General features: G+C 44.2%; 1 protein-coding gene across 6 annotated transcripts; it reads left to right on the top strand.

The window, feature by feature from the left end:
- Positions 1-62986: 62986 nt before the first annotated feature.
- On the top strand, positions 62987-142704 carry AP5B1 (adaptor related protein complex 5 subunit beta 1). Of its 6 annotated transcripts, none has more exons than XM_078642797.1 (5): positions 62987-63083; positions 80279-80328; positions 113445-113631; positions 133178-133373; positions 139713-142704. In XM_078642797.1, the coding sequence occupies exons 4-5, from the start codon at positions 133221-133223 to the stop codon at positions 142344-142346; spliced, it is 2787 nt and encodes a 928-aa protein (XP_078498923.1). In that variant the 5' UTR covers positions 62987-63083; positions 80279-80328; positions 113445-113631; positions 133178-133220; the 3' UTR covers positions 142347-142704. The 6 variants fall into 6 exon arrangements, with proteins under 6 accessions (XP_078498923.1, XP_078498926.1, XP_078498920.1 ...); XM_078642795.1 differs by having other exon boundaries at positions 63034-63174; XM_078642794.1 differs by lacking the exon at positions 80279-80328 and having other exon boundaries at positions 63003-63174.
- Positions 142705-144179: the final 1475 nt, after the last annotated feature.

Here is a 144179-nt window from a genome sequence, read left to right as displayed (position 1 = left end):
AAGATACAACATGGTCAGCTAGTTAATGAGCTCCTTGAGTCGCTGACCATGCCACTACAAGTTGCCATTATGAAATGCAGTGCACACAAGAAAATTCAAGACGATATTGGCCGCGGGAATGCATTTGCAGACGAGGTTGCGAAAGAGACCGCAAGGGACACGATGAGTCGAATGTATGTTGCAGGTCCCGCTAGATGTATTGCTGATGTGGGAATGTGTGAGGACACCATTGAAAGCGTGAAATGTATACAAGCTGAGGCAACGGAGGATGAGTTGAATGAGTGGAGAAAAAGTAAGGGTAGATTGGATGCGAATAGCTGTTGGGTCGAATTATCGGAACACCAGCGATGGCTACTACCTAATGCATACGTACTTGCAGTAGTAACAATGGCTCACGGCATGGCACACATCAGTTCGAAAGGAATATGTAAGCTATTGGCCCCAGTATGGCAGAATAGCAATATCCCAAAATATGCAGAAAATGTGGTCAGAAACTGTATGATATGCCTAAAACACAATCCCGGTAAAGGAACTCCAACTCCAGCTGGTCATTTTGCGCCTCCTACGTATCCGTTCGAGGTTTTGCAGCTCGATTTCATTCACATGGAAAGGTGCAACAATCTAAAGTATGTGCTCGTTGTTGTCTGCACCTTTTCAAGGTGGGTGGAAGCGTACCCCCTTAAAGACAATACTGCTTTGACAACTGCCAAAGCTCTTGTCAAAGAGTTCTTCCCGAGATTCGGTATGCCTAGAATTGTCTGGAGTGATAATGGAAGCGAATTCATAGGACGAGTGATGAAGAGAGTGTGTGAGTGTCTAGGCATACACCAGAAATTCCACGCTGCAAATCACCCCCAATCAGCTGGATTAGTAGAGTGCTACAATGGCACTTTGAAACTCAAGCTAGCCAAGATCCAAGCCAGTACAGGTCTTAAATCGCCTGATGCCTTGCCCCTAGCACTCTTGTCAACTAGGATGACTGTCCATTCCAGATTAGGTCTTAGCCCCCACGAGATAGTGTTTGGCCGCCCAGCCAACGTCTGGGGCGTGCCAAGACCAAAGAAACTCCGTGAAATAGAACACCCCGTACTGCTTGATTATTTGTGCGAATTGACAGCTAAATTGCGTGTTTTACACCAACAGGTTCACAGTTCCTCTCCGCCAGCCTCTGACGATCCAGGTCATACCATCGAACCCGGCTCGTGGGTCCTGGTGCGGAACTTCCAGCGCACCAGCAACGGACAGCCGAGGTGGACCGGACCGTATTTGGTGCTTCTTTCTACGAGGTCAGCCGTTCGGGTGGACGGCAAAAAGAACTGGGTGCATGGGACCCATTGCAAACGGGTCCCTCTGCCCCTTGCATACGACCGGTGGGTCGATAAAGGACTTGCCGACTCTAAGACTGAATCCGTACCTCGTTTCATCCCTTTCAGCGATGCACGTTTAAAAGAGACTGGTACCGAAAAGGAGAGTGATCGTATTTTGCAAGGACGTGTGTCACCATCTATGCAATTGGACACTACCGAACCTGAGACATTGTTTAAAGACCACACCGTACCTGAGAAGCGACGATATGACCTGAGATCCAGCCCCAGAGACTAATAAAACCTTGATCTAATGTGATTTCCCTTTTCCCCCAAGAACTATTTTTATCTTCCAGCTCTCTCGTCCCAGGGAACTAGCTCATTTTTTGATTTTCGAACCGCCATCCGGTTCCGCTGCTAGGGTCGCGGTTGAAGTGTCGGGAGTGCAACCAAGGAAGTTTTAGGTCCACGGTTCTGGTTGGTCCGAGGGAGTCACCCTGGACCGAACAGAGCGCGCTCCCTGGCAGAATCGACCTACCACCGCGGGCAGCAAGTAGAGGATGGAGTTTCCAAGGGTAGAGAGACCTGTCAAACTTACGAACTTTGAAAAACAATTGTGTACTATACTGTCCAAGAGAAGGTTTTTAATAATATGTGTTCTAATGCTGTTTAGCGCTGTGATGCTTTTGATTGGTTATGCTCTATTCGTATTTCGAGTTTCCCTATTCTCAAATGACACTCTGCCAACGCCTCCTCCCACTCTCTCCCCACACTCTTTTCACCCTCTACCTGAACACGAGTCTGCCAGAAGGCTCGAATTTGTAAATAACTCTTTCATCCAACTCCTGCACCAACACTAGTCTATAATGAACACATCAAACTGTTGGATATGCCGACTCATGCCGCACACGACTGATAAGGGTATCCCGTACTTCATCCTGCCATTTAGTTATTATGGTTCTCTGTGGGCTTTTCAGACCATGTTCCTATTCGCCCTAGAACCATACCCGACCCGTTCCACTGAGAGCGATTCCAGTAACAAGGCACTAATAGCAGGGATAAGAAATATGAGTAGGGATATCGACACATATCTGACTATCCCCAAAGATGAACTGACCCCATACACTCGTTGGAACGTAACCAAACATGGCATTTACCTGATCAAGAGCCTGGCAGCAAAGAAATCCCGCCCAGTTTGGATAGTGCCCCACCGAGGTCACCTATGTCTACAAGGTATTGGTAGGGATCCTACAGCACAGTTAGGAAAGAGCATTTGCACGGAAACATATGTGCTCGCCTCCCGAACTTCCCCTATACTCTTAGCAGCCAAAGGCACGTATTTCGTCTGCCACGACCAAGCCTATACATGGTTACCCCCTGACTTCTCAGGCACGTGCTTCATCTCATTTCTGCTGCCTCCTACCTACACGGCCCGAGCAGATTACCATCGGACAAGGACAGCTAGAGGTGTCGTGAGTAAAGACGACACCGCGGGTCAGGAATTCGCTGACTTCGCAAAAGGTTTTCTGCCATTTTGGGGGCCTATGGTGAACAGCAGGAATATTCGCCAGTTAGCAAGGATAGTTGAATCCGCCGTGACTACAACGGCCGGAGCACTTGGCAATTTGACGACCGAGCTTCAGTCGGATCGACTTATGACCCTTCAGAACCGAATTGCCCTTGATATCATACTCGCCGATCGTGGTGGTGTGTGTAGAGTCATCCAATCCAGTTGTTGCATATTCATCCCTGATAATGCACCGACAGTATTCCAGGCCATCTCTAAACTACATGAAATATCTGGTTCCCTTCACGTTGAGAAAGGGGATTGGTCCTTGCTAGGGTGGTTCTGGGGACTGATCGCTGCCTGGGGATGGAAAACGCTTATCTTCATTGGGATGATCTTAACACTTCTGTTTATGTTCTGCCTATGTGTCCAGTGCGCTCCTGCACTCTGTGGCCTCTGTGCTACTTCATGTGTACGGAAGCCTGCGTCAAGGGACGAACTGAGCAACAGAATGATGTTACAGCAGCATCTCCACGAATTCCTTCATACAGATTTAGACTCAGATTAACGAGTTATTGCCTTACATAAGGGCAAAAGGAGGGTCTGTGGTTCTGAAAATCTGGACCCTATTGTTATCCCCATATCGAGGTCCAATACCCGTGTCACAAAATATCAACGTACCATGACGAATTTAGTGTCCAAGAACCGATAATGATTAGGACATCATTCCTATGTATTTGCGTGACAATCGAGGGTTGCCAACACCCCTAAATCGTAATTTCCATCCCAATCCCTTAGACTCCATTTTGTGAACGGCATCCATCTTACGTCTTGCCCTCATGTTAAGTCAATTAAAGGTCGAGCTTGATCCAAAAGGACACGTCCACCTTCCCCTGACTTCCCCCTGACCTGTCCAAACTGACTTCATTGCCTTAAGCCAAACCTGTTTGGGCGGCTCCCCGCCCAGTGGCCGAATACGATAACATCGACACATAACATTCCACAAACCATTTACCCCATACAGAACATGCTTTCTACAAACATGCACCTGTTCATACTTCTTCTTTATGGCCAGTTTTATGACTGGGTGGTACCTGCCTTTATTGGTGTTTCATCGATATCTGATGGGAGTCCCGGATCTTGCTGGGTAATCTGTCACGAACTGGACATCTAAAATGTGGGCTTGCTTACGTGACGCCGCACTTTGTATTATTGCAGAAATATGTTTACAGCCATATCATAAACTCAAGAATTCTTGCTTGAAGCCATTATTTCTGTATAAAAGGAGAAGACTGGTTCTGTAAAAACGAACACGTACAGTCTCCTGAGAATACATGACCCGTGTTTGTCGTGCTTCTAGGACATGTGTTACTTGGTAGCTACCAATAAAACTTGATCTCTGACTGCGACTAGAAGACTCATTGTTTCTGTGGTCCGGAACAAGGGAGAACTCAGAGGTCATCGGGTGTTATCCCCTGGCACCACCGGGTTCCTAAAAACCCGGCACCTCAAGTGAACCTGTTATATGTAGAATATAACGGTGTGGCTAAATTGCATGTTCTCTGGGGGGGTCTGTAAAAGAAACCCAATGATAGTAGGATAATATTTGTAGGGGTGCTGAAAAGGTCGGTTGGGATTTTCAATAACCATTTCACTAGGGAAGGGTGCCTAAAATTCACGACTATACAGTCGCCCATGATGTTCTTAGCTGAAGGTCCTACCCATCCCACTCTTCGCACCATCAAAATTTCGTTGGCAATCTCCCACCCCGCCCCCTTATACTTGCACAACCAATCAATACATTTATTTTTAAGTTGGTCCCAAGACTCATTTTGATCATCTTTAAGTGGAGTTACGCCAGCTAGAATTATGGCATAGGGGCATGCTTCTGGGGTTAAATTAAGAACAGCATCAGCGTGTTTTTTAACCTGTGTAGCAGTGGTAGGCTTATTATTTAGGTCTGACGCCGATTTTGTAGGGGCTGGCACGGATAATGCAGACGGGGCTACTGTGGGGGATGGATAATCGCTAGGGGGCCTGTTCTCGACAGGTGCGTTTAACAGAGGCCACATACTAACCACAGTACTAGACATGAGATTAGGTGACAAGCTGTTCTTTTTCCCATTACATTTTTCACATGCATTATTTAAACCAGAGGATATGCAAGTACCACTCCCCCCTGCAGTGCCTTTATTAATTGCTTCCATGTCCTTTAAAAGCCGTTCACCCCTAATTTGATCGATAATAGTAGCCCCTTTTCTTTTGGCATCCTCTTTCTTCACCAGGCTTTCCAGTCTATCCAAACGTTTAAAAATAGCATTAAATTGTTTGTTTATCCATTAGACTTTTCAAACGATTAAAAGTGGAGTCCACTGTAGTGTCAATTAAGTTTTCATTTGACATTCCTTGTATGCCGTTTACAGATGTTGTTTCAGTTTGTGTATAAGCAGAAAGAGAAACAGCTTCTGCTATGGTCAAATCTACAGTACTAATATTTGGTTGCACATCGGACTAGCCGACACCCCACTTGTTCCAGTTGCTCCTCGTGACCACATACTCAGAGGGGTGGGTTGAGATTTATTGCGGGGGGGTTGTTTCCTCTTATTAATAGATAGTTTTGCAGGACCTCTCTTCCTTTTCTCCCCCACATTCTTTGTGGTTGCAGCCGGAGATGTAACGCTGGTTTCAACTTGAAGCCCCTGCTGAGAGTCTAGGATGTCTATTACATCTTTGTCAGTCACAGAGCCCTCAGGTAACTTTCCATGATGGGTAGGTTTATTAATTATTATAGTGGGTGATAACGGAGGAGGCGCCATTAAACCACCCTTCTCTAGTCCATAAGACATGTGTGGGTGAGATGTTAGTTTGCCCATAGAGAGTCTTCTCTCGGTAATTTCGATCTCCGTGTTAACCATTTTGACAGCGTTTTCCAGCATACTTTCAAAGGAGGATGTGATAATAGTGGCACTCTTGGGGACCGAAGTAGTAGTAGAGACTATACGTGTTCCCATTGTACTTATTATGGGCTCACCTTACTCAGGAGCTTGGGGGGGGAGCCCAGCCCAGCCTCTGCCTGCCCCTGACGGCCACAGACGGCCCGACCTTTTCCCGGGCTTAGCCCGGTGTGGTCTGCGCGCGGTCCTGCGACGCGGCGGCTTTCCTCGAGTTTAAGCGTCTCCGGGCGCGGTGTAGGCGGTGGCAGCTTCCGCCGCAAAGGCTCCCGGGGATTGTAGTCCCCCCTCTCCTCTCCCCGCTATGGCCACGCTGTGCTGGTGGAAAGGTGCAGCAGTGGGAGGGAGACCAGGGAGACCGACAGCGGGACTGTGGGACACGGGCAACGACAGCAGCAGCTCAGGTAATGCCTCCAAAGAATGTTCACAGAGCCCCGCTCCACCGGGGCTCTCCTCGAATTTAAGCGCCTCCGGGCGCGGTGTAGGCGGTGGCAGGTTCCACCGCAAAGGCTCCCGGGGATTGTAGTCCCCCCTCTCCTCTCCCCGCTATGGCCACGCTGCGCTGGTGGAAAGGTGCAGCAGCGGGAGGGAGACCAGGGAGACCGACAGCGGGACAGCGGGACACGGGCAACAACAGCAGCAGCTCAGGTAATGCCCACAAAGAATGTTCACAGAGCCCCGCTCCACCGGGCCTCTCCTTGAATTTAAGCGCCTACGGGCGCGGTGTAGGCGGTGGTGGCTTCCGCCGCAAAGGCTCCCAGTGATTGTAGTCCCCCCTCTCCTCTCTCCGCTATGGCCACGCTGCGCTGGTGGATAGGTGCAGCAGCGGGAGGGAGGCCAGGGAGACCGACAGCGGGACAGCGGGACATGGGCAACGACAGCAGCAGCTCAGGTAATGCCCCCAAAGAATGTTCACAGAGCCCCGCTCCACCGGGGCTTTCCTCGAATTTAAGCGCCTCCGGGCGCGGTGTAGGCGGTGGCGGCTTCCGCCGCAAAGGCTCCCGGGGATTGTAGTCCCCCCTCTCCTCTCCCCGCTATGGCCGCTCTGCGCTGGTGGAAAGGTGCAGCAGCGGGAGGGAGACCAGGGAGACCGACAGCGGGACACGGGCAACAACAGCAGCATCTCAGGTAATGCCCCCAAAGAATGTTCACAGAGCCCCGCTCCACCGGGGCTCTCCTCGCATTTAAGCGCCTCCGGGCACGGTGCAGGCGGTAGCGGCTTCCGCCGCAAAGGCTCCCGGGGATTGTAGTCCCCCCCTCTCATCTCCCCGCTATGGCCAAGCTGCGCTGGTGGAAAGGTGCAGCAGCGGGAGGGAGACCAGGGAGACCGACAGCGGGACAGTGGGACACGGGCAACGACAGCAGCAACTCAGGTAATGCCCCCAAAGAATGTTCACAGAGCCCTGCTCCACCGGGGCTCTCCTCGAATTTAAGCGCCTCCGGGCGCGGTGTAGGCGGTGGCGGCTTCCACCGCAAAGGCTCCTGGGGATTGTAGTCCCCCCTCTCCTCTCCCCGCTATGGCCACGCTGCGCTGGTGGACAGGTGCAGCAGCGGGAGGGAGACCAGGGAGACCGGCAGCGATACAGCGGTACACGGGCAACGACAGCAGCAGCTCAGGTAATGGCCCCAAAGAATGTTCACAGAGCCTGGGGCAACAGGGCTATCTACATATCCACAACATCACTAATCTATACGCACATCACAAGGCTGCTTTCTATAATAAAAGATAAGCATCCCAGTAGATTAGTAGCGGAGGCACTTCAGCTGACACCGAGGGTCCCTGCATGCTGAAACTTCACCACGTAGCAGTCTGACATCTTGTGAGGGGTGTCCAGTTTGTGACCAACATGGGGTCCTTCAATCTCTCCCAACAGGTAATAAGGCTGGATCGTTCCTAGGGGGGATTCTTGGCTCTACACCTACAAACACTCAAGGTACACTTAGAGTAGGGTTCGCATAGTAGTAGTAAGCTCGATTATTGCCTTGTTTTAAATGCCTGCATATATACACTGCTTTAGCACCATGGTAGAACCATATCTGCAATTTATGCTTATGGTGCTTGTAATCATTTTATCTGCTTCTGTCTAATAATCATTGCAGCACATTTATTTTATACAAGAATAAAGTTGGTTCAGTAAACATATTGAAAATGTCCCACTGTGTATACTTCTCTGAGAATAAGTGAGCACGAGTGACTGAGCGAAAGATTTTGTACTGTTTCCATGACCCTGAGGGGTCAGGGTTGTCATGTTCAGTGGTTGCCAGAAACCGCTTGCTCCCTGTTAAGGCAGGGGGGGCTTATGGTGGCACTGTGAGCTAGCTGGCCTAAAGGCCAACATATCTTGCAGGGGTATCCGGAATCAGTCTAGGCACCAAGCCCCTAGTTTATGTAGTCCAACAAATGCGCAAATCCTACAGATTAGTAGGAACTACATGACAATGCCCTGGGTCCTTATTTAAAGGTCCATCTTAGAGTTCAGTCATCTTTCTCATAGACCCCTTTTCACATTTAAACCAGAGATATCCAAAGTGAAACAAATCCGCCTCAGCTGTGTAGGTATACCCTATATATTGGCTGTTGGTTATTCAAGCTTGGTGGATTGTAAGTTCCCACATTGTGCACACCATATCTCTATAAATATTGTAATTAAATACTTCTTCTCTGACAATTACTATATAAGCTGAGGACATTGAAGAGCAGGTAGTTGCTCTAAATATTACAGAAAACTGCAGACAGGCATTTACTATGAAACTATTACAACATGGCCTCCCAGCAACGGGTTGAAATGTTACATTCATAGTTGAGGCACACAAAGCATTCAACATAGGTATTCTACTCTTGGGTTAAATTCCCACCTGCAGATGCACGTACACAGTTGTTCCATCCTTACATTGAAGATGAACCACTCGCCTGAAGAGTGTTTCCCATATGTGGACATAGAAGTCCCATTAACTTAACAAGAGCATATTAATTGGATTAAAAGTGCCCTACCCCATACCATAGAAAATGTGAGACTTTGCCTGCTCAGCAGAGAACGAGCGACCTACCCGGTCTTAGAATCATATAAACTGCATCTAGACTTTGCTACTTTAACAGCAGGAATGAGTACCCTTTATAGAGATTTAGTAAGATTTTACAGAAATATTACACAATACATAATGAGAACATCGACAGCCCAACCTGCGAGGGTTTCTCAAGCTGCACATCCATAAATGGCTACTGCGGGTATTAGCCCCTCCCTCCACATATGGAATACGACCTTAAAGAAAAGGGCTCCTTTAAGGAAAGAGACTTCCTGGATTCCTCCCTTACTGATGTCATAAAGTCACAAGCACGAATGACTGACGGCTGTCCGAGCAGCGGGCCTTTGAAAAACGGAATCACAGAGAGACCAGTCGTCATCATTACGAAGGGAGAAGAGGACTCGAGACGAGAGGACCGTAGAGAAACGGACACCGCGAGAAGACATCCTGCAGAGCAGTCCCGGTCAGAAGACTTGCCTCCTGTGGCTGTAAAGGAGAAATGAAATCTCTACTTCGACTCCAGTCCACAAAGGTAGAGGAGCTACAGAAAACCAGCGACAGCACGAGCTGTCTCGCCATGTTCCTGGTGGAGAGTGGCTCTCCCAGGTACTTGGGCGTCTAAGGGGCATGCTGGGGAGGAAAAGGACAGATGCAGACAAAGTCTGAAACTGGGGAGAGGAGATATCTTGTTTGTTTTGTTTACTGATTCTAGCATGTTAGTGCACAACGTTACTGGTGGAGGATTCTTTAACTGGGTGATAACCCCCCACTCCTGTTTTGCATAAAATAGTGATAGAAAGAAAAGAATAAAACACTTACCTGGGTATATATCTCCTTTCCGAGAGACAGCCACTGCTTGAGACCTGATGAGGAAGAGGAATCTCCAAAGAACCTAGGAGAAAAGAAGACTTCTTTAGTTTCATAAGGTAATTCCCATCTGGAGCAATAAAGAAATATAGAGGAAACCAAGTAACAATGTGGTGACTTATCGTCCCACCCAACATGATGGCAGTAAAGTGCTGGGGCTAGCGCTAACCCCCACTCCTGCACGAATGAATTTGCAGAAAGCAGGTAAAATTATGTCTTCCCTCATTGGGCATTCCTTTATAAACTCAGGTGAACCTCTTTGTCATCCTGCAATATGTTACACCCTTCAATTGCAGTTATACCAGATGTACTGAAACAAATACAGAATGAGTACTGGGCAGAGCCTGCCCTAGATCTGGGGATGAAACTAAAGGGAAATTTTTACCAAGTAGCTGCCATTATGATAAGATAAAAGGGGATGCGGCAACAGTGGCTATACGAGAAAGCCTGAGGGAATTCACTCCTGCACAACAGGAGCGAGAATTGCCTAAGATTATCGAAGATACATATCATTTTCCTTTTAGAGATAATCTAGGAGCCAGACCTGGGAAACCAATAGTTAAGAGCAATTCTGAAAAGGATAACTCTAAGCAAGCACCCGATTCTTCAAAGAAGAAATGGGATAGCAAACAAAAAAATAAACAAAACAAAACACAATCACAGGGTGGGTCAACTCAACAGGAGCACACCGAGAGAAGATACAATTTGAGAAGTCGTGACAATATTAGGAAGCCTGACAGCTATCAGGATACTTATATACGTTCCTCTTGTTCCTTTCCGGAGTCATCCGAAAAACATTTGGGGAGAGACGGGCAGTCAGAACACAGATCGGAAGAGCAAGTCATGCCGAAAAGGGAGACACATTGCACTTCAGACTACCTCATTAAACAGGAAGAGAAACAAAAGACTAATGCCCCAAATGGAGGGGAACATACCCAGGCAAGTGAAGGGTCTCTTTTGGGAGACCCTGACATATGGTTACTACATTCTTTTGGCTGAAAAAGATTGGCCACCTGAGTTCGTAATGGAATGTCCAATGGGGGAAGATGTCATTTTACCTGCTTTCTCTGACCTCATACCAGAATCAGTCAAAAATTCATACGCATATGTGACCCCCCTATCCTACCTTCTGTAGACGATGCAACATCTCCGTAATCATAACAATAATCATGTCTCAATGCAAATGGAGTGCCTTACTATGTAACTGTCAAGTCTCCATGATTGTTCTATTGACAATGCTGTGTCTATGTTAAGCTGTGATCAGACGGTTTAATAAAAAGATATGTAAAAAAAAAAAAAAATTCATACATGCAGAATTGGGTGTTAGCACTAGCCCTGGCACTTCACCGCAATCATGTTGGGTGGGATGATGAGACATCTCATCACGAAATCCCATTAAAATCCATTCCTCAACCACAGAGACAATACCCAATAAAACATGAAGCAAAGAAACAAGTCAGGGAGATCGTAGATCAACTTGAATACCATGGTGTGATATAGAATTGCACCTCATCCATTAATAATCCCTTATTTCCTGTAATAAAACACAATAATTCATATTGTCCGGTCTTAGATTACAGACATTTAAACACTTCCACACGTACATTTGCAGTGCAAAATGTACATAGTACCACACTGATGAATAACATTGTGTGAAAAAAATACAAGACAACATTGGACATCTCAAATGGATTTTTCTGCTAAAATAAAGCACCTGGAAGCAGATATTAGTAAGCATTCTCAGCCTTGGTTCCCAACGCCAATTTTGTCAATTACCACAGGGGTATAAGAATAGCCCCAGGCTGTTTTCAGCCAGGGTGACAATGTTACTTCAAAAGTTTGTTGAGGAGGCATTATCCTATGTATATGATATTTATCTGATGGACAATGAATTAATGGAACACTTGGCTAGAGTGAACAGCATAATTCTTGAGTTTGCTCACCTGGGCTTCAAATTTAATTACAGAAAATCAAAAATTGCCCACCTCAATGTCCTGTTCTTTGGATATGAGTTAACAAGTGAAGGCAAAATCCTGGCAGCATATTTTTTAGAAAAATGTGCACTGCTCCAACCTCTGATGAATCTGAATAGACTACAATTCATTTTAGGATTTAAAAATGTTGGCAGGGCATACAATTTGGATTACGCAGAAATAGTAAAACCTTTCTACAACTTAATTAGACCTGATTTTTCAGTACATTATTGAACTCAGGAACATATAGATATGTAACATTCCGTACAAGCAGATATGATAGCTTCAAAACATTTGAACACACATGTTAACACAACCAACCTTGTGATCTGTGTAGTCACTGGACCAACTGTGTACACCTACATCCCTTCAATGAAGGCGACACAGTACCTTTTGCATACAAATCATAATTGTACACAAATGCTGAAATGCGTTTTTCATCCAATGAAAAAATACTCACAGTGGATCATACTGCTGTAGTGAAAGACAAAGCACTAGTTCAGGGAAAAATCATAATTGCCGTTACCCCGGTACCCACCCTAGAGGCCGTTACAAAAGCAAGCATCACAAATGCTAAAGCATTACATCGACGATGGTTTCAATGGGCTAAGTCTCTCACAGAAACAGATATAGATTACAGATTTGACTCTACATTACAAACACAAGCATTCTTTTAGTATGAACAAAAATATCCTCTGACAAATTAAATTATGTGTCTAGATCGCTATGAATGCATCATTTATACCGATGATTCTGCCCAGCCTGCCATAGGAATGAAAAAGCAATATTCTTTGGCTTGCACAATTATTGCGTAATCGCGCCGCCAGCAGCCGAATTTTTAAACTTCCCGTTTTGTCTATTTTTGTTTATTTTATTTTGCATTTAGCTGCCTACCTTGTTTTTAATATCGCCGCGCTGCGCCTGGCCCTCATTCCCACAATCTAATCCTGTAAGAGCACCGCTACTTTGGCGGGTCCGGTTCTGGGGTGGTGGTGTCCATCCTGGGTAGGTCGGGAAGCGCGCCGCCGCCATCTTGGTGCAGGTACTCAGGAGAGTTCGTTTCTCCGAGATTCAGCCGGCCTATTTAAGGCGGAACTTCGCTCGGGGCAGCCTGGTAAGGTGTCCACTGTTGAGACGGCAACTGATTGCTGCTGGGTCGCGTAATCGCGCCGCCAGCAGCCGAATTATTAAACTTCCCGTTTTGTCTATTTTTGTTTATTTTATTTTGCATTTAGCTGCCTACCTTGTTTTTAATATCGCCGCGCTGCGCCTGGCCCTCATTCCCACACTCTAATCCTGTAAGAGCACCGCTACTTTGGCGGGTCCGGTTCTGGGGTGGTGATGTCCATCCTGGGTAGGTCGGGAAGCGCGCCGCCGCCATCTTGGTGCAGGTACTCAGGAGAGTTAGTTTCTCCGAGATTCAGCCGGCCTATTTAAAGCTCCACCTTTTTCAACGCGCAGCGGTGACGCGCAGGTGTGGCGCCCTCTCTGCGCCTGAGTCGCGCCAGAGTCCTGCCCGTCTGCGCCCGTCAGCGGCATGTAGGCGGACGGGGCAGGACGGCTGGCTTCCTGACCGCTATTCGGTCTATATTCACACTGCGACTCATTATGCTTATGTATTCTAGTTCTGAGCTTTGCTCCCTCCGTCCTCCGTATAGTCTTTGCCATCATGTCTTTCCCGGAGGAAGGGCCTTAAGGAAAGGCTGTAGCTACTGTGGCTGGCGCCTTCCTGAACGCAATCAATCTTCTACGGTTAGTACACCCTTGAACTATCAATGTTTATTGCTTAATACCAGATCCCTACCTCGCCATGTCATGGATATTTGGAATCTATTACAGGATTCTAAGATTTCCTGTTTATTCCTGACAGAGACTTGGCTGTCTGATTTGTCTGCCCCCGATTTGGCTAATGCCATACCTCCCGCCTACAATATATTTAGGAAAGACAGATCGTCTGGTAGAGGTGGTGGAGTGGCGATCATAGTAAAGAAGAGCATAGCATGTCGCACTTTTCCTGTTGACAATATCCAGGGCAGCGAAGCCCTCGGCTTCACCCTTCAGCTCTCGTCCTCCCAGGCTTGTACAGGGATTCTTGTCTACAGACCACCAGGCTCGGTGGGGCCGTTTTTAGAAGAATTACAGGCAGCCCTTTCGACTCCTTGCCTCAGATCTAATCACTGCCTCTTGTTAGGTGATCTAAACATTCATATGGATGTTAGCTCAGACCCAGATACCCCAAAACTACTGGATATTACTTCTGTGCTCGGATTAGCTCCATACGTGGTAGGACCGTCCCATGAGAAGGGCCACACGCTGGACCAGATCTTCTCTACTCTCCCTATTGGGGTAGATCTTCCCGTGCCAGTTTTGTGGTCGGACCACTTTCTTATTTCCTTTTCCCTCCCTATTATGGTTTCAACACGGTCCAAATTAGTGGGGTCGTCAAAGCATCTCTCTAAATCTTTCCATCTGTTCACTAGAGAGATGCTATCAAACACCCTAATCAACTTTCCTTGTCCTACATCTGACAATGTAGAGGACTATACTGCTTTTTTCCATCAATGGCTCTTAGAGTGTCTTGAGAGTTCGATCCCGACCAAGACACAGAACTCTGCCAATAAAAGGATATCTGCCCCATGGTTTACTCCGCAGCTAAAAATAGCTAGACAAGATCTTAAAAAAGCTGAAAGAGCTTGGAGACGATCTTACGATCATTCAGAAAGGCAGAATTTTAAGACACTGACTAGAGTCTACCACAAATCAATCTGGGCTGGAAAAAAAGCTTACTTGGAATCTAGAATAAATGAGGCGGAGTATTCCAGTAAAGAACTTTTTAGGGTGGTAAAAGACTTCACTTCTTCCTCTGCTTACACCCCTATTCATACGCACTCTGAATCCTGGTTGAGGGATCTGGCTGTATACTTTGTACAGAAAATTATTACTATTCAAGATTCCCTCTCTTCCACTTTCCAGCAGCAACCGGTGAGCATGGGGTGTCCCATGTCTGTTCATGGTCCTCTGCTGTGTGATTTTCCCCCACTGGATCATGCAAGCTCTTTTGACATCCTGTCCAACCTTAAATCTGGATCTCCACAGGATCCGTGCCCGGCCAAGTGTTTAGCGTACTTGGCACCTGTGCTGAATGATTTGGTCAACCCTATTTTAAATATGTCACTCTCATCCGGGGTAGTTCCAAAGGCCTGGAAGAGCGCCATGATCCTGCCACTCCTGAAAAAACCAGCACTCGACCCTCTAGTCCATGCCAACTACAGACCTATTTCCTTACTCCCGGCTCTAGCGAAAGTGACGGAGAGGTTTGTCCACAGATCAATATCTAACTTCATCGAGGAAAATGATCTGTTGTATAACACCCAATCCGGTTTCCGTGCGAATTTCAGCACGGAAACTGCGCTCCTCGAAGTCACAGACGCCATCCGGGAGGAGTTGGATGCTGGAAGAAAGGCGGTATTGGTCATGCTTGACCTGTCGGCGGCGTTCGACACTGTTCCCCATGCGCTTCTCCTTACTAGACTCTGGGACTTTGGCCTGCAGGGAACGGTGTGGAGGTGGCTTAAATCCTTCTTAGCCGACCGCCGGCAGACAATCTGGGCTCCTCCTTACTCCGCCGAGATGCCGCTGCTAGAAGTGGGGGTTCCCCAAGGATCCATCTTGAGCCCCCTCCTTTTTAACATCTTTATGGCTCCTCTGGCAGTGGTCGCGGAGTCTTTCGGCGCCCGGATTGTCACTTATGCCGACGACACCCAGCTCCTGTTTGTGAGCAACAGGAATGGTCTGTTTAACGACGATCAGGTCAGAGGTTGTCTGAGTGCGGTTTTCGAGTGGTTAGGACATCATGGACTGAAATGCAACTCCGACAAGTCGGAGCTGCTCTTTTTTGGGTGTATCGCCGAGCCGGACTGGAAACCCTGGTGGCCGCAGGATATGTGTCCCCCCGTTAGTTCATCCCAGAAGGCCAAAAATCTGGGAGTGATCATTGACAGCGACCTATCTTTTGGACCACACATTTCCTCTCTCACTGGGAAATGTTTTGGCATCCTTCGGATGCTACGTAAATTTTTACCTTAAGTATCCATCGAGCACAGGAAAATTATCGTCCAGGCACTGGTTGGCTCCAGACTGGATTACGCCAATGTTTTATTTTTGGGGCTTCCCAAATACCTGGTCAGGCGTCTTCAAGTTGCTCAGAACTCTGCAGCCCGAGCGGTCTTCGGCCTCCCAAGAAGAGCCAGAGCCACTGCTCTTCTCTCTACCTTACATTGTCTCCCGATTGATAAAAGGATTCTTTTTAAAACTCTGACTATGACCTTCAAGGCCTTACATGGCATTGGTCCTAAATATATTTCTAAACGTGTGTCTTGGTATCAGCCCTCTAGATCTCTTAGATCTGCTGCGCTATCCAAAGTGAAGGTTCCCATTATCAAGCGCGCCAGAGTAGGAGGTCGGTCCTTCCGTTATCTAGCTCCTCGTGCTTGGAATGACCTCCCGATTTCTTTAAGACAGGCTTCTAGCCTGCTGTCCTTCCGAAAGGCCCTCAAAACATGGCTTTTCCCATAGTCCGCTGCTGCTGTTTTATAGGTGTGTTGCATGTCCCTTCAGTGTTATGTTTCTCCCTCTTCTGGTGGGTACCTTCGAAAAAGCGCCGGGATGCTCCAAATGGAGTGGCCGTGCGCTATAGAAGCATACATTTAACATAACATAACATAACATAACATTATTAAATGGCGCATGCAAGATGGAAAGTTCTGTCCTGGTAAAACACACTCTCGGTCCCTAGGGAACTGTACAGCACAGCTGGCAAAACTAAAAGCCTTGATACTGGCGCTACAAAATAGGGATCGTGAATTTCCCACACTAAGTGTGTGTCATTCATTTTACTGTGTACAGTAACAAATATTTACACTATTGGGACCAGAATGGATTCAAAGAGTCTAAAAGTTGTACTGTAAAGCATAAGATGCTTTGGGAACAGGTGGTAAAGCTGAAAGAAGGCCTGCTTTGGGCTTATGTCATTCATACATTGAGTCATCCATTAATTGGTGTTCACGCTGAAGGGAATTCGAGGGCAGATGAACCTGACATGGCAACAGTTCGTACTGCTACCGTTGCTGCTATAACTTGCTCAGGCATGAGGATCGACTGAACAACTATGGTGGCAGTAAATGCCACGCGCAATGGAGCAGTCCTGCCCAAAGGCTTTCCCCTCAAGTACTCCTACAAGTTGGATGTACAAAACATTCAGTGCGCTCATATTCCAGGAGTGGGGGATAGAGTAATACCTGTCATTGATCGCAGATTAGGAGTCATACTAACTGCACATGAGGGTCTGGTTTCTGCTCACGCAGGGATTACTGCTACAGTTTCATTCCTGAAGTACCACTATTGGAGGCCAACTCTATCAAAACAGACCAAGGACTTTGTTCTAAAATGCGACATCTTCCAGCAGATTAAAGGCTCTACCATAGCACGACCAACACATACACCTCTATTGTTCTCAGACAAGCCTTTGGATAATGCTTATTTGGACCACTGCGGTCCTTTGCAATCAGATGGGGTTTACAAGTATATCTTGGTGGCAGTAGATTCATGCTTCAGATTCCTGTGGGTTTGGCCACAGCGCTCGGCTGATGCTTGAACTGTTATTAAGGATTTGCGAGTCATTATTGGAACATATAACCGGAACACCTCCGCAAAGAATCCAACCTGTTTTCCTTTCGGAAATCACTTAAAACTCTTCTGTTTAAAGAAGCACTAAGTTTAGAGTAACCTTTGAAGATTCGCGCACTTTCCAACCACTCAGCAGCCACTTTCTCTCCCTTGGTTCCAAGCGCTAAGAGACCTGTCGGTGATTTGGCGCTATATAAATCGAATTTAACAATAACAATAACAATAACATACACAATTGGCACACTAAATTCAAACCAGGGTCCAGCACTTATCTCTCAGGCTTACAAAGAAGCCATGGGAAGTTTGGGTGTGGCCTTGCGGTACTCCTCCCTGAGGGAAATACGGTCTTTGAGAGGAAAAACTGTGATCTAATGCAAACCTTAACAGCAAGGGTATTAGGCTCAGGGGCAGTTGGGTCAATCACCTGTTTGGGGACCAAAGGGCACTTAACAACATGCCAAGAAAATCCCTAGGGGGTCGTACACCTTTTGAACTCCTGTTTGATGTGAGAATGTGGGCACCAGACCTTAATAGTGTCAGTACAGTGGCTGCTAAAGCACCATTTGACATCAATGAACGTTTGGATGTTTTACAGGAACTCAATGAATTCCGGGCTTTAAACCAAGTAAAACGCACAGCCACTTAGGAAGTGAAGGTTGTAAAGGCAAAACCTTGCCTGGGTCCCGAATGTTGGGATCCTGGTCAGAGAAAAAATAGTGAACAAAAAGGAATTTGGGCCATCCTGTCCTGGCTGTTGAAGGTACCAGAACTATACTTCATCTGCCCCTTGCCAGTCACAGAGACAATAGGTTGTCTCTATTGAACTGATCAAACCACACTATGTGGCTGATTTTCAACAGTAGGCCACCTGGGCTCCTGGTTAGCCGCTACATTCTTCTTGCTACTGTTCAGGTAGCTCAGATGTAAGGTTTAACTACAACAGAAAATTCCAGTCTCCAAAGAGAAGGTGTAAACAACAATGATATGAAATGTTACTTCTCCCTGTTGAAACAACTACAACTTTACAATCAACAAGTACAGAAATCTCAATTTGAAAAATTGACAACATCTATGTGAACATGCCACAGATTGTGTCATCTTCCAGTTCTACAAAACCTGCTGAGCTGCCAAGAATAGACTGAACCTGCAATTTATTTGGTAAAGCTCATCAGTTGGAGCAACAAACCAGTCTTATTTCTTGATTTGTCTGGTTTAATTTATTTATACCATTCATTGTTTTCTTTTTACTTTTTCATTTGCTTAAAAAATTCAATTGTGTGAGAAAGACAATACATTTACACAATACATATATATTTACTTAATGACGTTTAAACAAAAAAACAATAGTTCATTCAATGCACATACACATAATCAATTATACTACAAGAAATCAATCTTTGCGTGATGTTTCCAAGAAGATAAAGTCACTTGCAGAAAAGAAATAGAAACAAATTAACTGAAACAAGTGTATTTAACTATACAAGTTCCTCAATGTTCTGATTAATACACCAATTAGTTAGTTCCTTCCTGCTTTTGCCGACGCGTTTCGAACTTGCTATTTCATTTTGCGAGTTCTCATCAGTGCTTTATCGCTTGTTTGGTCTGCAAATTATGTACAAAGAAAATGAGTAAGTCAGTCTATCCCTCATTGTCATCCCCTTTGCATGGTTATATAGTGCTCCAGCAGTGTGATTTACAGCAGCAGACCTCAGCGGGATCACACCTTCATTCAATTTGTAAATCCATGTGATGCGAGCTCATACCATTCAACCCTGTAGAACATAAACTCGGCTTTTTGCGCATGCATGCAGCGCTGCTTACGTGAGATTTATAAATATTGCACAGATGGGGACTACATATCCCACAATTCCGACATACCACGTGATACAAATCCATATCACGTGTTCCCCCAATATGGCGCATTGATGGCAAATTGAGTTGTCGGATCGGAGCGCACTGAGACGAACCGATAGCGGGTTACAGCACTGTGAGCTGCGTGATTAGGGTAAGCAAAAAAGAAACACGGGCGGGATAGTATAAACCATGGAAAGGCTAGCGGCCGCTAACTGTTTCCTTTCATTACACTAGAATTGCGAACACTGAGGGGGAAGTATCACGAAAGGCATTCCAACTAAAGGGGAGCCAGAGAGAGCACACCGAGCGCTGAGAACAAGGTACACACTCGGCGCCGGTTGTACTGTTTGTTTTATTAGAAATGTGACCAGAATAGTGACACTGATCATTCATTACAGGGAGGCAGACAGGAACGCTGCCGGCCTGGCCATTTGGGTCAGACAGCGAAGAGCACGCGCAAGGAGTGGCGAAAAGCATTGAAACTGATATACTCACACCTCACAGGTATTTTCCAAGAGTATTTTTGAGCGTTATAGCACAAGGCTATCCCATAAGGCTAACAACTAATATGAGATTGTTGCCATCTTTTAGAAATCATCTTTCGATCAAAAGAAAGAGAAAAAAAAAAGAAAAAAATGAACCTTGGAAACTCGCTATAAAGCAAAAAAAAGGTACTCTTTTTGATTTAATAGCAGAGGCCAGTATGCAAAGGGGATGACAATGAGGGATAGACTGACTTACTCATTTTCTTTGTACATAATTTGCAGACCAATCAAGCGATAAAGCCCTGATGAGAACTCGCAAAATGAAATAGCAAGTTCGAAACGCGTCGGCAAAAGCAGGAAGGAACTAACTAATTGGTGTATTAATCAGAACATTGAGGAACTTGTATAGTTAAATACACTTGTTTCAGTTAATTTGTTTCTATTTCCTTTCTGCAAGTGACTTTATCTTCTTGGAAACATCACGCAAAGATTGATTTCTTGTAGTATAATTGATTATGTGTATGTGCATTGAATGAATTATTGTTTTTTTGTTTAAACGTCATTAAGTAAATATATATGTATTGTGTAAATGTATTGTCTTTCTCACACAATTGAATTTTTTAAGCAAATGAAAAAGTAAAAAGAAAACAATGAATGGTATAAATAAATTAAACCAGACAAATCAAGAAATAAGACTGGTTTGTTGCTCCAACTGATGAGCTTTACCAAATAAATTGCAGGGTCAGCATCTTTCTTCTTAAAACGTAATATATGGTCCGGCCGGCCTTGCGTCCCAGGACCTATCTCCCCATTATTTCAAAAGTTTAGGGCGGGTTTCTTACCCGCGAGAGTCTCAAGGGCATTAGAATAATACGTGTTCCCATTTTTTGTGACTCAAAAACAGAGGGACAGATTGTCTCTCAAAAGGTATGTCTGAGAAAGACACTCTGTCGTTTTCTGAAAGCCATATTCAGTCTTTAATTGACTCATCCCCTTTCTCAAATATTGCCCTAAGCACCTCCGCACAACAACAGAATGAATCTGATAAATTAATTAGATTGAGTAAGAAGCACATAAGAACAGAGCTCCACGGGCATTTTTTGCTGAAACACCTCAAGGGAGGCACAATCCCTTGGGGCCTTCAGGTAAAAAATATACCGGTGATTTTTACGGAGGATGCAGAATACAAAAAGGGTTTCAGCTGCATAAATACGAAGTGCAGCCGAGACCTTATGGTTCATACAATTGAGACAGCACAGCGACTATGTAAAAAAGAACTACAGGAAATTGAAGAACTTACTAAAAGTATTCAAGATAGCCAGTTGGTGCCTGACGCCAAAGCACTCTTGGAAAAAATTGAAAAAGAGATCTTGTCCTTTAGGGACAATACGATAAACAACAAGACCGTTCAATACGAGAAGGACTCAAAGTCATTCACACTAGAAAAAGCATATCCTTTCCTTAAAGAGGATTATTATTCACAAGTTGATTCACGTGGAGCACTATATAATTATCAAGGACGATCACGCAACAGGTTTAAAACATTCTCAGAGACATCATCCTCGTCTGACTCATCAGGCACAGAGGCAAGAGGCAATACCAACAGGAAACAGGTCTCTTTTTTAGAGAAGGGCCAACAAGGAAAAACAAGAAACAAAGTGCCATGGGAAATGCGCACTCGGAGAAACTTTTATAAGTCGTAGAAATGCCTTCAACCATTGTCAATCTGTCAACCAAAATTCTAACAACAGACGAAGAGTCTGTGTTGAATTTGGGATTAAAATTTGTCCCTACAGAGGAGCCTAGCACGGGACCAAGATGGCCGCGTGATCGCGTAGCTCCGTGAGCCCCGTTCCTCCGTTCGTCTATCCTGTAATCTATCCTGAGTCCCGAGGATGGAATTCGATGTGTGAATAGCATCGCTGCACACTCGTCCAACCGCGGTTCGTGGAGTGTCTTCCTACCCCCCCGTATCTTCGTCTGAAGTTCTGGGCCTTCCTGTCCTCTAGACGGCGGACTCTGGTGTCGGGAGTGGCTGAGACTCAGTGCGATGACAGTGGCAGTGCCCACCGGAAGTGGTGCCCCTTCCCGGACTCATCGTTTGACTTTTTCCAGTCCGGCCCGGCTGATCATAGCCTGTTGTCCGGAGTGTTGGGGACGTGTGCTATTTGGCTGGAGGTGCCACCTGGCCCCCTGTTCGCCGAGCCTGCCTGATCTGTTCGCCCATTATGGCCGGGAGAGGCGAACCTGAGAAACCTCCTGCTAAGGGTGCCAGGGCCCAAAGATCGGTCCAGTCCAACAAATTGGACAGATACACTCTTCCGAAGGGCTCCCCCAGCGACCTGAAGCAGCCGCCTGCGGCCAGGGCCGCGTCCCCGACCACCGGTTCTGAACCGACTTTACACGACATCATGGAAGTTGTCACTAGGATTGAATCATCTATGGCGGCCAGAATGGATGCGCTTGATTCTAAATTGGACTCGGTTCAGATTGACGTTAACCTACTGCGCACTGAACATGCAAAGACCAGTGAGAAAGTGAAGTCCCTTGACCTTAAGACATCGAGCCTGGTTGCTGATACCGCTGAGCTACAGAGGGAGGTCCGGGCTCTACAGATGGCACAAGCGGAGACTAAACGGTTACTCGACGATTATGAAGGCCGTAATCGTCGCAACAACGTTCGTATTTTGGGTGTTCCTGAAAATGCGGAAGCTCGTGCGCCAGATCTCTTTGTTGAAGACCTGATACTCAACCATCTGAAACCTAAGGGACTGAGCAAATTTTTCACTGTGGAGAGGGCACATAGAGTGCCGGGTGGACCGCCGAAAGTGGGTGCCTTGCCAAGGCCATTGATTGCGAGGATTCTGAACTTTCGAGACCGTGACGCCATCTTGCAGGCTTCGCGAACGGACGGCCCGCTTCGGTACGATAATGTCACCGTGTCATTCTTCCCGGACTTCACGCAAACTGTACAGAGACTGCGTCAGAGTTTCCTCCATGTTAAACGGCGGCTGCGTGATAAAGGGATTAAGTACTCTATGTTGTATCCGGCCAAGCTACAGGTTGAAGTGAATGAGCGGACTTGGTTTTTTGAGAACGCGGGGATGGCGTCTGACTGGTTGGACACTGTGAGGCCTGATGACACCGAAGAACAGCAGCAGGCCGCTGAGGAGGGTCGACAGGGCTCGGAATGAGACATTTTTGTTTAGATGTGGCTATCTTTTCGGACTTTATGGGGGTGTGGGGGTGTCCTCCTTGATATTTAACTGTACTGTATTTGCTCATTACTTTATTCCTTGGGACATTTTCGATGGGACTGGGTCCGGAGACTGCGCGGCAGGCGCCTCCTCTTCCTACTTTTAGTAACCATTGTTGGGTGGGGCGACATGCACACTGCTAGTTGGGGTTGGGGCGTAGTCCTGATGCAGGGGTGCAGGGTGGGGGGCGTTCCTGGGTGTTGGATGAGGGGGGCTGTTTCTGTTTCCTGTTTCCTGTTTTTAGTTTTGATTCTCATTGCATTGGGTGCTTACCGTTCTGAGTGTGCGCGAAGGGGTGGAGTGAATGGCTAGCCACGGACTGGGGTCGGGGATTCGAGTGATGAGTTGGAATGTTAATGGGCTGGGTGACAAAATCAAGAGGGGTATGGTCAATCAGTTTATTAGGCGCCACTCGCCGGATGTGGTCCTCTTGCAGGAGACCCATCTCGTGGGTAATCGTTGCATGGCCCTTCATAGAGGGGGCTATAAATTGATTGCGCATGCCGGGTTCACGTCAGGGTCTCGGGGTGTCGGGATCTTGGTGAGAAGAGCCCTTCCGTTTGAAGTCCGGGCTGTCTGGTCGGACCAACGGGGCAGATATGTGGGGGTCTCGGGCACAATCGGGGGTAAAACTATTACTTTTCTTTCTGTCTATGTTCCCCCGGCCCTCCAATCTGAAACCTTTCAGGATCTTGCTAAAGTTTTTCTCCTGTTCCCGCTTGGTCACCTGTGTCTGGGGGGCGATTTCAATACTGTTTTGGAGGGGGGCATGGACCGTGTTCCGCCGAGAGCGCTTCCCCCCGGCCGTCAGTGGCTCTCTGACTTCATGGATTCTTTGGGTCTGGTTGACACTTGGCGCCTTCTGAACCCTACACTTAGGAGTTATACTCATCTCTCGGCGGCGCATGGGTCCATGTCTCGCCTCGATTATATCCTAGTACCCGCTGCTGTGAGGGAGACTCGTCACCTGGGCAGGGGTGTCTCCGATCATTCGCCAGTTTGGGTCCGCGTGGAGCTTGGACAGCCTCTGGTTGGTAGGGTTGCACCCATTAATGCTTGGCACCTCCGAGACCCGGCTATTAAGAAGGAGCTATGTAGGGCTTCGGAGCGCTATTTCCAGCATAATCAGGGATCGGTGGACTCGGCTGAGACGTTGTGGGAGGCCTATAAGACGGTCTTGCGTGGTGAAGCGTTGTCTCTCATTGCGGGTAAGAAGAAGAAGCGATTTGCTGAGATCACCGCGGCTGAGGGTGATGTTGTTCGTTTGGAGCGACGGGCCGCTGGAGATGCCTCTGATGAGAATCGGCATCTGCTGCGTCTCAAGCAGGATGAGTATGGTGAGTTGTCTAGGGAGTCTGCAGTGACGCAGCATAATGAGGTTCAAAGTAGGGTTTATGAACATGGAGATAAGGCCGGTAAACTTATTGCGTGGCTGGAGCGTGGGGATCGTGCATCCCGGCTGGTCCCTGAGCTGGATGGTGCTGATTCTGGAACCCTGACTGACCCTCAGTTGATTGCGGATGCCTTCGGCACGTATTATGGTACTATTTATGCCTCTTCGGACACTCACGACAGCTCTGAACATTCCGAGATGATTAAGGATATTATCATGCCTCGATTATCTGAGAGTGATCAGAAATATATGGATTCTGCTATCACTGATGACGAACTTGGAAAGGCCATTAGGAGCATTAATTCTGGGAAGGCTACTGGCCCCAACGGTATTCCTATTGAACTTTATAAAATGAATGCCCACAAAATAGCGCCGCATTTGAGGAACATGTTTGTTCACAGTAAGCAGGTTGGCTCACTCCCATATGATCAGCGTGTTGCCAATGTTGTTGTGATACATAAATCTGGTAAGCCCCGCACCTCCCCCTCCTCTTATAGACCCATTTCCTTGCTCAACGCTGAGTCTAAGATATTGGCTAAATTGTTGGCGACCAGGCTGGTAAAGGTGATATCCACTTTGGTGCACCCTGATCAGTCCGGCTTCATGCCGCGCCGTAACACCGCGCTCAATCTTCGGCGTCTACATGGCGTCTTGGGTAGAGCTCATGCTTTGTCGCAACCCGCTGTGCTGGTGTCACTTGACGCAACTATGGCCTTTGATCGGATTGAATGGCCCTATCTCTTTGCGGTCCTGGGGAAACTGGGCTTCGGCCCTGAGTTCATCGGGTGGGTGCGCCTACTTTATACTGCCCCATTGGCCCGTGTGGTCGTGAATAATTGCCAGTCTGCTGATTTCGAATTGGAGAGGGGAACGCGACAGGGGTGCCCGTTGTCTCCCCTTCTGTTCGCTCTGGCCTTGGAGCCCTTGGCGGCTTGGATCCGATGGGAAAGAATGATAAGGGGCTTGAGGTGGTCCCCGGATTGGGAGGTTAAAATTTCTCTCTATGCCGATGACATCCTGCTTTATCTCTCCACGCCCAGATCCTCACTAGATGTCTTCTTAGACATACTCAGGGTGTTTGGTGACTTCTCGGGTTTTGCGATTAATTGGTCTAAATCCGTTATGTTGGTGTTGTCCGGTGATCCGCCGGTGGTCCCGCAGAACTGTCCTCTTCAGGTGGCCGCCAAGGGTTTTGTTTACTTGGGGATATATATGGCGCCTTGGATTCTAAGACTAGGTATTCTGAGAACCTACTGCCGCCATTGGTCAGATTGCGCGCTGATGTTGAACGTTGGAGGGCGTTGCCCCTGTCGCTTTTGGGTAGAGTAGTTCTTTTCAAAATGTTGGCTCTTCCGCGCTTCCTATACGTTCTCCAGAATGCTATGGACCCAGTGCCAGTTAAATATTTCAAGGAGATTGAAGCGCTTTAGAGACTCCTCCTTTGGGGTGGCAGATCCCGTATCGCATACTCTAAACTTACACTGACCTGGTACGATGGCGGTATTGGGCTACCTGATCTGCGGAAATACTACTGGGCCTCCCAGTTGGCGGCTATCAATCAGATAGTTTATGGACTGCCGGGGGACCCCGGGTATGCAATGGATCGTAGTCAGTCCCCAGGGGGAGATTTCCTTCGAACCCTGTATAATCGACCGGGGCGGTTTTCCCTCACGGGCCCCACCTTGCATGCGGTGAAAGTTTGGCATGTTGCTAACAAAAGTCTAGGATGGGAAGGTAGGCTGACACTCGCAACCCCCCTCTTTAGCTCTGCCAAGCTGGGCAATTTGTGTACCTCCAAGGGCTTCGATAAGTGGGAATTGATTGGACTTAGTCGGATAAAAGATGTCTGGGGGAGGGAGGAGATATTGACCTTCGAAGCTCTTCAGCAGAGTCACAACCTGCATGCCAATGAGCACTTCCGCTACCTCCAGGTTAGACATGCCCTTCTGTCCCATGTTTCGCCGGGAGATCCCCTCCCCGAGGCCTCCCCCCTTGAGGATCGAGTATTAGATGGGCACCTACCCGAGAAGACCATCTCTCTAATGTACCGCAAATTGATTAACCACATGGGTGACCCGCTCGGGTCCCTGCGGGAAGCTTGGGTGGCTGACGGAATAGAATTGGATGACGAGGACTGGGTAGAGGCTCTCTCCTCCCCCAGGGTAGTGGTTGTACAGATGAGGTTGCGCCTGGTACAATTGAAGATCCTACATAGGTCCTATGTTACAGGTCCCGGGTTGGTGAAGATGGGGTGGAGTGCGACTGGCGAGTGCAGGAGGGGCTGTGGGGAGGTCGCAACGTTCTTTCACATACTGTGGCACTGTGATAGAGTGCAGGCCTATTGGTGCGCCATACATGATATTATGCGGGATGTCCTGGGTTGTGAAGTACGGCTGGAGGCGCGTAGGTGCCTCTTGAATGTTTGGGAACCCACGGATCTTAATCAATATCTTAAACAGTGGGTTACCCTGGCGTGTATGATTGCCAAGCGAAATATAGCTCAGTTGTGGGGAGCTGCTCTCCCGCCCCAGCGTTCTAAATGGGCCCAGGACCTGGACTGGTGTATGTTTCGAGAGCGAGCTGTGTATGTTGCGAGGGGCTGCCCCGAAAAATGGGTGAAGGTTTGGGGGCCTTGGAATGTTTATCGGGGTGATCTCTGTGTTCCCCCAGCCAGACGACCTGATTTGGACACTCTAGATTCCCCTTGATCCCTACCGTTTGTAAAATTCTGTGTTATCCTGTTGGCGGGTCTTCTTCTGCTCCGAGCACTGTTGTATCGATGTTAATATTCCCAATGCAATGTTTGTTTGTGTTTTTTCTTGTTTATTTCAAATAAAAAGAAATATAAAAAAAGAATTTGTCCCTAACCAACAAACTGACTTTACAAAGACTAAAATGGAAGCAATTGCCTTTTGTCGAAAGATACGACTAAAGGCTTTCTTCGCTAACCAGCCACCTTCTCTGGATATTGAAAACAACAGGACTACGGAATAAATCCACCTTTATTCCTAGCCAGAATATCCCCAAACAGATTTATGCGTTCGAGCAAGCTGTATTGTCATCCATAAATAAACTTCAAAAAAACAACAAGTTCATGAAACATAATATAAGTAAAGGCCAACGTAAAGCATTGAAGGGACTGAAAGAGGATCCCACTATTATAATCAAACCGGCCAATAAAGGCGGGGCTACTGTACTATGGCCTAGAGATCAATATCTGATGGAAGGTGAATCACAAGTCAAGAATCAAACTTGGTACAGGAAACTGAATGAAGATCCGACTAAAGAAATACAAGGGGCAATAGCGGAATTGATATCAACTGGCAGGGAAGAGGGTTTTGTGGGACCCAAAGAAGGCGATTTTCTGGTGAAGAAATTCCCACGCACACCAATACTGTATTTTTTGCCCAAAATCCACAAAAATCTGACCGAGCCCCCTGGACGACCAATCGTCTCGGGGTGTGACTCGTGTCTCGAGCCTCTCTCGAAGTATGTGGATTTTTTCCTAAAGCCTTTTGTTAGTAATGTTACATCTTATTTAAAAGATACGACTGATTTTTTTAACAAAATTGAGGGGATGGAGTTCAATCCCCTGGAGGAAATAATGGTAACCATGGACGTCACGTCCCTCTATACGCAAATCCCTCAGGGAGAAGCGTTAGAGGTTATGGAGATGTACTTAGAAACAAGAGATCGCCCTCATAAGGTTCCAACTACATTTATTTTGGAACTTGCTGAACTAACATTGAAAAGAAATTATTTTCGCTTCAATGAGGAGTTCTTTATACAAATCAAAGGGACAGCCATGGGCTGTCCTTATGCGCCGGAGATGGCCATATTGTTTATGGCCGAGTACGAGAAAAAATTTGTGGAAAACAATAATCCCTACAAAAAATGCATCAAACAATGGCTAAGATATATCGACGACGTGTGGCTCCTGTGGCAGGGGAGCCACACGGAATTGATAGAATTCCACCAGTGGCTAAATACCAAACACCAGGATATTAAATTCTCCATTGAGCTAAGCAGTTAAAAAATGACTTTTCTGGACGTAGAAATCAGCTGTGTTGACGGCTACTTAAAATCATCTCTTTTCAGAAAAGAGACGGACAATAACACTATTCTCCATCACCTCAGTTCGCACCCAAGAAATTTAAAAACCAACCTACCTTACGGGCAGTTACTTCGCATCAGAAGGAACTGCTCTGAAGTAGAGGACTATGATTCACATGCAAAAACTTTTTGTGATGAAATGGAAACTAGAGGCTATCCTAAAAAACTATTGAAACATGCCTATAAAAGAGCCCGTTACACTCCGAGAGAGTGTTTATTACAAAGTAAAGCAAAACAAGAACTAGACAAACTGGTGTGTGTGACAACGTTTGGTCCTCACACTCACAAAATTAGACAAACAATACCGAAAAACTGGCATTTACTAGAGGACCTAGAATGCCCCTTTCCACGACCCATCTTCGCATACAAGAAGAACCGTAGCATTGGACAACATATAGTACGTGCAGACGTCATGATTGAGAAACCTAAACATGACTTACTCTCAATATGGGGCCTTAAGCCAATTGAGGGACACCATCGGTGCGGGAATTGTGTATCGTGTGACACTACGATTGAAGGTAGTGAATTCGTGCACAAAAATGTGAGATGGAAGAACCAAGGGTTTTCTAATTGTAGAACCCGAAACGTTGTGTACGCAATTATCTGCGGCTGCGGAAAATTGTACATTGGGAAAACAAACCAGCAGGTGAATACCCGCATAACACAACACAGGTCACGAATAAAAACCAAGGTATTAACTGCCCCAATGGTTCAACATTTCATTGAGAAGGGCCACACTGAGACTGACTTTAAATGGACGGTCCTCCACACAACAACCCATGCAAAATACCCCAAAGACGTTGATGATGTCTTACTTAGAAAGGAGGCCTATTTAATACAACGATTCAACAGTATTCAAACCGGCTTGAACACTATGTCTGAAATCTCTAGAATATGAATGATTGACCCCCTGCATGGTTATATAGTGCTCCAGCAGTGTGATTTACAGCAGCAGACCTCAGCGGGATCACACCTTCATTCGATTTGTAAATCCATGTGATGCGAGCTCATACCATTCAACCCTGTAGAACATAAACTCGGCTTTTTGCGCATGAATGCAGCGCTGCTTATGTGAGATTTATAAATATTGCACAGATGGGGACTACATATCCCACAATTCCGACATACCACGTGATACAAATCCATATCACGTGTTCCCCCAATATGGCGCATTGATGGCAAATTGAGTTGTCGGATCGGAGCGCACTGAGACGAACCGATAGCAGGTTACAGCACTGTGAGCTGCGTGATTAGGGTAAGCAAAAAAGAAACACGGGCGGGATAGTATAAACCATGGAAAGGCTAGCGGCCGCTAACTGTTTCCTTTCATTACACTAGAATCGCGAACACTAAGGGGGAAGTATCACGAAAGGCATTCCAACTAAAGGGGAGCCAGAGAGAGCACACCGAGCGCTGAGAACAAGGTACACACTCGGCGCCGGTTGTACTGTTTGTTTTATTAGAAATGTGACCAGAATAGTGACACTGATCATTCCTTACAGGGAGGCAGACAGGAACGCTGCCGGCCTGGCCATTTGGGTCAGACAGCGAAGAGCACGCGCAAGGAGTGGCGAAAAGCATTGAAACTGATATACTCACACCTCACAGGTATTTTCCAAGAGTATTTTTGAGCGTTATAGCACAAGGCTATCCCATAAGGCTAACAACTAATATGAGATTGTTGCCATCTTTTAGAAATCATCTTTTGATCAAAAGAAAGAGAAAAAAAAAAATGAACCTTGGAAACTCGCTATAAAGCAAAAAAAAGGTACTCTTTTTGATTTAATAGCAGAGGCCAGTATGCAAAGGGGATGACAATGAGGGATAGACTGACTTACTCATTTTCTTTGTACATAATTTGCAGACCAAACAAGCCATAAAGCCCTGATGAGAACTCGCAAAATGAAATAGCAAGTTCGAAACGCGTCGGCAAAAGCAGGAAGGAACTAACTAATTGGTGTATTAATCAGAACATTGAGGAACTTGTATAGTTAAATACACTTGTTTCAGTTAATTTGTTTCTATTTCCTTTCTGCAAGTGACTTTATCTTCTTGGAAACATCACGCAAAGATTGATTTCTTGTAGTATAATTGATTATGTGTATGTGCATTGAATGAACTATTGTTTTTTGTTTAAACGTCATTAAGTAAATATATATGTATTGTGTAAATGTATTGTCTTTCTCCCACAATTGAATTTTTTAAGCAAATGAAAAAGTAAAAAGAAAACAATGAATGGTATAAATAAATTAAAGCAGACAAATCAAGAAATAAGACTGGTTTGTTGCTCCAACTGATGAGCTTTACCAAATAAATTGCAGGGTCAGCATCTTTCTTCTTAAAACGTAATATATGGTCCGGACGGCCTTGCGTCCCAGGACCTATCTCCCCATTATTTCAAAAGTTTAGGGCGGGTTTCTTACCCGCGAGAGTCTCAAGGGCTTTCGAATAATACGTGTTCCCATTTTTTGTGACTCAAAAACAGAGGGACAGATTGTCTCTCAAAAAGTATGTCTGAGAAAGACACTCTGTCATTTTCTGAAAGCCATATTCAGTCTTTAACTGACTCATCCCCTTTCTCAAATATTGCCCTAAGCACCTCCGCACAACAACAGAATGAATCTGATAAATTAATTAGATTGAGTAAGAAGCACATAAGAACAGAGCTCCACGGGCATTTTTTGCTGAAACACCTCAAGGGAGGCACAGTCCCCTGGGGCCTTCAGGTAAAAAATATACCGGTGATTTTTACGGAGGATGCAGAATACAAAAAGAGTTTCAGCTGCATAAATATGAAGTGCAGCCGAGACCTTATGGTTCATACAATTGAGACAGCACAGCGACTCTGTAAAAAAGAACTACAGGAAATTGAAGAACTTACTAAAAGTATTCAAGATAGCCAGTTGGTGCCTGACGCCAAAGCACTCTTGGAAAAAATTGAAAAAGAGATCTTGTCCTTTAGGGACAATACGATAAACCACAAGACCGTTCAATACGAGAAGGACTCAAAGTCATTCACACTAGAAAAAGCATATCCTTTCCTTAAAGAGGATTATTATTCAAAAGTTGATTCACGTGGAGCACTATATAATTATCAAGGACGATCGCGCAACAGGTTTAAAACATTCTCAGAGACATCATCCTCGTCTGACTCATCAGGCACAGAGGCAAGAGGCAACCCAACAGGAAACAGGTCTCTTTTTTAGAGAAGGGCCAACAAGGAAAAACAAGAAACAAAGTGCCATGGGAAATGCGCACTCGGAGAAACTTTTACAAGTCGTAGAAATGCCTTCAACCATTGTCAATCTGTCAACCAAAATTCTAACACCAGACGAAGAGTCTGTGTTGAATTTGGGATTAAAATTTGTCCCTAACCAACAAACTGACTTTACAAAGACTAAAATGGAAGCAATTGCCTTTTGTCGAAAGATACGACTAAAGGCTTTCTTCGCTAACCAGCCACCTTCTCTGGATATTGAAACAACAGGACTACGGAATAAATCCACCTTTATTCCTAGCCAGAATATCCCCAAACAGATTTATGCGTTCGAGCAAGCTGTATTGTCATCCATAAATAAACTTGAAAAAAACAACAAGTTAATGAAACATAATATAAGTAAAGGCCAACGTAAAGCATTGAAGGGACTGAAAGAGGATCCCACTATTATAATCAAACCGGCCGATAAAGGCGGGGCTACTGTACTATGGCCTAGAGATCAATATCTGATGGAAGGTGAATCACAAGTCAAGAATCAAACTTGGTACAGGAAACTGAATGAAGATCCGACTAAAGAAATACAAGGGGCAATAGCGGAATTGATATCAACTGGCAGGGAAGAGGGTTTTGTGGGACCCAAATAAGGCGATTTTCTGGTGAAGAAATTCCCACGCACACCAATACTGTATTTTTTGCCCAAAATCCACAGAAATCTGACCGAGCCCCCTGGACGACCAATTGTCTCGGGGTGTGACTCGTGTCTCGAGCCTCTCTCGAAGTATGTGGATTTTTTCCTAAAGCCTTTTGTTAGTAATGTTACATCTTATTTAAAAGATACGACTGATTTTTTTAACAAAATTGAGGGGATGGAGTTCAATCCCCTGGAGGAAATAATGGTAACCATGGACGTCACGTCCCTCTATACGCAAATCCCTCAGGGAGAAGCGTTAGAGGTTATGGAGATGTACTTAGAAACAAGAGATCGCCCTCATAAGGTTCCAACTACATTTATTTTGGAACTTGCTGAACTAACATTAAAAAGAAATTATTTTCGCTTCAATGAGGAGTTCTTTATACAAATCAAAGGGACAGCCATGGGCTGTCCTTATGCGCCGGAGATGGCCATATTGTTTATGGCCAAGTACGAGAAAAAATTTGTGGAAAACAATAATCCCTACAAAAAATGCATCAAACAATGGCTAAGATATATCGACGACGTGTGGCTCCTGTGGCAGGGGAGCCACACGGAATTGATAGAATTCCACCAGTGGCTAAATAACAAACACCAGGATATTAAATTCTCCATTGAGCTAAGCAGTTAAAAAATGACTTTTCTGGACGTAGAAATCAGCTGTGTTGACGGCTACTTAAAATCATCTCTTTTCAGAAAAAAGACGGACAAAAACACTATTCTCCATCACCTCAGTGCGCACCCAAGAAATTTAAAAACCAACCTACCTTACGGGCAGTTACTTTGCATCAGAAGGAACTGCTCTGAAGTAGAGGACTATGATTCACATGCAAAAACTTTTTGTGATGAAATGGAAACTAGAGGCTATCCTAAAAAACTATTGAAACATGCCTATAAAAGAGCCCGTTACACTCCGAGAGAGTGTTTATTACAAAGTAAAGCAAAACAAGAACTAGACAAACTGGTGTGTGTGACAACGTTTGGTCCTCACACTCACAAAATTAGACAAACAATACTGAAAAACTGGCATTTACTAGAGGACCTAGAATGCCCCTTTCCACGACCCATCTTCGCATACAAGAAGAACCGTAGCATTGGACAACATATAGTACGTGCAGACGTCATGATTGAGAAACCTAAACATGACTTACTCTCAATATGGGGCCTTAAGCCAATTGAGGGACACCATCGGTGCGGGAATTGTGTATCGTGTGACACTACGATTGAAGGTAGTGAATTCGTGCACAAAAATGTGAGATGGAAGAACCAAGGGTTCTCTATTTGTAGAACCCAAAACGTTGTGTACGCAATTATCTGCGGCTGCGGAAAATTGTACATTGGGAAAACAAACCAGCAGGTGAATACCCGCATAACACAACACAGGTCACGAATAAAAACCAAGGTATTAACTGCCCCAATGGTTCAACATTTCATTGAGAAGGGCCACACTGAGACTGACTTTAAATGCACGGTCCTCCACACAACAACCCATGCAAAATACCCCAAAGACGTTGATGATGTCTTACTTAGAAAGGAGGCCTATTTAATACTACGATTCAACAGTATTCAAACCGGCTTGAACACTATGTCTGAAATCTCTAGAATATGAATGATTGACCCCCTGCATGGTTATATAGTGCTCCAGCAGTGTGATTTACAGCAGCAGACCTCAGCGGGATCACACCTTCATTCAATTTGTAAATCCATGTGATGCGAGCTCATACCATTCAACCCTGTAGAACATAAACTCGGCTTTTTGCGCATGCATGCAGCGCTGCTTACGTGAGATTTATAAATATTGCACAGATGGGGACTACATATCCCACAATTCCGACATACCACGTGATACAAATCCATATCACGTGTTCCCCCAATATGGCGCATTGATGGCAAATTGAGTTGTCGGATCGGAGCGCACTGAGACGAACCGATAGCGGGTTACAGCACTGTGAGCTGCGTGATTAGGGTAAGCAAAAAAGAAACACGGGCGGGATAGTATAAACCATGGAAAGGCTGGCGGCCGCTAACTGTTTCCTTTCATTACACTAGAATTGCGAACACTGAGGGGGAAGTATCACGAAAGGCATTCCAACTAAAGGGGAGCCAGAGAGAGCACACCGAGCGCTGAGAACAAGGTACACACTCGGCGCCGGTTGTACTGTTTGTTTTATTAGAAATGTGACCAGAATAGTGACACTGATCATTCCTTACAGGGAGGCAGACAGAAACGCTGCCGGCCTGGCCTTTTGGGTCAGACAGCGAAGAGCACGCGCAAGGAGTGGCGAAAAGCATTGAAACTGATATACTCACACCTCACAGGTATTTTCCAAGAGTATTTTTGAGCGTTATAGCACAAGGCTATCCCATAAGGCTAACAACTAATATGAGATTGTTGCCATCTTTTAGAAATCATCTTTTGATCAAAAGAAAGAGAAAAAAAAAAAATGAACCTTGGAAACTCGCTATAAAGCAAAAAAAAGGTACTCTTTTTGATTTAATAGCAGAGGCCAGTATGCAAAGGGGATGACAATGAGGGATAGACTGACTTACTCATTTTCTTTGTACATAATTTGCAGACCAAACAAGCGATAAAGCCCTGATGAGAACTCGCAAAATGAAATAGCAAGTTCGAAACGCGTCGGCAAAAGCAGGAAGGAACTAACTAATTGGTGTATTAATCAGAACATTGAGGAACTTGTATAGTTAAATACACTTGTTTCAGTTAATTTGTTTCTATTTCCTTTCTGCAAGTGACTTTATCTTCTTGGAAACATCACGCAAAGATTGATGTCTTGTAGTATAATTGATTATGTGTATGTGCATTGAATGAACTATTGTTTTTTGTTTAAACATCATTAAGTAAATATATATGTATTGTGTAAATGTATTGTCTTTCTCACACAATTGAATTTTTTAAGCAAATGAAAAAGTAAAAAGAAAACAATGAATGGTATAAATAAATTAAACCAGACAAATCAAGAAATAAGACGGGTTTGTTGCTCAAACTGATGAGCTTTACCAAATAAATTGCAGGGTCAGCATCTTTCTTCTTAAAACGTAATATATGGTCCGGCCGGCCTTGCGTCCCAGGACCTATCTCCCCATTATTTCAAAAGAATAGACTGAACGGCATCTGGCTACTTCGTGCATTATGAGGACATCTCATTGGATTCAAGTGAACCTGAACTGCCAATACCGTCTCTCCCCTTCAAGCTCCGAGTGTATGTTCTCTATCTTTGGCTGAAAAAGACATACTTAGTTGCTCCCTGGATACATCTCTGGATTACAATTGGCTTACTTTACCTGGTTCTCTGGATTGGTTTAGTGACTGTCTTTTTCCTACTTCTGAATGGACATTATCTCCCAGAACGCTCTGCAGTAAATCTTGTGAACTTGGTTCTTAAACCACATCTATCATCACACCGTGTATTAAGGAACTGTCCTTGGTGAACATTACAGCAGTTCCCGTTCCTGAAGGAATTGTGTGGGACAGGGTATCATATGATGTGTATTAGCTACCAAACTTTTGCAAATTCCTTATTTGTTTAAAAATTCCTTAAATGATATAATCACTTCTAGTACCTTCTCTGATGAGTGGGACATTGAAACTGTGCACAAAATGCTTGCAGATCTAGAGCAATCAGCTGCATTTTCTAAAGATGAATTGTATTACAGTGCATCTAATTATGGAGACATTTTCAGTTATCAACGTTATGGTCACCATTTTTTACACAAAGCTAGTGTCCCATGCACTGTTTATAATTACACACAATGGGAACACTGCCCAACACCACCAAAAGGTAGTTTGGAGACATTTGCACACAAGTTTGCATTTTTTTCAAGTTTTGATACATCAGACCCAGCCTATTTAGGCTTGCACCTACACCTGCAAAGAAAAATATGCTAACAAACACCAAGCTGATACACTGTGCTTCCATTTATTTCTCAACTGTCTATACAGGTGTTCAACTTTTAGATGGACACCATAGTCACAAAATCTGTCTGGGGTAAAAAAAGATTGGTCGGTTCAGGGAACAGAGGCCTTATTTAGAGCATGCCTCATTCCACATTAAATGATTTTCCTGAACAAAACAGTACAACAAACTTCTTGTTTGGGTATAGCAAAACTGAAGGATTTCAAAACGCCGCGTATTCCCGCATTCTCATGCTTTGAGAGTTGGCAGCGCTTAACACACTTCAGTGAGGATACACTAGATACCCTGATGCGTAATGGTCCATTCATTTCAATAGACCCCAATTGGGAGGGATGGTTGGTTTGGCCGACAGACATAAATAGGTATCAATCTAGATTTCTGGGTAACACCGAAGGGTTTAAGATTAATAGGCCTGATCAGCAATATGTACAAACTGAACACTCAGGGGTGGTGACGTAATATAATGTGTACAAGTTGTGCCTAGATTGGCTAAAAACCTCAACACTTTCCCAGGTGAAGCAACACTTGTCCCTTCTTTCTGATGACATGGATCTAAGGGATTTTTTATTAGGTTCCCACAACCCAAATCAAAAGCACTTTTTGAACGGAATGTAAAATGAGCTGTGGGAGATTTCTCAACAGGAAGCTGCTGAGAGGTTGCTCAAGATCGACAGGGTTAACTTGGAAAAGGCTTTGGCTGTGGTTGACATCGTGTGACCACTTTATCATACAGAATCTATTCACTGGGCAACATAGTGTCTTCTGCAATTACCATAATACAGCAAGACATATCTATTTTACAACATGGACAGTCACAATTACTCTCCATCGTAACAAAAATTACGTTCTGGCCTCGTGCCAAGGCGTTACATCAATAGTGCTTATCTGTTTTCTAAATATGATTTAACGGATATAAAGATAGTAATGGCACACAGAGAGGCAAAATATACCATGGTGCACATGAAAAAATGAGACTAATTACCTTTCACAGTGGCTGAGACACCATCTACAGACTGGATAATCCATGGTTATATCACCCTACCGGTCATGACTTTCCAATTCCAATATTGTCTCCAATACCAACAGGTGGGCAGATATTAAGTGCTAGCGGAAAGTTATGTGAATGAGTATTGGGAATTGCTGTTCAGGTTTAGATTCAGGAATGGGGACACAGAGGTTTTTCTTAGCTGCTCCAACTGTAAAGATGCTTTAAGCTGATCCTTAGTTTGCGGGGACATTTCTCTCCACGGAGCATGCAATGCTTCGATAGTGAACTTGTCTTGTTATCTGAAGGGTTCTCCAGCCGCCGTGATTCATCCGGTGTTCACGCTGCTCTCAAATGGGAGCTATTTGATGCTAAATGATCAAGGTTGCTGCGGGATGAACCAGCATCGCTTATCTAGTGATGGTTAATTCCATAGTGACTTGCTGTATTCAAGTACTGTTTCCACCTGCCCGCACAGTTAGGGAGGCAGCTCTATGACCTTCGATAAATGTTTACAAGATACGGTTTGATTCTCTGAGCAAACTGAAAGCCATGCTTTTTCAAAAGAAGGCTAAGTGACAAAGAATTTACCTAGGATCACACAATTTGGACAACCTGGGAAGCCATGATTGATAGCAGATTTCCAATTTCATGCTGTGAGATTTAGCCATTCATTAGGTTTCCCTTTCTGACATCAAAGGTTAAAGTGTTGTCATTCATTTTTGGGAGAGAAGATTAGCACGTGACATACAAAATCCACCTTTTAATTTTGACAGTTTTACATAGAGCTAATGTTGGCCATGGACATATAAGCCTTTCACAACAGATACAGACCACTTTGGACACTTGTCATCAGGTTCATGATCAGTGTTGGAAGAACATGACGGCTGACTGAGAGTGCATGCAGGTCAGGAGCTCTCAGCCCTCTAGGCAAAGGAGCTCTAGATTAAATGTGTGCTCGCAATAGCGCTGTGGCCCCCATCTTTTTATAAAACATACAGGCAATATTCCCTTTCATTGTCGCATTCATCCATGGTGAAACTGATGGTCCATAGTGGGGTCTGAGCGGAGCCGATCGGAAGCAGCCAGGTTGCAGAGTGGGTGCTGGTCTTTGGGTGGAGGCAGCATTGAGGCTCAGTAGGGTTCATTAGCCCAAGAATGCATTTGCTTCCAGGGTGTTCCAGGAAGCACTAAGGCTCTCAGGGCATTGTTGACCCTGCCACAAACATTTAAAGGGACACAGGATATGCTCAACAGATTGGAGAAAACCAGCAGGCTTCACTCCTCCTATTTTTGCTGAATTCGTTTTGTTGGCCTTAGGGCTCTTCACACTTTACCACTGCTAACCAGCGGTAATGTGCTAGTGCTCTCTCTCTTTAACATGGTAGAATGGTTATATACCCAACTGTCATATTTAATTTACTTGTAAGTCCCTAGTAAAGTGGTACACCTGTACACAGGGCCAGTAAAGGAAAGGCTACCAGTGGGCATGCAGCACTGATTGTGCCAGCCCCACTTAAGTAGCCCTTTAAACCTCAGGCCTGCCATTGCTGCCAGCATGTTATGTTATGTTATGTCGCCATTAGGTAGTTATAGTTAGGACCTTGTTTCTATTCAAAAAGCATTTTTCCTTTCCCAAATAACCTTGGGGCCGGTTGACGAATCTTCGTGGAATTTTCAAAACTAGTGGGGTGCTCCGGTCAGCTCCTACCTTGAGAGTTTCGGGGTGATTCGGCAAGCGGGGGCCGAGAAAAATGGGGGGTCCCAAAACATGTTTCCTCCATGTTAATTCCCATAGGAAACTTTAGACACGGCTACAGCCCGAACTTCTGAGCGGAATTACACCAAATTTGGCAAAAAGGTAACCCTTGGTTCAGAAAGAGACCTTTTTTAAAATGGTGTAAATCCGATCAGTAGTTGCTGAGAAAATAAAAAAATAAAAAATTTGACATTTAGAGGCGCCGTGGATCCGCGCACCCTCCTGATCACGAGCTTTATTCTAACTGTCTGTCAACAGTCCAAACCAAGAAGTGTTGCAGCCATCTTGTTTCTCGGTAACCGAGGCACAAGAAAACAGGGAAAACTAATACAAAAACAAGAAAAGGGGGCAGGGTAGAAGCACCCTGACCCCCTAGGCCTGCTAGGCCATTAAGGACCCCCGAGCCCCGGGGACCACCACCTCCCCGGGGCTTTGCCAATGGTGGGATGAGGCGCGCAACCCCCTCCTGGAGCCTGTGAAGGCCCTGGGGACCGCCACCCCCCAGGGCCAGCTCCTGCAGTGTCTCGGGGTGCCCATCCCCGGGACATTGCTGTTTGCTATGGCAGGGCTGCCATAGCAAACTGTTATTTGGGTTTTGGAAGAGAGAGCAGGAAACCTGCTCTCTCTTCCAAAATCCAAACAACATTGCTTTTCCACATGGGCAGCTGCATGTCAGCAGCTCCCCATGTGCAAAAGCAATGCCGACTCCCGCAGGACGTGGGGAGCCGGCAGGGATCGTGGGGGAATTGGGACTCCCCCCACGGTCCCCAACAAGAGGGCAGGCCCCGGGGGATGGTGTCCCCGGGGCCAGAAGTGGCCAGAGAGGGAGGCCATGTGGTGCCCCTCCTCCTCCATAAAATATATATTTTTTAAAACATGCAACGGCTGGCCCGGGGATGGGGTCCCAGGGGCCAAATATGGCCTCGGGAGGGGTGCCACGCAGCCCACTTCCACTTCCATTTAAAAAAAAAAAATATTTAAATCGAGGTCAGGCCCTGGGGATGGGGTCCCGAGGGCCCATAAAATAGAAAAGGAAGGGGGGCCACAAAGCCCCCATCTTAAAAAAAAAGACGCAATTGTGCCCCCTCCCAGCAACACCTGCAAACGCTCCCTGTTTCCCATTTTAAGTTTGGGAAATTAATTCCCCTTCAATACTGTGGGTCCCTGGGGGCCAACTAGCCCACCAGGTACCTCCAGTAAGCGCTGCAGTGCTGCGTTGCAGAGTGGTGGTCCAGGCCACGCCCCTTTTTACACCTCTCTGCAACGCAGCTCCGTGGTGCTTACTGAAGGTACCTAGTGGGCTAGCTGGACCCCAGGGACCCTCAGGATTCAAGGGGACTATATCCCCCAACTTAAAAAGCACAGCGAGGCGCGTTTGCACAGTGGTGAAGGGAGGGGGCGGGGCATGAGGTGACATGTGTGGAAACACGCCCTATAGCGCGTTTTAAGTTGAGGAATTAAGTCCCCTTCAATCCCGAGGGCCACTGGTGGCCAACTAGCCCACCAGGTATCTCCAGTAAGCGCCACAGTCCTGTGTTGCAGAGAGGTGGTCCAGGCCACACCCCTTTTACACCTCTCTGCAACGCAGATCTGTGGCCATTACTGGAGGTACCTCGTGGGCTAGTTGGACCCCAGGGACCCTCAGGATTCAAGGGGACTTTATTCCCCAACTTTAAACGTGCCAGTATTTATCAAAGTTAATATGCCCAACGTTGCAACTGCCCTCTGTCCAGTGGGGCAGTTGTGCCAAATGAGTCAATCCAGTACTGGGAGCGGCGGAGCCCCTCAACAGGGACTTTGAAACTCAAACTGCCCCAAACGCTGCTTTAATGAAGGGACCCTGAAGCCCTATTCCGGGACTCACTTCAAGTATGCCCAAAGGTCCCAAAAACGTTGCAGCGGCCCGCTTCTGTGGTGCCACTGTGTAGCCCACAAAATCATGGCCCAGCTGTGGCCCCTTGAGGGTCCCACACAAAGGTGGCTGCTTGCTGCAGCTGCCCGCTGCCAGGCGGGGCAGCTGGGAGAACCAGCACGCACACTCCAGGTCCTCTGAGACGGACCAACGGGGGGCAGGTGCCGACAATGTGCCCCGTCGCCCTCTTCACCCCCTGATCCTCAATGGGCCCCACTCATTGGGATGTCGGGGAGCTGCTCCTCTCTGCTCCAGCTCCTCCTGCTGGCTGGGCACAAGCCGGTCTTTTCTCAGCTCATGAGAGCCCCGCCAGCAGCAGCGCCTTGCCGGACTTCACCCGGGCCCCCTCCTGGGACCCGGGTCTTGAATTGGGAGTGCGAGAGGCTCCAGCCCGACAGGTTCCATCTCGGCAGGCCCCGCCCACCGTCAGGTGCGGCTGCCGTTTTTCCGTCTTCTTCTCCTCAGGTCCGCGGCAGTGATTCCAGAAGGCGGTGTGGGCTCCTGCTCTCTTCAGCAAAATGCGGGGTGGGCTCCCGCTTTGTTGACGCAAATAGCGGGGTGGGCATCCACTGAATTTAAATAGGCACAAGTGCGCACACATGCGGGGTGGGCACCCACTTTTTAAACAGCAAAAGAGCAGCAATATGCGGGGTGGGCTCCCGCAGTATTTTTAAACATCAAAAGGGCAGCAATATGCGGGGTGGGCTACCGCTGATTCAAGCCGCAGGGGGAGTCCCTCTCACACCAGGATTCCTGCACAGCACATCGGCAGCCCCGCGCTGCCACACCCATGCTCTCCACTTCTCCTGGCAATTTGCATATAGCGCTCGCGAGGAGCTAGGCGGCAGGAAAGTCCTTGGGGGTGTGGATAGTTCTGCAGCCCTCACAAGGCGCTAGGCAGCAGAAAGAGCCCAGTCGCTCCAAATATAGCGTCCACAAGGTGCTAGGGGAACATGCAGGGGGATTCCCTCACCAGACGTCAGCTGCAGGATCCACGCTCCTCCTCTCTTTGGAGATGGAGATATAGCGCTATGACAGCACTGCGCTGCAGGCGTCAGCTCCTCCTCTGGCAATCAGGAAAGTAGTGCCTCCCAGGTGCTAGGGAGCTGGCGAGGATCCAGAGTCCCACACAAGGAAATAGTGCCCACACTTCTCACCTCCTGGGAATACAGGCAATCAAAGTATAGCGTTCACGAGGAGCTAGGGCAGCAGAGCAGGCAGGCCGGGCTGGCCAAGATCAGCTGACAGTGGGCACTCATCAGTACAGGACAGCAGCTCCTAGAAGCAGTCATCTCCCATAAAGTGGCACTCCTCCTGACATAGCAGTCTTCATTCCAGCAAAGGCTCTCACTGGCCCTGTGGGCAGCAGGGGGGTACAGATGGGCTCAGGGGCAGGCACACAGGCCCTCGCGGCAGTACCTCCTGGCAGAGTGTCCCCTCTCAGTCAAAGTCCACGCACAGTCTTTCTCACGGAGGCACAGCCCCCTATATATACACCCCTCATCCCTCCCACCAGAAAGGGCTAGAACTTTCTAGAAGGCGCTCTGGTAATCCAGTCCCAACTGGTTTTGGGGGAGGTGTAGAGCACCCTGTCTTCCAGGCTTCCCTCCAAAAGCTGGGTGTGTGTGCGACAGACACACCCCAGGGGGGGCAGACCTGGTCATCTCGAAACTAGACCGCCAACCCACCCAGGCAGGCAGGCACAAAGCAGACAGACATGGTGACTGTTACAAGTGACATTTCTCTAACATTACAAACGAATCTGCGCCCACCCTTGCGCAGCATTCCACCACACACATGCAGCAAAAAGGCTAGGGGGAAAGGCAAAAAAGTTCGGGATGACCCTGCAAGCAGGGCCAAATCCAACAATATATATTAGTAAAGCACTCGAATGCCCATAGGTATCTTGGCGCTAGCTGACAAACCAGAAAGAGACTCAGCAAAGGTCACTAATAAGTGGAAAATAACCAAGTTTTCAGAGACTTCCTGAAGGGCAAAAGAGTAGGCATTCCATACAAAACCTTTGCCACCCAATGTAGCGTCCTTAAAGCTAGTCAATATGAACATTTTGGCAGTAGCTAAACGTAAAGATCTGGCTGGAACATACCAGGTAAAAAAAATTTAAGGAATCAGGACCTTCATCACGCAATGCTTTATACACAATACAAAGAGATTTAAAAGAGTATAATTTGCCTTACAGGCAACCAATTTTCAAAAGCAACATAGCATCCAAGTTCTGCAAAGTCTTGAGTTTATTGAGAACATTTTGATGGGCATGCAGATAAAGCCCATTGCTGTAAACAATCTTAGTTAACACCAGAGAGTTTACTTCCGTTTTCTGAAGTCTGACAGGAATAAACGGTAGGATCCTCTTAATCAGTCTCAAAGTATAGTATGCGACAGAAGTGACTGCATTAACCTGGTCATAATATGGCAATTTATTATTAATTTGAACTCAAAGGTTCTTGGCTGCTCTCACCGGTGTGGGAAGAGGACCTACGCCTGATGGCCACCATGCAGTGGACCAAAAGAACGGCTGAGGACCGAAAATTAAAGCTTCCATCTTTCCTGAATTTAAATTCAGCCAATTCCTAGACATCCAGGACCTGACTGCCTTCATACAGTTGTAGGAATTTGCCCCAGACCCACTCTGTGCAGCACTTAGGCTGTCATTTTGACCTGGCAAAACAAACTTTTCTTTTTAATACATTTAAGTCACTGCTAGGGTAGGCCCTGGACAGCTCAGAGGGCAGGGTGCAGTGTATTTAAAAAGTTTGATACTTTAATTTTACATGCCCTGGTAGTGAAAACCCCTTAAATGTGTTTTTCACCACTGCAAGGCCTACCTCACCAGTAGGATAACATTGGAGTTACCTTATTACATTTAATGAGGTTTAATTTCCAAATGGAAGCGGTAAGCCGTCCATAATTGTTGTCTATGGAATGATAATAAAAAATCCTTTCTCATGGTGAAGCCGGATTTTAAATTGCAATGTTTTTTTTTAAAACAAATTTTATTGATACAGAAATAAACAATGGGCATTTCAGAAGACATTCAGTGCATAATTAATAGGACAAAAATAAAAAAGGAGAATCAAAATAGATACAGCAGAGCATTTCAAAGAGGAAATAGCAGTACAGTCGTGGCAACGCTTTAGTACCTCCACCCCGCTCCCAGGACCTCCCACCCACTCCCCCCTCTAATCAGAATCAGTATCACTATCCAATTGAGGCGGTTCGCAGATGCACCCTCTATACTCATTCCATGCTCCCCAAATCTTGGCCCATTTCAGCGGACATTTCCGATTCAGATACACCGCCTTTTCAGCAACCATCGCTGAGTCCAAATCAGCACACCAGTCCCTGAGCTGTCGGTACCAAGGGGGAACCCCAAGCTTTAGCCACATTTCGTTTAGCGTACATAATGCCGAGCGTGGCCCAGTCTTGTTGGGGGTGACTAAGATCATTAGGCTCCCAAACATTCAGCAAACAGCAACGCAGTTCGGCGACCAATGAGACCTTAACAACTTGTGATATAGTTCGCAAAACCTTGGACCAAAAACAGGCAATCATGGGGCAGTCCCAAATGGTATGGAAGAAGGTCCCTTCCTCCCCACAGCTTCTCAAACAATACTGATGTGCAATTCTCCCTATCCTGTGTAATGTGACCCTAGTATAGTAGACTCGATGTAAAACTTTCAGTTGTATCAGTCTGAGCCGTGACGGCAAAGCAACCTCCCGAGGAGAGGAGAGTGCGGCTTGCCAGTCTGATTCATCAAATTCGCCTACCTCCGCAGTCCAGGCAGCTCTAAGTCTCACAGTAGGGTCAGGCATATTGTTGACCAGCTTACGGTAATCCAGCGAGGTCGCCTTTTTGAGCATATGTTCCGTAAACAATCTATCTTCTAAAGGAGTGGATTCGGGTAGCTCTTCATCCAGTGGAATCACCGATTTGAGAGCATGGCTAACCTGCAAATAGCGGAAACGTTCCGTATGCACCAAGTTAAATTGATCCATTAGTTGGTCAAAAGTGAGGACGGCACCCCGCCTCCAGAGGTCTCCAACCATCGATATGCCTATCAAGACCCAGGCCTTAAATCCCTTACTGTTACAGAGCCGGCCGAGGCGTCGTGGCGACCAAAGCGGCGTCATCTGTGTGATCTTGTCTTTACATTTAAGGCGAGCAGAGGCCAGATACCACAACCTCACTGTATGTGCCGTGGGGCCCAGCAGGGCCGCCGCACCCTTGGGGTCATAAAGCGCAGCCATCACTCCTCCGCCCCCTAAGTCATACCTATCCGCTTTATATGCTGGCTCATTCTGTGGAACATGGAGCCAATAGTTTATGGTCTTTAATTGGGCTGCCCAATAGTACAATTGGATATCTGGAAGTGCTATGCCTCCATCAAACCATCCCCGAACCAACTTCTGCCGAGAAATGCGCGCCGGTTTGTCCCCCAAAGGAGACCGGAAACCAGTGCGTTTATGGACGTAAAGTATTTTGGAGGCACAAGAAACTGAGTATTTTCAAGGATATACAATAGTCGTGGTAGGGTCATCATTTTAAGTAACGCCGCTTTCCCTAATGGAGTCAGTGGTAGGGTGTGCCAATGCCTCACATCCGTGCGGAATCGCTCAAGTGGAGGCGATAAATTGCGGTGAAAGAAGGCCTCTTGATTAGGTGTTACCCACACCCCTAGATATTTAAAGGGTTCATCAGTGATCATCAGTTGGCAGTCATCCAGGAGCCGCGGCGGGTTTCCTTAAGGACAAACAAAACCGACTTGGACCAGTTGATTGTGTATCCCGAGGCCCTTCCAAAAATCTCACAGATGTTAAGAAGAATTATGATTGACCGCCGAGGAAGAGTCAAGTAAAGAAGGATATCATCAGCATATAATGATATGCAGTCCTCCCAGGACTCGGTCCACCTAAGCCCATTAATCATGGGGTCCCACCGTATCTACGCTGCCAGTGGCTCTAGGATCAGTGCTAAAAGCAAGGGCGACAAGGGGCATCCCTGACGCGTGCCACGACCAAGTCGGAAGTCCCTGGAGATATGGCCATTAGCTACAACATGCGCGAGGGGTCTTGTATACAATAACTGCACCCAAGCACAAAACTTGGGGCCAAAGCCAAGGTGCCGAAGTACTGCAAAAAGATAGGGCCATTCGACCATGTCAAAGGCCATTCTGGCATCTAATGAAAGGATCACCGCCGGGTCGGAGAGGCTAGGTATTTGCGCCATTACTGCGTGGACCCGTCTCAAATTGAGAGCAGTGTTCCTGTGTGGCATAAAACCGGATTGGTCTGGGTGGATAAGCGTCTCTAAGTGCGGGGTCAGCCGTGCAGCTATCATTTTGGCCAATATTTTCGCCTCCGCATTTAACAATGAAATCGGACGATATGATGTACATTCGTCCGGAGGCTTGCCAGGTTTTGGTATGGCTATTATCGTAGCTGTCCGTTGATCCCTAGGCAATTCCTTCTTAGCCAAGCTGTCCTCAAACATTCCCAACAGATGTGGAGCCGTGAGATCAGAGACGCGCTTGTAGAGTTCTATGGGGACTCCATTCGGTCCTAGGGCTTTACCTGACTGCAAGGAATGGATTGCACCCAAGACCTCATCCGTCATAAAGTCAGACTCCAACAGTGCGGGGTCAGAGTCTGAGAGGGAGGGCATTCTTATATCCTCAATATAAGTCTGGGCCTCCTCAGATGACATCTGGGAGGTGGGGGTGTAAACTGCCTCATAATAGCTTGCTAAAGTGTCTACTATGTCCGTGGGGGTGGTGACTACCTCACCGTCGGCGTCACGAAGCTGCGCTATCGTCCTTTGGGCCTTGTCCTTCTTTTCCAGCAAAGCCAAAAGTCTCCCTGCCTTATCTCCAACCTCGTAGATAGTGTGTTGCGTGCGCATGAGCCGCTGCCTGACCTGTATCCGCTGGTATTCAGTAAGTTCAGCCTGTTTGAGGCGCAACTGGTGCGCGGCCTCCTCAGTAGGGTCTTGATCATGTCTGGACTGTAACACTTCCAGATCATTCTCAAGCACCTGGAGGTCCTCTTGTACAGTTCGCTTGTGACCCGTTATTGAAGCTATCGCCTGGCCCCTTAGCACCGTTTTATATGCCTCCCAAAGGACCCCTGGCGAATCAACAGAATCTGTATTTTCTTGGAAGTAGCATTTCGTAGCCCTGACCAGCTCTTTTCTAATTTGTGGAATTTGTAAATAATTAGGGGAAATCGGGAAAATGCGCCTCCGGGCTTTCACATAGGAGGAGTATACCGTGGAGACCGGGGAGTGATCTGAGATACCTCTCGGGCCTCTCGCTGCCTCCGTTAAGTGGGGTAAAATATCAGCCGAGACGAAAAAATAATCGATGCGTGAGAGACTATTGTGTACCCCCGAATAGAAGGTGTATCCATGATCCCCGGGATGTTTAAACCTCCACCCATCCGTAAGACCATGGGCCTCCACATAACCAGCCAGCCGAGATTTATTCGACCCCGACATCCTACCAGGATGACGGTCAAGTCCATCGTTAACAACCGCATTAAAATCACCTCCTAGTATGAGCTCACCCTCTGGCAGCGTCAGCAGAAAAGCACTGAGGGCGGGAAAAGCAACTGCATGAAGGGCAGGTGGAATGTAAACTGACACCACATTGAACCTCTTCCCCTCCCACAGACAGGAAATGGCTGCAAACTGCCCTAGTGTATCCTTCCATACCTGCTGTACTATCAAAGGAAAGCGTTTACGTACCAATATGCCCACCCCCCTGGAGCCAGTAGAAAATTCAGAGTGCACTGCCATCGCATATCCCCATCGGTCCAAAGCTTTGCATGTCGACCCCACCAAATGCGTTTCCTGGAGCAATACCAATGCCGGGGCTGCCCGGCGTACATAGTGCAACACCAACCCTTTTTCTAGCGTTTTAAGTGTTTATGAAATTTATGAGAGTACGTATGATCCGTTTTTTAATAGTGTGAGATCCACAAATATGAACATAGAGCTATTGGATGCCTGTATCTTTCTTGCACCAAGACATTGGTGGAAAATACAGCCCGTTTCTCGTATGTAAAATGGACAGCGTTTCTGACTAAGGTTCTAAGTAGACCTTGTTTTTATGCATTTATATATATACTATGATAAAGATATTCTTAGTAGAACCTTAAGCAACCATGTATTTCTATACTAGGAGAAATGACCGCACAAATTATCGTGATATTACTAATAATTACATTTGCCTAAATATTTGGGGTGTTGTTTTAATTGTTAACGGACCCCAGCTGTTTGGTTTACTTCGAGGTAAATGTACTGCTTGTTCTTCCTTTACACATTAGGTTATTGGGGACCAATACAGAGAAATTGAAGATTTAAGATATATATAGATTGAGGAACATCCGGAAAATTAGTGAGTGGCTCCCCTCCTTTTTCATTAATACGGAGTATTTATTATTTGCGTCATTGATTTATTCTAAATGAGTTTTCTAATTCTTTTCTGATTATAGAACTTTTATCTTATTGCTCTCATAATTGATGGAGAGTAACGTGTGATACTCTGTTATTTCTCTAGCTATAGGTGAGTTAACTTAAATCTCAATCTTCACTTAAGGGACACACCCTCGGATACGTTGCTTTTCTGTCACAATTTTTTTTGGTAGCATGTGTGTTTTTTTCAACTTATTACTCACAGTTATGCTTGATCACGTTTCGGTGTTTGGAGCTGTCGTTTTTGCTTTTGCTATTCTCACTTATCTAACTCACTCATAGGATTTTAAAATAACTTTGGTCTCTGATCTATTTTCTTAACTATTTTTCTCCTTCTTGTAAATTATAGGTCATTATTATAGAATGACTTAATTAAGATTAACAATCCCAGTTGAAATTTGGCTTCTTGCACCAAGTTTTGAAGGTGCAACTTTGTGATTAACAAGAGATCTATGTTTTAAGCATCTGTGTTACATATCCATTGCTTTAGGGACACTATGTTCTCAAACAATATTACTGGGAGTTTATAAATGCACTTCAGCCACTTCTTATGTTAATAACTGAATTTAATTGAGACATTTATGAACTGTTAAACATCTATGTTGAGATTTTATTCACTATGTTATTGGTAGTTCTGATTATATATATATTATAATATTCTAGGCCTGAAGAAGTCTATGGTTGTATTTACCAAGACGAAACATGTGTTGGCGACGGCTAGTGTGGCATTTGAAGAACAACATCTATAATAAATTAGATATGAAGACTATACTCTCTTTGGAATTTGTTCACTGAAGTGTTCACTCAAGCTCAGGATAAAATGTGTTTGTTTTCTGAATGTGGTTTTTGTGTTAGCATTACCCAATTTGGTTATTGGTGGGTGACCATAACCTTATCCTTTGAGCTGCTAATTAAATTGATAATTTTACATGTTGTCACACCTAGCACAATTTACACTCAGTCACCCTTCCTGTTCATATTGCACATATACAAATCAGTCTGGACCCTGTGCCTCATGGGAACAGTCCAGCCCGAACTGCCAAGCCATGTCTTCCCTGGACCGGAATCAAGCATCCTAGGACCGGTTTCTGGCTATCAGCCGTCTTCATCCAGGATAGCTTGACTCCAGTGGCTTAGTGAGCACGGGACCCACGTCTGTGCATACCCTTCCCACGTAGGGTGAACAGCAAAACACACACGATGATGGACGGAATGTTGCACAATGGCAAAACATTCACCCCCAGTCACAGATCTGGGTTTAACCCATCATTATTTTGCTCACCAAGCCACCCCAGTCCAGACATGGCTATATGCAAATCAGTCTTGACCCTGTGCCTCATGGGAACAGTCCAGCCCGAACTGCCAAGCCATGTCGTCCCTGGACCGGAATCAAGCATCCTAGGACCGGTTTCTGGCTATCAGCCGTCTTCAGCCAGGATAGCTTGACTCCAGTGGCTTAGTGAGCACGGGACCCACGTCTGGGCATACCCTTGCCACGTAGGGCGAACAGCAAAACACACACGATGATGGATGGAATGTTGCACAATGGCAAAACATTCACCCCAGTCACAGATCTGGGTTTAATCCATCATTACTTTGCTCACCAAGCCACCCCAGTTCAGACATGGCCATATGCAAATCAGTCTTGACCCTGTGCCTCATGGGAACAGTCCAGCCCAAACTGCCAAGCCATGTCTTCCCTGGACCGGAATCAAGCATTGCTCAGACGTGAGTCCCTTGCTCACTTTGCCACTGGATTCAAGCAAGCCTTGCTGAAGACAGCTGAAATGGAAGAAACCGGTCCTAGGAAGCTTGTTTCCGGTCCAGGGAAGGCACGGCTTGGCAGTTCGGGCTGGACTGTTCCCATGAGGCACAGGGTCAGACTGATTTGCATATGGCCATGTCTGAACTGGGGTGGCAGAGTGGGCTAAAGAACGGCGATGGATTAAACCCAGACCTGTTGACTGGATGTGAGTATTTGATTGGTTCAGATGCTCTGTCCATCACAACCCCCTTTTGTACCGCTTTGTTCGCCATAAGTTGGCAGGGTATGCTCACACGTGAGTCGCTTACTCACTTTGCCACTGGATTCAAGCAAGCCTGGCTGAAGAGGTTGAAATGCCAGAAACCGGTCCTAGGAAGCTTCTTTCCGGTCCAGGGAAAGCATGGCTTGGCAGTTCGGGCTGGACTGTTCCCATGAGGTACAGGGTCAGACTGATTTGCATATGGCCATGTCTGAACTGGGGTGACAGAGTGGGCTAAAGAAACGTTATGGATTAAACCCAGATCTGTTGACTGGGTGTGAGTGTTTGATTGGTTCAGATGCTCCACCCATCACCACCCCCTTTGTACCGCATTGTTCGCCATTAGTTGGCAGGGTATGCTCAGACGTGAGTCCCTTGCTCACTTTGCCACTGGATTCAAGCAAGCCTGGCTGAAGACGGCTGAAATGCCAGAAACCGGTCCTAGGAAGCTTGTTTCCGGTCCAGGGAAGGCATGGCTTGGCAGTTCGGGCTGGACTGTTCCCATGAGGCACAGGGTCAGACTGATTTGCATATGGCCATGTCTGAACTGGGGTGGCAGAGTGGGCTAAAGAACGGTGATGGATTAAACCCAGATCTGTTGACTGGGTGTGAGTGTTTAATTGGTTCAGATGCTCCGTCCATCACCACCCCCTTTTGTACCACTTTTAGAGAGTTGGCATTTTACTGGTGCCTTAGCCATTTAGTACCTGTCTGTGTCACATGACTGGGTGTAGCTGACAGTTAAGATTTGTGTATTTCTCCTAGACAGCCACACACAATAGAGAGCTTAGGTGTGCCTGGGAGGGCTATCACTGGCAGGATAAGAGTGCAGAGCTGGGCATTGCCCTACTTACACTTGAATAGGCTGTGTCCTACCTCCACATAAAGGGCAGCATACCCCCTGTAGCCCTGGAGCCAGGGCAGGGGAGGCAGGCTGCATGTGGACTTCAAAAGGAAACCTCTAGAAGCTTTTCCCACTTCAAAGGAAGGCCAGGTATAAATATTGGACCCTAATTACCAACTCTTAAGGGTACTTCTGGACCTGTGGAACTCTACCAAAAAGAAGGACTGATGTGCTGCTGAAAGCTCTGCCACTCTTCTGGACTACAGCTCTAAAAGACTGCCTCTCTGCTGTACAGACCTGTTGCCATCGTGCCTGGATGAGAAGGACTGGACCTGGATCTGTTGATCCCAGGACCCCAAAGTGACTCCAAGGGCTAGTTGGCTGGCCTTCTGACTAGAGCCTCAGGGACAGAAGTCTCCAACAACCTTGACCCCAGCACCTGGACTCTACCATCTGTAAGTCATACTCTGCCAAGCAGTGCCACCCAGTCTAGGACCCTTGTAAGTGGGTCTAAAGGTGCTCTGCCAGCCAATTTGTATATCCAGCAGAACCAACGCATCTCCTCTGCTTTGAGGCACCACGCTGAACAGAAACTACGACGCATCACCACTGCTACAAGTGTTACCCCAGTGCAATGACTCTGCATTGACCTCCGCCACTAGGGCAGTGGAACCGCCGCTCAGCAAGGCTTCACAGATGCAGGCCTTTGCATCCAAATCTCTCACAGGTGGCATCTTCGGCAAGGATGTAGGTTCTTGAATGGCAGCCTTGCAGCTGTTCACAACCAATGCATTCCCCCAAGTACACAACGCATCCTTGACGCCGGACTTCTCATTGCAACCGTTGTCAACGGGATCCCCGACAATGGAAAAGAACCTCACATTGCAGCTTCACAGCTCCACGAACCCACGTATCGCTTTGGATGAGTGCCTCATCCTTATTTTTCACAAGGAAGTAAGGAGACACCATCTTTGCAACTCCCAAGACAATCGCACAAGATCTCCAAATATAAAATTCCAAAAACCAAGTACTACAGGAGTAACAACAAGAGCCAGGAGCAAGGAACTCAACAAAGGTCAATCTCGGACAACCAACTAGACAGTAATTCCAACAACCTAGTAATGAATTTGTCCAAACCAAGATTACAAAGGACTGACTAACAAATCTTGAATAAGGGATTGTCCTTTTGTAAAACAGCAAGCTGGGATCTAGTACAGACCAAAGTTGACTTATTCATATTCATCAGAAAACTGAAACTGCCTTCATTCTTTGCAGACAAACCACCGCAGCAAACATCAAGCGGAATCCAACCAAAGACAAGTGAATTCACTGCACATGATCTCGAGTCAATCCATCTACTTACAAATCTGGCCACTGAGGACAACATGGAAGGACTGAACTCACTGTCTATAACCGCCCAAGAACTGGGAATAGATATTTTTTTATTCCAAACCAACACCACTTCAAAAAAATATCACATTTTACGCCAGTTCTAACTGCCGGCAACACAATAGACATGTTCTTTTCATCTGTAACCAAAGATCTGCACAAAGAACACCAGAAATACCTGCAAAAACAAATATTTATCCTCCAATATTACCAAATAAGAAAGTTAATCACTTATTAAGGCACGGAAGAACCCCAGCATGACTATCAAGGAAGACAACAAAGGAGGCAATGTAGTCCTCTGACACACTACAAACTACCTCCAGAAGGGCAAGTGACAACTGGGAGATGGAACCTGATATAGAAAACTCAACCACAATCTAACCAAGGAAATACATGGAAAGCTCCAACTCTTGGTCAACATTTGGTATCAGAAGAGAGAGAATTACTTCTCATTGAAAATCCAGTCATTCCAACTCGCTTCCTGCTACCTAAAGTTCATAAAACCGGTAAACCTCCGAAGGGCACACCCATTATTGCCGGATAGACTCTATCCGTTTCAATTTAGGATCCTTCATTGATGCTGAATTAGAACCTTTCATGAAGGACCTACCATCACATATTAGGGACACAAAGGATATCCTACAGAATCTCCAGAACATTACATGGCAACCAGATGTCCTCCTAACAACGATAGATGTGGTTAGCTTATATACCTCAATAAAACACATGGACGGACTTGCAGCCATACAAAAATGCCTACAAACAAGATCAGTGCATTATTTGGAGAGAAATTGGATGATCATTGAATTGTTTGAATTTTATTTATAAAATAACTACTTTCTCTTCAATGGTGAGTTATATCTACAACTCCAAGGCACAGCCATGGGGGCCATATTTGCTCCACCATGTGCCTGCCTACTGATTGGAGATGTAGAACGTCAATGGTAATGGAACGACCACTCAGAATAACTCTCCAGAGGCATAGTTTTCTGGGGACGGTACATTGATGATATACTTCTCATATGGCAAGGTTCTGAAAACCTTCTCAAACAATTTGTCAACAGTCTGTCCTCCAATAAGTGGGGTACAGAAATAACATACACCATCTCAAAGAAAGAAATCAAATTCTTAGATCCTACACTATATGCAGAGCAGAACACGTTGCACACTAAAATTCACAGGATAGCGACAGCTGCCAACTAAATTCTCAATGCCTCAAGCTGCCACCCACATCACACAATCTCCAATATTCCATTAGGGGAATACCGGAGAGCCCGCATAAATTGCAGCTCACACAAGGAATATGAAAATAAATCTTTGGAAATCACTGAACATCTAAGGCAAAGAGGATATGATCAAAGAAAACTAGTCCAAAAATAACACCACTATGCTCAACAAGACTGCAACTTACTTTTACACAACATCAAAACACGGGATCTTAAACCAACCCTCCGTTTTATGTCCAAATATAACAATGGTCAACATCATGTTCGCAAAATCCTTAAAGATATTGGAAAATACCTGTCAAGAATCCTATGCAAGGTTTTATGTATACATTTGGAGACCTCAAATACTTTAAGAGAGTGCGTCTTAAGATTTTACGGGGAATGGCGGAACTCTGGGTCAAGATCAGAAAGGAGGTTAAAATCAATCACGTACTTCAGTAAGTGGGTGCCAATTTGGAATGCCCCAGGATCACCTGAATGATCAAAGGATTCGTTGGCTAAACCACTCAAGGAGGCAGGGATCCAGAGATGGGGTGATGTGGTGGATAAGAGAGAGTTCATAGCCTGGGACAAACTGACTAAGACCGCGAAGAATAAAATCTCTAAATTTAAATACTTGCAAATGAGAGGTTGGTTTCAGTCATCAAATGAGGAAATAGATGTGAACTGGATGTGAGTGATTGTTATGTCTGCATGAAGCTACCTACTTCTGTCTCAGAAGGTGTAACCTATCACCATCTTCAATTAACTTATAGTGTGACTTGTAGTGTTGTGTCTAGTTGGTTTTATGTCACCGGTAAGTTGCAATACTACTACTCCAATATGGAGTTAGTCTTTTCAGAAATCCCTATACGTAGAAATTTAAATCCTGTAGTAGTAAGAATGCGGAGTTTATGGGTGAATTATTTCTGATAACGAATCCAATAGACATAACATGTGCTCATATAAATAACTTGACATGTGTGATGAAGAAAAATATTTCCTAAACTTAGTAGAAGAAAGAAGACAGGATTTCCAAAAGAAAGCTGTTGAGCAGAAGTCACATGTACCTCCATAGGGTACTTTAGAAGGGGACCATAAGAAAGGAGAGACTGATGCTGCAATGTCCCTAGACTTGTCAAAATAGGGGAAATTCTGTCTACATAGACTGAAAACAGAGTATAACTGTATCTTCATTGGCACTAGTGAATGTGAACATACCTTCCTAATAATGGGGGGGATGGGGACTAAAAGGGGGACCTGATACTGTATTCCCAGGAATGTATTACATGTGTGGTAAAAATGCCTATTATAGGTTACCTGTACGATGGTATAGCAGTTGTTATATTACCATTGTATTCCCAAAGGTATACCACATCATTAAAAACAATGAAATGGATGAAATAAGTAAGGGACTAACAAGAAATAAAAGAGCATGTTTTTCAGAAATAATAGGTGATATATTTGGTGCACTGGTAACCATCAGTTGGAGTTGAATTTAATTTGCATAAGATACGTCAATTGTCCACAGTAGTTTATCAACAGATACTGCTGGAGGGTTCTTAATGATTAATACCAAAATGGTTGCAATCAGATCTATCGTTTTGGAAAATAGACTTGCCCTTATTAGCAAAAGAGGGTGGAGTCTGTGGCATGTTGAAAGTTCAATACTGCTGTACATGTATCCCAGACAAAAGTAATGGTAATGAGGAATATAGCAAGAATATTATGAAGATTCATAAAGATTTGACCCAACTGGAGGTGACAGTGTCTGGGAAAGACTCAGTAAAAGTATTTCCACAATAGGTAGCTGGTTTACCACTTTTGGAAGTAGTTATTAGGGAAAATATGAATCCCCATCATTTCAATTAATAATATTGATAATAATAATGACCTATAAATGTTGCAAGGGAAAAATGAGAACTGGATCGATGACTGAAATCAAGAATAGAAGGATAGGAAGAAAGAGAAAAAGGGATGAAATAAAACTGGAAGAAATGAGAGATGAACATAATAGAGAGAAATAAAGAACGTGTAGAAAACAACGTAGATTTCAAAATTAAATAATAAAGTTGGCACTTGGCAATGATGGGTATTTTATGATGGCTCTAAAATGCCATCAGAGGGGGGATGGAGCAAGGATTCAAGAAAACAAAACTTGCTCAGATCAATCTCTCATTAACAAGTACTAATCACTAGAAATAGTAAAGAAGAGAAAAATAACATGCGCATAACATTCACATGTAGGGAAAGGAGCCTTATGCACGTTTAAATAACAAAGAATAATTTGCAGCGCGACCAAACCCTGCTTGAAACCGAAAAACGCTTTGGCGCATGTGCAAACTAGAACTACGTAGATAACCATGTGACTAACCCGTTTGAAGGGAAAACTCTCACGCATGCGCAATAGTTACTAACCTTAGGTCTTGAGGCACCACATGCCTGGAATATGCTTGCCTGATCTTAAAAAGAGATGTTGCTGCTAATGCTTTTGCTTAAAGAAAGAGAATTTAACAAGGGATAGAGTAGACGTGGGTGGTGAACAGTGACAATCACATATTTGAGAAAGTATCATTTGTTTATAATTCATTTATTAATAATGTTCGTTTGGGCCTAATGTGGTAAGCCAATGAAAACTGGGTGCCTATCAAGAAGAGAGCAGTGTTTAAACTCCTGACAACAGTGTTTAAATCACTTCAGGGAACTGGCCCTGTTTCCCTCAGGAAGAAGCTAACTCCGTATGTCCCTGTACGTCAACTTAGATCGAGGAATCGGAAACTGATCTGTCCCTGTAAAATCAGCAAAGTCACAATGGGAGGGCGCGCTTTCTCTCATCTTGCCCCTTTACATTGAAATAGACTACCAGATGAGATTCGAGCCTGCTCCACTTTAGTGTAGTTTAAGAAGCAGCTAAAAACCTGGCTGTTGTGATTGCCACACTGTCACTTGCCATCAGTAGTATGCAGCCGAGTATGCCGAGAGATCCCAGTGGGAATGATTCGTTGCGCATTACAAATGCCAATAATAAGAATAATACATAAAAAGATGGCGGTGAAGATGGACGCGAGCTAGAACATGCGCAGTGTGATGATGATGATGTTACCCGCTGACCGCATTGCTGACAGGCTGCCAAGAGCCAAGAGCCAAGGACAAACTGTAGAACAGTAATTCAAATGCATTTTGAATTGAAACATCCAATGGATGTGAGAATGAAATAAACCAAAATAATGAATAAGCTAAAGGGAAAGTGTTTGTTAGACAATAATGTTTATTAAAGAAGCAAATATGTCAGCATGCGGTGATGACAACTCCCCTACCCCTGCCCAATTACAGTCCATGATCCACTGATATTTGCAACTTTTGAGGGTGGGACATGCAGAAATAAAGAGTATAACTGGAGTGACTTAAAAGTTAGGGAGTCATACGTTGATGCTGAGTGAGGTGTGGGTGAGAGCTGCTGCTGAAAAGAAGAGATCAGACGAGGAAGATTCATTCCTAAAAGACAGCCTTATTAGATTGGAGATTTCGGAAGAATATCGAGGAGGGAGAGAGTATAAGAGAGGGATGCGCTCAGGTGCTTCGGGGTTGTAGGGAAGTTTAGTAAGTATTGCCCTGTCCTGATCCTGTCCTATAGTCTCTGTCTCCTGATTTTTAATCGGGAGACCTCCAGCAGTCCTGTGGCCAGATGGTTGGATTTCCTGTTTCACCATTGGGTACTTAATATTATGTCTTAAAAATGCATATCTTTTGCAAATGTATGATTTATTATGCCTTTTGTCTCTTCATCTATCCACTCCTAATGCATTGAATTGTTGAATGAGTCTGTGAATTGAATGTATTCGATAAATGAATTTTTCTCTCCTATGAAAGTTGACAGAGTTTGCACTGTGAATTTGTACTAATGAGCTTTCATTTATTACTGAGAATTAGATAAAATTAATTGAATCTGACCCAGAGTCTGTGGTTATTTCATTAAGATCTGTAAGCTAGTTAGTTAATTGTTAATATCACTGTTAGAAATGTGGGTGTCTAGTTGGCAATGGCTGGCGCCAATGTCCAAATAGGGACCCTTCTTCCTAAATCAGGGCAAGTGGACTACCCCCTTTGACAACCCCTGCTCAACTCTGTGGTAACGTAGCACGAGCAGTTAGGCCTATCTCAGCGGCAGTGTGTGAAGCATTTATGACCATGCACAATAAGGCAGTAATGACACCACAAAAGGACACAACTCAAATAGGTATAGAAAAATAATACCTTTATCTAAAGTTAAACTCAAGACTCTCAAAGCGTTTCAACAAGCTACAATGCACATAAACCAGTAGGGACTCAAATAGGCAATTATGTATTCACTAGAACATGACAATGACTGAGCTCATTGCCGGGATCTACGCGACCCGTTGCGCACCAGGTACCTGCCAGGGAAAGAGCACACAGCACGCGGCTTCTCGAAGAAGTGGAGACGGTGACAGGCGGACTAACAGCGACCACAAGTCTTGGCTGCAGGGGCCCACAGCGTGCACCTACAATGATTCAGGCACTCAGGGACAGGCGGGCTCTAGCGGCAGCAGCACGCGGCTGCAGCAGCCCAGGGCTGGTGGTGGCGATGACTCTCGTCTTGCAGCTCCGTGGTGGGCTCACATCGGCAGCAGCTCTCTCTTAGCTGCGTCAGCCCATGTGATGGTAGTGGCAATCCTCGACAATGGGGAACAAGCTGCGGCACTCAGCGGCAGCAGCTCTCTCTTAGCTTCGACGGCCCACAGGACAAATCACAATGAGGCAAAGGTAGCAAGGGTGCGGCACTCAGCGGCAGCAGTTCTCTCTCATCTGTGGCAGCCCACAGGACAAATCACAATGATGCAAAGTTGGCAAAAGTGCGGGCACTCGGCGGTAGCAGCTTCTTCCTAGCCGCGGTGGCCCACAGGACGGATCGACAATACCAAGTTGGCAACAGTGCGGGCGCTCAGCGGCAGCAGCTCTCTCTTAGCTGCAGCGGCCCACAGGATGAAGGGTGATGCAAAGAGGCCAAGGTGCGGGCACTCAGCGTCGGCAGCTCTCTCTTAGCTGTAGCGGCCCACACAGATTCAGCGACAGTTCCGAAGGTTCAAATTCCGGTGGGAGCTCAGTGGCGGCAGCTCTCACTCTTAGCTGCAGCGGCCCACACAGATTCAGCGACAGTTGCGTAGGCCCAAATTCAGGGGGGTTCTCAGCAGCGGCAGCTCTCTCATAGCTGCACCGGCCCACACAGGTTCAGCGAAGTTGCAAAGGTTCAAATCCAGGTGGGCTCTCAGCGGCAGCAGCTCTCTCTTAGCTGCAGCAGCCCACTCAGGTTCAGCGAAGTTGCAAAGGTTCAAATTCAGGCAGGCTCTCAGCGGCGGCAGCTCTCTCTTAGCTGCAGCTGCCCACACAGAGTCAGTGTTACTCCCAGTAGACCCAGAGGCTCCGGATTACTCGACGGAGGCCTCACCTGCAAGCAGAATTCCTTGCACAGGAATTCCGACAGCTAACGGGGTGAAGTCTAATGTCCCTGAGACTTTAGCAGGAGGCGCTTTCGATGCAGGCACTCAGGTAGTTTCTTCGGCAAGCTTGGTGAAAGTTTTCAAAGTCCTTTCCTCTGTTCACTCGGACAGAGTTTCATCTTGACATCCAGAAGGAACACACTTTGACACAGTTCCAGCGCAGCGTTTTATACCTAAAAAGTCTTTGTTCTCTAAAGTCACAAATGACTCATTTGAGTCAGAACCAGTTCGGTGGGGTCGGGGAGCACTTGGTTTACGAGGCGACATCCTGCCCTTTCAGAATGAGAGGGCCTGCTATCAGACGCCCCGTGGGAGGTAGAGCCATCATTTACCTTGCCAGGCATGGCCTCGCTCATATCAAAGAGTCACCCCTCCCCATTCTCTGAATACCGATCTGTCTCTATAGCCAGGTCTCACCCAGCTGGCCCTGCTACTCCAAAACCAGACGGCCAATACACATCTTAGGCAGGGCCATTGGAATAATGCGACTGTGCAGCGATTTTTGCACAACTATGCATTTGACGCATTTGCCACATAATCCATCATCTGCTGCATAATCTACAGATTTTAACAACAAAATTGCTTTCTATCTCAAACAGTTCAAAAGTTACTAAAAACGCAGCAACACGTCTTGCGCATGTGGGAAGGCCCTTTGAACAGCTGGAATAGTCAACTTCCAATTTCTCACGGCTAAATTTGGGTGTTAAATTGGTACTAATGGGGTGCAACCGGTTCCCAAACAGTGTTACCAAGTTTAAAAGTGGCAAAAAAAATGAAGTATTACTATTTCAAAATGTGCCGGATTATGCCGCATAATTTGCATTTTTATGCCGCATAATTTACTCACCCTGCCACATAATTCCAGTGGTCCTGATGTTAGGGTACAACAATGCAGTGATTTTGTTCTGGTTTATATTTCACATGCTTTAATTAATCTTGCTTTCCTCAAGAGTGCTAGCTATTTTCAGCATGTGTGTTTCTGTATTTCATTTCACAGCATATTACTCTTGGATGATGCACCCTTTGTACAATTGTACTGTCGCCTCCAGGTCTTTATAACAGGCTACAGTTGAGCACTTCGGAGTTGAGGATGAAGGCAGTACAACTTTCACATCATGCCTGTCTGTGGGTAAAAAAGGTATTCAGATTACATGATCATTCAAAATATGGCCTCTCTGCAGAGCACAAAGAGCAATGGCCCTGCATTCCAGTTGAGATTCTATGCAAATGTGTGTGAAAGAGTTACTTATTGGTCAACGCAACAAGGTGAAAGGAAAATAATTTATTGTTGTTGCTCATTTAGCTTAAACAGCTAACAACCATTGACAAAACCCAGTCGAGGGTGTACAGTTTGGTTTAATTTTAATTATTAAAAACCCCCCAAAAAAACCTTTCTTTAGCCGGCCCGATTCCGCGTGGTCTCTGCTTAGGGGCCTCACATGTTCCTATTCTGCCCGCAGCCCTGCCAAGTATCACGCATTAGGCGTGACACTAACGCATCCCCGTGCAGGTGTCCGCATCACCGCACTAAATTAATTAGTCACGCATAATTAGGGACCTCCGACCACCCCCAGGCGTGCTATAACAAGGAGCTGCAGCAGCGAGGCAATTGCGCTATGGAAAGCGTGCATGTGACTGTCTGAAAATTAAATAGAATAGATTGATGAATGTTGCACTGGAGAGCTGGCAGCACAGCCTGGTGAATCACTAATAAACACCAAGATGTCTTTCACAGCTCATCGTCGTCGTTTTCTATTAAGGCGCGCTTCCCTGTGATCACGTGCAGGGTGATTAAGCACCCTAGGCTGCAAGGCAGCCAGTCAGGAGGCTGGCGTCAGCTTTGTTTTTCAGAGCGCGCCCGTCTCTGGCAGAGCAGTACTTTTTCTTCACTTGCGAGTTGGAGTCTCACTCAGGCTTTGCTAGACAAGACACTAAGGTAGGAGGCAGCCGTGGGTTTTAGTTTTATTTTGAAGTCGTGTATGGCCCACCCACACTCGCAGAATTCACCTGCCAAGACGTTCACACATTAGTTAAAAGAGGCACATTTGTCCACCCCTGTTAGTCATGAACATAATCGGCTCATTTGTTGGAGGCTCGCAGGCGGGAGTCCGGAGCTCACTTATCCAGTCACGCTGGGGTCCCGCTTCTGAAATTCATGCCCTCGATCATCTAAAAAAAAGTTTTTGAAAATAGCAACCATCATGCATTCATTTAGATATTATTTTGTCCGGCCTGGTTATGATGCACCCTGAGACTTTGAAATAGCAGTTATATATTACATCACAACGGAAGCCTCCTAGAAAAATCGAGTTCTAACTGTGCACCAGCAGGAGTCCTCTTTAAACAGCAAATGGCGAATCAGGGAGCATTGGTTATTTTTCTTTTTCATTTTGTTTTCAATGACCGGGTGCATGGAAACTTTTGTTTGAACTGCATCATCGGGTTTAAGGTCATAGTTTATTGTTAATTTAGGCAGCATTCACTGCAGTGTGCGCTTTTTACAATTGTGATTATCACTATTCATTGCAGCATATTTGACTGAGAAGTGCTTGGTATCATTTTCACGTAGTAGGCATGGTGAGTGAGCCCAATATGATTCACTGCAGAGGGTCACGTATTTCTTGGCACAATTTGTGGTCACGTGTTTGTAGGTGAACTGCGCCACATGTTTAAAAGGATTGTTTACACCTGTGTTACCACAAATTTGCTATCAGTTTGCTTGGTGGATAACTTTGTTTGTTTTAGGGATGGTGTAATGGGGGGCTAAGCTGCCAACATTGGCACATGATGTGAATCTGCGGGTTTCCACATTGGATCTTATCTCTACTCACATTGTAAGTCGACCGTTTGCCTATGTTTGGTTTACTTTAAGTTTCATGGTTGCTTTTACTCAGGCCACCACTCCGCACAGGTGCATTGATTGACCGAGCAGCTTGCCGGCGCTGTTCGCAGGCCCCTGTTAGCGCACTTTAGTTCTATTACTTCTTATTGTTTCTTGTTGCTTAAATGGGTGTAATTTCTGATATTTATATGTTTCTCTTTATGTTTCGTTGCATGATTTTTTTGCTCGTGAGAAATTGTCACTCATAGTCGTTGAAATGTCACTCATAATTACACTGAAATTATAAAAATGTCACACATAGCAATCTGAAACCTTGGCAGCTATGTGCCCGGGGCCCCACATATCCTAGGACCGGCCCTGCTCTTGACACACTGGCTATGCCACCGATCAGAGACGGTTATACAAAGAGATTGCAACCTCCCATGTATTAGAATACTATCTAGACAATTCCTAAACGATTTTAAAGAAAATACCAGTGGCCCGTATTTTTCTATTAGTAAGGTGGCAAACCTAGCCAATACCTACATTCGTATGTGTCTAATGATGGTATTTTAATTATTCCTTTACAACTTATATGCAACTATATCAGTGTTATTTTCGTAACGCAGCATTTTTGGCATTTGGGGATTTTTATCTTTTATTATTAATGGGGATTGCGTTTGTTTTTTGATTTCACATGTTCACTCGAAATTCACGAACCAGAGAGAACTTGAATCCGCATACAGGGTCTGTAGCGCAGTTGGACGCCGAGAGCCACCCGTCTTTGCTGTCGTCATTTGTCATCCGCAGACTCTTTCACTTCTCTGCCTACAGACCGTCGCTGCTCCACTTCCGTGTTGTAGCACCATCCTGTAGAGAGGTGAGGGAGTGATTCTGTACCCGAAGGCTCAGCCTATACCGGTCCTATATTTCAACCTATTTTATGCCCGAACGGCGCTGATGCTAGGATGGTGAGTGTGAAATGGAGAGCTGCCCCCAGCTCCTCTCCTGCCTCTTGGGAAGCGGGATTCCGCCCTTATCCTCACCCTTAAGTGTTAATTGTGAGGGTCCCGAAGCAGCACATAACAAATTATTTATTGGACACGAGTACATTGATGCTTTTGCTTTGGGAACTGGGCGCCTTTAGTTTTGTGAAGTGCTTTCCCACGTTGGTTTATTCAAATATCGGTGAAGGAAATATTAATTACACTGGATCGTTTTTAATGTCTTCTTGGAATGTGTATTGTTGTTGCCCATCAGTCGTTTATATGCCTTTGTCTTTAATTAGAACTAAATGCTAAGGTAGATCTATCCCTCTTTCTCTCACACTTTTAGTAATCCATTCCCAAACAATTAGTTATTAACTATCGAATGACATTCGTCTGTGCTTAATTTGTGTACATAGAAAAAGTTCAGGAGGATAAAGTTTTTCTGCTGTCGATGTTGCCAAATGTTATCAAACCCTCCCCCTACTTACAGTTGTCAATGCCCCTTTACTCGCGGTATCTTCACAGAATCTCTTTACAGGCCAGTTCCTCCCACACCCTATTTTCAATTTCAAAATCACATTAATGCTAACCATCTCTTGCACTAGTAGATTCAGATCATGATCCTGCATGGAGCTAGCTACCTTACCATTGTAGTCGATGCCCTCCTGACCCTGCGTCCGGATATTGCTGGACCTCTCAGCTTCCTTCTACACAATCGACCATTCCGCCCTCATACACACCCTGTATTCTCTAATGGGATTCACCTGCAATATCCTTCACTGTTTGTCCTTCTGCCTTTCCATTCCAAAAGATCTCTGTCACTTGTGGAGTACCTAGTGGTTCTATACAGTCCACTATCATCTTCAACCTCTACATTGAGCCAGTTGGGGATTTACTTCCAGAAAACAGTATCAAGGTTCACCAATATACCGATGATACTCAACTCTTCTGCTTTAGGCATCAAAGACTGCCTACATGTCATGTAGACCTGGATGTCCAGCGCCTACCTGAAGCTCAACTCATCCAATAAAGATTTCCTCTTATGGGCAAAGAACAAGAAACAGTAAAAAAAACTGGTACACTGCCATGAACCTTGATGGCTTCGATCCCCAACTTTCACTTAATTCCAATCGCTGGGCTTCACCCTGGCCATCAGCTTCCAAATCAAGCAATGCATTGCCAAAAACATAAAAACAGCCTTGGCAGACAGCTGAAAAAGAAACAAGCCTTCTTGCCAGGGTGTCTGCTGCTTGAAGGAAATGTAAATGCAGACATTTGTTTAATCTACAAATGTAAACGCTACTTGCAAGCTGGCATTGGCTTTCATTAATGGAGTGACTTGAAGAGTATTCTTTTTGAGATGGTATTGTAAGGTGACCTGATGAGTTTTGACTGTTTTGTGTTTTTAATGATAGCGCTTAATTTGAGCCGGTGATTTCCGGAGCTCAGCACCGGCACTCAATCATCAACACTGGCGCTTGAGCACTTAAGGACACATTCATTTTTGGTGGGCAAATGGAGATTAAGTGATTCACCCAGAATCACAGGATATTGAGGCCACGCCAAGACTCAAACCTGTTTCCCCAGCTCCGGCCATTATGCTACATCACATTCCCAATTGTACGGTTTGATGGTCCTGTGTTAGGTAGCACTAACAGGAGAAATGGGCTGGTCGAAGCTGCCTCCTGACGAGAGGCCCGGCACTTCTTCTTTATTTCACAAATTGACCTCTGTGTATAGTTTATATTAAAAAAAAAAAATTGCAGTAGGTACAGTCTACATATTACTTAGATCTATATTTTGAGAGCACTTTTTTATCTTAAACCTAAATCTTTTTGTGCACTTTGTGGCAGCCTATCTTATACTGTGTGTAATAACTTACATATTCACAGTGCTTTCTGTCAGAGGTTGAGACTTCTTAACTCTAAAAACACACAAGTCTCTAATCACCACTGCACTAACCAGAATTTCATTAAGTGGCTCTCTTTGTTACACACACAGATATCCGCTATGTTCGTATTAACCAAAAAAGATTTCACAACTTAAAGTGCATCTCTCACTGATTAGCTCCAAACGGAAATTTACGCAGGCCGAGCTTACTTGTGCTCTGCTGAGGCGTACCAGCAACCGCTTGTTTGTGGGTGGCGGCCGGGCTTTGCTCCGCCGAGCGGTCACAACGAACTACTTCCTGACTGGCCGGGCTTTGCTCCGCCGGTCAGGACTCCAACTCCCAGCAGCCTCGAACCTGGGACGCCGCCCCCCGTCATCAGCCAGCACTAGGAGGCGCATAAATCAGCGTTTGCTTCCTCGTCCCGCGAGGATGCACGCGGGACGCGCCGGGCTAAGCCCGGGCAAAGGACGGGCCCTCTTAGTCTGGTCTGGGCCACGTCCCCTGATTCCGCAGCAGGACATTGTGCAAGGTAAAGCTATACAGCAATCCTGTTGAACTGTGTGTTAGTTGTTGACAGCCCAATATATACCCCACTAAGGTACCCAGGTGGAATCATGGTCAAAAAGCCACCAATGTCTACCCGTTCCACGACAAGGAAATTAGCCCAGGCAACAACCCCAATTCCAACCTTAACTGCTGTTGATAAGATGCTACAACAAACTATTGGGGTCGTTGTCACCGCCATAGAAAACACCGAAAGACGCCTATCATTACCACCTAGTATGTGTTTGATATCTCATCTTACACAGGAAGTTAATGCACCTGCCAATACATCTATAATAACAGCTATGTCACAGGATTCTATTTTACTGCACTCTTATGTGGACTTACCGGGTAGTGGTCAGAATTTTGATGATGTATTACAACAGTCACCACCTATTGTGTTTACTGCCCGGGAAAGTAGGCTGTCAGTAACACCCAATTTACAGCCTATTGAGACCTCTCCCCCTACAGTGATCAATGAGTCAAACGTTAGAGTGGAGTTGGATGACTGTGATAATAATGACACCAACTTAACAGATGAGGTAGTCAACACGAGTCCATCACATAGTGCGAGCGATCATGGATCTGGTCGGTCCAAATATAAACTAGCACCCGGCAGGAGATTGGTAACTGTAAACAAACATGGGAGGATATATAGAAGAAAAAAGAAGAGACTAGTTCAAACTACTCTGACACAAGCGGGGAGGGAAAACATATTACAGCAGAGAAGAAATTTACAACCAAATGAAATTCATGCCACTACTCAACAAGCCTCACTCCCTATTAGCATTGAAGACCTCATATTACAGCTAGAGCACTTGGTAAAATCCCACACTTCACCACTGGCAGAAAGACTGAGGACATTAACGGATAAGGTAGATAATTTAGAAAGGCTGGGAATAGCACACTTAGATCTGCTAGAACAACTTAGCACACAGATTAAGCAGCCCACAACTAATGCCCCTAAGGATAAACCCACCAACATCTTGACCAGGAGTGAACTGAGAGTAGCCAGTCTCCTGACCATTGCAAATACAACCACTGCCCCGACAAAATTACCTATAAATACTCCCAATATAACAGTGGGACAGAAATCTGTAGCAGGGCAAAGGGGCAAAGGGAGCTTAGTATCCAATATTATGGACAGGGCAGTACCTGCCCGGAACATCAACAACATAATACCTGCTGTGATCAATTTACCACCGGAAAGCAGTGCGTACGTAGCTATACTCGCTAATGTTCCAAAGCTTAAGCACACCCAGTTTGAAAACCAACAGACCCTCAAGAATAAAACACTGCATTGGCTAGCTCAAAACTGAGGGTTTCCAATGCGTGGAGCAAATCAGATCATCTCAACACAGAGAGTAGGATGGTTGGGACCCAGTAAAAAGGAGATAGACTGGGAATGTATAGTCATAAATTTTAGGACTCCTGACTGGGCCAGAGATTCCATTCTAAATGCACCCGTACCGTCTAACCAGGAATACAATACTACTCTGCTCCCTTTACATTATTTCTACAGGGGCCAGTAAGGAAAATATGCCACAGCTCGGGTTGTTGACCAACATAGAGTTTCCCATCCTAACCATTATATCGCAGTTCATGACCCCACCCCACTTTACAATCCATGGGCCAATTTTGCAATCCCGACTTATAACAGATTCCAAGCGTTTGGTTCATTAGACGAGAATGACTGACTGAGGGAACAAACTACTTCACCTCACCCCGAAGTAACTGTATCTAAGGGAATGCTTGAAAGGAATCAAGGGTTGCAGGGTATAAACAGGGTAGTAGGGGAGACCATAGGAAGGCCAGTAACTAATGACCAGCATAAAATTGACAAAATAGCCCAGCGAGATGTAATCACTGTTCCAGACTTAACTCTGGATGATAACCTACTGAGACCCGAACCAGTTGTACTTTATGATATCACATCTGATAACACTGTTGAAGGCCTCATGGTCATTACTTGGAACATAGCGGGAATTGCTGCTAAAATAACCACGCCCTTCTGGAACAGTTTTATTACACATGGATACGATATAATTTGTCTCCAGGAGACGTGGCATAGAGCCCAATTACAAGTTGAGGGCTACACAACATATAGTGTAGATGCAATGGCATCATTAGCAGGAAGAGCAAAAGGCGGACTACTGACCCTGGTATCAACTACTCTTACTGAGTTTAGTCCTGGTGGCTATGTGGAGGTGGCCCCTTATGCATCTATCCTGCGTTTAGTACATGCTAAGGGTAGGGACTTAGTTATAGTAAATTTCTATAACAACATCATTGTAGCCAACCGGGGCATGATTGTACTAGATATAGAGCGGGCAATAGAGGGAGTATTAGAATTATCAAGTGATCCCCAGTAATAATGTGGGCAGGAGACTTTAATATCCAAGCGTGCTGTCATGCACAGAAGGGGATTTGTGGTCATCAAGGGGAGTACCATGGCGGAGGTAGCACTGTTTACAATCATTTCCCGCACACTAATTATGGAAGTACCCTGAATAATCTGGTAGCCAAATTAGACCTCGAGCTGCTAGACTGCACAAAGAACAAAGACAACGAAGAGTGCCCGTCATTTAGAGGGAGGGATGCCCACTCTAACATCGACCACATCCTGGTGTCCAATGGAACTGCCTACTCCAATGTATGGGTAGTTGAGCAACCAGTGAGCGATCATAACAGCATATCGCTGGTATTGTCTGGCTGGGGCCCAAAAACTAATGCATATGGGAGACCAGTCCAAGGGATCACAGCCGAAAGATCAAACGGCATGAGAATAAAGTGGATTAGAATTAACCCTGCCCAATTCATGACGGACGTACTCTCAAAATGTAGAGGGGAAATAAACTACTGTCTGGCACCCATAGTGGCTCCAGGTAACTTCCTCGTTAACTTTATAAAAATAACCAAAGCGATTGATGACTCTCTTACAGTTAGGAGTCGAAAGCTGAGGAAAATTCAAGTGGTGTGGTTTGACAAACACTGTGTCCAGTCACTAAATAAACTAAAATTAGCTCTTGAGACCAAGCCCAGAGACATAGCCAAAATTAAAGAGGAGCGTCACAACTATAAGACTGCTCTCACAATCAGAAAAAAAGAACTCCAAAATGAGGCCTGGTATAATTTGGATATGGCTGCGGAAACAAAAAATCACAAGTTATTCTGGGAAACTGTAAATAGCCCACTGTTAAAGAATGATAATATCCCCGACATTACCTCCCATGTGAGTTGTCGGGCCTGGATTGCCCATTTTACTGGGATTTTTAACTCTGAATCTAATTTAGATGGGCCAATTTTCATCGTAGATATGGCGCCCAGTTCTAAATGGCAAAAAATGCAGCTATCTGTGACCTTAACTGAGGTTACCGATGCAATAAAAAATAGTAAAGGGGGTAAAGCCCCAGGTCCAGACGGGGTGCCTATGGATTTTTATAAACATGGAATGACTCTATGGGCACCAATATTGACACGATACTTTAATGCTGCTATAGAAGACAGGCTTCCACAAACATGGGGTCAGTCCATTATCGTACCCCTTTACAAGAAAGGTTCTAGGTCAGAGGCACGCAACTACCGTCCCATCTCTCTTCTGGACTCGTCAATCAAAATCCTCAGTCGAGTCCTTTTAGAGAGATTGGAAGCCTGGGTCAAGGAAAAGAACATCTTATCCCCAGTGCAGTACGGGTTTAGAAAGGGGATTGGCACAATGGAGCAGTGCGTGAACCTGGAACTTATTATCAGCAAATACACAAGAGCCAAAGAGGGTAATTTATTCTTGTGTTTTGCTGACTTAAGTTCGGCATTTGATCTGGTGGAACACTCGCTCCTATGGCCAGTCCTGCTAGAAATGGGTGCCCCGACTGAAATCATCCACTTCCTTGCCAGATTATATGAAAGCCTGTCAAGCAAAGTAAGATTTGGATCCGCCGGAGAATGTACACCCTTATTTAGTGTTAATAGAGGCATTCGGCAAGTATGTGTTCTCGCCCCTCTTTTATTTTCTTTATTTATAAATCAGATAGACCAAACCCTAAGAACAGCAGATGCCCCTACTATAAATGGTAACCCTATTCCAATCCTATTATACGCGGATGACGCGGTCCTCCTATCCCGGACCCAAAATGGCCTGCAATTCTTAATTGACAAGTTTCGTACTTTCATTGAAAGCAGAAAGTTAATTATCAATAAAGGAAAAACCTTTACTATGTCTTGTGGTAGGAAGACAAGAAAGAGCAGGACCTTCTACCTAGACGTGGAGAAATTAGAAACTGTAAGGAAATTTTGTTACCTGGGTATCACATTCTCAGGAGATGGACGGTGGGCTAACGAACAAGAGAGTGTCCGTTTTAAAATGGTAAGGAATATTAATGGTGTTTTTAGATTTGCAGCCAAATTAGGAGGTCGAAGAATTCGAGAGATGGTGTCCATATACAACTCAAGGTGCATAACATCAGCCCTGTATGGGGCAGGGATATGGGGATATCATAATCAGAGTGGCAACCAAATTCAGCATGATGAGAATGCCTTCTTGAAACGATTACTTTGTGCTCCGGCTGCGGCCTCAAATGAGTTAATACACAGGGAGGTGGGCTTAAATTACGCTAAGGACTTAATTGCCCTACGCCCACTGGCATTATGGCGATCAATCTGGTCTAAAGAAGAAACGAAATTTACTCAGGATGTGATTATTGACTGTCTAAAGCTTGACCACCGCTCAAATATACCATGGTTACGTCACATCCAATCTTGGTATAAGACACTTTATGAATGTGATATTTTTGGTGAACCTACAGCGGGGTTGGGACCATCAAAAAAGGAACTTAAAGTCACTTTCCTGAGACATACAAGAAGTACCAGAATGATCGAATATGCAAAACAAAGCACGTTTACTTCTTATCTAGAACATAGCACCAATGAAGGTTTTCAATCATACCTCACTACTGTTACTAGAAGTTCTCACCTTTTTGCATTGTCACGTTTACGATTAGGAATTGTGCACCACCTAGTGGCATTCCCATTAATTAAGAAACCCAGAACATGCTTATGCCCCTGTGACGGTATATCCAAGCAGAGTAGCTGTCATTTTATGCTGTTTTGTAAATTTTATATCTTTTATAGAAAGTTTTATCTGAAACCCATCTTTTTAAAATACAATACGCGCAGCATTAAAACAGCGATGCAATTGATGTTTAACTTAGAGAGCCCAGATATATGTTTTTATGTGGCTACATATATTTTAAAATGTATCTTTGCACGGAAATCAATAACTGTATGAACTCAACATATGGCCTAGACTTATATGCACTTTATTATTGCTAGTTTGCACATGCATTATTAGATGTTGTATCATCATGCACTTTACCTGTGCCAATTTGCACATGTGCTGAAAAATGAGAACTTCATACTGCACTATATAATAGTAAATGCTAAATGCACTTTATTATTGCCAGTTTGTACATGTATTATTAGGTGAATGTACCAATATGCACTTTAACATGCTTATTTGCACATGTGCTGTAGAATGACTATCTTATATGGTATTGCTAGTATGTGAAATTAGAGCTTGATGTAATTTAATGATGTATATGCTATTTTATTTTGGCATGTTGCTATATGGTTGTATTCATACATACCGAATAAAGCATTTTTGATTTGATTAGTTTAACTTGCATTTATTTTAAATTTAAGGTCTGCGTTATTTTATATGCAGTTACTCGAAGGTGAAATACCAACAAAATAGTTACAGAATATTTAGATCTTTTTAGTCACGCCTTTGATCCCGCCTCCATGCTTACTGACTTGGCTCCCATTGGACTCGGGATCAAGTTCCCATACTGTTTTTAATGCACTTCGACTGCTGCCCTTATCCATCAGAACCACCATAACGCTGCTCCAATTTGGGAATGAGTTGAAGATGCACCTTTTTGTAGAACATTCAAGAACCGGCTACCTCTCCTATAACTTGTTGATATTATGTTTGTCTTTGACCTGTAAAGGCGCTCCATTGCCTTTTGGCTAGGTTTACACTATAGAAATACCACATAAATACACAAGTTACGAACGTCAAGTATGCTTACTTTTGTTTTCACCATAAGCCTCTTTCTTCCACCATCTCAAACTTCCTGACTGTTTATCTCTCTGTTGCATGTACTTTTGCATCTTTGCTTTGTCTCTATGCCACAGTTTCCCCATCTCTTCCTCCTTTTTAGGTCTCGCTGGCGTTGCAGGGCGAAGCCCTGCCGCCAACGAGTCTTATAGCCGCCTTCATCCCTGTCAAGGGAGTAACAGCTGTGAACGAGCCCGATACAGACCTGGGCACGAGCCGACCCAGGTCTGTGAACGCGCTTCACAGTAAACAGCTTGTGCCGTTAATTAGGTCTCGCTAGAGACCGTGGACGCGCACCTACAGGCACACACAAGCACACACAGGCACCCTCTCTCCCCCCCTCCAACACTCACACACCCCCCACCACACACACTCACCGACCCCCCCCAAACTCACCGGGCTCTTTGGGTCAGTCTCGGCAGCAGGCAGACTCAGAGCTCTGCATGACTTCGGTCGGCGGATCCTCAGCCTCCGTGCACGCTCACGGCGACTGCGTCTCGTGCTGCGTCACCGCACTGTGCGATCCTCAGCTCGTTCTAGAGTGCTAATACAGAGCCTCCCTTTGGAGAGTTAGACTGAGGTTGTAGAGGCCCCCGGGCTGAGACATTGCGGCTTTAATATTATTGCAGTGGCCTTCACGAGTCCTTGTTAGCGGAACCGTCACTCCCCCGGCTCACAGCGGGAGTAGGCGAGGCAAGAAGGCCGAAGTGAATGCGAGCCGGCCCGCCCGGCCTGACTCAGCAAGAAGTGGGGAATAAGCGCACGATTCTCCGGCTCGCGCCGAGGCTGACTGGCAGCGCGATGCTGCAGCCGCTGCCACGGCAACCGAGGAGCCCTGCGGAGAGCCTTGCGTTCATGCTCCAGTTGGCGCGCGCTCGGGCGGGCCCCATGTGTGATCGACTTCCATGTAAGTCAAGCGCATCTCCTTTTCTTCAGCCCCGTCCGACCGTATTAACGTCATTGGGATGGCGCGTGAGCCGACACAAACCCGACCGGAAACGGCCATTACGAGGCCGGCTGTTAAGTAAAGCTCCAGGCGAATGAATTCAAGAGTGCTTTATTCGTAGTATAATGACACACCGGTAAATTAAGCAGCGCTCCGGTCACCAGCCCTCAACATGGACAGACCAACTCTCACCGCCACTCTCAAACTGGCCCAACTGTCATCGGACAAGCCATCTGACGCAACATATGCAAATTAGGTAAGTCGCGCAGCAGGGACGGGGGTACACGGGGAACAATGCGCGATATGAAAACTGTTAGAGAAAACTGTCAACGTAACACATCTCCTTCCCTAAGAAGAAGAAAACACGAACTGAAGTAAAACACGAAGTCCATGTACTTCATGAACCTGACCACCAGACGCCCATATCAACCGTGCGACTTGTTTTCTTTGAGTTTTTACAAACGCAGGTTTTACTTTTGCGCACTTCAGAGGGCGCGAGGCTGTGTTGCGTGTGACGGATTCGAGCTCGTGACCTGCAGATGTCGGAGGCTGGTTTTTAACGCACTGACCATTCTTGGTGGCTGTACATGAAAGGTTTGAGTTCACTCTTGAAGTAATGGCTGTTTAATTTCCAGCACCACCCTTCGTTCTGCGTGCAGATTGCCACCCAGATCTTTTTACATTACTCAAGTTTGTATCCGAGGCCTTCGCTTACCTTTCCACCAGATTGTAGGACTTCGAGTATTTGGCAGCTCACCCGGTCAGCTAGTTTTCAGTTCGATGTTGAACTTGTGATTTGGTTCAGTCAAGCAGCGCGCTGCTTTTGTTCTCACTGATGAAAAACGAATTACACACAGATGGCAGAGCAAAGACTATTAGTGTGAATCACTGGAGGCCTGTAGACTTGTTTTAAAAATTCATCGAATCAAGAGTAACATTTGCAATTTTGAATTGGAAATTAAAAAACAAACCAGATTGTGCCCACGTGATTCCCGGCTCGCATATGTGTTGTCACGTACACGCCAGCGGAATGACATGACTGATACTGACCCATTTTGCTTTTTCCCTGACGCTGTACTCCATGGCCAGTACACATTAGGAAAGCTAATCTGTCCCAGAGAAGTGTGTTGACTTTGTCCCTGCTTGTTAAATTCGTCATGCACTGACTGATACCTGCCATTTAGAGCTGCGAAGTTTGGACACTGAAAACCGAAAATACATTGTTGGCAATCGTGATCTCACCATAGTGTTGCACAGGAAGCTGTTTTGGTTGTGCAGTTTCATCCATGTAGATTTTTTTTACGTTATTGGACAACTGTGGTTGTAATCTTTACTTCGAGAAATTTTGTTTTTTGTGTTTATATAAATATTGTACTGTTTATACGGAACGACTGTCTGCTCAAAAACTTTGACGGGTGTGCTTGTGGGAGCATGATTAGAGGTGGCATTGCAAATGTGGTAAAAAAATCCACAACTCTGTAATTATAGTTTTGAAAACGGCCATGATATTAATGGTAAAATAATCCGGAGCACGTGTAGCCTGCTCTTATGAAGAGTGCTGTCACATTGATAACCTTAGCAAATTGCTGGCAAATTACATTTGTCCGAACTGGGGGAAGCATTACATTTGTCTGCTTCCCCCAGGTACTATCTCCATCTCTCCCTTTTATGTTCTTTGAAGCCCAAACTCGACATTTGCGTTCCTTGTTATATTTATTCCTGTATTGTTTTTCGAAACACTGAAGTTTGTGCAGAAATGAGTAATACAGAATACTGCAATATATTATTATAGCTTCTGGGCTTCCAAATGGAGGAGAGTTGTAATGGGAAGTTTTGATAAGTCGGAAATGGATGGCCCAGGAAAAGTGTTCTTGCTGTTTGTTCCTTGGTAACACCAGCCAGTCGTCTCGCAATCAGGCGTGCATAGAAGGCGGCTTTAAACCAGCAGATGTCCATGCTGACAGGCCACCTGGGGAGGTTAATGCACCTGTTGCCCAGACCCGCATAAAACCAGTAGGCCGAGGGTTTCATTCCTGTTAGAAAGCTCAGTAGGCTGCTGTGTCTGCTGCAAACGCTGTGTCTAACTTGTGCTCCGAACGCTTGAATCTTAGTAACATAGCTCAGGGGGTTGAGTTATTACTACAGAGATCTTTTGCTAACTCGCTGGTCACCGGTCAGTATTTAACAACAATAGTGTTAACACAAAAAATGTAAACGCTGCGGGACACTTTGGCATATGATGGCGCTTGCTTTATAATTGAGCAGTACAAAATATTATTATTTTACTATTCTAAGTAGAATAGAATTAGATAGCTGTTGCATTTATTCATATAAAAAAATTATTTGACCGAAAGCAGCTCACATTTATTTTATATAAATAACACAAATTATTTTTCAGGGAAATACAGGGCTTAGGCCATAAAGCTAAGTGCACATCTCTAAGACTTGCCCAGGAATTCCTTTTGCCAGTTCCTTTTTGGTTGCACCATTTTAGTATGAAAAAGTGCATTTCTGTGTGGTCATTAAGACAACTGCACACTTGAAAAATGATAACAATATTATGCCCACGAAGAGCGCACGCAGCCTCTCATACTTTTTCGGTAATGTATTGTCCCATACAGTGAAAAAAGATAATTGTACTAAATACTGTAGCCCTCAAATAAGTATTTTCCTAGTTTTCGTATCTGGTTGGACTGTGAATGGTATGTTTGTGCTGAGTGCACTTTGTCGCATGTAGAAACCAGTGCGTGTTTTTTATTTTATGTGTACAGTTTAACGCAAACTCAGCCCGAAGGTATCTGAGCACTTCACACAAGCACCCGTTACATTACAGAAGGATGTATTAATTTTTTGTAGGCACGGGGAGATTAAGCGATTTGCTCGAAATCACAGGGTGTTGAGTCGACGCCGAGATTATTCAGTCCTTGCTGACCCACAGGTTCTCCAGTGATCCACCTCCTCCTACTCGGGAAGCAGAACAGGCAGATTTAGGCAGCCATCCTATTGGCTTCAGTGGGACGTGCAGGCGATGAAATCCATTTATTGGTTCATATAGCTACTAATAGTTTCGTCAAAAGGGGTTTTGTTGCAACATATTTCTTTTTCATTTGGCATATTGTAGTGTTTGTATTCCCTTGCCCTCTTCAGCTCTCAAAGAGAAAGCAGAGTGTTTTTCCCCGAGAAAAATAAAAAGGTTTAAACCTAGAACAAAGATGGGAATTAACATCTATCTATCTATCTATCTATCGATCTATCGCCCTCACTCTATCTATCTATCGCCCTCTATCTATCTATCTATCTATCTATCGCCCTCTGTCTGTCTATCTATCTATCGCCCTCACTCTATCTATCGCCCTCACTCTATCTATCGCCCTCACTCTATCTATCGCCCTCACTCTATTTGTCTATGTATCGCACTCACTCTATCGCCATCCCTCTATCTATCGATCGCCCTCACTCTATCTATCTATCTATCTATCTCCCTCACTCTATCTGTCTATCTATCTATCGCCCTCACTCTATCTGTCTATGTATCGCACTCACTCTATCGCCATCCCTCTATCTATCGATCGCCCTCACTCTATCTATCTCCCTCACTCTATCTATTGCCCACCCTCTATCTATCACCCTCCCTATATCTATCGCACTCACTCTATCTATCTATCGCATCACCACAGCATCACTCAGCATCACCACAGAATCACTCAGGGGCACCACAACATCACTATGCGCTACCACAGCATCACTGAACGCCACAGCATCACTCGTCGCCACCACAACATCACTCCGCGCCACCACAGCATCAATCTGTGCAACCGCAACCATTCAACAACAACTGGTTCAAATATGTTCTCTCAATGTTTCACGCTTTATTACAAATGTCACAAAAATATGTTAATATTTCACTTCTTTTCTTGGATTTTCGTCACAATAAAATACACTGAACATAATCTTCACAAAAGTTAATTACAAAAGTTTAAGCTATTGCCATTACAAATTACAATAACTTTTATTTAGGTATTAATTATAAAAAAAATTAAAAGCCATTGTTATTTCTAATATCAATACATCTAAGTCACGTAAATACAACACATATTGCATTACAAATGCTATAGTTGTCACATTTGCGAAAGTTAAAACTATTGGCATTGTAAATGACAAAGCTATTCATTTCGCAATTTTCAAAACCAACACATAAATAAAAAATGTGTCATTTACAATACCAATAGCTCAAACTTTCCTAATGCGAGACCTATTGCATTGCAAATGCTTGTTCCCTTTGCTGCTGTTCTTTAGATTGCTCTTGGTCAAATTCTGATGTATGAAATAATTCATGGTTCCTAAAAACAAATGTATGTATGGCATTTATAAAGCACTGGAATCATATCTCCGCGCTGCAAGAAAGACAGAGTACAGGACAAGCCCAAATCAGTCCCGGAATGCAGGACCTCCAGCAGAGTGTTCCAATATTTCGGGGCAAGGTATGCAAAACTTCTGCGACCTGTTCGTAATTTCCTGTAGCACGGGACCACAAGCAGCCCTCTACCTTCTGATCTAAGCAGCCTGCTCGGACAGTAACTTTTTAAGTTGTCCGCCAAATAGCTAGGACTCATACCATAAAGTACTTTATGAACGAGGCAGCAAAGTTTAAATGTAATTCTCCAGCGGATAGAAAGCCAATGAAGCTGTCTCAGCATTGGCCTGGAGGAGGTATGAGGCAGCATTTTGAGAGCCAGGAGTGAGGCAACATTCTGGACTCATACCATAAAGTGCTTTATGGACGAGGCAGAAAGTTTAAATGAAATCCTCAGGCGGATAGAAAGCCAATGAAGCTGTCTCAGCATTGGCCTGGAGGAGGTACGAGGCAGCATTTTGAGAGCCAGGAGTGCGGCAACATTCTGGACCATCTGTAGTCTACTCAGAAGATATTTGTTTGCTGATGCTAAAAGAGCATTACAGTAATCAAGTCAGCCAATGACCAGTGCCTGAATCAAAGTTCTTCGGACAGATAGGGGCAGCCACTGGAACACTCTGAGCAAAATACTCGAGTCTGGTAGCAGGTCCCTTAGGTGGTCATGACTTGATCCCTCAAAGACAACGAGTTATTCAAAATGACCCCTAAATTTTTTGCCACAGTTGAGGGGGTTGGGGTGGGGCCCAATGCAGCTGGCCACCAATTAGGGGACCAAGTTGTTTGAGCCGAGCCAAACAGCAGGATTTCGGTTTTAGCCACATTCAACTTGAGGAGGTTTTCTGTCATCAAGGTCTATATGGCTAGCATGCCCTCAGCAAAGCGATGTTCAACTAACTCTATATCCATATCAAAGGATAAGAACAGTTGTGTGTCGTCTGCATCTGTAGGGAGTAAATCCGTACTCGCTAATAATCTTGGCGAGGGGTGCCACATAAACATTAAACAAGTTAGGACTCAAACAAGAGCCCAGGGGCACCCCTTTAGAGAGCTTCAAGGTTTGGGATCAAAAGTGGCCTAGATAACTCGTCTTGGTGCGCTGATCCAGAAAGCTAGTGACCCTGCAGACCAAACTCTCTCAATTGATGAATAAATTTATGATATAAGGGACAGTATCAAAGGCTGCTGTCAGAGCCAATAAAACCAGCAGCTCTGCCTTGTTGTTATCCAGAGCCATTTTTATATAATCTGTGACACCAATGAGGGTAGTTTCCATAGAGTGGTTGGGTCTAAACCCAGACTGGGAAGGGTCGAGGGTACCTTGAGATTCAAGATAACCCATCAGCTGAGTGTTGACGTACCCTTACACCATTTTGCTCATGAGCGGCAGAAGCGAAATAGGGTGATAGTTGGCAATCACCTTAGCGGGTAACTGAACTTTCTTCTTAATTGGTAGCACTTGAGCGGCTTTCCAATCAAGTGGGAGTACCCCTTCACGCAAAGAAGTGTTAACGATGTCACAGATGGAGGGGGCCAGGAGAGGAGCAAGTAGGCAACTACATGCGCTGGTATAACATTTAGAGGAGACACAGAAATGACAGTGCCCGCCCCCTTTAACCACCCATACCGGTTAAGCACTATATTCAGACCACAATCAAAGCATGTTTGTGGCTCACTTTTCTGCTACTGATTCGGAAGAGGTGCAGGCTCAGCACCAAGGGGCTTTCTGTCCTCGTGCTCTCAAAGGGAACTTTTTGGTGGGGAAACTCCAGCTTTCACACCAACCAATGGTGGTCTGTCTGAGAAATTTTCATTGTCCTCTTGCTTTCACTCTTTGAAGAAGGACCATTTACAGTGAACAGACGTATGCACTGCCTACAGTTGCATCCCTCCTACATATAATGCATTGGTCTGGAAACTGGGAGGCGGCCCCCCTAGGGCGGCCTCAAGTGATCCCAGGGGGGTGCCAGGCAGTGGCCAAAAAAAGCATTGTGCTGATAACAGTGCTTTGTTTAAAGCTGACAACAATTAGCAGCACAAGGCCACTCTGTTATGGCCCATCACTAACATCTGTTGTCATTTATATCCTAGCTGGGAGTATGTGTCAAAAGGGAAGGGACTCCAAATATTCTTCAAACCGCTCATCTCACTTTTAATAGTCACACTGTGGATATAATTGTACATGTTAGTAATGCCTGCCTGACCAGAATAGTATTTTTTGAAATCATGTATTTGATTGCATTTTTAAAACGGTAACAGAACGTAACTGCAATCTTTACATTTGTATAGACATATTTAAACATTACCAATTTAGTAAAATAATTGTGAAAAATTCAGAGGTGGGCCTGATAATTTTTTCCCTCACTGGGGGGGAGGGGGGGAGGGGGGGGGACTGAGGCATTTGACTAAAGAAAATAGATGTTATTTTTTTCAGGAAAGTCAAGTGAAGAGAAATGTTTAATTTGGTCCCCAATGTAGAAGCATGGACTAAAGCAAATTAATAGACACCACATGCTCAGATGCTTCAATCGGTATTAGGTTCATAAACGCCAGATCTCCGTTTATTGACTCTGTAAGGAAGCACTTATTCTCATGGTGCATGCATATGTGAGCACAGGTTGGCACACTACATTCCTCCCTCCTCAACTTTGTATCAAACATCATGACCAACAGGTCCATCAACCAATAAATACATCACTCTTAGTCTTTCAGTCTTTGTGAGTCTTCAGGCCAAGTTCTCAATGAATATCTCAACCCTCTCCTTCCCAAATGGCCCTCAGAGTCTGATGGCACTAGGTTGTCTACTTCTTGTGTTTCCATCTGTGTTTCAGGAGGGGTTCTATCATGGAGGGCCAAAACATCCCCATCAAAAGCCATTGTTCCCACTCTGGATAACCCCACTTGACCACTTTAGGCTGATCTTACTTGCCCATGCATCTGGAGTGGAGTGAGGCAGCTGCACTGTCTTAACGATCAATATATTTTGTGTGACTTGATTTTGTTCTCAGATGCTTGTTAGTATTTCCATTGATGGCAGTTATTGTTCAAGGCCATCGCTCAAAAGGGGAGAAACTTTCCTCCTGAGTGTCTCTCCTTAACAAGTACTTCATCCTAATGGATGTCGACTTGCTTGGGATGCCATTTTATGCAAGTTACTTTATTGTTTCTTTGTCCTTTTAGGTGGCTTGCATGAGGATCCAGATCCTGAAGTGCTCAGTGAGGTGTCGCAGGTATGGGGTCTTTAATAGCAGGCCAAACTGTACTTATGGTGTAGTGTAGTTCCTATCTTCCCAATAGGCTCTGCGCATTGGAATAATACCTACAGCAGTAAAGGCCTAGGCCAGACGTTAACTAGGTCTACTACTGTCGATACTAGACGTAAGTTTTGGGTTTGCCAGCGTAGCTCAGAGTTCGCTAGAAACTTTCTCGAATGTTCAGGAAAGAATTAACTCCCCTGATTAGACAAGAAGGGATTTAGTTTCTGACAACCATAGAACATGACAACTTTGCTCTCCCCTAATCAAGAGTGTATCTCCAGAGTCGTGTGAGCACAAGGCAATTATTTTACTCAGTCAGTACGTGCATTCTTAGTCTCATCAGATTGTAGAGAAAAGGAAGAGACGGGCGTGTTCAATAAAAAGGTGTTATTTATTGATCAGTCTCTTTTCTCGTACAAGAGAAATGGATCGATATTATTGCAATACTTATAGTTAAGTAAAGTGCATACATTAAAAGCAATAGTATAAAATAATACTGTAAAAACATTGATATGGTTTCTGAGCCATATGATGTTTAAAATGATTAAAATATATTTACATACACACATACATTTGACTAAACGTACTCAACTGGTGTTTCTAAATACGCCTACCCCGTGTACCTGACCTAAGTCTAATGCGTGGGCGGGAATAGAAAGTTACAGTTTAAGTTAAGTTTGTTTTTGCCAAGTGAATAACTAAAGAATTCTCTGTGAGGGGTTATTCAGTTCTGTACCTGGAAGTTAGGATGAATGAGGAATGGTATCTCTTTCTCTGCTCTCGATATTCCAGGCTGCCTGCGAGGGCTGCCCGAAAGCGCCGGTGCTGGGTCTCTCGGCAGGAGATAGCAGCGCGTCTCTCAGCGCGTCAGGAAGGCGGGGCTGCTGCCAGCGGGGTCTGCTCTGCTTCTGGGCTTCGGCAAGTATGGCTGCTCCGTCTCGTCACCACGCGTGTGTTTGCATAGGGCAAGATCGGCAATATTTATACCTTAAAGGTGCCGAGATTGACGTAAGGATGGACATAGATACGTCAATAAAGATGTCATACGACTTGCTCGTTAGCACATTCTTTTACTGAAGTTCTCTGTGAAATCAAAACAATGGCCGCACGGATTTTCCAGGTTGTCATAGGTTTGATTTGTTATGAGAACGTCGTATGCCTTATCAGGGGCTGGAGGAATGTCGCTTGTCTAATTAGATCTCAAGCGTTATGACCTAATCAGATAACACGTTCCTGTGCCGTAGTGTGACTGCGTCAGATAACGGTATCTGCATCATGGGGGCTTTTCTTGCCTCATGGGCTGACTGTTAGTTAACTTGATAGTTAGTTTAACCGGAATAGGGTCAGGAATAGGGGGATCGATTCAGAACCTATAGGAATACATGACACCCACTCCACGCTAACTATGGTCATATTTACTAATCTATGCATAGTATAACATAGTACAACATACTATAGAGTATAGTGTATACCTCACGACCCCAAAATATATAAATGCATTTTGAAATTTTCAAATATACTGAAAAATTGCAGTCATATATATTGTATGCACTTAAGCTATGAATTAAACGCTAAAGTAAACACGCATTTGTAGACATTATTGCTTATTTGGTATATGAGAAATACACATGAAATGGCTCTTAATATTGCTATACAGAAAGAAAGTTCGAGACCATTTCATCACATAATAAAATATTTGTGAACATACCAGCGGGCAACTAAAGTTTATAAAGTATCTAAAAATAGAAATCTTAGTTCTCTAGGAATAGTTTCTTACTTTAAGCAGAAGATAAGTGTCCCGAAAATTTTGTAAAAAATAATTTGGGGCTGCTAAAAAATTGCTGTCCGTGAACTGGTGGGAAAAATTGTTCATGTGACTTTATTTTTAAAGTTGAAGGCCGAATTCAGGGAACGCCGTGTGCGAGCTTGCTCAAAAGTCTCTATTTCTGTTCTGGAGAGAACATCATATCATTAAGGCTTTCGAAAAAACTGTCAACAGCTTCATGGGAAAGTTCCACTAAGTCGGAAATAGGTGAAACCATGCATTTGTGCGCATGATTGTCTCCATTGACATTCTGATTCGCATTGCTGACAGAAGGTCGTACCTGATCGATGCTGCTTTCATCTTGAACTTCACTACTCTTCAATCGTAGTGGTGAAGATTCCACGAATGCCGTCATCAGGATTGGCAGCCTTTGAGGGCAGCACAAAGCGTGAACCTTGGTAGGAACCAACAATGTATCTGCATCCACTGGCGCATCCGATTGTAGCGTCAGACAGGTGTCTAACACGCATTCTTCTCCGCATAGCAGACACCTCAATACAGGTAAAACACATCTTTGCCACATTGGTCGAAATGATAGAAACCAAGTCATGTTCAGGTCTCTAAGCCGGGAGAGTCCCAGGATTTTTGATATCCGGTCCCGGTATCCAATGGCTCGGATTGTTTCTTCCATTGTCGCAAGAGTTTGATCTGTGACATGGGTTGCCATAACGAAAAATAAGGACTAAGAATAGGATTCCTGCAATTAGTCCCAGGATCAGGGGAAGTCCGCCAAAAATCGAATGGACGAAATCTGGAAAAATACCCAGTATGGCTTTGAATGGTGTTAATGCCATCGAAAATACTGTCTTAAATATCTTTGAGACCCCAGTGGTATCAGAAATATTTAAGATTTTGCTCAGGATTTCCGCGAAATGTACGGGGGAATTAGTTGATAATAATGTATGTATCTCTGCAGTCGTCCTTGCGACTTGTAGATCATACGTTTCTTTTGATGACGTGAGCCTTGTAGGCGTCTGAAGAAGCACTGTTTTCATTCTGCTTAAAGTATCTATTCGAATAGAAGTAATTTTCAAATTGGGCCATGCCCTTGCCTCCCTGTCTGGAAAGGAGCTGGGGAACAAAGAACGTCCACAGCACTTGACCTTCGCAGTCGTAGTGACTAGATAAGGAGTCCCGGGCACAACATTTGCGGTCTACAATAAGAATGTAACTCCCATTATAGAGTCTTTGAAAGAATGGTTCTATTTCAGTTGCAGGTGCGCCTTGCTGGTGACATGAAAGGTTGTATGAATTCCCTTCACAGGCTCCATGCAAACTAATTCCGTTACACAGAAGCGTGCCGCTTAGTGACATAGCACAATTGTTGCCACTAAGAAACACTTTCTGTCCTTTATTACTGACACATGCATGTGAATAGGGCAGGTTCCAAGTTGTTTTAAGGTACCCCTTCCCCAATTTCTCGTACATGCCAGCCTGTATATATTTTTGGCAGTATTGAAACCTGAAGGTTGAGATTGGAATATTTATGATTCCGTGGATTATCCATTCACTGACAGGTCGTTCTGACATTGTCATTGGTAATCTTTCTAGTTTTTCAATGCTCAAGATTGTATAATCAGCACCCTTTTGCGCCATACCGATTTGTCTATCAGTAAGGTTAAAGATTTGGAATAGTGACGTTGTGTTGATTAAACGCCAAGGCACATAGCCTGAACGCAGATTTTGTAACGTCCAGCCAAGCTGTACAATAGAACGCAATTGTGACTGACCATGTTGTAATAACAGTAAGTCTTGCGATAATATAGCGATTGCTGAAGACACAATGCTGTCCAATGAAAAAATTCTGGAGGACAGAGTCATTAACCCATTGTCCACTACAGAAAGTGATTTTTCCAAATTAATACGGTCAATTTCCCGTATTCTCTCTGCTGTTTCAATTTGATTAACCTTCCAGGCCTCATTGTATGCTGCATATACAGAGGCTGCTATGAAACGCTTTTGACGATGTTTGCATGGTCCCATTATGAAATCACGCAAGTCAGCACCATCAGTAAGTAAAGTTAGGTGTTGCTTAATTTCAGGCAGTGTGGAAGTTTGTAGCCACTGAAGGCATAATTTGCCCACACTGTAGGTTGTTATTATCCCTGGGTGATGTCTTTGGGGATATCTAGGGTCTGGCCTGGTCATTTTGAACCCCTGTGTTTTATTCAGGAATCTGTCTTGACAGTTATTTGTATCTGTGGGCCAGATTAACCATTGTTTCCAATCAGGATGTGTTCTGTTTTGGTTTAATATATGGTTTACGTCTATCTCTTCATCCGTGTCAGAGCTATTGCTAAACATTGTTGGCTTTGGAATAGACGGTTTATTTAAATCTTTGATTTTGGCTAGGCCAAGACAGGTGGTTTGTTGAACAGTGTCATTTAAAAATATCATTTGTTCTGGGATCATGCAAGCTCTAAACAAAGCTTCTAAACCCTGTACTTGCCATTCTTTTGTACCCCAAACACTTTTCAAATCAACATTTTTGTCCCAATAATCAAATCCAAAAGTATTCATTTCTTCGAAGAATGAATCTGAATATATCAACTTTGTGTTGGTTATCATGGTTTTCATCCCTGTCTTGTTTGACAATTTAAAATAAAATGTTTCAGCATTACTTGTGTTAAAACCTGAAAAATATGAATATTTGTCGTAAACGGTTCTTGAGCTCCCTTTTGGAGGTGTTGCACAATGTTCCCATTGATTATAATTTAAAACATTTCTAGGTTGTGCAGATTTATGTAAAAAATGGTTACCATAGTGGTTATAGCAATACATACTATCATAATTTGTAGAACCTTGCAAATAATCATGTTTTGTAAATTTAGCAGACATTACTAAGTCAGACATCATGTTATTAATGATTTCGAAGTCCCAATCATCAGCAAATGAGTTTGGTTTTGCAAAGTCACTCAAGGAGATCTTGATTTGGTGTGGATATTTCAGGATCTCGACCGGACCACAAATTTCATAGTCAGTGTTGTCCCAGGCTACCCCACCAGGTATAGGATTGGCTGTGAAGTTGGCTGAAGAAAGTTCTCTTTTCTCGACGTGTGAAGATGTGTGTGGTTTGAGGACCAAGTTGATGTTCTGACTTGCTGTGTCCATTTTAGCATATTTTCCCTCAATGAAGCGTCCCAAAGTTAATACCATGATGAGCCAAAGTATGAGGATAAATGCACCAAAACCCACCCAAAATTCAATCCATGGAGAAATCAGATATGTTTCTTTGAGTTGGTTCAAAAGTTCCTTAGCTTTGTCTTTAAAGGATTTTGATGATGGCTGTGTCTTTGATTCACTGAGGCTTTCAGAGGAATCATCGAAGTTGATGAAGTAGCCGGATGCAGTTCTGTCAATTGTTCCAATTGCTTCAGGATTTTTGTTTCTTGAATTGTCACCTGGTACTTCATTATAGATTGGTGTGTCTCTGCTAAATGTTTTTATTTGGGTTTTCAGAGGTCTGAGTTCTATTGCATTGTTGCATAGTCCTTGTTGTTCTTCTGTAGGCGTTTCGAATGTGATGAGCCTCTTTGTTAGGACCTCTGTACTGGTAGCAAACCTTGGTGTTCTGCTACTTATTGGGAGTCCACTTGGCCTACTGTTTGTTATCGGCCACATGTTGTGGTTTTACCAGGTCGATGGATACAACTCTGTTCTCCTTTTTACCAGCAAGTGGCGGTAGTACAACTGATCTTGTCCCGTTGACAGACAAGACAGGAACTGCTTTTCTGTAAGAAGGCCCAAATTCCTTCTTTACCGCGATCTTCTCCCTGACTAGATCCCCGACTTTTGGAATCCAGACAGGTCTTGCTGGGACAGGTGGTGATTCTTCAGTGGTTGTTGGCTGTTGTTTCAACTGTATGTTGCTCAGGTCTTTTCTTGTTTTGTTTAAGTCCTGCAAAATAGCCAAACGGTCTTTGACATCAAAGCTTTTTTCTATAACCACTGAAGTCTGACTGTCGAGGTCAGAGATCATCATCCTAGTTCCAAATAATAATTCGTACGGACTGAATCCCTTCAGAGAATTTCTTGGCAAGTTATTTAGACTACGTTGGACACTTATTAGATGTTTGACCCACCCAGCTCCCGAACCTAATACCTTTGCCGTTATAGATTGCTTTATGTCACGGTTTTTTCTTTCAACAATTCCGTTCCCCTCAGGGTGAAATGGACAAGAGTACCGCAATTGCACGCCCATGCTGACCATGGCCTCCCTATAAGCCCGAGAGCTAAAAGCAGGACCATTGTCCGAATGCAGCATGCCAATTGCGTATGTGCCGATAAAGACTCGCAAATCTTTTATAACAGTTCTGGCGTCAGCCGTTCGCTGGGGCCACATCCATATAAATCTCGTGCATGAGTCCACTGCAACCAAGATATATTTATAGTTACCATCCCTTTGTAAGGGACCGCAGTGGTCTAGATAAACACAGGCTAATGGTTTATCCGAGATTAGAAGGGGCGTCTGCGCTGGACGTCTCACCGTTGATACTTTCATTTTTTGACATATTTCACATGCTAGAACATAGTTCCTCGTTTGTCTTCTCATTTGTGGCCACCAGTATCTCTGTTTTAATAATGATACTGTGGCTGAGACGCCAGCATGGATAGAAGCAAGCCCTTCGTGTGCCGCTATTATTAGTCCTAACCTATGTTCCATGTTTGGAATTGCCCTATCCCCCACTCCAGGGATTCGAGCAAAAGGAACATTGTTTGCATCAGTTATGTATGAGTATTTTACTGGAAAGCCTTTAGGGAGTGGTTCTATCGAATCCTTTTCTGAAGCGCTGACAGCTTGTAATATTTCGCTGTCTATTTTTGTTTTTGACCGGGTGACGGCAGCTACGGAAGCCGTTTGCACAGCTGCCTTCGCGGCCTCATCAGCCAATGAATTCCCTGCAACGTGAACGCCATCACGTTGATGACTCAGTGTATGTATCACGTGAGTCTTTGGTAGTTCTTTTTGTAAAAGAGCTACTTGTTCCCAGAGCATTTTATGCTTGATTGTGCCACCTTTCGCATCCTTGAAACCGTTCTGAAGCCAGATCTGCAAGTATTCATTATAAGACTGAACGCAATAATACGAATCGCACACTATGAGTGTGGGGAATTCTCGATCGGTATTTTCAAGCGCCATCTTGAATGCTAGTAGTTCAGCTCGCTGAGCTGTACAATCTCCTAGGGATTGTGTTTTAGTGAGGGTTGGTTTAAATTTCCCTTCGTGCCAACGACCTTTAACAATCGCGCACGCAGCACTGTAAGCTTGTTTACCCCCTACTGCGGGTTGTGCTGATCCGTCTGTATATATTATACAGCCGTAGTGATCTAGAGGCAGAATTTCGGTTGGCGGAGGACATTCAAATTCATATTGGAGAAATTCTTGTGTTTTTAAGTAAGGATCAAATTCGTACACCACGTCTGTTGCAGCAAGAGAGTTAGCCCATTGTATCCATCTTGGATGGAGTGCTTTAGCATTTGGAATGCTTGCCTTTGTTACCGCCTCTAAGGCTGGTATTGGTGTCACGATTACTATTCGTTTACCTTGTGCCAGGGCTCGTTCTTTTGCTATAGCTGTCTGTGTTGCTGTAAGAATTTTTTCCGTTGGGCTAAATTTAATTTCAGCCTTAGTGTACAAGTGTGATTTGAATGCAATTGGTACCTTTTCTCCCTCATTAGAGGTTAGGTATGTGAATCCGCATCTCCCTGGGATGACTCGAATCACAAGATTGCGTGTGTTATCACGTGTTTCTAATTTTGTTTTAATTAGCATGTCTGTTTGTAAGGATCTCAAAATTTCTGTGTGTGTTTGAAACCAATTGGATCTTTTAAAGTCTGGTTTAATTAGATCATAAAGGGGTTTGACCCTTTCTGCGTAATTTGCAATGTATGTTCTTCCGAAATTTAGGAAGCCTAGAATTGACTGTAAGTTTTTTAGTGTTTTAGGAGCTTGGATTACGGCACATTTCTCTAGGAAATTGTCTGCCAGGCTTTTACCTTCACTTGATAACTCATATCCTAAGAATAGGACTGTCAGATGGGCAATTCTGGATTTTTTAAAGTTGAATTTGTAACCCTCTGCTGCGAACCCAAGTATTATGGTGTTCACTCTTTTCAAGTGAGTATCCAAGTCATCGTCTGTTAAGTAAATGTCATCGACATAAGATAATGCTTCATCATCATATAGTTGCAGTAATTCTGTTACTCTCGCTGAGAATACCCCCGGGCTGTTCTTGTACCCCTGGGCTAACCGACAGAATTGCTTTTGAGTGCCATTTACTGAGAATGCAGTTAAATATCTGCTCTCTGGTGCTATGTTTTGACAAAAGAATCCATTGGAGATGTCCAAGGTTGTTTTGTATTTTTTGCGCACTATGTTATTCATTAGTGCAGCACTGTGTGAGTTTTGCACTGCAAAGGTTTTGCAACATGTGTTAAGGTGTCGGTAATCCAAAACTAGACGATATGAATTGTCTGGTTTGGAGACCGGAAACAAAGGATTGTTCATTTGTGAGGTGCAAGTTTCAATCACCCCCTGGTATTCTAGCTGATCTAGTATTTCATTTACCTGTTTTTTAGCTTCTTGCTTAATTGGGTACTGCCTTTGTGCAGTAGGTTGTGATTTTACTGGATTTTGTGAGGAGGAGAATCCTCATCCCATCCTACATGATTTTTATATAAAGCAGGTGCTAAGGCCACTGCCCACTTTCTAGCAAGTGTGTATTTTTTATGAATCGGGATTTGATTCGAGAAGGCAGGCATAATTACTTCTTCGCCATGAGGGCACTCCCTGACAAACTCTGGTGGCCAGTCTTTTTCAGCTAGACGGATGTCATAACCCTTGGAGAGGTTATCCCAAAATAGTCCCCTTATTTTCCTAGTCTTATCTCCCTCTATACGTAATGTTATCTCGTATATCTTGTGGGGTTTGCTAACTCTGGTGTCTGCAGTTTCCACTTGAAGATATTCATTCGTGTCCACTGTCTCCAGATGATTCATAAGGACTTTGCGAGCTATGCTCACTTCTGCTGCGCTGTCTAGCATTGTCTGAGCCCACTCTCCGTTTTTCAGTTGTGTCCTCAGTATTCTCGGCATTGTTAACTACCTTGATACTGGCTACCTTCTTTTTTGGAAATTGTAATTTCTTTTTTTGTTGAGCAGGTTCCTTGTCTTTGGACTTGGCGTGCTCTTCTCTTTGTTCTGATCGTCCTCTTCTTTCCGATTTCTGCGAGGAAGTCTGAAAAGATTGAGAGGGACGTGTATCAATGTCTTGATATCTATCAGGTTTTTTAATATTATCCCTATTTCTAAGGTTATATCTTTTCCCAGAGGGGTCACTCTGGGGTGACCTGTGTCTCTGGTTCGGAGATTTCTCCCTTCGCCTAGGAGACCTTCCTCGGGACTGGAATTTCTTTTCTTTTGGATTGGATTGTTTGTTTCCATCCCAGTTCTTTTTTGGTGAATTATTATTAAAAAATATTTTTTCTGGACTTTCAGTCAGTTGCGGTTTTACTGGTATTCCACCTAAACTGTCTCTACCTAGTTCTTCATAGGATTTTTCTATGATTCTGGCAATTTCAGCTGGTTGGTCTGCTATATCTGTCTCTTTTAACCTCTGGCGGATCGCCACGTTTGCTGCTTCACCTTTTATATTGGCTAATAATATAGCCGAGACCTGCTTGAAGTCTTTCAGTAATTTCATACCAAGAGTTAAAGCTGTTTTCTGGACCGTATTCATCTTGAATTTGTTTTAGCACATCTGGTATTACCGAAATGGATGGAACACCGTGCGTTTTTGTGTAGATTGAAGCAAAGACTGTACCCCAAGTGTCACAGTCCTCTATGTGTGGTGCGATTCCCATTGGGAGACATATAGTCAGAATCCTGTGTTTTTCTAGCGGGGTGGTGTCAGGAAACACCGCCTCTATTTGGGTGATTTTCTGTGCCAACCAGAATGGTATCTGTTCCCGTTTAGCCGGAACTTTACCTAGGCAGGATTGGATGTTCTGTGGTGTGATTTTATTTGTGTTCCCCTGGTGAGGGGTCAGCTGTGGAAGTTTAATCGCTGGCTGAATTGTTGAAGTCCGCATTACATACTGGACTAATTGTCTATGAATTTTTAGTAATTGTTTTAGCTGTATTAACAGCTCTCCTGTAGACATTCCTTCGATGTCTGGGTGTGGTGTGTATCCGGCTAAGACCGGCCACGTTGCTCCTGGTCTACCTAAAGGACCGAGCCTGGTGATGTGATTATTATGTATTAGGGCGCCATCAAATAAGAGCAAATGCTCTTGGAATTTGAGTGGTACTTCCACCTCCTCGAAAGGAGTGTAAATGTCGGGTGGAACCTCTATTTTGTAATAGTGGAAGTACTTTGTTACAGCATTTGCTGCTGGAAAATGTATCCATGTATAGTATACCTCTGTCTGCCGATATTCGTGTGCCTCAATTACGAATATGACTGTGCCACCTCTAGGTGTCAGTCCATTTTCTATAAGTTTTAAGGTTATAGATTTCCTTTTGGCGACCGGGATGAGTATTATATCCCCGTCCGCATCTAGTGCTGCAGTATCAGCTGCTGCTATTTCAGCTGCTAATCTAACTGCCTCTCTTTCATCCTCATTGTCAGACATTTTACTGTCAATAAGGTTATTTTGTTTGTTTGCAGATCAGGTTTCTTATGGAACAAAGATTAGATGCACAATATTTTGGAACAGTGTATCCTTCAACGTTGACTAAACCAAGAACCTTACATAGGAGTTCCCTCCTGCGAGGTTTTGGAGGATATTACCTTTCACCCTCTCCAGACGTCTTTGGAGTATTTGGGAAAAGGGGTCTGAGTGAGAAAGCACGACTGAGTTACTCTAAATGTCTTACGTTAGTTTTATCGCCCTTTCCAAACGCGTTGGGCGCCATGTAGTGTAGTTCCTATCTTCCCAATAGGCTCTGCGCATTGGAATAATACCTACAGCAGTAAAGGCCTAGGCCAGACGTTAACTAGGTCTACTACTGTCGATACTAGACGTAAGTTTTGGGTTTGCCAGCGTAGCTCAGAGTTCGCTAGAAACTTTCTCGAATGTTCAGGAAAGAATTAACTCCCCTGATTAGACAAGAAGGGATTTAGTTTCTGACAACCATAGAACATGACAACTTTGCTCTCCCCTAATCAAGAGTGTATCTCCAGAGTCGTGTGAGAACAAGGCAATTATTTTACTCAGTCAGTACGTGCATTCTTAGTCTCATCAGATTGTAGAGAAAAGGAAGAGACGGGCGTGTTCAATAAAAAGGTGTTATTTATTGATCAGTCTCTTTTCTCGTACAAGAGAAATGGATCGATATTATTGCAATACTTATAGTTAAGTAAAGTGCATACATTAAAAGCAATAGTATAAAATAATACTGTAAAAACATTGATATGGTTTCTGAGCCATATGATGTTTAAAATGATTAAAATATATTTACATACACACATACATTTGACTAAACGTACTCAACTGGTGTTTCTAAATACGCCTACCCCGTGTACCTGACCTAAGTCTAATGCGTGGGCGGGAATAGAAAGTTACAGTTTAAGTTAAGTTTGTTTTTGCCAAGTGAATAACTAAAGAATTCTCTGTGAGGGGTTATTCAGTTCTGTACCTGGAAGTTAGGATGAATGAGGAATGGTATCTCTTTCTCTGCTCTCGATATTCCAGGCTGCCTGCGAGGGCTGCCCGAAAGCGCCGGTGCTGGGTCTCTCGGCAGGAGATAGCAGCGCGTCTCTCAGCGCGTCAGGAAGGCGGGGCTGCTGCCAACGGGGTCTGCTCTGCTTCTGGGCTTCGGCAAGTATGGCTGCTCCGTCTCGTCACCACGCGTGTGTTTGCATAGGGCAAGATCGGCAATATTTATACCTTAAAGGTGCCAAGATTGACGTAAGGATGGACATAGATACGTCAATAAAGATGTCATACGACTTGCTCGTTAGCACATTCTTTTACTGAAGTTCTCTGTGAAATCAAAACAATGGCCGCACGGATTTTCCAGGTTGTCATAGGTTTGATTTGTTATGAGAACGTCGTATGCCTTATCAGGGGCTGGAGGAATGTCGCTTGTCTAATTAGATCTCAAGCGTTATGACCTAATCAGATAACACGTTCCTGTGCCGTAGTGTGACTGCGTCAGATAACGGTATCTGCATCATGGGGGCTTTTCTTGCCTCATGGGCTGACTGTTAGTTAACTTGATAGTTAGTTTAACCAGAATAGGGTCAGGAATAGGGGGATCGATTCAGAACCTATAGGAATACATGACAATGGTAGAGCACACTGGGTGGTCAATACAAGTATTTCAATACATGCTTAAAACACTTGGGACCGTACATTAAGAGTGCTCCTTTGTCCTACCCCATGCAGAGAATTTTTTAGTGTGTCCTTTAGTGGCCTGTGATATTTGGTCATACTGGTGGCATATATGAGGATGTTGTTGCTAAAGTTGATGGCCCCTCCAAGACCAGTATTGCCTTCCAAAATGAGTTTTGGAAGGCATCCACTACAGACATCTGCAGCCAAAGATACCCCAAAGTGCAGTCTTTTGTAATGACACAATCCCACCTGAATCTAGAATGTTTTGATGTATAAACTCATTGAGCCGTAACTGGAGGTGGCGTAGCTAGCCCTATATATTGGTCTCTGCGTTTGCCACCCCACGTCAGCCGCAGCGAAGAGCGGGGGAGGGGGGGTGTGTTGGCAAGCATTTTCTTCTCATTGAGGAGGAATGGGAGGGGGCGCTTATTGTTGCCGCCTCGAGCTGGCAGGTGATCGAGAGGGGAGGCTGCCCCCGCACCCACCCTAGCTACGCCACTGGTAAATGGTAGTAGCCTGGGTTCAGCTCTAACCATTTTGCACCGTTGAGATCAGCCAGGATGTCATCAGTTTTTGGCGTAATATGCCAATGTATGTTGATGGCGATGTTGGAGATTCTCATATCACTAAATATTCTCACTTACTATGCTCTTTTGGGTTACTGGGCAACTGCTATGAGTTTCAATTGCACCATAGCCTTTTCAGTTCTTCCTCTACCCCACCTAGGGGCCCAGATGGAAAGGAATCCTCCTGTTACAGAGCACTACTGATGTTACTATCTTATTAATATGCAACTTGATAGGTTTGGCATGTAAATATCCTAAACTAGATAGGGAAGTGTACTCCTTCAGCATTTGGTGTTGGCACTGCGGGTGAACAAGATGAGGCCCTGATCTTTTTGCATACGCAGAGCCGAGTACCATGTCAGTTCCACCGTCCAAAAGGAAGATCTTCCTTTTGATGGAGGGCGGGCCATGTCCAATGGTAGTTTCAAAAGTTCTTGCCAAGGGGCGAAGGGCCAAACTCCCATATGTGTATATTTGGGTTTTGGGCACAGCGGAAGTTGTTGTTTATTGTCTATTACATTATGCAGCTGAATCGATTAGGCATGTGACATTGAGGCCCTAGATCTGAACTCTACACTTGGATTGCAGCCATTTTTCTCTGGATGATCTGTAACCAAATGAGATCAAAAGTATTCCTTTCTCTTCTCCTTCCAGATCTTGTGTGCTTAGAGTGCTGTTTCTGCTTGACAAATGCAACCAATTTTCAGAAGCTTGCACGATTATGATTTGTAATGATCTAGTCACCCCGACATATCCTCTTTTGTTCCTGCATCCTGTACAACCTCCATGATATATCTTCACATGGTTCAGCTGGCCGCAAGCAGAACATGCTTTCCTCTGTGTTGTACAATCAAATTCAGAGTGTGAATTTTCTGGACAATATCCGCAGTGCCCAAGCTTACAGGATCAACGCGCTGTCTGGCTTGAGGTGCACTGGGAACTAGACTGGTGTCAGGCTAAACGTTCACCATTATTCAGGTGAGTGCCGATTCCATTGTTGCCACTTTTACATTGGATAAGTAGTGTCATCTACTGCAGATGACAACATTGTTTAGAAACACTTGAGGTTCATATAGGATGAGACATTTGAAAACCAAACCAACCACCTTGGATAAGTTGAGCTATGACTTCGTTGGGCGGGTTGTGATCAGTACAAGCACAAGCTAGCTCTCTTAATCTAGCAAAAAAATTGGCTATAGATTCGTTGGTTATGCCTCAGGATAATCCTCTCACAGTCCGAATTCAACGAAGGATTGAAGTGTTCTTCCAGTGCAGCTGTCACTGCTTCATGGTCAGATTTGTTTCCAGTGTAGGGCAGATTCTGAAATTATTGGAATATCTCTCTCTACACCGGCTGAGTGCAGAAATAGGAAGCATTTCCGTTTGGAGTCTGTCCCACGTGTGGATATAAAATGATTGCTGCGTTGACCCATAGAGCATATTTTAATGTTACCACTTTGGGTGCCAAAACTTCAGCAAAAAGTGGCAGTCGGCTGCTATTCCAGAGGTTTATTGGGTGGGTGGGCCATTAGCAGCAGACGCAGGTGCTGCACTGGGTTGGTTGATGCAGTGCACTTAGCACTATAGATGCATCTCTGATCAGTGGAAGTGAGATGAAGCAGCACTTGCAGCTACACCAGTACTTTGCAAAATGATCCTTCACCATGTTTAGTCAGAAGCTGATGGTATGACACATGCATAAGTTAAGTATGTTGGTTCTAGCATATGATGAGAAGTTGATTGATGTTAGCCTTCTCCTTAATTTTATTTCCTCTACTTATAAAAGTAATCTTCAACTACCCCAATTTCTTATGTTTGCCAGTATTTTTCTCCTTGATCAACCCTGCCTTGCAGTTATCAGTGCAGTGCGCATCCTGAGACAGGTGTCTCCAAATGCCTGATGCAGGCCCCTTACCAGCATGGTTCTCCTGTCATGTTTTGGCCAGGAAGCAAGTGCTACTCTCCTCAGGGTGTCAGGAATTGGTAGATGTAGAGCATATATCAAGGCCATGGCCTTGTTGCCAGTGGAGAAAGTGAGCCAAGAACCAACACAAATTAACACACACTGCACACTCAGATGTTTCAGTATGGTCTGTGCTCAAGCGCACCAGATTCCCAGTTATTGACTCCATGATGAATCACCCATTGTCATGGTGCATGAATGTATGAGCATCAGGTAGCACGCTACGATTACTTTCCCTTCACTATTAGAACAGATATAATGCATTTCTTATATTAGCAGGTGTATAAACAGTGGAGAAAACTCGATGGATGGCAGAGCACTCTAAATAGGAATTTCTGTACCACCTTTACATAGGGTGTGTTGCATACTGTAAGAACAGCACAATCTCTACAAAGAAAACCCTTGTTGAAAACTAAAGAAAAGCAGAACAAGCGTATTGAAGTGTTAGTAGTGAAGATCCTGGTGGGAAAGTCTTATTTGGATTGAGACAGGGAATTTCGATAGGGAGATTAGGAGGAATTCTGTTGTGAATGGGTTAAGCTTATGGTGGTGGTTGTGCGAAATTCAAGATTGAATGTTAGCAACAAAGTAGGGCCACAAATGTAACATCTTTTTGGAGCTAAATTTCAGATGGTAAATTTCATCAGCGTAAAGAAGATACAAATTTTTAGAGCTCCTTAGAGCACAAGCCAAAGGTTCCATGTAGAGGTTGAAGAGGATGGAGGGTGGAATAGAAACCTTTTTGAAGCTTCGCATGGTTGGAGAGAAAGTTGGTTTTCCAAGTATGTTGAGAACCAAATGAGGACTAGGCCCTTCAGCCCCATACTCTCTTTTAGGATTTTCAGGATAGTGGTGTGATGATTCACCTTGTCAAATGCCATTGGTAGGTCTAGGAGGATAAAGAGGCAGGAGAAGTATTTATCCAGTAGAGACTGTTTGTCATTGTCTATTTTCCAGGCTGTAGTCTTGATACATTATCATTACTTGAATCCTGATTAAACTTCTTCTAGAAGGTTTTTTCCGTCAGTAAATAGTTTGAGCTAGGTGCGTTACAGCTCGCCAAAACTTTGGCCATAAGGGTAGGGCTAAACGTTTGCAGATCTGCTTCAGATGTGTTTTTTAAGTAGTGGTGCCTATTAACAAGTAGCAGTAGACCCACTTTTTACCTGGTCAAGTGTAGTAATTTCTGTCTCCTGTAGGTTACCAGAATGTGACTGTTATGGCGGTCCTGGCACCAAGAGGTATAGAAGTTATCCAGGATTGTAAGAGGGGCTGAGGTTAACTATTTTAGAATTTGTGGATTAGCAGGGAAGTGATCAAGTGATAATTTATTTTCTTTATTCAGTGTCTTTTAATTCCTAGAAGGCTCCTGACAGTGGGAGATGGGGTGTTCACTCGCCTTGGACTCATAGATATACAACTTAAGAAGAAATAGTGGGGGTGCATCTCGGAGAAGGCGCTTCAGAGCTAATAACATGAACCAGGAAAAAAATCAGCATGGCATGGTAATAGATCTGAGTGCATGTAGATGAATTGGGTATGAGAAAACGTCTTTAGATTTGGGCGGAGAGATGCATACTACAAAAGATTAGGTTAAGCGCTGAGGTTATCCCCCCTCCAACGCCACTGAAGTTTCTCTCCCTCAAACACTAAGCCTATTTTGATATTTTTTACATTGCAGTTACGCCTTTATAATGTTTTCTCCCCCACATTTAATTTACAAGCCGAATCTGTACCCTTTTTTCCCACAAGTTGGGGATTGGAAGATGGCCAGGGTTTGTGATTTACCCAGGAGGAGCCTTAGACATACATAAAGTATGACAAAGCATATATTTTTGCATAAATCAAAAAATAGTGCTTTTTACAAAAGTGTGTTTGTTTTTTTCCCTAAAAGAAGCACATACAAAAGGTCTCCCTTCCTAAGATTGTCTTCTTAATCCCAGCTTTCAAAATCGGGTTGAGAGGAAAAATATTTATTACTGGTTACACAATTTTCTTCGTGATGGTATATATTTCATATTTTTGCGATTCCTAGCGACTTCTAATTTGTGGGAGAAACCTAAAGTTCTATATTTAGAGGAGGGGCATGAAAGCTGCCCATTTATGGAAACTAGACCGACTTTCAAGATCAGTAAGGGGCTATTTGGACCAGTTGTTTAGACTAGACTTGGCATTCCCCGAGCAAGTATTAATCCAAAAATATATATAAGGTGGGGACAAATCGAAATAGGCAGCATTGTTTTCACTGTTAATTTTATGCACTGAAGTACAATCTAACACAGTAATGTACTGCTGTGTTTGACCGACTCTTTCGTTCACACACATATAGTCCCAGGTCGTTATTAGGTTGTTTGTAAACTGCGGATCTGTGCTGTTTGCACCCACAATATGATACCAGTTAACCTGCTCTAAATCGCAGAAGCAAACATTCTGATGAAATCCATAACTTTTAAACTTTGTTTTGAAGCAACTGACACGTTGTTGATATATGTCATAAATTGGTATAATCGGGTTTGTTGTTTGAAGGTTTTTTCTATCTGTTTTAATAGATATTACTCCCCTATTCTGATTGTAATGTTTTACAAATTTGTACTCTTCAATTTTGCAGTTTAATTACTACGACCTTTTCTGGTTTTTATCGCAAACTCAGGTTTGCGCTTCCTTATACATGGAGTATAAATGTGCATCTGAATAAAGTAATTGTCTCTAGGTTGCATGAAATAATTAATCCACCCCACACCTCTTTATTTTTATCCTGTGCAGTTACTTATTTATAAAGTTCATCAAAATACAGCTGATCATTTAAGTTTACGACTAAAATGTATTAGCTCATATCCGCAATATTGGAAAACCTTTATGCTTGATCGCCTTAAACACACAAATGTGTTTTAAAATCCTGATTCTGGGGGTGAAGTGCTTACAAAGTTTAGGGATTAGATATCTGACTAATAGCGGTGTTGGTATTGCAACAGTAGGACGGTATGTCACCCTCCAATTTAAATGAGAAAAGTGCTCCTAATGGGCCATTAGTTGCATCCTTGCAGGCACTCTGTCATCCCTCAGTGCAAAATGATGGTTCCGAACACAGTTTTTGTTTCACTTCTGTTCCATGTTTTACTTCACATAGTATGATTACAAATGTTTCATTTCATTCAACTTCTTATTTCAATTTTTTAACATGCGGCATTATTTACGTCAAATCCAATGCATTTCGGGCATGTAAATCTGCCCTTCATCAGGGTACAATACTAAAAAGAAAAAGAAAACAAAATGAGTATATGAACTATATAAATTGCGAGGCTTGATGTTCAGTGTTAGATTTAGTGTGTTGTAGTGTCACCTCTTAACCACAATTCTCCCATGGTATCCACGAACCACACTCTCATGTAACGATTTTTCAAAGAATGACTACCGTGCTACAATCAGTTAGTGAGCCATAATTCATTAGTGAATTTCAACACCCTTAATCACCTTTAGACCCGTGAAAGACGTTGCAAAATTTCAAAACACTCCCATGCCGATTCCGCCACAAATTAATCGTCCATATATACGAGAACTGTTATGGAACAAAAGATAAAAGACCACGATAAAGCACCTAATGTTAAGCTTGTTGTTACACTCGCTATCTCTATAAATCTATCTCAAACTGACCTGTGTTTTGCTCGAACGCCAAAACCTCCTCGTAATTCCCAAAGAGTTTGAACCAGTGAAAGCATCTGGTATGCTTTAAAAAATATTCCCGGGCGCAATAGCATTGGACGAAGTTCTGATCATGTGACTAAGTTCCGATCATGTGACTGGTAAATTTACCATATCACCAAGAGTTCCCGTTACCATAAACCAGATTAGTATTCTGTGAGTTAAAAATAAAATCTCAACGGTGAAGTGATAAGGGCAGAATTAAAAAAATAATAGAATTCAAAAACGAGTGGATTAATCACACACCGGGATGGGGACGAGAACCCTAAGCTCTCTAGACTGTAGTTGCTGACTAAAAAACTGTTACGCTTTGTTGTCTAGTGTGTAGAGCTATTGAGTATGTTGAGATGACAAAACATAAAGATTTGGGCTAATCATGGGCATAACACCAAATACATTCAATTGACAGTTATACAAATATATAGCTCATAAAAACATCATTTCGCAAGAATCGCCTCTGAGACCAAGGAATATTTCATAAGTTCATAGGTAACATGATAGTTCTATACGGTCATTGAGACCATTCGGTTTCTGAGAAGATAATTTCTGAATCCAATAATTTTCCCGCTGTAGGAGGTATTTGGTGTTTTCCCTCCCTTCTCTTTTATCCGCTGTCTCCAATAAAAGATATTTTAACTGCGATATATTATGTTGTTCTTCAATAAAGTGTGCCGCAATTGCAGATTTCAAGTTTCTTGTACGAATGTTAGATTTATGTTCTGTAAGTCTTGTTTTTATCCGTCTTTCAGTTTTTCCAATATAGAGTTTTCCACACGGACATTTTAGAGCATAAATTACATTTGTTTTGTCACATGTTGCATTGACCTTCAGTTTTATCTCATGTCCTTTCATGGGATGGTTGAGCTTGTTGCCCTTAATTATACTGTTACAGTGTCCGCAGTTCAAAGAAGCTTTTGTACCTTTTGAATATTTCAACTTTTGATGGTTTATTTTTCAATATTTCTCCCAAGTTACGGGCTCTTGTGTAGGCCAACAAAGGTGGTTTTTCAAAAATACCGTTGAAATCTGGTTCTAGATTCAATATTGGCCAATTTTTCATAATCGTTTTCTTGAATTGATCGCTGAGAGTAGAGAATTTTGAAACTACTGCAACTTTAGTCTCCTCCTTTTTATCTTTGGTTTTTAGTAGCTCTCTTCTTTCTATTGAATCCACTCGTTTCCTAGATTCCTCAACGATATGTTCTGGGTATCCTCTGTTTAAAAATCTTGTAGCCATTTCATCCATTCTAAGTTTTGATTTTGACTCATTAGAGGTAATTCTTTTTACTCTTGCCATTTGGGAGAAAGGTAGATGTTTTTTCAGGCTTGGTTGATGGAAACTCAAAAAGTGGAGCATATTGTTCCTATCAGTGCTTTTCCTGAATATGTCGGTCTCGAATCCTTTGTCTGTTATAGTGACCTTTGCATCCAAAAAAGTAACCTGTGTTTCTGAAATGTCCCAAGTGAGTTGGATGTGATCATCACTTTTGTTAAACTCTGTCAGTGCATCTTGTAGTTTAGTTGTCACATTTTTCCAAATGATGAATATGTCATCAATGTATCTCACAAGTAATTTAAGATTATCCTGCCAAACTGTTTTTGTAAAGATGTTAGTCTCCTCATAATCCTGCATGAATATATTAGCGTATACCGGCGCCGCTGAGTTGCCCATAGCCGTTCCAACTAGTTGCTGATACCATTCATCTTTATAACGAAAATAGCTCTGATATAGAGTAAGTAGCATCAGTTCCATAAGGAATGTCTGAAATGAAGGGTCTAGGTCTGTGTTAAGCAAGGCTTTCTCCACTGCCTCTATACCTAAAGAATGAGGTATTGATGTATATAGTGAACGAACGTCAGCAGTACATAAAATCAGATTTTCACCGGGTTCAATTGTTATTGCTTCTAGTTTGAGTAAGAAGTCAGTGGTATCTTTAACATATGTCTTCATATTCTTAGCTGTCGGCTGTAGATACTTGTCTAGTAGCTGTCCTATCGGTTCATGTAGACTTCCACAGGTTGAAACAATTGGTCGAAGAGGGGGGTCCCAGAGATTTTTATGGATCTTAGGTGTCATATAGAATACTGGACTTTTTGGATTGATTTTGATCAGGAACTTCTTAGTCTTATCGTTGATTATCCCCATTTCATAGGCTTTTTCAACAATGTTTTTTAGAGTTTTCATGTATTCATTAGTGGGGTTACTTTCTAGTCTCATGTATACATTAGTATCCATTATATGTTCTCTGACCTTATCCTCATACATAGTGGTGTTCATAATGACTAATGCACCACCTTTATCTGCCTTCAGACAAGTTATCTCAGTCTTGGATGCCAATTTTTTTAAAGTATCCATGTCTTTTTGGGTGATGTTTTTCTTGGGGTGTCTCTCATATTTGAATTTTGACAAATCCTGTTTCACCAGTTTTTCGAACAGATCCAGAGTCTTGTGGCTAATAGGTGCCTGAAATGTACTGATCGATCTAAGACCTAATAATTGATCTGGTTCTCTTGTGTCTGATTTAGGGAGTACATTGTCGAAGAAATGCCTTAGCCGTAATTTGCGCATTAGCTTAAAAAAGCTTACTTCAAGTTCTAGAGCATCTGAATTAGTCGTAGGTACGAATGATGTTCCCCTTTGTAAAAGTTCTTTTTCATAAGTACTCAGATCATAATCACTGATGTTTATGACTAGTCGGTCTGCACCTGTGTTTTCTTCCGATCTTTGTCTTTTTTCTGCACCGTCGTGCTCCTGGTGTTTGGATGTTCCTTTTCTTTTTCCTTTGTTTTTTCCCCTCCTGGGTCTCCTTTATAGGTTTCGCCCTGGCCGTAGCAACTGCGTAGCAGTTGCTCCGCCCAGGGCGAAATCTTATGATCCTACATATGGGGCTTTGGTCCCGCCTCTGTCTTCCATTGGCTAGCTCCATAAATGGAGGCTAGCCATTGGAAGACATTGTTGTCCGTCACTCTTTCCCCCGTGAAAACGCGATTTGGGGGCGTTTCCGTGTCTTTTTTTTTTTAAGTCCCGCCCTCTCCTCTTCCCATTGGCTGGAATTTTACCTTCCAGCCAATGGGAAGGGGAGACCACGATAGATAAGGGACTGCCCGCACATCGAGCGTGATGGTTGTTTACTGCCTTGATCTGTGTCTTGGTGTAGGGCTGGCAATGTGTGTTTACTGTTGCTTGTTTTAATTTGTCTCTTTCCCACCCCGACTCTGAACTCGCTGTTAATTTTTTATTATTTATTAATTAAATAATGCAGCCCACGCCGAGCCTCGAACCCTATTCTCCAGGTCCAGGCAGCGCGCTCAGCCTGCCATCTGTTTTGGATCAGGTTACTGCTTTCACTTTCGCAGCTATTATTATAAAGGATAGGACTTGTTTTTAAAAGTAGACATTTTGGGGAAGTTTTGCTCCGTTAAATACAAGTTTGAAGCGCATCATTTATCTTCCAATCTATATCTTAGTTTTAAGTTTCGTGTTACTGTTTACTCATCTCATTCAATTATAATTCATAGAGCCTAAAGAAGTCATATATGAATGTATCCTTTATGTAATGAAACAAGTGCTCATGTAAAGCGATTTGGATATCGTCGGGTCGAGAAGTATAAACTGCAAAATACAAAAAAAAGTGCTTAACTATTTTGTAAAATTTTCAGTGTAGGCTGAGAAATAATTCTTAAATGTATATTAGTGTTAAGCTGTAATTGAATCAGTCGGCGCTCCCAGTTCACCGTCCGCTATCATTGAGACGTTGACATTTTAAGATGGCCGCCGCGGGCTCGATGTCATCCCCCGGCCCGCGTCCTTCTTCTGTGTCAGCGGCGCCTCTCCAGTGACGGCCGTGGCGCTGCTATCCGGGCCGTGCGTGCGGTTGCCAGGGGAGCCAGCTTCCCGCGCAGGAACCGGAAAAAGACCCGCAGCGGTACCGGGAAGAGTTGGCAGCCCGGCCCCGGTGAGTGCGGGGCTTTGGCGGGAGGAGTTGTCCTGTTCTTTACAGAAGCCTGTCTCTGCTTCTTTTCACACACCCCCGGTGTCCCGCCCCCCCCCCCGGTCCCACCCAGAGGCCTCTTCCAGAGCCCCCTCTTTGCTTTAGTTTGACTTTCCTCCCTGTTAGGGGTGGCTCTAGTCCTAACCCAGTTGCACAGACGCTGCCCTTCACCTCGGTCCTGCACTTAAGTTCAGGAAGTGCTCCTTCACAGGGCTTCACCCTCCCAAGTTCAAGGAGCCCCTACAGGCAGCCCTGCATGCAGAGTGCCCCCACCCTAAGCCCCAGTGGTACCAGTCACCCCCGCTCATCAAGTTCAGGAACTTCCTACGCCTCCACTCAGACAGGGCAAACTTTACCAGGCTGCCCTGTCTGGAAGCAGCCCCCTCCCAGAGGGATCACCCCTCCGCCCCCAGAAAGACCCCCCCCCCCCCGAAAGACCCCCCAGAGGACCCCCCCCAGAAAGATCCCCCTCGCCCCATCCCGGAGGGATCACCCCTCCGCCCCCAGAACGACCCCCCCCGGAGGAATCCCCCCCCCAAGAAACACCCCCCCCCGTGTTCCCTCCCCCGGCCCCAGCACACTGCATGAATAACAGAAGACACTCCACCAAAGCCTGCTGGGAACTTGCCTTGGGACCTGAGCTCGGCCCCAGAGATTCAGTTGGATCGAAGCCCCCCTCTACAGCTTCCAGCCTATGCTCTTACTTCCATTCGTGATCATGAATGAATGGCACTTTTTATAGGCGGTGTATGAATGCAGAGTACCCTGCTATGTTTATTTGGAGTATGGCGTATTGAACAGACGTGGCTTGTTTGTATTTGTATTCATCCATTTACACCCTTTTACGTTAAAATAGCTATAGCTTTACTGTATAGTTGCTATAAAAGCTTATAATATGGTATAGTGTGCACCTTAAAAAAAAATCACTCCATGCAAACAAAAAAGCATGAATAAAAAACATTGCCATTTACAATGGCAGTAGCTCCAACTCCAACAAATGTGAGACCTATTGCAATGTAAATAACAATGCCATTTATTTATAGGTAAAAAAAAAAAGAAATGTCTTGAGCAATGCCAATAGCTCTAATTTTTCCAAAGGCGAAACCATTGCATTGTAAATGCTTGTTGGGCTTGGCCCTGATCTAAAAAAGAACTTGTCTCTGTTATAACACTTGTTCAGGTTGAGAAGTATCTCGTGTTCTAGCTGATGGTTAGCGATCAATTCAAGAAAACGATTATGAAAAATTGGTCAATATTGAATCTAGAACCATATTTCAACGGTATTTTTGAAAAACCACCTTTGTTCGCCTACACAAGAGTCCGTAACTTGGGAGAAATAATGAAAAATAAACCATCAAAAGTTGAAATATTCAAAGGTACAAAAGCTTGTTTGAACTGCGGACACTGTAACAGTATAATTAAGGGCAACAAGATCAACCATCCCATGAAAGGACATGAGATAAAACTGAAGGTCAATGCAACATGTGACACAACAAATGCAATTTATGCTCTAAAATGGCCGTGTGGAAAACTCTATATTGGAAAAACTGAAAGACGGATAAAAACAAGACTTACAGAACATAAATCTAACATTCGTACAAGAAACTTGAAATCTGCAATTGCGGCACACTTTATTGAAGAACAACATAATATATCGCAGTTAAAATATCTTTTATTGGAGACAGCGGATAAAAGAGAAGGGAGGGAAAACACCAAATACCTCCTACAGCAGGAACATGATTGGATTCAGAAATTATCTTCTCAAAAACCGAATGGTCTCAATGACCGTATAGAACTATCATGTTACCTATGAACTTATGAAATATTCCTTGGTCTCAGAGGCGATTCTTGCGTAATGATGTTTTTTATGAGCTATATATTTGTATATCTGTCAATTGAATGTATTTGGTGTTATGCCCATGATTAGCCCAAATCTTTATGTTTTGTCATCTCAACATACTCAATAGCTCTATACACTAGACAACATAGGGTAACAGTTTTACTGTCAGCAACTACAGTCTAGAGAGCTTCAGGTTCTCGTCAGCATCCCGGTGTGTGATTAATCCACTTGTTTTTGAATTCTATTATTTTTTTAATTCTGCCCTTATCATCACTTCACCGTTGAGATTTTATTTTTAACTCACAGAATATTAACCTGGTTTAAGGTAACGGGAACTCTTGGTGATATGGTAAATTTACCAGTCACATGATCGGAACTTCGTCCAATGGTCTTGCGCCCGGGAATATTTTTGAAAGCATACCAGATGCTTTCACTGGTTCAAACTCTTTGGGAATTACGAGGAGGTTTTGGCGTTCGAGCAAAACACAGGTCAGTTTTGTGATAGATTTATAGAGATAGCGAGTGTAACAACTAGCTTTTTTTTTTTTTTTTTTTTTTAAGTTCACAAATTTTTATTGGGAGTTTGAGAGTTGATCAGCATGTAAAACAATCATAAGTACAAAATAAGTAATAGATGAAGGAAATAAAGAGTACATAGTGGAGGCGAGCTCAAGGCACAGTTGAATGTGCATATAAATTATACATACAGAAATACATATAAGAAATAACAAAAAGAGAAAAAAGTATAGGAGCGTTGCAACAATTCACTGATATGGAGGTAAGTCTACAAGCAGGCACACAAGGTATATGAATGATTTAACGACAATTTATAATAACGTAGTTGCATTATGTAATCATGGTGGTTTGTGTAAGTCAAAGTATTCATCCAGTGAAGTCCATAGTTTCCTACGTGGGGGGCACCAAGGGGTAGAGGCAAGGGCTATATTGTCGGCTCCTCTGAGATTGGAGACCCAGTTAAGCCAGTGGGGAAAGGAGGCTTTAGTTGTGTCTTTCCAGTTATTTAGTATGATCTTAACCGCCGCCGTCAGAAGTAGGTCAAGTAGGGCTTTGTCATTATCATTGAGTGTGATGGCTTTGGCAAATCCCAACACGAGGGTTGAGAATTCTCTCTGCAGCGGGACATGTAGGACTTTGTTGACGAAATCAAAGATTCTGTCCCAGTAGGTGGTGACACATGGACATTTAAGTATTAGGTGTTCGAGATCTCCACTACCTTCCTTGCAATTCCAGCAAGTGTCGTCGTCCCTAATGTTGTGTAGGAATAGCCTCCTAAGAGTCCAGAAGACTTTGTGAAGAAGCCAGAACTTAGTTTGGGACAAAGTAGGGCTGATTTTGTGACGTGTGGTGGATTCCCAAGTTCTGGCCCACTCCAATTCTGAGGTTGGTGTGGACGAATAAGATTCCCAGAACAATCTCAGGGAGTCAGTCAAGGTGGAGCTTTGTGGGCGGATTAATTTGTAGATTCTCGAAACTTGATGGCCAAGTCTATTGAGCGTATTGAGGAAGTTAGGGAGGGAGGGGGTGTGATCGGTTAAGTCTGCCTTTGATAGTGCCACTTTGATGTGTAAGAAGTTATAGAATTCCATGGGTTGGAGCTGATATCTATTTGATAGTGCACTAAAGGGGAGCGGTGATGAGTCCTCGTAGAGTTGGTGTGGGAAGTGTATCCCCTTGGATATCCATGTGGCATAGTGGAGTGGTTTCCCTTTATATGTTAGTGTTATTCTGCCAGAGCGATTCCCACCTTGATTTCCAAAATTGGTGTGGTAGGTGTTTGCTCACTTGTAGCAAGGCCAATTTGGTATTTTTAAAGATGGGGCCTGAGCTTAGGTTGGGGCGAATTTTAATGGTCAGAAGAGTGGAGGGGTCTAGGCCTTGGAGAAGGGATTTTTCCATGGTCAGCCACACCGGGGTGTAGTCAGTCTGTGGCGTTATCCAATACGAGCCCTGTCTGGCCAGAAAGGCAGTTTGGTATAGCTTAAAGTCCGCCAGATTAACGCCTCCCTGGTTTTTATCTAATCGTAGCTTTCTTGCCATGCCAGAGGAAGGAGGAAAGCATTTTGTCAAGCTTAGCATGGAAATCTTTGGACAGGGTGAGGGGTAGCATCGTGCTGAGATAGTGGACTAGCGGGGACACCATCATTTTTATGGTTTCCACCCGACCCCACCAGGTGATGAACCGGGGAGACCAACCATCAAGGAGGCGTTTAATTTTGGTAAGGGTAGTAGATTCATTGTGTCTGAGTGTGCTCAGAAGGGAGTCAGCAAATTCCATTCCCAAGTATTTGATGACATCCGTTTGCCATGCTAGTCCCGAATTCCCCAGGACCTCCTTGGTGGTGTGGACATTCAGGGGCTTGACTTCGGATTTGTCTTTATTTAGTTTATAGCCTGATAGGGCTGAGTATTTACCGATTGAGGACATGAGTCCAGAGATAGAGTTAGCGGCGTCTTCTGTAGCGATTAAGATGTCATCAGCGTAGGCTGCTAATTTTACCCGGGTGTCGCCGAAAGAGACTCCGGCGATATCTTCATTGCGCTTGATATCAGTCAGAAGGGGTTCAAGGGCTAGGAGGAAGAGTGCTGGGGAGAGCGGGCAGCCTTGCCTGGTGCCCTGATAGAGACGAAACGGGTTGGAGAGGGTGCCGTTGATTGCTATTCTCGCTGACGGGGAGGAGTAAAGGGCCATCACCATTTTGATAAAGGAGGGACCGAGGTTAAAGTTGTGCATACATTGTTGGAGAAAAGACCAAGAGACCTTATCAAAGGCCTTTTCCGCGTCTAAGGTTATCGCCACCATTGGGGAGGTAGAGGTCTTAGCTTTCTCCAGTAGATGACAAAGTAGTCTGGTATTGTCGTTCGACATCCGATGTTTCAGGAAGCCGACCTGTGATGGGCTAATTAGTTTTGGGAGGAAGGAATTTAATCTAGACGCTAAGATTTTGGCATAAATCTTGCAATCAAGATTTATCAAAGAGATGGGGCGGTAGTTCTTGGTTAGGAGAGGGTCTTTCCCTTCCTTGGGGATAACTATGATTGTGGCTTCACTCATCGAGGGGGAAATGTTTCCACTGATCGCTGTGGAATTAAAAAGGTTTTGGAGTGCAGGGTTGAGTTGGTTAGTGAAGGCTTTATAAATGGCCGCAGAAAAGCCGTCCGGCCCGGGGGCCTTATTGCTTTTTAGTGTCTTGATGGCCGTTGTAATTTCTGCGCTCGTGATGGGGGAGCCTAGTTGAGATTTATCGACTTCTGATAGTTTGGGGAGTTGTAGGGAAGCAAGATAGTCGGAACAGGCTTCCATGTCTAGTGTTTTATCATTTTTGTAAAGGTCTTTGTAGAAGGTTTTGAATGTTTCAAGGATTTTGGATTGTGTAGTATGGGTGTTGTTTGTGGAGTCCTTTATCAAGGAAATGGAAGATAGCTTCTGCTTATGTTTTAGATAGGAAGCGAGGAGCTTGCCTGCTTTGTTTCCCTCACATAATTTTAGTGCGTTGAAGCGGTTGATCCATACACCCGCTCTTTTACTAGTGATGGTGTTGTATTCATATTTCTTTTGGGTCAGTAGTTCTAGACATTTGGAATTGAGGGGATTGGATTTGTGGTGGGTTTCTAGGAGCCCGATCTGTTGTTCCAGTTGTTCTAGTTCCTTATTTAGTGCCTTGTTAGTTTTGGCGCTAATACCGATAATGACCCCACGGACCGTAGCCTTAAGTGCGTCCCATAAGGTATTAGGCGTAGTGTCTGGGACATCGTTTAGTAATAAATATTCTTCAATGGCGTTAGTAATGAGCAGTTTGTTAGCGGGGTCGGATAAGGTTTCTTCGTTAAATCTCCATCTCCTAGGGGGAAGAATCGAGCGGGAGCCCGCAAGTTTGGTGCGGATACAGGCATGGTCGGATACTAATTTAGGGGCTATTTCCGTTTCCTCTATCAAGTGTGTGAAGGGGCTTGATATCAGGATGAAATCAATGCGTGAATATGATTTATGTGGGGCCGAAAGGAAGGTTTAGTCTCTACCATCTGGATTTTGGAGACGCCAAGAGTCTTTTTGGCAGTATCGTTCACAAAGGCGTAAGAGGGCTTTGTGTGAGCTGGAAGGGTGGAATATGCATTTGGATTGTCTGTCCAAAATTGGGTCCAGGTGGAGATTGAAGTCGCCCCCCACTATTAGTAGGTCGTCTTGTGGAGAGACTGAGTCCCAGAAATCGGGGTCGTCCGCATTGGGGCCATAAAAATTCACCAAATGTATAGGGTCATCTTCTCTTAGGAGGTGTGTCACCGATCATCTTCCCATTGTATCATGTGTGTGTGCGACTAGGGTTAAGTTGGATTTTTTCGCCAACAGGGTGATTACTCCGCCTTTTTTGTGCGTCACGGGGGAACTCAGAATTTGTGACGCACAGTGTATGTTCAAGAAGCGTAAGTCCTCCTCTGACAGTTTGGTCTCCCGGAGTAAGATAACGTCCCCTTTTGTTTTAGCAAGGTATTCAAAAAAATTTTGTCTTTTTACCGGGTGGTTAAGACCTTTGACATTCAGGGAGATTATGTTAAGGTCGTCTGCCAACGATTTGGCGCTAGGCATCGGTGTGTGTCGTATTCGCTATGAACTGGTCTGGTGGCAAAAGTGCATGGTGGGCGTGGTGTCGTGGTTGTCCGCGCGGGTCGGGTGTTTGATGTACCTTAGACTTATTGCGTGCAGAAAGTGATAGCCTACATAGTTCAGTGTATGGAGATGCAACTATAAGTAAAGGGTATAGGTTGCCGCATGTAGCAAAAGGTGTTTGCTCCGAGAAAAAGTGAGTGTTGTACCTGCAAAGAAAAAACATAAGCAAAAAACAGTACAAAAAATAGGTAGAAGCTCTTGACTTCTGGGTCATCTTAACCCCCAGTAACTCCCTCCCTCCCAATTTCACCCAATGTCTCCCCCCTCCTCCCACCCCTCCCCCTCCCCCTCCCCCAAATACGTACGTAGGGAGTACGACGACAGTACCGTGCTAGGCAGAACAGGAGTAACGTTAACAATAATATAGTAACATTCCCAGTAGTAGATTTAATTGGGAGAATTCAGTCCCGCTACAAAAGTCGGAGTGAAATATATTAAACCAACTGATCCAGTATACGGATCGGCATGAGGGGCAAAGAATGGAAACCCATTGTGAGAGCACATAGGCTCTTAGTTAGTTACTAAACAAACAGAGAGGGTGAAGGTTACACAGGTCTAGGAGCCAACATGGCTTTGGTATTTACTATAGAGCTGGGTAGGTATAGATTCGCCTGAATTGCGATATACGCATTATATGGAACAAGAATACATAGTTTGAAACCAGAGTAGCCCAAGTAGCCTAAGTAGAGCAAGTGGCACATTAGCCCCGGTGAACCCGATTACCTTGATTCTTAAAGTCACTGACAAGGTCCTACCATCTTAGATTATAAACTCACGGAACAAGAGACCCCTCAGACGGGGTGTTGCAGTTCTTGGATGAAGGGATGGTGGCACCTGGATCTAGGACCAAAGCGACAGGCACATCTTCAGCTCTTGGGCAGCAAGCCTTAACCCAGCCAGAACAGGAAATCAGTGAATCGGAAGGGCTGCATCCTGAGGGGATAGAGCCGCCGTCTTTCTTTTGTTGGAGAGTCCGGTTGATTGATCCATTTCCTGAGCAGTGTGTTCTTCGAGGAGACGTGCTAGAACTTTGGGATCCGTGAAGAAACTGGGGCGGCCGTCTATCATGATTTTGAATTTCATGGGACCTGCGAAAGAGAAGGGGATGTTTTTGGATCTGAGCTTGTTGCGTAGGTCTAGAAAACCTTTGCGCACTTCCACTATGTCCTTTGAGTAATCCTGCGTGAAGATGATTCTTTGGCCCTCCCATAGGATGGAGTGATTCTTCCTTGCGTATTGGAGGATCATTTCAACGTGCTGGAACCTGAGCGGCTTGCATATCAGCGGCCTAGGACCTTTGGTGTGCTTACTAGCGAAGGTGGGGATCCTGTGCGCCCTGTCCAATTCGAGGCCGCGTGGGAAGTCTATTTTAGTGATCATGGGGATCCATGATTCCAGGAAGGCCACACAAGAGTCTGCGTCCTTTTCAGAGTTCTCTGGTACGCCGAAAATTCTGATGTTCCCCCTCCTATTCCGGTCTTCCAACTCAGCGTTGTGGCGTCTCAGAGCTTCAGTTGTATTCTCTAGGCGTTGGATGTTCTTCGTTGACTGATGTCACAGATCTTCCACGTCGCTAATGCGTTGTTCGGCCACCCCCAATCCCGTGTTCAGTGCGCTCATGTCGGCCCTAATCGCTGTAAGTTCGAGCTGCATGGATTCGGTGATAGCTTTGGTGGATTTAGAGAGATCATGGAGGTCAGCTAGTTTCTTAAGAATCATTTCCATCGTGGCCGCCATGTCTGATTTGTTTTTAATGGGTGATTCCGAGATCGTAGGTTCTGGCTTTACTTTCTTAACAATATTCCTATCTTCTCTGTTCGACATCGCGGCAGACTAGAATGAAGGTCGTGACAGGAGTTGTAGCTGAATTTATAGTCAAGTCTTCTAGACGCGGTTTCCGTACTTTGTGGTTAATCCAAGTGTGATTGGGTGTGATTCGGTTAAAGTTATACTGTGCGGGCGAGACTCCAGCTCACAAACAGGTCTGGAGCCGGAGCGAATTGAACGGAGGAGTTTGAGAGTCAACAGTGAGTTGTCGTAGAGATTTAGCTAGAAGCCGGTATGTAATGGACGCAGCGGTCGCAGGTAGGAGGTGAGTAGGACACTGCACAACGAAGTGGAGGCAGGAACCACACACAGCTCACTAGAAAATCCGGTCAGAGCACTTCTTACCCCTGGAGACAGTCACGTGAAGGTCAGAGGCATTTAAAAGTGTGGCGATGAACACGAGAAGTTGGGCTGGTCCTCATCCCATGGGTGGCTAAAGGTGCTAGATCTGGGGCATCATTCCCCGCAGAGTGGAGGCAGCAGGGGGCTTTTGGTGATCAGCGTTCTGGATTTAGTGTGACAAACACGGGGTGCGACAAACGCCTATGCTGCGTTTAGCCCCCACCGTGCGGCACACAAGACATCTCTCTTCTTGTTGGGGCGATATAAGGAGCTTGTGGCGGTATTTGGCTACACCGCGACGCGAGGCTCTTAGTTAGGGACAATGTTCAAAGATGTCACGAAACTCCGGTGGTGCCGCCATTTTAAAGTCAGGCACGTCGGGCCGATTTTCCACTGAAGCGGCACCTACGCAGGGTCTTCTCACCTTGGTGGGGGTCCGGTGGTGTGTTTTTGGTGTTCCTTTCCCTCTGCGGGCCCTGTGGAGAGTGGAAGTTGGCCGTGGGTATTGTAACCAACCCTCGAGGTCAGGTAGTGAGTCCGAGACTGGGCGCCGCCATTTTGGAGGCTTCTTCGCACCGGAGCGCGGGCGGACAAAAACTGCTAAAAGGTCTGCAAGTAACTGAGCGGGGTCGCAGATCAGGAAGCCGGAGACCACCTCATGTCTATAGGCTTCGATTTCTCTGCTTTCCGCTCGAGTTGGTGCGGGGAATCGCCGGGAAAAGGGTAGCAGTCGCTCTCCTGTAGAGCAGAGCTCCCGGTTAAGCAGCCATTGCCACTGCCGTCCAAGCCATGCCCCCCACAACAAGCTTAACATTAGGTGCTTTATCGTGGTCTTTTATCTTTTGTTCCATAACAGTTCTCGTATATATGGACGATTAATTTGTGGCGGAATCGGCATGTGTGTTTTGAAATTTTGCAACGTCTTTCACGGGTCTTAAGGTGATTAAGGGTGTTGAAATTCACTAATGAATTATGGCTCACTAACGGATTGTAGCACGGTAGTCATTCTTTGAAAAATCGTTACATGAGAGTGTGGTTCGTGGATACCATTGGAGAATTGTGGTTAAGAGGTGACACTACAACACACTAAATCTAACACTGAACATCAAGCTTCGCAATTTATATAGTTCATATACTCATTTTGTTTTCTTTTTCTTTTTAGTATTGGTCCATGATGAAGGGCAGATTTACATGCCCGAAATGCATTGGATTTGACGTAAATAATGCCGCAGGTTAAAAAATTGAAATAAGAAGTTGAATGAAATGAAACATTTGTAATCATACTATGTGAAGTAAAACATGGAAAAGAAGTGAAACAAAAACTGTGTTCAGAACCCTCATTTTGCACTGAGGGATGACAGAGCGCCTGCAAGGATGCAACTAATGGCCCATTAGGAGCACTTTTCTCATTTACAATTTTAGGCGTTTCAGGACGGTAGACGCCACTTGTGGAGCACCTACAACATAAAATTGAAATACAATCCATAAATTATCCAAATTAAGAAGCGGTGCACCTGCCTCAAAATTTTTATTTTACCCTCCAATTTAAGACATTTTACTTGTCCCTCTGCATGAAGTGCAAATCTCAGGGTAGTTATCAGGGGTGACACGTTGTTAGAGCGTTACCCGAAATTGATCTAGAATTACTATGCTGTGTATTTTCATTTCCTAGGTGTGGTTAAGTCCCTGGAATTCCCAAGTAAATAAATAGAAAAGTATATTTAGACAAGAATTTCAGTGTTACATAACCCATTTTATAATCTTGATGAAAGCTATGATTGCACAGATTATACACAACTTCTAAATGTGGCAGATGTGCATGTAGTTATCATGAGGCATCCTATCTTGTATTAAAAAAAAGCTAACTGGCAGGACAATCTACACAAATCCTAGCATGTGCTCAAGGAAATCTAGATAAGACCTAAAGAGAATGCATCATATTCGGACAATGGGCAAATAATCCTTATTATTTTGTTGTAAGAATAAACTCTGTTGTCTTGTTTGCCTATAGATGTAAGCTGTCTGGCTTGGGAGTACACAGCTCAAACAGTGGCACTTCTGTAATCCTGCAAGGCAGTCGTGTTCAAGAGACCATCAGCTCCAAGCTACAGTACTTTTTCACCATCTGCCAGCCGTGATAAAATGTAGCTACATCTCATATTTTGCTGGCTTCATTTGAACTGAAGCTACTGCATCTGGTATGTACAACCTCAATTTTAACCCCAGGGAGGAGGTACTTGGGCATATGGGATTGCTTTCTTACCAGTAGTGTCCACGCAGACAATTTCTACTGGGCAAGATGGTGGTTGCCCACATCTTTTCTTGTATCACTTCCTCTGTAAATGTCAGAATGAGATGTGTTCATAGCCTCAAAGGGTAATTCAATTTAAAGCGCTAAGACATGAGTAACAGACGTCTTTATAAAAGTTGAAGCATTTTGTGGGGACAAAAAAATGGGATTATAAAACATTACAGCATAAAATCTTGGAGGGTAGGAGTATATGTTAATGTTAGAGTAAGGTTGTGATAAGAAAATTGGTATTACATGATGTTGTGAATAGCTAACCTCTGGTATCGCTAAACAAGATACTATAAAACCTTTGTAACAGTGTTGTACATGCATTAACAAGTGGTACATAATAACCTAAAGTAGATTGAGTAATACATAAATGGAGATGGTTGTTGAAGGAAATAGGGGAAAATAGTTTGAAGTAATATATGATGTGTTCATATCTGCAGACCAGTCCAAGAATCAATGAGACTAGCACATGTAAAAATCTGTTTTCACAGTATTCCAATAACCGAATCATGAAAGAGCTGTACAGTTTCAATAGAACAGCAAACCCAGGGCAAGTACCAATATCACTCTCTGAGTTTCCCTCGATAGCATATGCTACCCAGGTATTAAACAGGAACATGTTACTACTATGTATTGCGTGTTAATCAGTACTTCGCTACCTTGAAGGCTGTTCGTTAGTGCTTTGACAGAGTTTTCCCTTGGCAAGTTCTCTTGTAAAGTATTATTATTATATTTAGCAGTACCGAATACTGAGTAACTGTGTTATTATATCGATCTTTGGAAACCCATCTTTGTGGAATGTAAAACGAAAAGATGCTAATCAAGCGAAATTCTGTAAATAAGATTAACATACATTGATAACGTAGGTCACATAAATTACAAAATGTATCTTTGAAATCACTTACATGAGTAATTATTTCAGCTGAACATATGTGAGCTGTTATCGTAATCGAATAAAAAGTACATTACAGCTTTGTTCTTGAGAGAAACCTAACAGAAGCTAAGCAGGAACCGGAAATGAATGAATGCCAAATGCAGCAGTATATGCAGACTGGTAATAACTTATAGACTGATCACATAGGGCTTTAAGGGCCTCAAGCAGCTTGACTGTTGCGCATTAGTTCAAGGTCTCTCAATATGACCGAATAAAACTTGGAAAGGGCAAGTAGCATAAAACATGAAGCAAATGTAGGCAATGTTTAGGGGTGTACCAAACGTGGCATGCCTAAGATATACCACAATGGCCCTTAATTAAAGGTCAAAAACGTTTGCCTAGCTATATATGCTTTTTACTTGTAGTGCAAGTGACGGGGAGTAACCTCACCGCTACAAAGAGCATTGTAGATGAAACATCTTTGACCAGCAAGTTATCAACTTTAATTGATTCACTTGATGATATATTTAAACAATTTTATGAAATTTCCCCTTCCAAAAATCTTATAACCGCTACAAACTCTAGTCACAAAAAGGAAATGAAAAAATGAAATTATAACAAAACAAATTAAACATAAAAAATCCATAATATTGGAGGTTTTTCCGTGAAGATCTAAGTAACACCAGAAAGGTAGGAAAATGAAACATATCATTAAATTAACTGTGAACATGAAAGCAGAGGAGTAACTGACAGAGCCCCGCCGCCTCCCTCATTACGGAGAAAAGTCGAAGTGGGGGGGGGGCACACTAGGGTTGCTGCCAAGACTTGCGGACTGCGGTTGCTACCCAGGAAATGTGAGAAACGAGAATGACTCACTGCATGGAGGCCTGGAGAGTGGTCTACGCAGCAAGAGGCTGCCCCCAAAAGTTGGACCGAATATGGAGAAGGTGGAGACAATGCTCAGGATTGATCTAGGACAGTGGAGAATGACCGAATAGCTCCTCGGCGAGAGATAGAATCCGTACTGCATACCCTGTCCCCTGACATCTGTGGAGTCAACACCCTCTTGTCAGTGGCTGGATCATATATGGGCCGGAGGGGATGAGATTTGGGTAGGCAGCTGCCACTACTGGAACTTGTCCTCTGGGAGGAAGCATGCAAAGATGGATGGGTTGATGGTCACATCCGTGTGGCATTTAATTTTAATTTTTTTTGCAAAAATTTAAAAATAAAAGTAAAACAAAAAACACATCAACGATACACACTGCTTGTAAGCAACTTGCTGCGTACAGTGTAGAGCAGGCTCATGACTGCTGGTAGCTCTCCAGCTACCTGCAAGTAACTCCCGTGTGCAGTTCAGCCTAAGTCTGAAACTTTGGTTGGCTGAATGAATATATTGGACAACAAAATTAAAAAGTATGTAATTGAGACAAATATGTATGTATCTTGGAGAAAAATGTTTAATTTTCCAAAACAAATATTTGACTGATAAATCAGGGAGAATTGTGGGACACGTATTACTAGTTTTATTAACCTAATGCCAGAAGCCTTGCAGCTATAGTCACAATGTATTAGCCTCATGTTAAACTCAGTACTACCCATGTAAAGGCATTTCAAATTATTTTTTATATTACTGCAAGTAACACTGCCCGGTGGACAGGAGGTGTTTACTGCTGACAATGATGTGTAATGTGGCCACTCAGTAATATTGTCTGATTGGTCACTATCACAATATTATCATTAAACATAACTCGTTCTTATTAAAGAAGAGGTTGGAGGCCCCTCAGATACAGAAATTCCAGCTCTGCGACCTCATACTCTCTGTATGGAAGGATACTGCTCTCCACTACACATCACTGCGAGGGCAAGCATAATAACAGGATCCCATAAGCTCCACTCTACCCCATACAATGCGACACGAGTGCAAAACCCTTTTACATGTCTGGCGTCTCTTACGTTTGTAGGTGTGGAAATGCAGGCATGCGGTCTATGCCATTAAAATACAGGTCTAGACCCTGCACACAATGTGTGACCATGTAGTGCACACAGTATGCACAGACATCAACCCCATCCTACATAATAGTCCTACCTCAGCCCCAAAATGTATAGTGAGCACACGCAGTAGAACACTCTCATCCCCTCCGTACTGTGAGTGACAGTTCAGCGCTCAGTAAGCAAAATACAAAAAAACACGGTTTGCGACAATCGGACACACGCAACGCATAAGCAATGAATGAAGGATTGATTCCCTCTTGATTCTACCCCTCCCTGTTAAATGCAACAAAAAGTTTATCATAACAAATCAGATGGGCATTGTGGAGAAAAGGCACACGTGGTACACAAAGCGATATTATATCGCATACAAACGGGTAGCTCGCTGTGAAAGCCAGTTTTTATTTTTTTTTATTTCACAAGATTTTATTAGAAGACGTTTTTACAAAGACAGTACAGAGTAAGCCGATCGAAGGCAACATTGTTAAGTGTAGACATACATTATTGGTAAAATACATAAGGGCTTGTTATGGCGCATGTGAGCTGGTCATACATAGGCTGCTTGAGTCCTTGTCTTCACATACCGTTCAAATGTGTTGCCCTCTACGGTCGGAAGAGATCGTGTGTAGAGGTAAGTAAGACAGAGATGAGAGGAAGTGAGGGAAAAGACGGACACAGGTGCGATGAATAGAGGTTATATGGCCAGCGCGATTTTGCCGACGGGTTGCGCCGCGCGGGGGGTGGCAGGTTATCTGTGTAGGGCCGAGATGTGCGTTCACGGCGGTTTTTGTGAGGCAAGGTATTTGTCCAGGGAGAGCCACATCTCGTTGCTGCGTCCACTTTGTGGTGTTTGGTTTTTCGTTATGTTGTCTGCTCCCCTTAGGAAGGTGACCCAGTTGAACCATACTTTGAAAGTGGCCCTCCCTGTATCTTTCCAGTTAGACAGGATTGTCTTGGATGCCGCCGTGAGTAGCAGGTCAATGAGGCTCCTGTCATTGGCAGATTGGATCTGCGGTGCCGTGAATGTGTACACTACACTGAGGAGATCTATTTTTGGAGTGTACCGAGTTACATTGTGGATGAATTCTGTTACTTTCCCCCAGAAGTTTTTGACTTTGGGGCAATGGACTATTATGTGTTCTAGGTCCCCTCTCTGTTTCTGACAGTTCCAGTTTAAGTCGTTGTCAGTTAGACCGACCGCTGCTAGGCGCGCCGGGGTCCAGTGAGCTCTGTGTAGGAGCCAGAATTTCGTTTGCGCTAGTGTTGCGATGACTTTGTGCCTGCTTGCCGAGGCCCAGAGGAGGGCCTTTTCTTTCTCGCTAAACCGCCCCTCGTTTAGTGTCTCCCAGTGATCCATGACTTTCTTGTTCAAGGTTGTTGTTTTTTACCTAAGTAGTTTGTAGAGGTGTGATGTTTCGTGTATTGGTGTATTGTTGGCACTTCTTTGCTTAGTTTTGCTCTAGTGATGGCCGCTTTGATTTTGAGGAAGTTGTATAGTTCTAGGTCTGGGAGGTAATGCTCCTTTTGTAGGTTGGAGAAGGTGGCAGCAGACCCTCGTTCCTCTAGCTGGGATGGGGTGTGGATACCACGCCGGAGCCAGGGGGTTATGTTAAGTACGCTGTTCTTGTATTTAATTTTTGGGTTAAACCAAATGGATTCGTATTTTGTGTTTTTTATACTTTTCTCCATTCTTTTGTCTACTTGCAGGAGGGCCTTTTTGATGTTTCTGAGGATTATGGTAGTGGCTGCCGGGTGTTTGTTAGCCGTGAGGAGGGCCGCCGGGCTTATGCCTCCCATCGGAGCTATCTCTGGTTCCAGCCAGGCTGGTGTGTAACCCTGTTCCTGCGTGAGCCAGTATATGCCTTGTCTGGCCAGGCAGGCTGTTTGGAAGGTCTTAAAGTTTGTGACGTTAAGCCCCCATAGGTCCTTGCTGACCCTGAGTTTGTGGAGGCTAACCCTTGCTTTTTTACCCCTCCAGAGGAACGAGTTTATCATTGTGTTCTGTTTTTTGTGGAATTCTTCCGTGACTATCAGTGGCAGCATACTCAGCAGGTAGTTGACCATCGGAGTTAGCATCATTTTAATTGTTTCTACTCTGCCCCACCAACTAACGTACTTGGGGGACCACGTGTCAAGTCTGTCTTTTATTTTGTTTAGTATTGATTTTTCGTTATGCTCCAGTGTTGACCTGAGGTCCCTGTCAAAGTAGATACCTAGGTATTTAAGTGCCTTCTTCTGCCACAGTAGGCCGGAGTTTCCTAGCACCTCCCTGGTGGTGTGTACGTTGAGAGGCTTACATTCAGACTTGCTTCTGTTAAGCTTGTACCCTGCTACATTGGCATACACTTCGATGGTGTTCATTAGTGCTTCTATTGAGGGTTCGGGATTCTCTGTCACAATGAGTATGTCATCGGCATATGCTGCTAGTTTGACCGTGTTCCCATTGACCTCCACCCCCTTGATTTCGGTATTGTTTCTGATCATGGTCAGAAGGGGTTCTAGGGTCAGTAGGAACAGAGCCGGCGATAGTGGGCAACCTTGTCTGGTTCCTCTTACCAGGGATAGGGCCTCTGATGTGCCACGACTCGGGCTTTGGGTGCCTTGTACAGAGCCATGACCATTGACCTATACTTCTCGCCTAGGCCGAACTTCTGCATACACTGGTCCAGGAAGGGCCAGGAAACTCTGTCAAAGGCCTTTTTGTGTCTAGCGCGATCATCACCGCTGGTTTGGTGTTGGAGGAGGCACAGTTAATTACGTGGCAGAGGAGTCTAGTGTCTTGGGATAGTCTATTTTTAAAGTAGCCTACTTTTGTGTATGATGTTTGGGAGTTGCGTTGAGTCTGCTCGCTAGTATTTTTGCATATATTTTGCAGTCTACGTTAATTAGAGAGATGGATCTATAGTTCTGCGGAAATTGCGTGTCTTTGCCTTCTTTGGGGATGACTATGATATTGGCCTCTGCCATTGAGTTTGTCATCTTCCCTGCTTTGATGAAGTGTGCGAAAACCTCTTTCAGTGTGTTTCTAATATGGGGGAGGAAGTGTTTGTAAAATTTGGCTATGCATCGGTCCGGACCTGGTGCCTTATTTTCTTTTAGGCCCGCTGCTGCCAGGTCTATTTCTGCTCCTGTTATTTCAGATTCTAGTGATGCGCATTGTGCCTCTGTTAGTTTGGGTAGACTGAGTTCGCCTAATAGGGTTGCCCCCCCCGTCGGGGTTGAGGTTTTTGTCCTCTTTGATTAATACCTCATAGAATTCTTTGAACACTCTGAGAATTTCTTTGTTGGATGTTTGAGATTTCTTATTGGTGTCGGTCATGGCTGCCATGGCGTGTTGTCTTTGGTTGCTTTTAAGGTAGGAGGCCAGGGCCTTCCCTGCCTTGTTTGCTGAACAGAGATTTATGACTTTGTACTTGTTGATCCATGTGCCCGCTCTCTCGCTTAGTATCTTATTTAGTTCGAATTTTTTCCTAGTCAGGTTAGTTAGTGTGTTCCTATCTGCTAGGTTGACGCTGTGGTGCATCTCCAGGTCTTTGATTTGTCTCTCTAGTTCTGCTATTGTTTTGTTCCTGTCCCTGTTCATTTTGGCCTTGATACTTATAATTTTTCCCCTTATTGTGGCCTTAATAGCATCCCAGAGTACACCCTTGTCTATGTTTGGCTCGTCGTTAATTTCTAGATATTCCTTAATGGCTTCGTCTATGGCTGCTGCATTGGTCGGGTCCTTAATGACATCGCTATTGAATCTCCATCTATAGCTGGTTCGGTCGCTGTGGCGACCGCTAAGTGTTAGGCTAATGAGGGAGTGGTCGGACACTGTTCTTGGTGCAATCTCCGTGTGTTCTATGAGGTGGGTGTGAGTGGCTGAAATCAAGATGTAGTTAATCCTGCTGTACGAGTTGTGGGGGTGAGTAAAATGTGTAGTCTCTGGCCTCTGGCTTCTGGAGTCTCCATGGATCGCTGAGGTGGTGTTTCGCGCATAGGTTCCTAAGGGTGTGTTGGGGCTGTGTCTGGTGGCTGGTCCTTTGTGGGTGTAGGTCTAGATTTTGGTCTAGTATCAGATTAAGGTCCCCTGCTACTATCAGTAGTTCCTCCTAGGGTAGATTGCCAAGTTTGTCTCCCACTGCTGCCCAGAAGGACTCGTCCTCCGTGTTGGGGCCATAGATGTTGGCGATGTGTATTGTTTCTTCCCCTCGCTTCAGGCTGGTGATTAGCAGGCGTCCATTTTCGTCCGCCTGGTGTTCGAGCAAGGTCAGTCTGGCTTTCTTATTTATTATCGTTGCGGGGGGAGGGAGGGTGGGGGGTTGGGGGGGTATGGGGGGTAGACCAGTACAGACTATTTATTTTCTTTTTTCTTTCTTTCTCTACTTCTTTCATTCTCAACGGACACACATACACAGCCATCACGCATTGCAGACAGTCCAGACAGGGCAAGCGGGGTGGTACCAGGAGGGTGGCGGATAGGGCAAATTGCATAGTAGCAAACCATACAACACCAAGCATGGGCGATAACATGCACGCACGATGACAATGCACAACGATCCCCAACTACTATCTGACCTGAACGTCAAAGGGTTCAACCACGCGATAAAAAAGGAAGAAGATAATGAACTATCTAGCCAAACTAAAAAGCGATGTATATGTCCTGCAGGAAACAAAACTTTCCGAAGAGGACGCACAACGCGTAAAGGCGAGCTGGGTTGGACTAACCCTGTGCTCACCAGCCATACACAAAAAAAGAGGAGTGAAAGCCAGTTTTACACCAGTAGCTTTAACCCTGTCTGAGTACACACAGGAATGCTCTAATGTAGAGACAGGAGACAACAGATTCGGCAGCCAATGAGGGGCCGTGGAGTGAAGGCTCGGGGGGCGGCGGAGGGGGGAAACCGTATGACACTCCGTGGGAGCCAAAGCAAACGCGAACAGAGGCAAGAGGAACTAGCCATATACACAGCAGAGCTAAATAGAATATAAAAGATATATGGAGTGTGCTGTGATCAGTCTGTTGGCACTGGTGGTCAGTGTAGTTTTGCCCACCATGTTTCGCAGGTATAAAATGCAGACTCATCAGTGTTGTTCACAGCTCATCAACTATCCCTTTGTTGCCATGTTCGAACACCACCACAGTGAACTCCTTGATGGCCACTGCGCGATGTCTGTGCCGACCAGCCCACCACCTGCTTCCAGCATGGCTGCAGGGCATTGGAAGGGCGGTTGGGAGGCTGGGCGCCGGTGACCGAAGTGGGTGTAGTGGCAGCCATTACAGGCGAGGGGTAAAAAACGCAAATTGACGTAATCAGCAGTCTGGAAATGAAAGATGCGCTGCAACTGCCCCACAAAAGCTTTGCTATTCTGGAGAAAGTCTGCGGAACTCATTTACCCCAGAAGGGGCTCATTTTCCGTTTCAGACCAAAAGCTTGCCCTTTTTTTTCAGAAATCACGAATTTTCATTACCAAACAAGGCACAGCTCCCGACAGATACATTCACTTTCTTTAGTTGTGAATCTCAGGGTGCGGTGGCGTCTCATTTCTCTGCACAATTTTCCAAGCCACGTGAAGGGCACCATGCTGATAACAAGCATTTTTTTTTTAAAAGCACGGCGCGTTGTGTTAGTAACCTTGTTTGTGTGTCTCACGTTCTGTGCATTACCTTTGTGTTTCCCTATACATGTCTCCGAGTACTCCTGGCAGTCTGCAGCGGTGTGCCACTGCATGTCTGTTCGGACCTATGTCTGAGTGCATGTATGTGGGTATTCAGCACTGTGTGTATCTAAAACTCTTTTTTCATACATGCCTGTCTGCGTGTGCTCATTTAGATGTGTGCCCCTTTGCTTGTCTGTGTGATTCTGACTTATTTAAAATGCTTCTCTGTGACTGTCGGCCTGTCTGTCATCCTTTCCCTGTCTGTCTGTAGTCCTGAGTATGACCTTGTCTCCATGTGTGTGCTGCTCTTTACACTCTTCTGCGCTTCTGATTCAGTGGAGATGTCTGTATTTTGTGTACTTTTGCGACGATCGCGGTGTCTGTGCCGTGCCCGTTTGCGTCTGTTTTTGGGCACGTTTGGGTCTGTAGTTGTGTGTAGTCATGTGCACTCTGGTGCTTTGTCTGTCTGTGTGCCGACTTTCATCTGTCAACATGTCTGTTCCTATGCACGCGTGTCTGTCGCCATTTGTGTTCCTGTGCACCCTTGCGCATATGTGTCTTATCGGTGTATCTTTGACTGTGTCCTTTGTTTGTACCACTGTGTTTTTGTTTGGACGTGCCTGTGCGTTTGTGAGGTCTGTGTATGATCGATTGCGTGGATGTATATGATGTGCGGTGAAATCCGTGAAATACGGCTCTATGTTTTTTACAGTCCTTTAAAACAAGTCCGGGTTTACAATGTACAAATTGTAATAATTCCAGACAGTAGGGTACACATTTCTGAAAACAGCAACAGAGTTTGTGGAAAATAGCATGAAATATAAAATAGCAAAACGCAGAGAAATCGTGCAAAGCAATTGAAAATAACTGCAGATGAAGTTCTAGAATTAACCTAGCCTGTTTATACATTTTGAAGTTCTTGCGCGTGCTGCGTTGCCCGATGTATGTCACTCGTTGTGATACATGTAATGCCATTTTATTCAAAAGCTCGTTTCATACTTCATTTATGGGAGAAAAGGACACCTATTCTATGTTCTTTTAGGAGATCTGTATTCCGCAGGCACGGATAGATGCGCATTGCTCTGAAGGCTGCCTCGGGAGCCGGCTCCTGTGGGTTGCTTCACCATGAAATGGATCCAAAGAAAACAATCTCTCAGCATTGCGTGGTAGGGGCGGGGGAGCGGCATTGCGTGGCGGGGGAGCGGCTTCCTTTGAAGTCTGATGCCGAGGGTGTGCGATGTGCACGCGACCGGCTCACATGCACTGTAGGCAATCCACCTTTGGGAGCCCTTACTTTATATCTCGCCAAGCATCCCTGACGGGATGGCTTAGGCTCGACCTAAAAAGGGTTTCCCGTTGCCGACCTGAAGGGAACAGAGAAAGAAGGGAGAGATTATTGGTGGAACAGCCAAGGTTTTAGGCATTTGCTTAAGTTCCTGTAGGCGGTTTCATTACGGAGCGACACAGGAAGAACGTTCCATAAGGAGGGACCCAAGCAAGAAAAAGATCTACCGCCCATGCGTGACAGTCTGGATCAAAAATGTTGCCTCAGTGGTAGAGCGAAGAGGGCGTGAGGGCAAATAAGGGTGAGCCTGGGCTTGTAGGTATTGAGGAGTCGCTCCAGATTTGATCTTAAACATATAGCTTAGGGCTTTGAACTTAATTCGGTTCTCTACCCTGAGCCAATGAAGGTCACGCAGAGAGACAGAAATAGAGGGTGCTCTGGGGACTCGACAGAGCAGTCTGGCGGCGGAGTTCTGCACCACCCGCAGCTTGTGTGTCACATCTTTGTTAACCCCCAGATAAAGAATGTTACCGTAGTCCAGTCTAGAGGGGACAAGAGCCTGGACTACAGTTCTCTGGGTGGGACTAGGCAACATCCAGATCATCTTTTTGAGCCATTTCATGATGGTGAAACAGGTTGCAGTCACCTTCACGGCTTGTTGTCTCATGATAATTGATCATCGATGATGAAGCCTAAATTGCGGACTTGGCGGGAGGGCTGAGGAAAAGCACCCATTTCAGCGGGCCAGTGTTGGGAACCCCAAAGATCTTTATTTTCCCCCAAAATCAGAACCTCATTTTTCTCTCCATTGAGTAGTGGTAACAGTAGGGGTTTTTGGACCCTCAGCATTCAAGGGGACTTCATCTCCCAACCAGTATTGGACCAACCAGTAGTGCACCAGGAGGCGGGTTTGCAGATTGGTGGCGAAAGGGTGCGGGGCCTCCGAGCTCTCAGCAATACCGTTATGTGAGACTTACTAGTGGAGGGGTTCTTGGCCTTCAAGGACCCTCTGCATCCAAGGGGATTCATTCCCCAACAAGTAGTGCGCCAGTTGGCGCATTTGCAGAGTGATGGACAAAGGAGAACGGGCCTCTGATAAGCTGCATTAGGATTCACGGTTCCACTGGGGACGTGGTAGCGTTGAGCACCATGGGAGATCCGGGGATTCCCACGCGTTGAGAGAAAGGAGAAAAAATATGATAATGTAATTTATTGACTTTTATGGGTCCCTTCTAACACACCCATGGGGCCAGGGTACCTCTACCCTGACCCCTTTATTCACTTTGCACAGACATTTTCAGCCCAGGGAACCATTTCCTGATGCTTAAAATGGTGGTCGCAACTTCCCAGTCGGGTTGCGGCCAGCCAATCAGGACCCTGCTTTGGTGTGTGGACCCACAAATGCACCGCTGAGGGATCTGCAGAGGATCCGCCCCGCAGATATACAAATTTGGATTTCTGTTAATATATCAAACAACTGAACAGATTTATACCAAATAACGAAAAGCACACTTTCTGGACCAAGAGCTAGCTTTCTGCCAAATGTGGTGTAATTCTATTCAGCAGTTCGGGCTGCAGTCATGCTCAAAATCTCAATGGGAATTAACATGGGAGAAAAGGTGTTTTGAGACCCTCCCTTTTTTCTCAGACTGCACTTCATGGATCACCCCGAAACTTTCCAGAGAGCAGTTGAAGTGCTCATCCAATTTTTCTGGAAAATGTTGTGAGGATTCATCAAATGGCACCAAAGATATAGGCAAGTAAAAAAACGCTTTCCCTATAGAAACTAGGTCCTAACTATAATTGCCCACTGACAACCTCCAGTGGGTGGAGAAGTGTGTGTGCGGTGTGTGTGTATCCTCTTTTTCTCTTTTATTATTTTGTTTTTAAATATTTTGTTGTTAATTTTGGACATTAGGGAATTTACACCATTAAAAGAAAAATTTGGAACTACATACAAGTTAATTTAAATCCCAGGCGTGTGTGTGTATGTGTGTATATATATATATATATATATATATCAATAGCCTGGATTTATATTAACTTGTATGTAATTCCTAATTTTTCTTTTAATAGTAATCAGTAGGAAATCTTAATATATGCCTTTAGATGTGATTATGGCATTAGGAATCATACATTCTCACTGTCATTTTATTGGGGTAAACCCTTCTTATCTTTTGTATTAGTATTTTGTTTTTAAATTGGGACATTGGGGGATTTACCCATTGAAAGAAAAAATAGAAATTACGTACAAGTTAATTGAAATAAAAAAAAAATATAGCCTTTATTTAAATTAACTGTATCGGTGGGTGAGTGGGTGTGTCAGTGTCAGTGACTGTATGGATGAGTGAGTGGGTGTGTGAGTGGTTGTATGGGTGTGTGAGTGGCAGTGTTTGTGGCTACATGAGTGAGTGGGTGTGTGAGTTAGTTGTATGTGTGAGGGGATGTGTCAGTGACTGAATGGCTGAGTGCGAGTGGCTGCATGGGTGACTGAATGGATTTATGACCGGCTGTGTGTGCAAGTTACTATATGGGTGAGTGAGCGGGTGTGTAAGTGGTTGTATGGATCTTTAAGTGGCTGTATGAGTCGTATGGGTCTGTGAGTGGGTATGTGAGTGGGTTTATGAGAGGTTGTTTGGGGGTGTGAGCGTTGACTGATTGGTTCTGTGGATGCTATCAATGATGTCATTTGAGAGGTCATCAGTGATGTCACTGACCATGTCATGAGTGATGTAATACGCGAGGTCATAAGCAGTGAATTACAGGTGCGCAAGTTATAGTGAACTCGGGTAACTAGAATTGCGGAATTGTTATGGTTTTGTATGTGTGAAATGTGAGCCTAACAGGAAGTCCATATAACCTTTGGTGTTTTTCCTGTGAATTCTAAGTTTTGTAATTTTAGTCGCTGTATGGATTTGTAATAGGTCTAACAATGTCTTTATGGGTATGTGAGTGGGTGCGAGAGTGTCTGTAAAGGGGTGGGTGTGCGAGTCTCTGGATAGGTTTGTGAATGGGTGTGACAGTGTCTGCATGGGTTTGTGAATAGGTATGACAGTGTATGTATGGGTGTGAGAGTGTCTGTATGGGTATGTGAGTGGGTGTGAGAGTGTCTGTATGGTTATGTGAGTGGGTGTGAGTGTCTACAGGTATGTGAGTGGGTGTTAGTGTCTGTATAGGAGTAAGTGTGGATGTGAGAGTCTTTGAATTTGTTTGTGAATGGGTGTGACAGTGTCTGTATGGGTTTGTGAATGCCTGTGACGGTCTGTATGGGTGTAAGAGTGGGTGTGAGAGTCTCTGTGGGTTTGTGAATGGGTGTAAAAGTATCCATAGGGTATATAAATGGCTGTGACAGTATCTGTATGGGTGTTTAGGTGGGTACAAGAGTGTATGTGTGTGTGACTGGGTGTGAGAGCACCTGTATGTGGTTGTGAGTGTGTCTGTATGGGTATGGGAGTGGGTGTGGGTGTGCCAGTGTCTGTATGGGTGTAAGAGTGGGTGTGAGTATTTGTATAGACATGTGAATGGGTAAGACAGTGTTTCTATGGTTCTATGTGTGGGTGTGACAGTGTCTCTTTAGGTGTAAGAGTACACATATACACATACATACATACATTTATATACATATTTTTTAGGGCTCGCTGCGAAAAGCGCCGAAAAAGCGCGCTCTCGCAGAGAGCACTATAGTTGTCGGCTCAGCCGACAAACGAGGGGCGACAGGAGCTGGCCACGCGCACATTGAGACGCATGGCAGAGTCGGATTCCGACGCGCGCCTTGGGATTGGGTCGCGCGCGTCGGAATCCGACTCTGCCATGCGCCTTGGAAACCGAAACCTAAGAGCCGCGCGTCGTGAGCTGTCTACGGTAGAAGCTCATGCGTGCGGCTCTTAGGTTTCGTTTTGACTTGTTCATATCTGGGAATCCCGTTTATGCTTGTTGGAAGTTTGGGTTGTAGAGGGTAACCCCACCTACACCCGTGTATGCATTGTGTTAGAATAGCAACTATTTATGAAAGATTGACACCATCCAAAACAGAACTTGCTAGCTGACTGTCGGAATAGAACAACGTTATTCTTTACAACCGTAATGAAGACTGTCGGGCTCACCAATTTACGGCTACTTGAACTTTATAGATTGTTGAATATCTGGCATTTTAAGTTAGGTGACTGCTTAAGAAAGCAGCGCCTAGGCGTCAAGTTTGACCTGCTCTGACACCAGGCACGCACACATAACCCGAAACGGGCACAACGTACTCTACAGCAATAGCCGGTGGCCCGGGCATGCGCAGTAAGAGTGGGATGACGTCGTTCCGTGATGTTGGACGTCTTCGGTCCCTTCCTCCCGTTAGCACCGGAGCCGGTGTTCTACTTCCGTGGGGTTGGTACAGGCGCTGCCTTACCCCGGTAGCCAGAGGCTAGGGCTCCGGTGCGGGCTGGCAACGCCCCTAAGGTTCTTCCATGACCGGGAACTTCTGGCAGAGCTCGCACTAGTGAGTGCAGATGCGGGTGATGGTGTTATGTGCTTCGAGAAGGGGGCGGAGAGTTAGTGTGTGTTGTGTGTGTTTTAATACTTGTGGGTCTTATGCTCCTTTCTGTGCGGTGGGGGTTGTGTGCCCTGTTTAGGGAGTGGGTCTCTTCTCCTGGGGGAGGAGTAGTCGATGTATGTGCTCGTTAAGTTATGGGACTTTTGTACTCCTTTGGGGTGAGGTTTAATAATGCTTTGAAAATGCGTTGTGCTTCTTTGGGGTTATATGCTTTGTTTAGGATGAAAGGTGGAGGAGAGCGCCCAAGTGCTCGTACGATGCAGCGTCTGGTCTTGTGTGGGGGTTATATTGTGCTTTGCGAGGAGTGGGGATTTCTGTTATTTTTTTGGATGGGCTGCTAAGAGATTCTTCAATAGTAGGTATTTGATATTTCATTGGGGCATGTTGAGTGGGTTCTGCTTATGCACGTTATAGAGTGCTTTTTATTTGGGGGGTGTACATTTCAGAGCTTGGTAGGGTAACCAATGCTGCTTTCTGATTGACGAAACCTTAGTGGTGTTTTGAGGATTGAGTTCTCTTGTGTGGGATTGACCTCTCTTAGACGTTGTGGTTCTAGGGAATGGAAGGAGGAGGAAGTCTTTTGTGTTTTACCTATTTTGGAGGGTGTTGGGTGACCTTTTTTGCCAGATTATGATTTGTGATAAATTGTGAGTTATGCGGCAAATTCCATTTGGAGTATTACCACTTGCGATAATTACTGTATTCTCGCAATTTCCCCAGCCAGATTACTTCAGGTACCCAGAAAGGCAAAAACAGATTCCACACTGTTTCATTTTCCCTGACAAACGGAGTAGGGAGATGTATAGATCACATTCAGCAAACAACCCTCAAGGGGTAATGTATACGCTGAGTGTGATAAATAACACTGTCTTTTTGAGCCAACATGTGCCTCTTGTCTGCTCTTCCGAAAAACTTGAGTTATTTTACTTTTTAAGTGATTAGTGGTCGTCAGAATCACAGTTACGTAGGATTGCTGTAAATTGACCAAAACAAAGTACACGTTTTGTAATTTCAGAACAAAACTCAGTGTAAACTACATGTAATACACACATTACGCCATTTAAGCATAGTTAACCTATACATCTATTTAAGAATTCTCTCAGCTGCCAAGTGGCCCCATGTTGCGACTCCCTAAGTCACTACTGGCTTTATAGACATTGTATTCTGGGATACTTTATTGAGTTTTATAGAAAAACAAAGTACACAAGCAAATGACAACAAAGAATATAACCTAGCTAGGTACAGGTCTCATTGTCCACCAGGTAATGGTCGGAAAATGTAGAAATCGTGAGAGCCTGAACAATGTTTCTAGAATGATTCGAAATAAGCATTGCCCATACAACTCTTGATTATATGTTAATACAGGTTCAGTACATGGACATATATAAGCAAAAATAAAGATTCTATGGGATGTAAAGATTAGGTGCCGATGCCATTCCTACTGGAATGATAAACCACAGTATTGACGGTAAGAAATAAAGAAAGGATAAGTATTAAGCCAATAAAGACAAGGTAACAAAGGAATCCTTTTGAAACTTCGATCTTGTATGTGTATGATAGTTCAGCACTACAGGAGGCAGCTAGTGGGATAAGAATCCAAGGTGTGCGAAGAGGATACGTTAATACAAGTAATATCAGGAATTCATGGGGGTTACATTTTTTCCAAATATTCATCCAGTTTATTCCAAATACGGGAGTCTACTGATATCTAGGGACAATGTTTTGGCAGGATCGATCAGCCCCTCTGATTCAGCAACCATTTCCACCATGCGTAACTTAAAGTGTTACTGAAATCCTTCCAGATACTTAAGATCATTTGGTGCACTAAGGTAAGCATGAAATCTAGTACTAGTATGTCAAACTTCTCCAAATGTGCATCGTCCTTCTCTAGAGCATGGCAAATAGTGTATATGTAAAAATTTTCGGAGGTGTTGCATTGAAAAATTCTTGAATAAAAGTTTAAATTCCATCCCAAAATTGGTGTTTACGCTGGCAGTCAAACAACGTATGTGATAGGATACCTTTGCTGTGCGTTTAAAGACAGATCAAATGTCAGATGCTGTTTTCCCAAGGGACCATGTTCCATCCCCCACCCCTTACGGCTTCGCTGCTTGCCCCCTCCATCCATTATTGTGTTTACATTCGTTGTTCAGAATCTATCAGTGTTTTTGCCATTCGCATTAGACATGAATACAGGGCCCAATAGGGCCCCATTTTATGTACGTTTTTAATTACCAACGGATCGTGGATGCGAAAGTACCCAGCCCACTTAAATTCCTGGGTACACGTAACTCCCACAAGAAGCTCAAGCAGACGGCTCAGTGGTAGGCATGTGCAAGAGCCATGCTGGTGTTGCTGTTCGGTTCCCCCTCCTGCTGTACCACCAAGCTTCTGGAAATTCGACCAGCCAATTATGCCCGCCACATTTAGGTGCCTGTGGCAGGTCTTCCTTCTGAAGTACGTTTTCTGTGTTTATTTTCACTTGTTACTGATTGCCTGTAAATGGGTTGCAGTGGTTTTAATGGTGTTTTTTATCAGAAACAATGAACATTGCCCCTAGTCTGAAGCAGGATGGCCGCCGCCTTATGCCTTGACCCGTTTTTCTCTAGATTCATCTTTTACTCCAGCATGGGCTGGTCGTTCCAGGCTACCGTAATTCTCTCTGGGTCCCACAAGTTATACTGGATCAGGACCCACGTATGTAGGTAGTCTGAAATACTACCTCCTTGGGTTTAAGTACCAGGTTCCTGTGTCACAAGCTCAGCGGGGCACAGTAGGGGTTCATCGATCCCTGGCCACCCTCCCAGGAAGCCATTATAGTCAATGGGATAACCCAACATGGTCTACGAATTTGGGTGTAGATTGTTACAAAAAACAGTGGTCCTAGACCAATCAATTGGAAATGTATCTATTCAAGGTGATAATCATTGAGCTTGTTCAGAGCTTGCTACGTGTCCGCTCATAAACGTATATAAATCATAGAATTCTTTAACACAAACATGAAGTGCAGCACAAAAATGATTATTATGATTATAATGTATTTATTGCAACAATGAAGGACTGAGGTTAAACAAACCTCTGAGGGTCATAAAGGAGAATTGAATTATAGAAACGAGTGGATAGGAGTGCTAAACAAGCATTTACAATGCAATAGGTCTCGCAGTTGTTGGAGTTTGAGCTATTGGCATTGTAAATGGCAATGTCTTTTATTTATGTGTTGGTTTTTAAAACATAAATAAAAGGCATTGTCATTTACAATGCCAATAGGTTAAACTCTCGCACATGCGAGACCTATTGCATTGCAAATGCTTGTTTTAATTAGTCGTGCAAGCTCTGCGTAGCTACCCGGGGGACCGTACTGAGCACTGCGATGGGTTTACGGATCTTGCATGTAGCAAACAAAAATGTTTTTACATTTCTAATTCCAGTACTAATGCTTTACCCTCTTTCTTTTAACACACACAAGGGGAGTGGAAAGCTCTCACCTGACCCCTTCAATTAGTATTCAAGTAACATTTCACCCCAAGGACCGTTTCCCTGAGATTTAAAATAGCGGCCGCAACTATTCTCTCAGATTGCGGCCAGCCAATTAGAGCCCTGCTGTGGCGCGTGAAACTGCAAAGCCACCACAGGATAGACAAATATATAGCTATATACATTTGGGTTTTGGTTAATATATTTAAAACTACTGAACCCCTTTTTCTTAGCCCCCACTTCACCAATCACGCCGAAACTTTCCAGAAAGCAGCTGAAGAATGCGTACATTTGTTGGGAAACGTTCGTGAAGATTAGTCAACGAGCTCCAAAGATACAGCCAAGTCAAAAAACACTTTTCTAATGGAAACATGGTCCTGACTACCTACTGGCATGCCAGTAGGTTACAAAAAATATATGTATGCATATGTGTGTGTGTGTATGTTTGTACATGTATAATATACACACTCACACGGAGATAAATCACTTATTAGCTTGCACTGGCAAACATTGTCCAATTTAATGTCCTCCTGTTTCTGCATTGTTGTATATGAATCAACATGTGCTCAGCCACAATAAACCTCAAGCGTCACTGACCGATGCGTTAAGATACTTTTCCAATATTACGTGCCAAAGCCTGTTTTTACTATCTCACTTTGTTTTGTATCTTCTGCACAGATTAAACAACAGTGCCTCACTTTCATCTGTATGTGTATAATAAATAATGTGTGGTTTAAATTAAGCGCTGGATTAGATATATCTCCCAGCACGTTTGCTCCAGGGGGATGGGAAAGTATTCTAAATGTATATAACAGTTTACTACGTGCTGTGCTTTAATGAAGTTTTCGGATCCAGTTTTTGGGACACAGGTTGTTGATTGCTGTCCTACTCCCAGGCTGTTGTCCATAGAAGAAAGCTTAAACTTTGTAGCTATTTAACACATTTGGTCTCCCTTCCAGATGTTATTTATGGACAGGATTTGAGTAAGAAATTTCAACCACAAACATTAACAATGCGTGGAAATGTCCTTTATATGGTGGAGTAGGGTGGAATTTGTCCGTAGAGCAGAATGAAAGGGGAGAAGGAGTGACCATGGAAAATGTAAGAGAGTGGTGAGTTGTGTGTGGTGTACTGAAACGGAGCGGAGCAGGAGTGGGTCGATGAGACTAGGTGCAGGCAGAGGAGGGATGCCCTCTATAATGAATGGAGGGGAGACCCAGGGATAAGACTGGGGCTGGGGAGAGACTTTGATGGGAAGCAAGCATTGGAGGGACAGACCCACACCACAACAAGAGGGAGAGGCAAGGTAAGGGGGATTGAACAGGAGAGGAGGCGGAAAGGGGTCAAGGGTTGCAAGTATTTCCCTCATCACCCCCCACCCCACATAATCAATTGATTCCCTTGCTTTAAGCAACCATAAAGTTTTCATTGAAATGATCGGTCTTCGAGCAGTAGAGAGACTTTAAGAAAAAAGGCTTCCATGAATGAATGGACGAATGAAGCATTTTTGGAACCATGCTATCCGCCAGATTGGTGTTCTGGCACACACAAATATAATTCAAGGAAAGTTACACAGAAGCTTTTTTCGCATGTTGAATACAGCGTATGATCCACTGATGAATACATCTATTTCATAGGTTATGACTCTAGAACTTAAAGTTGTATCTTGGAAGAATCACAATGGTCATCCAGAGGAATGGTGCCACCTGGAGCCAGCAGCTGAGCAGCTTTCGTTCCAGCCCGACACACGTTCTGTTGAACACCACTGCAGAGAGCTTTCGAGCAGAGCTGCTGCAAGATCTGCAGAGTGAGAAACTTGGTGAACAATTTAAGGTAAATATAACACCATCAGGACTTTGGGGGTAAATGTCGAGGTTATTTTAAGGGTAGACATGGTGTAAGAATATTTGCACTTACTGGAAAAAGTTACGGTCTGTTTGCTTACCCCGTGAAAATGAGCCTACTTCTCAAAGTCGAACAGACATGGGAGAAAGGGTGGTTTAAAGGTGATCCTGGCTATGCTGCCGCTGTTTACAACGCTAGTGCACTTTCGAGAATATACTGCTTGGAAAGTAGTCCCTTAGTACTCCAATTTAAGATTACCTGACTGGGCAAAAAAATAATTATGGAGTATTTTTGTACAACAAAAATGGCCACACATACACTCACCTGTGTTTGCATATGTAGTTGAGGCACCTTCTGTCTCGGCTCTTTGTTAATGTAAATGGAAGTAGTTGTATTCCTCATCTGTGTCTCTGTTTATGATGTTTAAATACCGTCCCCGGACATGGTATTTCAGCAGAGGACAAGGGTCTATCTCTGGATTTAAACTCAAATCAATAAAGGTAAATGGGAGCCTTTTAAAAATGGAAATAGATGGCCATTGAGGTCACCATTACATTTGAAATATTTTGCTAGCATATGGAAGAGTGTAGATGGTGGGCGATAAAGCTATTAAAATTTAAACTCTGTGGAGGGTGATGGTCTGTCCAGATTCAAAAGTAAAATAAATTCAATTCAATTCAAAAATACTTTATTTCGGTCAAAATGACCTAAAAAGTGCAACACACAGCAAACATTTACGTCTAAAATTGCATCATGCTGTCAGTCATGATTAAAAGAATAAAAACAATGGTAATTGTATACACATTTTCATATTAGAGTACATTGGATTTTTGAGATATAAGATTAGGCAAAGCTTACACAATTAGGGCCATATGTATGAACACATTTTCCCATAGACACAGAATGGGTAAAACCCTTTGATACATCTGGCCATATATTTCGAAAAGTGCGTAGTGCAATAAATACATAAATTCGCTCATAAAAACGTGTATAAAAAAAGCAAAAGCTCTTGAATTTAAAACTATACATGATATACAAAATAATTAGAGAGTTTATTATACAATTGCTACACCACAGGGCAGGGCAATCGATGCAACATTTCAAAATCTCAGGTAAACCCTTCTAGTGCACCACATTGAATTCAACAATCAAAAGTAGCTGGAAAAGCGGAAGGTGTGATTAAAATGAATAGGAACGAAAAAGGGTATAGATAACAAGGATGTAGCTAAGTGGTAATTGAAATATAAACTATTCAGTAAAAGGCCAATATTTTAAGGAGGTTTCTAAATCCGCTCAGGTAGATAAAATAGTTGAACATTCCATCATATCTTTCACTGTAAACATTTAGTTTTTACAAAATAAAAACAAGATCTCTTTAAACAAATTGTCCACTATGTTGGGTATTTCCACTCAGGCGGGGACCAAATTATGAAACACCTGGATAGAAGGCAGCAGACGGTAGCAAATGATTACCAGCACTTATATGAACATTTACTGATGTTCCAGTCAAAAAAGTGGGCCTACATTGAGCACTGTATGCTGGTGTGAATAGCGGGACTAAGAGGTTCAGTCGTTTGACATTTTATTTAGAGTCTTTGAGAAATGGTCAGCGCCTCCTAGAACTCACATTGTCTGTCTCCAGCATAGCATGGGTCACTAACAATGCCTGACCACACCAGGATAAAAAAGCGGAAGGCCATCTTGGAATGGCATACTTCTAAAAGAGGATTGGTTGCTGTTGTCTGTTTGAGAAGTCACTTCTGCTTTTGGCAGTATCTGCTGCTGGCCATGAACCTCGACTGTAAGGAAGGTTTGGATTGTTGCAGAAGTTTATGCTTTCTTGTCTGCAACTTTCTGATAAATCTCTGTCCCATCAGCATAATTGAAGAATTGGAACCCACATGAAGAGAGAACCCTGGCAAGTGCTAAAGTTTGCGCTAAGGCTATATGTTCACTTTATCTCTAGTGATACTGTATCGCACCATGATGGATTGTCTACAAAGCAGGGGGTGGGGTGCAGCAAACATGACTTTTGAAGTTTATCCAGTGCTGTTTATCTCAAAGCTGCTACCGTCATCTGCTACTAGTATTAAGCAGATTACTTCCTGCCACTAGCTTTTCTTGCACTGATACAGATAACCGTGCTGGCTCTACTCACAGGCAGTCCATCTGGAGCAGAGCTGGCAATGTCTGTCTTGGACTAGTACTCTGTGAATGGTCTCTGCTGTTACTGCAGTTTGTTTCACTCGGCAGATCCATCTGTAGGGATGGCTTCCACACATGCCTCGCAGCTTCTCCTGGGGAATCATAGCCACACCTAGAGGAGAGAGCGCCTCTTTCCTGTTGATGGCCTTTCTGAAATAGAGGGCTCTTCAAATAAGGGCTCTGTTACAGAAAAACACTTTGTACTTACTCACAGATTGCATATATCAATCTCTTTGCAAAAAAAGCAACTCTCTTAATAGTCAAGGTTTGTCATGTGCGATTTTACCTTGCTGCACAAATGCAATCCTTTACATCCTGGTTTTGGTTAAATGCATTGGTTTAAACAAATAGTAATGAAAAGCTACCATGGCATAAACCATACATACAGATGTGCATGATAATGTCATTTATTATTGTTGCAGCATGGATGAAATTTCCACTGTGTAGATTATTGGTGTAAACTCAAGGATTAACTGTGCTAGACCCGATGGGTCTTATGTTCCGGACTGAGGCATAACTTCCACAAATCAACAATACATCACTGATTGTGAAGCACATAGAATATATCTGTTTCTCTAGCAGAGCTTTTAGGCATAGAATTAGCACCGTGCTAAAGTGTAACAAAACTTTTTGCCATTTTTACAGCAAAGAATTAGCAAGTGCCATCCAAGCTGAGCTGAAAAATGACAACAACTTTTTACCACTCCAGGCACAATTACGGTTTTGGGTTGGTAAAATACCATCCAAGCCAACCTGGATTGAATAAAAGTACCAATTTACAAAGGTTTTGCTCTACTTGGAACTCATCAGAGGTATAACTTTGTCACACTCTAGCTCTGTGTGGATGGCACTGCTAATCTTGTGCGTAAAAACTCCCTACAACACCAGCGACAATCTGAATCTGCTCACCTCAAAAGTGTTTGCCTAGCAAACTTTTTAACAAAAGGATTAGCACAGTGCTATTGAAGCTGAACTAGAAAGGGATAAAGAAAGTATTTTGCCATTTCTACATCATAATCTTTAACCGCATGCGCGCTAGCGGTTTTCCCACTGCGCGCTGCGTTTTTTAAAAAGCCGCGTTACATGACGAGCTCAGCTCGTCATCAGCGTGCGAGCGGCGTAACTCATGACGAGCTGAGCTCGTCATGAGCGCCGAAGTGATTAAGCAAAGGATTAACACAGTGCCAGCCAAGCTGTAAAATGCCAAAAGCCTTTTACCACTCCAGGCACAGTATTACAGCTTTGGGTTGGTAAAATACCATCTAAGCCAACCTGGAATTAAAAAAGCAACCCATGACACATGTTTTGCTTACATTATAGCTCTGCAGAGAGATCGGGAGTCCCGCGGGATTGCAGCAAATATATATAATATTATACATATTTATCCCTGAAGTAAGGACAACAGATAATTCTTCTGAATCCTTTATATTAAAACTTGCATTTGCATTCCGGTGCCTGGCGTATTTCGGAGCAGGCTGCTCCTTAATCATAGGCTATGCTGAAAAGTTCACAGAAGCACTAACTCACAATTTATAGTCTAAATGCTGATGCTTAATTGCCCTCCGGTGAGCCTCCCAGCTGAGGCAACCTTGTACTGCATGTTGGGAATTATAGTGTAAGTTAGGTTAATTTCTTCCCTCCAGTTGGTTCTGTGTAATTTCAGTATTTGCATTTCAATGTTCCTAGCCCTCTAGTGGGCCTCAGAGTGCAAACCCGGTTTCCTTGTAGATCTGCTGTGCCGCTTGCAGGTTCAGCATATTTCCAAGCCCCTGAAGCCCCATGTCACATTGTAATGCTGGTGCAGTCCTAAACGGCCGGACTGCCGTGATTAATGTTTCCCATGTTTCCCTTAAGTGATGACGCACTTGACAACAGATAATTCATCTGAATCTTTTATTTTAAAACCAGGATTTGCATTCCAATTATCCCTGTTCCTGGCGCGTTTCGGAGCAGGCTGCTTCTTAATCATAGGCTGTGCTGAAAAGTTCACAGAAGCACTAACTCACAATTTATCGTCTGTATATATATACATGGAGCGTCAGTAGGGCTACCCTCCCCAAGCTGTTTTTGGCCACCTGGACCCCATTTCCCGTGGCCCAATGCAATTACTTAGGGGATGGGGCACACCGCCCCCCTAGCCGTTTTCATCCCCGAGGACCCCATTGCATAAATAATTGTAGAAAACTGTGCATGGCTGTGGTGCAAGCTCCAGTTACTATGACTCATGCCCTAAGATGACAATAACTGATACATTTCAGTTCAAAATGTTAGGTTGCCACTGAAAACTTGTGTCATAAGGTAACTATAACTCACCCCCCCCCCTTTTACCGTATCTCATCAATAATTTTACAGCGGATGTTGCATTGATATTATCAATGATGTCTTAGACAATGTCATGAGTAATGTAATACGTGGGTTAATTAGCATATGGTAAATGAGCGAGATATAGTTACCTTAGGGCAGGAGTTTTCAGTGGCAACTTAACGTTTGAAACTGAAATTTGCCAGTTATAGTTATCTTACGGCACCAGTTACAGTTATTTGAGAAAACTATGAAACTGCTGAATTTGTGTGTGTGTGTCCCCGCTTGACGAATCACGCTGAAACTTTACAAACAGCAGCTAAAATGAGTGGCTAACTAGTTTCAAAATTATCATGAGGATTCGTAAAACGGCAGCAAAGTTATCGGCGAAACAAAGAAACACTTTGTTTATGGAAACTAGGTTCTAACTATAGCTACCTACTGGTGACAGCCAATAGGATATGGATATATATATATCTCCAGCCATCCTTCCATTTTGTTCCAGGTATGGTGGCGTGCACTTTCACATCAATGCCAGCGTGGGAGTCGGACCCAGCATCCCTATATTTCCTTTTTGAGCAAATTCTGCTGCACTCAGGAAGCAGAGATTCACAACGTTTTATTGCGTTTCAAACAAGAACCAACGTGTTTCAACCAGAATTTGTTTTGTGAACTCCAATTTGTCTGGGCCTCCACTTGACGGATCACCCTGAAAGTTTACAAACAGCAGCTGAAATGAGTAGACAACTAGTTTTGAAAATATCGTGAGGGTTTGTGAAACGGCACCAAAGTTATCGGCAAAAAAAAAAACACTTTGTCTATGGAAACTAGGTTCTAACCATAGCTACCTACTGGTGAGAGTCAATAGGATATATAGATATATATCCATCCATCCATCCCCCCATTGTGTTCCAGGTATGGTGGCGTGCATTTTCACGTCAATGCCAGCATGGGAGTCGGACCCAGCCTCCCTATATTTCCTTTTTGAGCAAAATACGGTGCACTCAGGAAGCAGAGATTCACAAAGTTTTATTGCGTTTCAAACAAGAACCAACGCGTTCCAACCTGAATGTTTTTCTTATATATCAACACGCAATATCCAATCTCTGCTTTGAAGGGTTGATGCATACACCAAGAGAAGTTCAATGCTTTATTCGTTGTTCGCTTTGTCCACCATAACGCCTTTTCACAGTCAAGTGCGGTCTTGATCGCATGACATACGTGCCATTACAACAAATCTTTTACCCATTGCGTGAGCATAAAGACAAGGCTAGTGACCATATGCATTGGGAAGACACATTGTGACATCAAACGCTGTTGGATGACCTCCATATGCACAAAATAAATGAGTGAAAATAAACAGAACACAACTCAAATGTCAGTTCCACTCGAATAACATTACAAATGAAACATTGATATAAATAAACATCAAATATATCTGCACCTTGTGATTCATCTCTTACAATATTACGGGTAAATTTAATCTCTGATTCAATTCATGCGCTACGGTTTAACACCTCTAATTCAGTCCAAGTGGATATATGCTTCCTGCTCTCTAATTACTCAAAACAGGTACTATTTGGCACTTTTTACATCCTTTTGTAATGTGAAGGGACTGTTGCCAGGAAAAGCATTCTGAACAGGCGTTATCGCCTTGCTTAAAAATACATATTTTGGTCTTTGAACTTAAGTTTCACTGAAAAATATTTGTTTTGTATCTGCTATCAAATTATATGCTGTGGTGGTATTTTCATCCTGTTATCTGTAAGGACTAATCTTGATTATATTGCACTGAACATATGTCTTATTTTTGCATCCTAGGTGTCCATGCTGATGCTTTTTATGGAGTTCCCGACACAGCTTTGTCCTGATCAGAAGACAGGAGAACATGTCACAGAAGTGCTAATTACTATATTTGCACAGTTATCGGATTCAGGGAGACTTATGGCGTTGAAGCAACACCTGCTGGTATCCATTGAGACTCTGCTAATAACTACAGATAATGTCAGTTTGGGTGTAAAAGTGGCTTGCGATTTCGTGTCCCTGCTGATGCAGATCATAGCTGACCTTAATGATAAAAAGCTTGGTGCAGCTCAGAGGCCACTTCGAATAACAGCCTGTGAGTGCCTTCGCGAACTAGAAAATTGTTATCCTGGATTGCTGTCTGAAAAACTTGAGATATTGTATTCCATGCAACAACAAGAGGTTACCCGTGCGCATCAATCATATACACTTCTTTACAGTGTTGCATTAAAAAATGCTGTCCAGCATTTGGCACAGACCAAGTGTGCATCAGATGGTTCTCTGAAGAAAGTCTTGTCAAGCAATGGAGGTTTCTTATGGAGCTCTACAGAGAGTGTTGGAAATATGCCTGCGATGGGGGTTGAACAGTTTCTTTTGCTCCCTTCTAATGGGGAAACTAAAGAGTTAAAATCAATTTTGGCTCTCATACTGGAGGACTCCTATCTTCTTACCTCTGTTTCCCAGAGCATGCTCCTTTGGCAGCTGATTCAAGTCGTGGCAGTGGTTCGTACTCTTTCACCTATTATTTTCAAGTCCCAGCTCGTGAGATTGTTTGGCACTATGGATGTCTCACTTTTCCACAGCATACTACAGATGAAAGGGTTCTTTACGGACAGCTTATTCACTGCAGAGGATGAGTATGTTCTTCTTAAGAGACTTGTAGGAATGGCACAGCACCCACTGCTAAGCACTCAATTGAAACTTTTTTACATTGACTGTCTACTGCATTTTCCTGAAAACCGCCCTCTTAACTCAAACACTGAAGAGAACCTACCTGTCCTCCTCACCGTTAAAATGACTGCGTCGTTATTCCCAACTGTTTTCAATGACAGCAGCACAATGCTTGCCCGTCAGAATTTGTTAAGTTTAGTTTACCTTGAAAACGAGGGTCCTGAAGCGGAAGCAGGCATTGGTTATTTTATGGATCATCTTTTGTCAATACATAAAATTGTTACCGAACATGGCAATCGAGAGATCACGTCCGTCTTTTTTCGGGTAGTATACCTCTTTGTTCGCTACTTCAACTATTGTGAAAAGCAAATGGAGGATTTGATACAGACCGTTGTAGAGGTCTATAAAAAGAATAGTGCATTGGCTGCTTACCTAATAAACCTCATGAACGAGACACAAAAGCTTTTAGATGTCCCAAGCTGGTCTCTGTCATTATCCATGGCTTTACAGAAACTAATAGTCAATCTCAAGTTTCAGGACTTCGTGTTGCAGATGCCTGTCTGTCACCTAAAGGTTTTAGCCCGAGTAGCAACGGAGCATTTGATTCCTCAGACCGTGACCATTCGCTTCCTATCAAACATTGCCCTCCATACCAACCTGTGTGATGTGGGCGACTGGAGAACAGGAAATGCTGTTTTGACCGTGTGTAAGAACTTACTGCAACATCAGAAGCTTGATGTGATCTTTACTGATTTAGCAGACTTGCTACAGCACATATTGCTTAATTTTCAAGACATTGATATTCAGGATCGTGCACGTTTTTATTATACGCTGCTAACAAACCTGTCTAGTGAAAAATTGACCGGAATCCTTAGCACAGTACCTGCTGGAGTCCAAACGAAAACTAGATCATTTTCGTCTATCATGGCTGATAATGAAAACATCTCTACTCATCTGACAGTTCATACAGTGGAGCAACCAGTACTGCATTTGAACAGTGTGTTAGATTCCAGTAGCTTGCTTCCCCTGTCCCAAGCTTCATTGTCAAAGGGGGGTGTGAATACCTGCTGCGAGGAATATTATCAACAGTTGGCAAATTCAAAGTCTTCTTCTATGCTAACACTCAAGTATCATTTGACATTTGCGGAGAATGTCAAGCCTCAGTACCATAAACTTTTCTGTGTAGTGCTTCAGTTGGAGCTATCCGACACTAATTATGAGCCTGTGAGTGACATTAACGTACCTTGCCTCTTTATAGACAGAAAGCCTCCAGTAATTACACTTTCCCTAAAGCCTACAAAGCCCTATCCTACTGTATTGTCCGTCTCTGCCTTGTACACCACTCAAGGTGGACTTACCTGTTCTAGCCGTCTCGAGCCTCTCCAGATCCATTTTTCAGATTTATTTGTTCCACTGCCTGTGCCACCATCCTGGCCATTGGAAGCTATTTCTGAGCTGTTTGATCATCTTTGGACTTCCTTCAAGTCGGATGAGTCGAACCAGTGTGCTGAAAGTCTATTTTGTCTTCAGAAACCGCAATCTCTCAGTGAATTTGTGCAGTCTGTTTTTGCAAGATTTGTTGTTGCCACTAACCCAGACTTCTATAAAATAGGTATTTTTTTACCTCCTCAATTCCACATTTTAATGCAAGTAAAGACACTGGATGAAACCGTCCATATCAGAATTGCAACCGATAACTGGAAATTGCTCCCACACCTAAGCACTTACCTTCAAAGTATTATTGCTCAGAGGTCACAGTAGAATACTGGATCGTTTCATCTCTTGGAAAGGCTTCCATTATTTGAAAAACTCCTTGCTCTATTTATATAAAGTTGGTTCACTGATGTCCATGTGTCCAAGAGAGACACGTGTGTTGAAAAGCTTTCATTCTGGTATTTGTGTCAATTGGAGACATTTCTGTGTGGAAATTCTTGAAAAGAATGTGTTGTGCACATGAATACATCTATCTCAAAGCAAGTATTTAGTTATTACTGCCTTCAGAATGTGATTTCTGCATCTGTTTACAATTTCTGCGTAAACAAAACATTGCTGATCTTCCCACAAAATGTTGGGAGGTCTTAACTAATCTTGTTATTAAAAAATGAAAATGTTTATTTCACACTCTTTTTGAAAGCAATATCTGTACATGGGCTTCTCCACTTCAGGATATTTCATAATGCTGCTAAATGATATGAAACCAGACAGTGATGGGCCTTGGTTAGTAAAGACTTCTTCATTCCTACATCACTGTGTTTTTCAGGTTTCTGCCCCATTGTATTAAGCCTCGCTTATTGCGAGTTACTGTTTTAGACAGGTAATTGAAGTAAGGAATGATGATGATGGTGGCTGGTCGGGCAAAGAAAGCAAACAAATGGAAAACAAGCAGTCACAAGAGGAGGGTTAGGCATAAATAATGGTAAGACAAGAGTATGTTGTATTATTATTATTATTATAACAGTCTTGTACAGCGCATGGTTACCCTGGAGCATCCCAGCGCTTCACCTAACAGAGTAACAGAAAAAGGAAAGGAGGACCAACAGTTTAGCAAAAGAGAAGAGTTTTCAGTTGTTTACGAAAACGTAAGAGACAAGGCTCCGAGCGTAAACCTAGGGGGAGTGAGTTCCAGAGGGTTGCAACATTTACGGAGAATCTTCTTCCTCCTGATCGCACCTTTTTGACCCTAGGGGCCACAATTAGATGTTGTTGATCAGAGCGAAGAGTTCTGCTCGCATTACTCCTATAAATTTGAACTCTGCAAAGAATAGATACCAATGGCCTAACTTGCAGAGCTGGGATTAAAGGACCCAATGGAAGGTCAATTTAAGAAGGCTTGGTGAGAGATGGCACCACTAGCCAGAATAAGGTTTGCTGGTGATACTATTCAAAATGTGCCCTTAAGAAGAGGTTTATATGATCTTAATGAACCTAATCAAGTCAGTTTTGTTATTTAGAGCATTGTGAATATGTTGAGGCGTACAAAGAAGCTGGACTTATGTGTTCATGTAGCTTGCTCCTTTATTAAATTAAAAGTACAGATTGTGATATGCGTGCTTAGATGGCCCACCTGGAGCTGAGTGGCTTCTTGCACAGCCTTCTCCTTCAACTGATCTCCGCATTGACACCGGCCACCAAATTTCTGCCCTTTCATAGCCATCTCTGTGATCACAGCCATTGTATGTGAATACTTTAGGAGTAAGCAAGAGTCTAGTCACTTGGACCATAGCACTCTTCTGTTTTTCAGAGAAATGGGGTGGAGTTCCATTTGTATTGGTAATGTCAGATTCAGTTTTAGTTAAGCAACCATCATTCTTAAGATTTTCTCTTGGAGGAGCAGACTTGGATACACTGCCATTTGTGGGGAAGTAGGTGAAGATGCATCCTTGTGTGCCACATCCTTGAAATGTTCACAATGTGCAGCAGAATAATCATCCCCTTTAATTAATCTAGAGAAGCGCTTTTACAGAATAAACCTAATCTAAATTAACATGAAGTGAATTATTCCGTGACCATAGTTGGTTCTCAATTTAGTTTTTTATAAATAGGCATCGACTATACAGGGAATCAATATGACTCATGAAGTCATCTGTATGTGCA

This window comes from Lissotriton helveticus, chromosome 5_1 (genome assembly GCF_964261635.1).
Source record: "Lissotriton helveticus chromosome 5_1, aLisHel1.1, whole genome shotgun sequence".
In the NCBI taxonomy this organism is placed as follows: domain Eukaryota; kingdom Metazoa; phylum Chordata; class Amphibia; order Caudata; family Salamandridae; genus Lissotriton; species Lissotriton helveticus.
Note: the sequence above shows the minus strand (reverse complement) of the source record. Positions and strands in the feature narration are given on the sequence as shown.

What these genes read in the sequence shown, in the direction of transcription:
- AP5B1 (XM_078642797.1), top strand. Translation starts at nt 133,221, where the DNA reads ATGGTCATCCAGAGGAATGGTGCCACCTGGAGCCAGCAGCTGAGCAGC. An exon ending in AACTTGGTGAACAATTTAAG is followed by an intron (nt 133,374 to 139,712) that starts GTAAATATAACA and finishes TTTGCATCCTAG; the next exon opens with GTGTCCATGCTGATGCTTTT.